Source organism: Chaetodon trifascialis, chromosome 10, assembly GCF_039877785.1.
Source record: "Chaetodon trifascialis isolate fChaTrf1 chromosome 10, fChaTrf1.hap1, whole genome shotgun sequence".
NCBI classification, from domain to species: Eukaryota; Metazoa; Chordata; class Actinopteri; order Chaetodontiformes; family Chaetodontidae; genus Chaetodon; species Chaetodon trifascialis.
In genome coordinates this window covers 9,556,698-9,697,663 of record NC_092065.1, presented here as the reverse complement: position 1 = coordinate 9,697,663, position 140,966 = coordinate 9,556,698, and the positions used below count along the sequence as shown (strand labels likewise).

Genomic DNA, 140,966 nt, shown 5'->3' with positions numbered 1-140,966 from the left:
AGCACACAAAGGGTTTAAGGAGAGTGGCTCCTAACTTCACACCTGCTACTAATCAGCCTCTACCCCAGCCCCCATCTCCTCTGATTGGTCTCTGCTCTCTGCTGCTTCCTGGTGACCCACTGCTACAATCTGCCCCCATGAATTGAGTCGACGTCCCGTCGATGGGCTTCAAAGCCAAGGCCTATGGAAGGCAAGAATTTGATTCACTTGGGTGGTGGTTGATCTTGGGAGATGATGGGGGTTTCGGTGCTGTCCGGCTGTGGTCCTACGAGGACGCCTTGATCCTTCTTGTTCTGCACCAGGCCTCTCCCCCACATCTGACTGTGGTGGGGGTGTGTCGTCCTGCTGCACCTCATCAGTCACAGGTCTCTGTGTAAACTCAATGACAAATGGTGGTTGCGGGGTATCATCATAATCATCAACCATGAGTAGGTCTTCCGGGAGACCTGGGTCATTTATTGATAAATCAATATGTTTACCTGCTGCTGGACGTAGCTCGGACCGATGTATTTGTTTCAGGGGTCCCTCCGCCTCCGCTGGGCTGACGGTATACACTGGCCCTCCATTTTGTGGACACCGCACAATCTTGTACGGCACAGAGCTCCAGTGGTCCTGTATCTTATGCCGTTCTCTATGGCTGTGGTCCCGGCCTTAGACTAGCTGGCCAGGTTGCAAAGTATCTGTTTTGACCTTGTTGTTGTGTTGTTTTGCTCGTCGGTCAGCAGCTGCTCGAAGCCGCTGCCTCGCTCCCAGGTAAATGCAGGCCAAATTGTCCCGATGGTCGACAGTCCACTCATCTGCTGTCAGTGACTTGGGCTGTCCTGCGACACTTAACACACAATCAATAGGCAACCGTGGCTCCTGTCCAAACATTAACATATGTGGTGAATATCCTGTGGATTGATGTTTTGTGGTGTTATAAGCAAATGTTACTTGAGGCAGGTGCACTGTCCACTGCCTTTTCTTTTCCTGTGGTAGGGTCCGGAGCAGATCATGGAGCGTCCTGTTAAACTGTTCACATTGGCCGTTACCTTGAGGTCTGTATGGCGTCGTCCTGGTTTTTGAGATATTGTAAATATGGCACAACTCCTGTATTACTTTAGCCTCAAAACAACGTCCTTGGTCAGAGTGTATTTGCCGAGGGACTCCAAAAACATAGAACCAGTGTTTAACCAAAGCCTCAGCTACTGCTACCGCTGTTTGGTTTCTGGTTGGGATGGCCTGTACGTATTTTGAAAACACATCTGTCATGATTAAGATGTTTTCCCGTCCATCAGATGCGGGCTCTAAAACAGTAAAATCTATAGCCAGAATCTCATTAGGCTTAGAGGCTGTCAGGTGGCCCATAAAGCTCCGTGGTTGGGTATGAACATCTTTGGCCAATGTACAGCGTTCACAAGCTTTACAGGCCAGTAGCATCTCCTCCTAATGAGATCTGTTGTCCGCTCCACACCTTGGTGGTCATGGTTGTCATGAAGGCTGAGGAGGACATCCCCTTGCAGTTTTTGTGGCAATAGTAGCTGAGTCCAAGCTGGTCCCCCTTCCGGTGACTCCACCTTTCGAAAAAGGATACCATCTTTTTCAATTACCCAATCCCATTGCTTCAAGAGCTTCAGGAGCATGGGTGATGCCTTTTTCCTCTCATCCTTATTTGGTTGTTGTCGTCTGTCCCAGAAGAAGCGAAAGTCCCGGATCAGTGGGTCTTCCATCTGCAACACAGCAAGATTAGCTCCAGCCTCCCCAGGGGACACCATTACAGCTTGTGATACACAATTTTGAGGAGTCAGTACACCATGCTGCTCCTGCGCTGCACACCTCAATTCCTCTGAAAGGGCAGACGTAGGAGCAAGGGTTAGCATATGCTCCAGATTCACATTTTGCCTGGACAAAGCATCTGCATTTGTGTTTGTTCTTCCTACTTTGTATTTGATATCTATATCAAAGCTTGCCAATTCTGAGGCCCACCTTTGTTCAACTGCTCCCAATTTGGCTGTCTGGAGATGGCTTAGAGGATTATTATCGGTGTAGACTGTGCATTTGTGGCCCATCAAGTATTCTCTGAATTTTTCTCTAACAGCCCATTTAAGGGCTAAGAATTCCAATTTCATGGAACTGTAATTTTGCATATTTCTTTCAGTTCTTCTCAGACTGCGGCTGGCAAAGGCAATGGGTCGAACTCTGCCCTCCAACTCTTGCGACAAGACTGCCCCCAACCCATCATGGCTAGCATCTACGTCCAGAATAAACGGTTTATTAAAATCAGCATAAGCTAGCACGGGGGCTGCGGTGAGTTTCTGTTTCAGTGTATGGAAGGCTGTATGACATGCCTCAGTCCAGTGGGGTTTGATTGAATTTTTGACTCTCTTGTCTTTACTAGTCAGTTTTGCAGCCAGGGAGTTTAATGGGGAGGCAATTTGGGAGAAGCCAGGAACAAATCGCCGATAATAACTGGCAAAGCCAAGGAATGATTTTAGTTCCTTAACGTTCTCTGGACATTTCCACTGTGCTACTGCAGCGATCTTATCTGGATCAGTAGCCACCCCATCCTCAGACACCACATGGCCCAGATACTTGACTTGTTTTTGAAAGAAACAACACTTGCCCAACTTGACCTTTAAGTTCTCTTTTTGCAGACGCTGTAACACCAGCTCCAATCTTTGCAAATGTTGTTCTACAGAGGTTGAAAAGACTACTACATCATCCAAATATAGAAGCAGAGACTGCAAGCTTTGATCCCCAAATATCCTTTCTATTAATCTTTGGAAAGTACTGGGTGCATTACACAAACCAAAAGCCATTCAATTAAATTCAAACAGGCCGAATGGTGTGCAAAAAGCTGTTTTATGCTTATCTGCTTCAGCCACAGGGACCTGATTGTATCCACTGGCAAGGTCTAGTGTAGAGAACCATTTAGCACCGGTCAGAGCGTCTAATGATTCTTCGATTCTGGGTAATGGATAGGCATCCCTTCGTGTCTTTGCATTGAGTTGCCTGTAGTCTACACACATCCTCAGGGAGCCGTCCTTTTTCAGAACTAAAACCAAGGGTGCAGCATAAGGACTGCAACTCTCTCTTAGGACTTGAGCCTGTAGTAGCTGTTTAATGTGAGCTTTCACTATTTCAAATTGCGATGGAGGGATACGACGGTAACGTTGTCTGGTTGGAATGTCATCTGTAAGTGGAATATTATGTTCAATGAGTGTCGTACAGCCCTGCAATCGGCTGGCGACCGGTTCAGGGTGTACCCCGCCTCTCGCCCATTGTAGCTGGGATAGGCTCCAGCCCCCCGCAACCCCGAAAGGGATAGGCGGTATAGATAATGGATGGATGGATGGAGTGTCGTACAACCCAGATCACTATCCCCTGTTGAAAATACATCCCTGTACTTTCCAAGCAAGTCTTTTGCTTTCATTTGCTCCTGGTGTGTCAAATTAGACAAGTCGACTGACTGTAAATCTAAACCCTCAGAAGGGCTAGCAGAGGCTTGAGAGCACATTACAGTTACTTTGCCCTTGGCATCAGTCTCCTCATCGAAAACAATCGTGGGACTATTAGCCTCCACTACATGGACTGAATGCAGAAAACCTAATGGGGTTCGTGGCTGAAGGTAGGCTACTTCACTGTTCACATTCGTAACTGGAACGTAAGCCATGCCGTCTTTTAGTGTAACTAGAGCTGTGGACACCAGTAGGCCTGCAGAAATGTGGGTTGAACTGTTATCGGGTTCCAAAAGGACTGTGAGTGAGTTGTACTGTTTACCCTTTGGACCTGTGGTTGGAATCATCACTGTGGTACCTGCAGGGATCTGGACAGGGTTCTCGGCGTGCACTCATTGTTTGCCAAGTCCTTCTTCACTCTGCTCAGTCTCCATCAAATGACACATTTGTAGTGCTTCCCTCCAACCAGGTGCGGCCTGTGTAACCTGAGGGATAGAAAACATGGTGGCCCCATATTCCTCATAAAGGTCAGTATACAGTTGACTTATGATGTTCATTCCAACAGTCCAGGCACTTTTTCCTTCTGTTTCTGTAATGATGTGAAACTGGGTGGGTCTTCAACAATTAGAACACCACAACCATGAAGCACTCGACCTAAGACAGTGACCTCCACCTCTACATACCCCATGGGATGGCAAGCCCATTGGCAGCAGAGAGGTTTAGCCACTTAGAGTTGTTAATTTTAGGCTGATCTGAATGAAAATGTGACATGAAAAAACTCTTTGTCAGTGTGGTAACATTTGAACCAGTGTCCAATAACGAAGGGACACTGATCCCATTCATGGTCAGCTGCACTACGGTGCATGGACCCACCAACTGTTTCAAGAGTTGTGGAGAGATTGAATTAGAGTCAGGCTCAGTTAGATCTGTTACCTGGCGAGAGACAAAAGTTGGCTCCGTCACTGGGTGCTCCACTTGCAATGTCTGAACACTCGGGTTAGGATTCATTCTCAAGGTGGTGGGCATAGGCTGGCGACAATATCGAGCAATATGACCTTGTTTATTGCAACGTAGGCACTTCCTTTCCTTTGTCAATTTGGCTGTGGTCTGCTCAAACATTGACTGCAGAGACTGAAACTGTTGTGTTAAAGAGGAGATTTGAGTCTGTTGATTCTTAATTAGTTCCATGATGGCCAGAAACTCTGAAGACTGTTTTGGCTTTTGCACTGATGTGACCGTTGTTATGTCAGCTCGTGTAACATTGCACTGGGAGGAATGGAAATTGCTCCCTCTATCAACATCCTCACCCCATCTAATAGCTTCTTCCCGAATTTCAATCAGTGACATTCTGGGTTGACCTCTCACCACTTCCCTCAGGCGGTGCTGTAACATTCCATCCCGGACACCTTCCACAAACTGCTCCCTCAGGATTACCTCTGAGTTTGGAACTGCATCTGGATCATTGCCAAGAACATCATCCATTAATGACATTAATGCATGAGAAAACTGTCTCAGTGACTCCCCCTCCTGCTGTCTGCGTTCATAGAACCGTTGCTGCAGTACAATGAAGGGCTTTTTACTACCATACAGCAATTTTACAATATCAATGATCTTTTGAGGATCCTCTTTTTCTCTACGTGGTCTGTGCTTGATCTCACTCCGTGCTTCCCCTCCCAGATGATCAAGGAGGAAAATAGCTTTTTTTTTCTTCTAGGCAAGCTTCAACCTCCTCCACCCAATCCTCCAGGCCGATGCTATCAGGTGAGTCTTGATCACCATAAAACTTTGGGCACCTCCTCTCACATGGGACATAAACAGTTCTGTCAATTCTGGGGGCAGAAGCAGAGGCATTAGAGGTGTGAGAGTTACTGGCAGCTTGTTTTAAAAGTTCATTTTCAACTTGGAGAGCTCTGAACTGCTCATGCAGGGCTGCTAAGTGTTCCTCAGTTTCACTCATGTTTGAACCAGTCTTTACAGCCCAAGGAAGAAGTGGAATTACAGCATCTTCTGCGCCTTGGGGTGATGAACCAGCTTTGATGACTCCAATCTTCTGCACTGACTGCCGTTTAATATATTATCATCAGACCAAACAAAAAGGTTAAACTATGACATGTACCACACACTGACCGTTTCCCAATCCTGCCGACAACGCCAAATGTAACCGTGGGGATTGATCTAGCACACAGGGGCTTCAGTTAAGGAGGCCACAACGGTCAGTGTGGGTCAATCATAGGCCGTTTATTTTACAGCAAATAAAACTCTAAGAAATACAGACAATGAAAGACAAGAGGACAGACAGTCATATCACGGCCGGGAAGCCAACCAGTCACTGCCTAGGACACAGGGAGTATACTGAATACCCAAATGAAATATAAACCCCACACACTTCAAACAAAAACACCACACTAATTCAACGTATAACCACAAACCCTATCACCATCTAGAGTGAACTCCCTGCGTCTTAACCACACTGGTGAGTGGAGGACCCCACCAGCCGCAACACTAGAAACAAAGGAGACAGAATGTTAAAATCCTAAAACTAACAACCTCGAGTCTAAAATAATAAGAAACAATAAAATCAATATGGTTCAACTATAAGCTAAAATAAACGGCAGCCAGTGCTATGCCTACAAACAAATGACAGACCCACAATTAAAATAATTAAAATACAGGCACCTCAGGGTGCATGCATGCACCCCTACATTACCCTCACAATTAAAATACTAATGATTATAAAACAATGTTAAAAACCCGAAAAGTCCGTCTTACCACGCAACAGAGAGTCCACAGTCACAGCCACGAGAGCACACAAAGGGTTTAAGGAGAGTGGCTCCTAACTTCACACCTGCTACTAATCAGCCTCTCCCCCAGCCCCCATCTCCTCTGATTGGTCTCTGCTCTCTGCTGCTTCCTGGTGACCCACTGCTACATTCACATCCGACCACTTCTTTTTAATTTCTGCCACAGATCGCTCGGTGGCACTGCAACTATTCACTGCGGTGACGACGTGCTGCCACTCTTTTTTTTCTTTTTTTTCCGTGACGCCACTACTGTGACCACCAAACAAAATATCCTTTCTGGCCTCCACCTCACCCACATGCACCTCGATTTCAGTCTCCGTAAAATTTCTTTTTCTTTTCTCTGCCATGATCAAACGTTAAATGCCATTGATCAGCAGGCATATTTATATGCAAAAATATTCATGAGGTATTTTGCATTGACCATTCATGGTAAAATGTGGGTGTGTTGGGGGCGGGATGTGAGGTGAATCCATCTGCGCAATCTTCAAGGTGTAGTGTGATTTATAATGGGAAAATTGCATGCAGGTGTGAGTATGCATGGTTTTATAAATCCGAATATTTTTTGGCGTACGCCATTTTCAGCTTTTGGGCGTATGTACACTTTTAGTATGGATTCCACGCAATGTTTTATAAATGAGGCCCATGGTGCAGTGGCGTGTTCAGGGAGTGGCCTTGGGTGGCACGGGCCACCCCTGAAATCTGATTGGCCACCCCAGGTGCCACCCTGCCCAATCAGAGGCGGGCCGCGGGCCATGACGCTGAATGTAAACAGCACTTGAGTTGCAGTTCCACCTTAAACCTGAGAGGCAGTAACGCAACAAAGTAGTATCTAGCCTGCAAAAAAAGACAAGCGAGAAGAAGAACTTCTGAAGAAGAACTTGTGATTGACAGGAGCAATTCTGATACAGCATCCCAACCGTCTCGAATCGCGTCAGTTACCTGCAGGAAATGTGGAAGATCGAGGTAAGTACATTTTTTGGTAACGACACTTACTGTGCCTATGGTTAAAAGCTGTAACAGTAGCAAGCTTAAAAAAGTTTCCCCGGTCTTATTTTATTTGTTATGTCATTGTAGGCTAATTGCCAGAAGTCTCTCATCATCCCATTGACACAGTATAGACTGTCAACGATGCTAAAGCTAACGTGCAAATCTGCAATATGAAGTCCTACACCTCTGTGGGTTCAGGGTGATGTAACCCAATAATGCCTAATGTCAAAAATCTCATGATATTTCAGGCCTAATTTTAGATACGTTTGCGACGTCACACGAGGTGCGTTCAAGTACCATCCGAAACTTGAGAGTCTGACGATTACGGCAGTTTTTAAACTTAATGGATCAGGACAAATGTTCGCTACAGTTGTTCAAAAATAAGTGGTATTTAGCCTACATTTAATTTTCATTCGTGTACCCATTGTTCAATACATAGTGACATGCTTTATGGGACTATTACAGTATGAAAAGAAGTCAGAAGAATATTCAACAATTCTTCCAAAGGAAGAAAGTCAGAGTAGCTGTAGCTCAGCAAGAGCAGGGCCAGAGCAGCAACTCTGAGGATGAGGGCCAGCTTGTCAACGCTGTACAGCTGGAGCCTTCAGCTTCAGCTGTACACATGGGTAGGTAAAATCCTGATAGTTACAGATTTTTCTCATTTGAACTTATTTAAATTTAAAGATGAAATTATTTGCCCTAATATCAGTGATATTGTGGTAATTTATAAACTTTTTTATTTTGTGTGTTAAGGTGCAATAGTATTAAATTCATTTGGGTTATCTGGATTGGCAAACATATCATTTAGTTTACTTAGGGAAAGACTGATTTTATTATCATTCTAACAGTGTATAGTTTGAAGTGTATAGTATTTGATTATTGTGGTACAAAGACAAAATGTGACATATGTTCAAATGTGCACAGTTAAGAGAGAAAAACTGTTTTGATTTTGATTTTTGTAGCATTATTTTATACTGGCTTTTATTTATTAATTTTTTCATGAATAAAATATTGCCATTTTCCGCCACAATTGCTGCTCCTGTATTTTGTGACTAGTAGGTCTAGTTTTTCTTGCAGTGTTAGTAACTGAAGTAGATATGGGTTTTGCAGACAAAACTGGGTATGGCCAAAACCTGTGTGTGTGTGGGTGTGTGTTTGCATGCCCATGTGCATACATGAGTGCTAATGTGTGTGCTCATGGTCACGCTTCATGCCACCCCACCATAAGTCAGTGCCCCACTTGGGCCACCCCTATTAAAAACGTCTGGACACGCCCCTGCCCTGGTGCTAACGTTAAGTCGATGTCACTGGGCAGTTGCTATGTTCACTGGCGAATTTTCTAGCAAGCCACGTTGGCTTAGCCTGCATGTCAGTCTTTCTCACCAAAAAAACGTTTTCAGTTTGCGTTAGCCAGGCTAACGTTGGCTGGGTAAATGTTAGCTAATGTAAGCTCGCTAGTTTCAAAGCTTGTGAGTGAAACATGTAGCACTAGAGCTTGACAAGTAAACTTTTTGGTCGGACAAGTGAAATGCTTTCGCATATATTGTCTTATAGTTCAACTGAAACATATGGGGGAAAAAAATGTGTTGGCTTTTACTCTAACAGAAAAAGCTTACTGGCAAGCCCATGCATTGCAAATTACTATCTAATCAAACTTCAATTTGTTATTTTTAAGATTACACAGCAATATATTTAGAAGATATGTGTGTATGATTATTCACTCTAAGGCCAGGTTGGTATATGTAACAGGCTAGTTGTATTGTGTTATCACATCATGTGAATCTTCAAAATCTATACTTGATATCTTATTAAAATTTTACGATAATACTATTAGCAAAATAATATCTTATAGGGATTAGCCTACATTTAATTCATTTGAATTCATCTGTAAGCCTTTAGGAGGTCTGTATAAGGTGTAATTGTATCTTTTAATTTTTCCTCATCTAGATCCCAGAGACTAGTGGTCCTAAACAGCAAGCTGGTGCAAAAAATGTGGGGGTGCAATCATCGATCCCAGCAGCATTCGCCTCAATAACAAAATATAAAACTGACTCGCTGGAACAAAGTGTTAAAGAAAAGGCGATTGCGCACACCGGTCTACCTGTCTGCACTATTGAGGAGGAAGATTTCGTCCTCATGATGGAGACCATAGACAAGAGGCTGACCATTCCGAAGAAAACTAAAATAAACAACTTGATCAACCAGCTTTATCATGAAAAACAAAAATTTAAAGAAAGACGTAGAACAACAATTGGTCTCGACATATGGACAAAAAAAGCACAGCGTCATTCCTCGCAATTAGTGCCTGCTACTTTTGTACTCAGGAAAACGAACCGAAGCACATATTGTTGAAGCTTGACCAGATCTCCCACCCACACACTGTAGAGTGTATAATAACTTGTGCTGACCGATGCACAGAGGACTGGGGAATACCAAAACACAAATTCTGACAGTCGTAACTGATAATGGAAGCAACATGGTTGAAGCGTTCAAAAACGATGAAAATGAGCCCCAGCAGCTCTGAGGAGGAATCCCAGGAGAGTGATGAAGACTGTGAGGTTGTCGAGGAACAAAGGTAAATTCTATTAGTTCGTAGATGTTAACATTTTCAGTAGCAGGCTAGATTATGTCTGTCGTTGAGCTAAGCTTATTGTCTTTTAGCGTTAAAGTTGTATGTTATATGTTGTTTACTGCATTGTGTTGCTCATGGCAATTGAATTTCTGCTAACGGATTAATAAAGTATCTGTCCTTTTCTCTGTGTTTTTCTTTTCTATCTAGGTGCGGAGCCATAGAGAGGACCCCCGTGTTGTACATACACTGCAGCTCGTGGTGAACGTGATCCAGAAAGAAATAAGTGTCAAACGACTCCTTGGCAAAGCTCGAGTACTCGTCAGGCTCTTCCACAAGTCGTCTATGGCAATTGAGCGACTGCTGCAGCTGTGTGGACGCACTCTGGTCAAAGACTGTCCCACTAGATGGTCCAGCACATACCTGATGATATCACGCCTTGTCCAAGTGAAGGACTCAATTGTTCAGGTAGCTGATGGGATGGGCTGGGACTATCTACTATCAAGTTAGTGGCAGAGGCTGACTGCTCTCAGAGATCTGCTCCTCCCCTTTGCTGACCACACCCAGATGCTCCCCCAGGGTTCGAGTTACAGGGACCTAGCTTCCCTGGCACATAAGATGAAGGCAAACATGGACAAACGCTTCAGCTGCTTTCTTGATCCCAGTGATCCAAAGTTCTCACCCCTCACTACTGCTGCATGCTTCCTCGACCCAACAGTCTTACTCACACTCATTGAAAATGAGAAAAGTAGAAGATTACATTGCTCAGATGGTGTCAGCTGGTGAAAATGAGCAGGGAGAAGAAAGAAGAGAGGCACCAGAGGCAATGCCAAAGCGGCCCAGTTTTAAATTCCTCTCAAAAGCAAGTGCAAGCCACCGGCCATCTAGATCTAGCCTCTCAAAGCCCTGTGTGAGGCAGGAAAAGCAGAAATTCAAGGAGCAACTGTCAGAACCTATAAATGAAGAGACTGCCCTTGACTTTTGGGCTGCACAGGGTTCTGTTTATCAGAGCCTAAAACCTCTTGCAATCCATCTTCTGGCAATGCCAGCATCTCCAGCATTTGCTGAGCGAGTTTTTAGCATGATCTCAGTCGTGGTCGTCAAAATAGAGCAAGAGTCATTTTAGAGAGAAGCGCTTTCCTCAAACTGAATCGAGATCAGATTCAGTAGCCTAATTCTGCTGACAGGACCCAAGTTTGTTAATGCTGCTACTGATGTGTTACTTGCTTTGAGACTGCACTGCAGAGGGGGACGCTCTGATTGTTTGTTAGGCCAAGTTTAGTTTTATAAACAACATTTATTGTTTTGCACTGCAACTGAGCTAAATTCCAGTGTCTGTAATTTTGTGTTCCAAGACTTCAAGTGTCATGTTTGTTCCATACCATTTCTAATTATGTTTAACTCTGATTGTTTATGAGGCTAAGTTTATTCAAGATTTGTCTTCTATTTTTCTTTCAACAATTACTTATTTGTTTACGTATTTTATTTGTAGGTAGCAGAAACAGTGAAAGTTAGGGTTAAGGTAAGAAATAGTTTTCTAAACAACTTTTAATGCTTTGCACTGCAACTGAGCTAAATTCAAGTGTCTGTAATTTTGTGCTCCAAGACTTCAAGTGTCATGTTTGTTCCATACCGTTTCTAAGTATGTTTAACTTTATGTAGTAAAGTAGTAGTAGGAGCAAAAGTAGTAAAAATAGTTTGGGTTCATCGTTATGTGTTCATCATTCATTGCTCTGCTTTGGGAATACGTGTGTTCATTTTGAAGTTCCAGAATATAAACATAACCATATTGGCCAAAGATAGAAAGTTTTGTTTGTTGACTTAGTGGAATGGTCTTTACTGGTCTACACCATGTGTAATGCACTTACTACCTTAGTAGATCAGAAAAGACAGCACAGCAGCATCTCATTGAGGGGAGAGTCTGGTCTAGAGATATCCAACTAAGGTAAGGAGTCCGTATATTACAGGTAAAAGTGTTATGAGTGAAATGTTGCTTTATGAATTTCAACACTTGATAGGCCTACAACTTGTCACCTTCATTCCAATTTTCAATACTTGTATTAGCCTAATTGAATTAGTTTAAAAAGAGAAAACATTTTGACTAAAAGTAATGACTAAAAGTTGACTAAAATATAAGGACTTTTTGTCAACTAAAACTACCAAGGAAAACAATGACTAAAATGAGACTAAAATGAATAAGCATTTTCGTCTGAAGACTAAGACTAAATCTAAAATAGCTGCCAAAGTTAACACTGATGCGCATCACAGTGATTAATATTAGGACAATTACACGAATAAATGTACTCACCAAGAAGCCGCCCATCGTGCACAGTGCCAGCTTGTAGTCTGTTCCCAACCATGCTGTTACTCAGAATGTATGAATCGTGCATTGAACCAGGCCACCTTGCCACAATGTTGGTTAATTGCATTTGCACATCACATATGATCTGTACATTGATCGAATGAAAATGTTTCCTGTTGACATATACAAATTCATCATGTGATGGCGTTTTTATAGCGATGTGTGTGCAGTCGATAGCTCCGATTACATAAGGAAAACTGGCTATCGCTGAAAATTGCATTTTAATGTTGACCTGTTCAGCTGCATTGTATGGGAATTGGATATACCTGGCTGACGTGGATAATTCCGTCCCACACGGCTGGCATGGCTCGGCTCAGGGTCGACTGGCACAATCCTGATTGGTCAGCCAGCTCCCTCTGGAATGCCCCGGTTGTTAGGAAACCCAGTGTGGTCAGCACCAGTATGGGCACAGGCAGCGTATGGCTCCTCACTGTGTTGCGCTCCAAGGCCGGCCGCAGCTCTGCACACAGTTCCAGGAGGATTGCCCTTGGACAACCTAAAGTGGCTGATGAGCCAGTTGTCATTATGTGCCAGTAAATCCTCTCTGTCATTGAACACACGCTCTCTTCGTATTGCACCATTTGCAATGTCTTCTAATACTGCTAAAACAGACATTGTTTTTAACGGTATTTTTTGCACCACTTTGCGCACGCTTTTATATCTGTCCATCATCCATCCATCCATTTTCTATACCACCTATCCCTTTCGGGGTTGCTGGAGCTGTCAACGGGCGAGAGGCGTGGTACACCCTGGACCGGTTGCCAGTCGATCGCAGGGCACAAACAAACAACCATTCACACACACACACACACACACACACACACACACACACACACACACACACACACACACACACACACACACACACACACTCACAGAAGGGGCAATTTTAGGGGCAATTTTAGAGTCACCAATTAACCTAATGAGCATGTTTTTGGTCTGTGGGAAGAAGCCGGAGTACCCGCAGAGAACCCACGCATGCATGGGAAGAACATGCAAATTTCACACAGAAAGGCCCAAGCCGGGAATCGAACCGGCAACCTTGTTGCTGTGAGGTACGCATGCGACCTGCTGTTCCACCGAGCAGCCCTGCTTTCATATCCACTCATGTAATTGCAGACACGTGGGTGTGTTAATTGTTCATCAGTGTTAATTGTTCATGTGTCTCTGATGTGCACATCCCAACATCACCTCTAAGTGTCGCCAAAGGATCAACAGCTGTAGAAACGTGCCTACTCCACGTTTTTGTGCGTACACAGCCTTCTTACATGAGGCGCCTGGTGACTCAAAGGTTTAGTCCTTGCTGCGCTCTGAATCAGCAGAAGTCTCCTCCCTGTCGGATCTCTCCTCTGGCCTGATGTCAGTGTGGCAGGGCGGTAGGTTTTTAAGAGTGTGTGGACAACCCCACCTGGGGTATTTCGCCAAAGAACACATAAGGTCACAGAGGTTCGCAACACAATGAGTGGCAAGAGGCATGATTCCACAATTAACAAATTTTATTTTAAACAATTAAAATGGTAATTAACCGTTAATTTTTCTTAAAAACAGGTGCACATAGTCTGCGTAGTTATCATTTGCTAGAATAAAACAAAACAAAAAAAAAACCTAAACCCTGTTCAACAGAAAGGAACTAGGACTGGGGCTTACCAGGGCAGCCAAGAAGGAAGGGACTCTACTCTAAACACCACGTGAGAAAATAAGGACACCCAGAGTGCAAAGGAATACCACCACCAGGGGATCTGATCGCCACACACCGGGGGCCCACAGCTCCTGTTCAACACAAACACAAAATCAATTAGAAATCCAGCAATAGACAATATGTTGATAAGATAAACAAAAAGGAATACCAAATTAACATAACCAAAGAGCGATGTAAAATAAACACAATAAAGAAATTACAATACAGCAGACACACATGCACATAATAACAATAAAAAAAAAAAACACTGTGGCCAAAAAGAGTAAAACCAGGTCTACTGCAGGTGCAGTGGCCAGTGGGGCTGGAACAGTGTAATAAAACGGTGTAAAGATATAAACATAAGTAAAACAAAACAGCAGCTCTGCGGGAGGGACGACCAGCTTTTGCAGGGCCGCACACCGAGGCTCTCACAGTCAGCTGTGGATAAAGCCCCCAAACAACCTGTCAATACAAATCACCAATTCACACCAAACTTACTGAGAAAAAAATGTGAATAAAATAAAGTAAAGCAGTTCTGCACAATAGGACTCACTTTGCAATGTGTAGTTCTTTACTGATTTACTTTTGATAGGCGTCTTCCTGCAGAACAGGAAAGCCAATAAGATTTGCCATGAGTCATGAGTGAGTCATGATGAAGCAACAAACAAGTTTACGACAATTATGGCCTGTAATCTTTCCTCAACTCAACAGCATTACCAACCTCTGATCTTCTCTACAGTCATCAGGTATTGTTGCCTCATCTCCTCGAGCCCTTGCTGAAGATTCCTGTCAACAAGAACGATTCATTTGTCGGCACAGTTTTATTGTTGTTTATTACGGTTTAACTGAATCATTATGAACCACTGAATGATTTTTGACAAACTCGTCATGGAACAATAGACAAGAGTACCAGTACAGGCATGGAAACAGTATTTCATATTACTGGACATAAACACTGAACACAAACCCTTCTTCTTTGGCTTTCTTCACTTCCTCTAGTTGCTAATAAACAGTGTTTTAGAGCATCAACACAGATATGGTGTATCAATTTAAATGACATTTAAAGAAATATTTGAAGTGCATTAAATACCTTTCAGCTGCTGCATGGCGCTTTTGTGCTCTTGAACACTGTGCTGAAGTTGACGACAGGCTTTCTCCAAGTGTCTCTGGAGCTCCTGGTTCTTCTTCTGCAGTTTACTTTTGGTCTAAGCGCACTGCTTCCTGCAACAGGCGTGATCCCTCCTCTGGGACAAAGAGCCTGGGAAAAGTGGACAATATCAAAATAATTAATGCTTGTTGAATGGATTGAAGTGGAAAGTTTTCACAACGCCCTGCTTATTGAAGACATGATAAGAGCACATTACATACTTTGCATTTTGTCCATTTCTCTCACATGCTGTTGCTGTGTTTCTTTCAACACACGGCTCAGTCTCTCCTCCCTTATCTGTGGGGACAGCAATAAAATACTGACCGTCTGCAGACTTCTCTCGAGCCCTCAGAGTCTGTTGTAACTTAGCCTCCATCTGTAGGACCAGCTCCTTCTTCTGGAGGTCCACACCCTCTGTGGCCTGCTGCAAAGCCTGCTCCAGCTTTTTGCGCTGCTCCTCCAGCTTGGTTTGGTACACCTGCTCACTGCGGACCTGCATGACAGAGATCTCCTGCTGCTTGTCTCGGCTCCAGGCCGCTCGAGCTCCAGCCAGCTCAGCCTTCAGCAGGGCAGCTTGTTCTCTCCTCACTTGGTCCAGTCGAGTCTGGAGAGCGGCCACCTCCTCTTGGAGCTCCTCCACCTGCTGGGTCTGAGAGTTCTGTTCCTCCAACTGGTTCTTAAGCTTTTTGTGCCACTGCTCCTCTGCCTCTCTCAGGGCCTGACATACCTGATATATTTACATTAAAGTACACAACATCAGAACAGGGAATCCAGTTAACAGCAGCGACACTTCTTAACTCACAAAGTAAAAACCCTGTCATAACTGTTGTTCTGTACGTTTTCCTTGTAGTTCTTCCCATTTCTGCCTCTCTGTTTGGATACAGGCTTGGTATTCTGGTAATGAAGTCAAATCCTCAATCGAGCGATTGTAGGCCCTCGTTACTGCATCTTCAACCTGAAAGACCAAGACATTTGTGTCCACTGCTAAATCTGTCAAGAGTTCTGTGATGTTGTGTACATTAAATGTGTGCGAGTTACACAGACTTAGCAGGTTTAGTGGCACTGGATTGATTCCACAAATAAAAACAAAAATAAAAATATGTAAAGTAAAACACTGGCTAGCTAGCACAAGCATAGTGCCATAAGAATACTCTCAACCCTCGAAGTGCAGAAAGGTCTTTCGGGGATGTGCTGTCGCGGCATCCAAGAAGCAGTCCACGATGCTGTAGAAAGATTTGCTTTTCTTGTTCTTGAAGAGCCTAATGCCAAGGTTTAACGCTCTGCAGGATGTAGACACTGTCCTCGTCTATGTGAGGGAAGAGAGTCTTGAGGAAGGGCAGGGACAGAGGGGCCAGTCCAGCAAAGACGGTGAACCACATGTACATTTTTCAGATGAGTCACAGCTTGCTGGGAAGTTTCAGGGGAGCAGCTGATGCAGTCGAGTAGCGCTGCAATGATTAATTGATTAATCAATTAGCTGTCAACTATTAAATGAATCACCAACAATTCTGACAACCGATTAATCGTTTTGAGTACTTTTTTCAAGAAACCCTTCACTGGAGATCTTAGAGCCACTGCAGCAGGGTGTGGGGTAAATATGGAGTAAAACAAAGCTGAATGAAAAAGATTTCTGGAAGGAAAATAAACGCGAGCTTGTTGAAGCTATCACGCTGACCTTTAGTTCACTAATATTCAGCTTGGATCCTGAATCATCGATAACAACAGATAAAAAGTGTGTCAGGGTCATGTGTTTGGCCTATGGAGGAGGGCATGACAGAACAGGTTTGACAATCACTGTGTGACTGTTCCTTTGGGTGTGAAACACAATTCTTCAGCAGGCACCTTATTAAAGGCTGTATGATATGTACACCATGGTTTATGAGAACTGCTTGAAATAATCTCACTACAAATGTGACTCAGTGTGTTCATTTGTTAGTGCTTAACTCACGTAGATGAACCCTGTGGAATAATGATGGAAGTGTTGTCATTTCTCTCAGTAAGTTTGAGCTCCTCCATGTCTCCTGCCTTTAGGAATCTCTTTTTTAACTCACAGGTGCACATTTTAACCTGCTGGTGGTGCCACATGACAATACAGACCATACTGCACTTACTAAACTGTTGGAATGCATTACTGATGTAAAGCAGTGGCTGGCACGGAACTTCCTGCACCTAAATGACAGCAAGACCGAATGTGTCTTGTTTGGCACGTCACCTACCTCGAATGTTCTCACAGCTAACTGTAGTACTTTGGCCCCCTTTTTTAAAGCATCTGTGAAAAACCTTGGGGTACCATTCGACAATGGGCTTAAATTCGACAAACAGATCAGTTCTGTTGTGAGAACAAGTTTTTTTCAGCTCCGTCTCCTGGCCAAAGTGAAGCCATTTCTCAGTCGGCAGGATCTCGAGAGGGCAGTCCATGCTTTCATTAGCTCAAGACTGGATTACTGTAATGCCCTTTATGTTGGCCTCAGCCAGTCTTCAATTTCACGTCTCCAACTAGTACAAAACGTTGCTGCCCGATTTTTAACAAGCACGTCTAGACGTGAACACATTATTCCTGTTCTGTCGTCACTTCACTGGCTCCCGGTTCGTTTTAGAATTGATTTTAAACTGTTGTTGTTTGTTTTTAATGCCATCAACGGCCTGGCTCCCCCCTACTTGTCTGACATTTTAACTATCTGTGATCATGGCAGGGCCCTGCGTTCTTCGGGTCAGCTTCTGTTAGACGTCCCGAGGTCAAGATACAAACAGTGGGGTGATCGTTCTTTTGCTGTCGCTGCTCCGAGACTGTGGAATAAACTGCCCCTCGACATTCGCACCACTACTGATCTCGGCCTTTTTAAATGGAAGCTGAAGACCCACTTTTTTAGATTGGCTTTTAATTCTGGCTAGGACAGCCTTGTTTTTTTTTTGTTTTTTTTTTTTGCTGTTCTATTTTATATGCCTGTGGGAGGCTTTTAATAACCTGTAGCACAGTGGCACTTTCCTTGGTCAACACTTGTGTCTTATTGTTTTTGTGTTTTTGTTTTTCTGTATGGTTTTATGGCATTGTTGTAAAGCACTTTGGGTACCTTTTTGGTTATTGTAAAGGGCTATATAAATAAAATTTGATTTGATTTGATGTCTGTGCAAAAATGATTTGGAATCCGTCGGATTTCACTCTGGACTGAAGCGCCACCACCATCGAGTCTAAACACACCTGTAATTAATAATAACGGGGTACACCCTGGACCGGTCGCCAGTCGATCGCAGGGCAACACACAAGACAAACAACCATTCACACTCACACTCACACCTAAGGACAATTAAGAACCTAATCTAATGAGCATGTTTTTGGTCTGTGAGAGGAAGCCAGAGTACCCGGAGAGAACCCACGCATGCACGGGAAGATCATGCAAACTCACACAGAAAGGCCCCGCCCGGGGATCAAAACGGCAACCTTCTCTGCTGTGAGGCACGCGCACTACCTGCTGCGCCACCGTGCTGCCACGTCACAACATGCAACTGAAAAAACTTAACGTCATATGAGCGACCTATGTTTACACTCGCGCCCATAGGTTTGGCATAGTTATGATGGCGCTCAACGGCGTATTTATCCAGGTTCATGTAAACAACAACATTTTTGAAAACGATGTTGCGTGCACAATGTTATTTTTGAAGACGGAGGGGCTAAAATATCCGTTTTCCAAAATACCCTGCTCCGTGTAAATGTAGGCGTAGGCTCAGTTAGAGAGAGAGGCCAACTTCAAAGTACGTTGGCTGATTTACTATAGAATAAAAAAAAAGGATCAGTGTAGACCACAGCTGAACAATTTATTTTTAGATTGAAGTTAACATTTGAAATAGTGCAGTAATGGGCTGTTTTACAACAGGAAAAGCAACAGGTGTAATTAATATTGTTAACGGTAGCTCTGTTCCATAAAGCCTTGTTAGCAGTGGAAGGCCCCTGAACTACACATGGTCAAAATGTCGGCCACGAGTAGGTTTACAAGCCAACTGTATCACCAGCTTTAGCTAATTAACACACTAAAACCAAATACAGGAAACAAAAGGCACTTTATATTGTGATCTTCCCTGATGTAACTGAATTGAATATGTCCAGCGTCAGCGGGATGTAAGTCTTCCCTTTTTCATCCAGAAAGTAGAGTGGGTCCGTTACTTGATTTGGGTTGAAGCCCTCCTCCACCAGCTTCGTCTTCAAATGCTTGAATGTGCCTGTAACGTCTAAGGAAGTCTGTAACCAACCGCAGGACGGTGAATTATTACAGGGGAGGCCAACACAAAGGCTGAAACTGTCAAAATGTTACCTACCCGAATCCTCAGAAAACGTGGCTTTGCGTAGGACGTCAGGAATTTTTCAACGTGTTCAAAGACGCCTGCAGAGTCAAATCTCTGTCCTTCACTTAAAGTGATGGCAGCCATTCCAGCTCTCCCCTCCAGCCCTGCAGAACAGAACAGACAGCCTGCATTAGAAGCTGTGGGCACAGAATAGATGCGACTGCCACCAAGCACACAGGGTCTGTTGAAAGATGCACGCAGCATCAGTGCATTAGGGGAAATGTAGGCTCACATTTTGGTGATTTGGCACCATTAAAAGTATGCTGAATTAGTTGTTAGCAGTTCCTGTCTGCAGTGTATCCATCGATGCACAGACAACCATCACTGAAGACAACGATCCTGAAGAGAACTTAAAAATGTGACTATTCTCAGGCAAGTTCTGGAGTAAAGAGCATCTTTATTTCTGAGTTATATGCAGAATGGACATCAGACATAGCGATAGGCCCAGCCAATGCTGCTGTTACACCTGTTGACTGTGTTAGAAAGCAGGACAAACTACAAGAAGTGACTTCCTGTTTCCAGAGCAGCAGTGTGCACCTGTTCTATCACCTCACACAGTATCTTCACCAAGGTTTGGTCAGATGTTGGAGCTATTGTTCTGCCAATCCAAACGCAGTTTAGCGTTAGCTTTAAGTGTTTTAGTTCAGTTGTTTCCTCCCACCCTTAGGCGTCTTTACAGGGCAAGCAATGCTCCACCACTGATCCAACTCAACCACAACCAGACACTGTTAAATCCACCAAATCTATGAGATTTATTTACATAAAGACCAACAACCACAACACTTAATCTAAGCTAACAAAGGACACACAGCCCCAGCACCAGAAGCAGGACATGAAACGCTAACAGTTGTACCGCAACATGCAAAAACCTCTTCTGGACAAGGAGCAGAATTTTGAAAATGCAACACATCTTTAATGTTGTCAAGAGACGTGTTAAATCTGTTCTCACGCTTAATACATTTCTGTAGACACACTTGCATTTTTATTGTATTTTTATACCTGTATTATATTTGTACCTGTATTGTATTTTTATTTTCTCTTTAGTTGTTTAGTACTTTTTTCTTTTCTTCTTTCTATTTTAACTCTTAAAACAAGCCTCCTGTGGACAGGTGTTGTAAATTCACTACAAACACGTCAAAAAACATAAACTTAACTCCTCCCCATTCTGTTCTCACAGGGACGAAATCTAATGACACATTCAAGCGGTCCTTATCTTCTTGGAAAGCTGAATATGTCGGCCAAAGTTTATGACCGGGACACTGACTGAAGATACCACTAGGAAACTGGGACAAGTTCCATGAGCAATGAGTGGCAAATCAGTTTGAGACAATGACAAATGTTATTAGGGAGGAAATAATTAATGTCAATATTTAAGCTATTTTTAGGAAAGATTACCTTACATTGGTAATCCTGGCTGAGGTTTGTACACATACAACTTAACGCTGCAGCCTTGACAGAGACCTCACTGTCTCTGCTCAAAAACTGTGAGAATAAAGGACAAAAAGAAGATGTCCAGTGAAAATTACCTGGCACTTCAACTCCATACACGTTGGCTTCTTTAATGCAGTCGAGCAGTGTGAGGATGTCGGCCACCTCAGTTGTAGCCACGTTCTCTCCTTTCCATCTATTTACAATTAAAAAAAAGTGCACAGTCATTGATATCCTCAGGTTTTAAAGCTTGAAATGAAACAAGAGTTGAACTCGCCTGAAAGTGTCTCCAACTCGATCCTGAAAGTAGAAGAAATTGTCTTCGTCGATTCTCAGCAGGTCGCCTGTGTTGAAGTACACGTCTCCTTTCTCGTGGACATCACGCAGCTTCTTCTTCTCGGTTTGCTGCAGGTCTCTCGCATAGCCAGCAAACGGTGAACGGGCTGAAATTTTACCTACCAGAAGTCCAGGTTCGCCTGAGGACAGTTAATGCAGGAGAGGTGATGGGTGAGAGCAGTTAAACATAAGGTGACCCTTGTGACACTAGTGTACTTATTATGGGACCCCGTGCAGCAGATGCCTCGAGTAGAGACGACATCTTGGCATTTCACTGCATTGTGAAAGCGTTTGATGGGTTTGATGATGGTTAAGCGACAGTGTGGTAGAACAGTGACTAGTGCAGAATTAGGACGGTATGAAAATGGATCTGATTGTTATTGCTGCACAGAATCATCAAACGCTTTGCTAAAAGTACAAACTGGGCAAGGATTTTAGAAACACTAATGTCACTGTCCAATGTAATAGCCATGCTGGCAGCAAGGTCACCACCACTTTGGTCTGGACTGAAAAAAAAAAAAAAGAGGACATGACCTCTGTATCCTCAGCAGTACCCACAGCCCTGGTTTCAACACACCTTTGGCAACCTTTATGCAGAAACCAGCAGAATCCCTCACAGGCTCTCCTTTATCGACGTCGAATTTGATCAGACTGTATTTAATAAACATCTGCAGGGTGAAACAAAGAAAACTATTGTGCACTGCGTGACAGCTTTTACTTCATAATGTGCAATGAAACATGGACTCCTACCCTGTTGAGGAAGGTGTCTCGCCCAACAGCGCCGATCTTACCGCTGTAGTTCAACAGAGGAATATTGCCTTCAGTCGCTCCATAAAACTCTCTGATCTGAATGTCTCCAAACCTGCTCGTGAATTCCCTCCAAACCTCTGACCTGATCCCGTTTCCCACCGCGAGTCTTACTTTGTGGTTTCGATCATTGAGTTTCTGTCGGGGAAAAATATATTTATTTATGTTGACCCTCAATGTGAAAGCAGCATTAATGTTACTGCAGTGTCATGCGCTTCATACCTTTGGTGTGTTGCAGAGGTAACGCATAATTTCACCTATGTACTGGATGACAGTGGCGTTGTATTTTCTGCAGTCATCCCAGAACTGAGATGCGGAAAATTTATTCCTCAAAGCCACCGTCATATCTACACACAGCAACAGGATGACAAATGACAATCTTAAAAGGATGGCGATGTTCAATATTTTTCTTTTCATCAACAAATCTATAAAAAGACCAAATTCTCCATTGAATTGATCCGACTGCTAAATATTGTCTGTGCAGATGAAGCCTTTTGTTGTTGGGACCTTGTTTTCGTCCTAAACACAAATACATGGATGTGTATTCCGTTTATTGACTTCAATAAAATTTCTTCTTTAGTTGTCAATTTTTCCAAGCACTGCCTGGCAACTGGCCAAGTTACTCCTGGTTGTAAATCAGCACGCTAGGGTACCAAATGTGTATTAATCCACAGCAGAAAATAGTCCCCAACAAATGCATAATTTTTCCCCTAAACGCAATAAATCACAAAGCCTTTTTTCAAATTTGGTCTTTTCATTGGATTTGCCTTCTCTCTCAAAATCACTAATGCTGTTCAAACTTGTCTCAGTTTATCAAATATACACCCAAATGTGTGCATACCCCTCTCAATGGCTGCGGTGAATCCAACTAAGCCAGCAGAGTGATAGAGAGGGAGGCTAATATAAATCACATCCTTGGCCTTCGCTCCAATTACAGACAGAAGCAAAGAGAGGCTCCACAGTTTGGCATGAGTGACCACTGCTGCTTTAGGTAAACCTGTTGAAGAGAAGCCACAGGTAAATGTACTGCAGGTAATCTCTGTTTTACTGTTGAATCCTGAACATTTTAACACTTCAAGTAGTTTACCTGTTGTCCCTGATGTGTAGATGTAGACTGCAGGACTCTGCAAGGTTAAATGTGACCTTAAATCCTTGGATACAGGCTCAGAGGAGGCCTGGCTCATTTTGTCCTTGAAGCTCTTCATGTCTGCAGTTCTGCATCTGTCAGCCAGGATGAAAACAGAGATCTGCTGCTCCAACAGACTGGGCAGGACCTCTTCCACAGCATCCTGTAACTCTGGAAATAAAACCAAATAAACTTCTCTGTAACTGAGAGACTTAAGGTTGAAGTTGTTGCTCCTCTGCAGCTGAGGCAGTGTATTGCTACATTATAAAATAGACTTTAGACTTTAGACTGCTTCTTTATTGATCCTAATTTGGCAAATTATTTTCTTGCCGTAGCAATGTAACATACAGACAAACACAGAATATATTACATTGAGGTATTCAGATGTACTAAGCATAAAAAATACTCAATTACAAGTTCTGCATTCACAATTTCACTAAACTAAAGAAGAATTAGTAACAAAATGAGCAGGAAGCTTCTAATACTTACTAAAAGTACTCGCTATGCAAAAGGGATTCAGGGATTCCATTCAGAGTACTACATGTATCATATTTTATGCGATTATTGTTACTGATGCATTGTCAGTACACTGTTAGTAGTGTCATCAATATCTATGAATTGTATCTTATGTGTTTGCTTAAACATCAAATATTAGTTTAACTAGTAAACTATAATAAACACATGTAGTGGGTACAAAAGACAAAGTTTAACTCTGAATTGCAGCAGAGTAAAGTGCTCAAAGTCGTACTTAATTTCAGTACTTGAGTAAATGCATGCTTGTTACAATCCTCCAGCCATTATATGCATGCTTGTCAGTACACTTTGATCGTACTTTTGCACAATAAGATCTGCAGTACAGTACTTCTACAGTATTTCTTCCCACCACTGGAGAGCACAGACTTGCACGCAAACCTCTTACCTTCAGCTGCGACCAGAGTTGTGGCTCCGCTACAGCTGAAGCAGTGTAACAGGGACCTGGATCTGATGTTGTAGTTGAGAAGAGCAGTGGTGCATCCAATCTTGGCCAAACCCAACCACAGCCACAGAAACATCGGCTCATTTCCGAGGAGCAGCGCTACGGTGTCGCCCTCTTTGACGCATCCGCTCTCCAGGAACACTCTTGCGGCTTTGTTGCTGAGCTCATCGGCGTCCTGGTAGGTAAAAGTCTCATCTTTGTAAAGAAGGAACGGCATGTGCGGATGCGCCTTCACTGCGTCTAAGAAACGGTCCACAATGAAGTAGTTGGTCTGATGGTATCTGAACACACGGCGTCTGATTTGCACTATACTGAGCATGTTTTGGACATCCTGAACAAAGTAAGGATGGCGGAATAAAAAGACGAGAAAAAGCAGAGCTGAAAACACGATCCAGACGAGCATGTTGAGCATGATGAATCAGCAGCGTGAAGGTGACTGACGGGGGAAACCTTTTTACCTGTGAAGACAAAATGGTTGGGACTATAAGGTATGAGGAGGAGGAGGAGCGTTGACAGCACATCAGGACTTAAATGTTTACCAGCGCAGTTCATCCATCCATCCATTATCTATACCGCCTATCCCTTTCGGGGTTGCGGGGGGCTTGAGCCTATCCCAGCTACAATGGGCTAGAGGCGGGGTACACCCTGAACCGGTCGCCAGCCGATTGCAGGGCCACATGCAAGGACAAACAACCATTCACACTCACACCTACGGACAATTTAGAGTCATCAATTAACCTAATGAGCATGTTTTTGGTCTGTGGCAGGAAGCCGGAGTACCCGGAGCATGTTCTTACCGCATGCACGGGAAGAACATGCAAACTTCACACAGAAAGGCCCCGCCTGACCCGTGGATCGAACCGGCAACCTTCTTGCTGTGAGGCACGCGCGCTACCTGCTGCGCCACCCTGCAGCCCCAGCGCAGTTCAGAATCAGTGATTTGCAATGATTGACAGCATAAAAAATGACTGAAACGATTAATCAACTATCAGCATTGTTAATTAATTTTCTGTTGATGGTTTTAGTTCAGCTGACAGGATGTCTGTTTTCACCGGATGTCCCCTAAACTAAGCATTCAGTATTAACTTGTAGTCATATTTATGCCATTAGATATCACTAAAAGTAATCTCTGTTATAAAGCATTAAGTAAGGACAACAGGATATAATGAAGAGGCTCAGCTCTCAAATAAATGAATTATTCCTTTATAGTCTGCAATAAGATTTATTAAAATAAACATAGATAATCTATGCACAGCATATCTCAGTGGAGTCACAAGAAGAAATCATTAGAGCAATGGGCAGCATAAATGATCGCCTAGATCAACTAATTGGCGTCCTCACAAATATTGGTGAATCAATAATTGCATTGGTGAATAAGTGAATTCTGCGTCCTTGCCTCTTTTACATGGTTGAAATCAAATGTTGACGGGCCCGAATGACCTCCTGTGTAGGATGCACATTCATGGGTCCAGCTTCTGGTTCGTCTGGTGGGGGGATATGCTGCTCTGGCAGTGGTATGTCGTGCTGGTTTGCCACATTGTGGAGGACGCCGCACGCCATTCCAGAGCGGCACATCTTCTCGGAGCAGCAGAACGCCAGTCCTGTGCAGGCAGCGCCACCGTCCCTTCAGCAGACTGATTGTCCTCTCAACGACTGACCGAGTGCAGGAATGGAGGTCATTGTACCTCCGCTTTTGGTCAGTCTGAGGGTTGGTGAGAGGGGTCATCAGCCTGCTCTTAAGTAGGCAGCCACGGTCGCCTGGGGTCAATTGAAAGCAGACAAAGTAGACTGGATTTACAGTTTCCATTCGTTAATTTTATACACTACTTACATGGATCACACACTATTGTTGCAAATCAGTGCAGAAGTGCGCCGGGGAAAGGTGAGGCTGGTTAAGACATTTTACGCACGGGGTTATTAACGGGAGTACTTTGCACAAAGAGACAATCAGGGGCTTGTTAGAAAGATCTTGAGCTGTAGTTTAACCAGCAAGAAACAGCAAATCACTAACTTTAACCACTGACTAGTAATGATGCTGTGAAGACGGGATAGAATTTGGGGGCGCACATGCTGAATGCGCATCAGTGTTCATTTCGTTAACGAAATATATAATGAAAAATGTTCGTCAACGACCTTTTTTCCATGACTAAGACGGGACGTTGACGAGCTAAAAATAGATCTCTGATAATAAAAATTATGACGAAATGTATATTTCATTTTCGTTGACGAGACTGAGACAGGACTAAAATGTTAGTGGTGCGCAATTGGACATTGAAAATGCATGATATTTTCCCCCAATTGTGTGTCTAGTCTGTCTGTCAAAATCCATCCCTGTCATTGGTTGAATTGGTAGAAGGATGTGCGCAGCGGTGGTGTTGATGTCGGGGCTTGAAAGTTGCGTACGCAACTTCCTACGCAAAGGTTGTGATTTCTAAAAATAAACTTAGCGTGAGAATGTGCGCACCGGTACGCCAACTTTGATGCTTGCGTACGAACATTTTGGAGACAGGGGGAACTGGTGGAGCAGATGGTGAGGTGGTGAATTGAAGCCAGATTGATCTCATACATCTTATGCCATCACATATCAGACTTACAGACCCGCGTAATCATAAACACCCAAGTCTGCAGTGTTATACATGTGTTCCTTTAGTGAGCCGTTAAGCCTACTACTCTATGCACAATGTTCATATATCATACTTCCATCTTCAAATGATAGAGAACGGTGGATGGCACTGATGGATTAGTATTAATTGTGACAAGGTGTGTAACAATCATTCAATTTGCTGAGTAAGCATATAAATAGTGCGGTGACACTCATATGTAATGCTGCACAATGGATGCGCTGGCACTGCTGGAAGATCACGCAAATGGTAGGATCAGGATGGAGATGTGGTGAGGGGGAGGTAGGGTAGGTAGGTATAGATTGGGATTTAAACACAAGGGACAATGGAGGGTAAACTTCATGCTTCCTGCTGCTGACTAACTTTATGGAGATGCAGATTTCATCAACAGGACTTGGCACCTGCTCACAGTGCCAAAGCTACCAGTACCTGGTTTAAGGACCATGGTATCCCTGTTCTTGATTGGCCAGCAAACTCCCCTGACCTGAAAATCTATGGGGTATTGTGAAGAGGAAGATGCGAGATGCCAGACTCAACAACGCAGAAGAGCTGAAGGCCACCATCAAAGCAACCTGGGCTCTCATAACACCTGAGCAGTGCCACAGCCTGATCGACTCCAAGCCACGCCGCATTGCTGCAGTAATTCAGGCAAAAGGAGCCCCAACTAAGTATTGAGTGCTGTACATGCTCATACTTTTCATGTTTATACTTTTTAGTTGGACAACATTTTTAGAAATCCTTTTTTTGTATCAGTCTTAGGTGATAGGTATTCTAGTTTTCTGAGATACTGAAATGTGGATTTTCATTAGTTTTTAGTTTAAAATCATCAAAATTAAAGAACTAAACATTTGAAATATATCAGTCTGTGTGTAATGAATGAATATAATATACAAGTTTCACTTTTTGAATGGAATTACTGAAATAAATCAACTTTTCCATGATATTCTAATTTTATGCCCAGCACCTGTATATTTAGAAGATATGTGTGTATGATTATTCACTCTAAGGCCAGGTTGGCATATGTAAGAGGCTGGTTGTATTGTGCTATCACATCATGTGAATCTTCAAAATCTATACTTGATATCTTATTAAAATTTTACGATAATACTATTAGCAAAATAATATAGGGATTAGCCTACATTTAATTCATTTGAATTCATCTGTAAGCCTTTAGGAGGTCTGTATAAGGTGTAATTGTATCTTTTGATTTTTCCTCATCTAGATCCCAGAGACTAGTGGTCCTAAACAGCAAGCTGGTGCAAAAAATGTGGGGGTGCAATCATCGATCCCAGCAGCATTCGCCTCAATAACAAAATATAAAACTGACTCGCTGGAACAAAGTGTTAAAGAAAAGGCGACTGCGCAATGGATTGCGCACACCGGTCTACCTGTCTGCACTATTGAGGAGGAAGATTTCGTCCTCATGATGGAGACCATAGGCAAGAGGCTGACCATTCCGAAGAAAACTAAAATAAACAACTTGATCAACCAGCTTTATCATGATGAAAAACAAAAATTTAAAGAAAGACGCAGAACAACAATTGGTCTTGACATATGGACAAAAAAAGCACAGCGTCATTCCTCGCAATTAGTGCCTGCTACTTTTGTACTCAGGAAAACGAACCGAAGCACATATTGTTGAAGCTTGACCAGATCTCCCACCCACACACTGTAGAGTGTATAATAACTTGTGTTGACCGATGCACAGAGGACTGGGGAATACCAAAACACAAATTCTGACAGTCGTAACTGATAATGGAAGCAACATGGTTGAAGCGTTCAAAAACGATGAAAATGAGCCCCAGCAGCTCTGAGGAGGAATCCCAGGAGAGTGATGAAGACTGTGAGGTTGTCGAGGAACAAAGGTAAATTCTATTAGTTCGTAGATGTTAACATTTTCAGTAGCAGGCTAGATTATGTCTGTCGTTGAGCTAAGCTTATTGTCTTTTAGCGTTAAAGTTGTATGTTATATGTTGTTTACTGCATTGTGTTGCTCATGGCAATTGAATTTCTGCTAACGGATTAATAAAGTATCTGTCCTTTTCTCTGTGTTTTTCTTTTCTATCTAGGTGCGGAGCCATAGAGAGGACCCCCGTGTTGTACATACACTGCAGCTCGTGGTGAACGTGATCCAGAAAGAAATAAGTGTCAAACGACTCCTTGGCAAAGCTCGAGTACTCGTCAGGCTCTTCCGCAAGTCGTCTGTGGCAATTGAGCGACTGCTGCAGCTGTGTGGACGCACTCTGGTCAAAGACTGTCCCACTAGATGGTCCAGCACATACCTGATGATATCACGCCTTGTCCAAGTGAAGGACTCAATTGTTCAGGTAGCTGATGGGATGGGCTGGGACTATCTTCTACCAAGTTAGTGGCAGAGGCTGACTGCTCTCAGAGATCTGCTCCTCCCCTTTGCTGACCACACCCAGATGCTCCCCCAGGGTTCGAGTTACAGGGACCTAGCTTCCCTGGCACGTAAGATGAAGGCAAACATGGACAAACGCTTCAGCTGCTTTCTTGATCCCAGTGATCCAAAGTTCTCACCCCTCACTACTGCTGCATGCTTCCTCGACCCAACAGTCTTACTCACACTCATTGAAAATGAGAAAAGTAGAAGATTACATTGCTCAGATGGTGTCAGCTGGTGAAAATGAGCAGGGAGAAGAAAGAAGAGAGGCACCAGAGGCAATGCCAAAGCGGCCCAGTTTTAATTTCCTCTCAAAAGCAAGTGCAAGCCACCGGCCATCTAGATCTAGCCTCTCAAAGCCCTGTGTGAGGCAGGAAAAGCAGAAATTCAAGGAGCAACTGTCAGAACCTATAAATGAAGAGACTGCCCTTGACTTTTGGGCTGCACAGGGTTCTGTTTATCAGAGCCTAAAACCTCTTGCAATCCATCTTCTGGCAATGCCAGCATCTCCAGCATTTGCTGAGCGAGTTTTTAGCATGATCTCAGTCGTGGTCGTCAAAATAGAGCAAGAGTCATTTTAGAGAGAAGCGCTTTCCTCATACTGAATCGAGACCAGATTCAGTAGCCTAATTCTGCTGACAGGACTCAAGTTTGTTAATGCTGCTACTGATGTGTTACTTGCTTTGAGACTGCACTGCAGAGGAGGACGCTCTGATTGTTTGTTAGGCCAAGTTTAGTTTTCTAAACAACATTTATTGTTTTGCACTGCAACTGAGCTAAATTCCAGTGTCTGTAATTTTGTGTTCCAAGACTTCAAGTGTCATGTTTGTTCCATACCATTTCTAATTATGTTTAACTCCGATTGTTTATGAGGCCAAGTTTAGTCAAGATTTGTCTTCTATTTTACTTTCAACAATTACTTATTTGTTTACGTATTTTATTTGTAGGTAGCAGAAACAGTGAAAGTTAGGGTTAAGGTAAGAAATAGTTTTATAAACAACTTTTAATGCTTTGCATTGCAACTGAGCTAAATTCAAGTGTCTGTAATTTTGTGCTCCAAGACTTCAAGTGTCATGTTTGTTCCATACCGTTTCTAAGTATGTTTAACTTTATGTAGTAAAGTAGTAGTAGGAAGTAGTTTGAGTTCATCGTTATGTGTTCATCATTCATTGCTCTGCTTTGGGAATACGTGTGTTCATTTTGAAGTTCCAGAATATAAACATAACCATATTGGCCAAAGATAGAAAGTTTTGTTTGTTGATTTAGTGGAATGGTCTTTACTGGTCTACACCATGTGTAATGCACTTACTACCTTAGTAGATCAGAAAGGACAGCACAGCAGCATCTCATTGAGGGGAGAGTCTGGTCTAGAAATATCCAACTAAGGTAAGGAGTCCGTATATTACAGGTAAAAGTGTTATGAGTGAAATGTTGCTTTATGAATTTCAACACTTGATAGGCCTACAACTTGTCACCTTCATTCCAATTTTCAATACTTGTATTAGCCTAATTGAATTAGTTTAAAAAGAGAAAACATTTTGACTAAAAGTAATGACTAAAAGTTGACTAAAATATAAGGACTTTTTGTCGACTAAAACTACCAAGGAAAACAATGACTAAAATGAGACTAAAATGAATAAGCATTTTCGTCTGAAGACTAAGACTAAATCTAAAATAGCTGCCAAAGTTAACACTGATGCGCATCACAGTGATTAATATTAGGACAATTACACGAATAAATGTACTCACCAAGAAGCCGCCCATCATGCACAGTGCCAGCTTGTAGTCTGTTCCCAACCATGCTGTTACTCAGAATGTATGAATCGTGCATTGAACCAGGCCACCTTGCCACAATGTTGGTTAATTGCATTTGCACATCACATATGATCTGTACATTGATCGAATGAAAATGTTTCCTGTTGACATATACAAATTCATCATGTGATGGCGCTTTTATAGCGATGTGTGTGCAGTCGATAGCTCCGATTACATAAGGAAAACTGGCTATCGCTGCAAATTGCATTTTAATGTTGACCTGTTCAGCTGCATTGTATGGGAATTGGATATACCTGGCTGACGTGGATAATTCCGTCCCACACGGCTGGCATGGCTCGGCTCAGGGTCGACTGGCACAATCCCGATTGGTCAGCCAGCTCCCTCTGGAATGCCCCGGTTGTTAGGAAACCCAGTGTGGTCAGCACCAGTATGGGCACAGGCAGCGTATGGCTCCTCACTGTGTTGCACTCCAAGCCGGCCGCAGCTCTGCGCACAGTTCCAGGAGGATTGCCCTTGGGCAACCTAAAGTGGCTGATGAGCCAGTTGTCATCATGTGCCAGTAAATCCTCTCTGTCATTGAACACACGCTCTCTTCGTATTGCACCATTTGCAATGTCTTCTAATACTGCTAAAACAGGTATTGTTTTTAACGGTATTTTTTGCACCACTTTGCGCACGCTTTTATATCTGTCCATCCATCCATCCATCCATCCATCCATCCATCCATCCATTTTCTATACCACCTATTTCGGGATTGCAGCGGGTGCTGGAGCCTATCCCTGCTGTCAATGGGCGAGAGGCGGGTTGCCTCGACTGGTTGCCAGTCGATCGCAGGGCACAAACAAACAACCATTCACACACACACACACACACACACACACACACACACACACACACACACACACACACACACACACACACACACACACACACACACACACAAGGGGCAATTTTAGAGTCACCAATTAACCTAATGAGCATGTTTTTGGTCTGTGGGAAGAAGCCAGAGTACCCACAGAGAACCCACGCATGCACGGGAAGAACATGCAAACTTCACACAGAAAGGCCCAAGCCGGGAATCGAACTTTGCTCCTGCTTTTATATCCACTCATGTAATTGGAGACACGTGGGTGTGTTAATTGTTCATCAGTGTTAATTGTTCATGTGTCTCTGATGTGCACATCCCAACATCACCTCTAAGTGTCGCCAAAGGATCAACAGCTGTAGAAACGTGCCTACTCCACGTTTTTGTGCATTCACACCCTTCGTACATGAGGTGCCTGGTGACTCAAAGGTTTAGTCCTTGCTGCGCTCTGAATCAGCAGAAGTCTCCTCCCTGTGGGATCTCTTCTCTGGCCTGATGTCAGTGTGGCAGGGCGGTAGGTTTTTAAGAGTGTGTGGACAACCCCACCTGGGGTATTTCGCCAAAGAACACATGAGGTCACAGAGGTTCGAAACACAATGAGTGGCAAGAGGCATGATTCCACAATTAACAAATTTTATTTTAAACAATTAAAATGGTAATTAACTGTTAATTTTTCTTAAAAACAGGTGCACATAGTCTGCGTAGTTATCATTTGCTAGAATAAAACAAACAAAAAAACCCCCTAAACCCTATTCATCAGAAAGGAACTAGGACTGGGGCTTACCAGGGCAGCCAAGAAGGAAGGGACTCTACTCTAAACACCACGTGAGAAAATAAGGACACGCAGAGTGCAAAGGAATACCACCACCAGGGGATCTGATCGCCACACACCGGGGGCCCACAGCTCCTGTTCAACACAAACACAAAATCAATTAGAAATCCAGCAATAGACAATATGTTGATAAGATAAACAAAAAGGAATACCAAATTAACATAACCAAAGAGCGATGTAAAATAAACACAATAAAGAAATTACAATACAGCAGACACACATGCACATAATAACAATTAAAAAAAAAAAACACTGTGGCCAAAAAGAGTAAAACCAGGTCTACTGCAGGTGCAGTGGCCAGTGGGGCTGGAACAGTGTAATAAAACGGTGTAAAGATATAAACATAAGTAAAACAAAACAGCAGCTCTGCGGGAGGGACGACCAGCTTTAGCAGGGCCGCACACCGAGGCTCTCACAGTCAGCTGTGGATAAAGCCCCCAAACAACCTGTCAATACAAATCATCAATTCACACCAAACTTACTGAGAAAAAAATGTGAATAAAATAAAGCAGTTCTGCACAATAGGACTCAGTTTGCAATGTGTGGTTCTTTACTGATTTACTTTTGATAGGCGTCTTCCTGCAGAACAGGAAAGCCAATAAGATTTGCCATGAGTCATGAGTGAGTCATGATGAAGCAACAAACAAGTTTATGACAATTATGGCCCCTTGCCCTGTAATCTTTCCTCCATCCTCCAATAACTCCTGCAGACAGGTGAGATAATAGCGCCGCATCTTTCTGGCCGTGTCCTGCCTCTCCCTCTGCACCTCCATGCGGATCATCTCGGCTGCTCGCTCCCGACTCTCCTGGAGGTAACGCAGCATGTCTCCTGCCATAAAAACACAATTGAAATCTGTGTTTTTCACTCAACACTTGTATGAGAAAATGATCCTGTGACATTTGATGCACATACACGTAAAACCTGCACCCCATTCACAAGTGAGGAAGCAGCACATGTGCATTCATCATATATGGTGCAGAATTTTGTCTGCACCGGCTCCTTCCTCAGTCCCTCCTGAGTGAGTAACACTGAATGCAGCATATTTTAAATTCACACAGGTGGAGCAAAATTCAACAGCATTACCAACCTCTGATCTTCTCTACAGTCATCAGGTATTGTTGCTTCATCTCCTCGAGCCCTTGCTGAAGACTCTTGTCAACAAGAACGATTCATTTGTCGGCACAGTTTTATTGTTGTTTATTACGGTTTAGCTGAATCTTTATAAACCACTGAATGATTTTTGACAAACTCGGCATGGAACAATAGACAAGAGTACCAGTACAGGCATGGAAACAGTATTTAATATTACTGGACATAAACACTGAACACAAACCCTTCTTCTTTGGCTTTCTTCACTTCCTCTAGTTGCTGCAGATGCTCCTGCTTTGCCTTTTGTAAGCTGCTTTCAGGCTCATCTACAATAAACAGTGTTTTAGAGCATCAACACAGATATGGTGTATCAATTTAAATGACATTTAAAGAAATATTTGAAGTGCATTTGCATTTGTGTCCACTGCTAAATCTGTCAAGACTTATGTGATGTTGTGTACATTAAATGTGTGCGAGTTACACAGACTTAGCAGGTTTAGTGGCACTGGATTGATTCCACAAATAAAAACAAAAATAAAAATATGTAAAGTAAAACACTGGCTAGCTAGCACAAGCATAGTGCCATAAGAATACTCTCAACCCTCGAAGTGCAGAAAGGTCTTTCGGGGATGTGCCATCGCGGCATCCAAGAAGCAGTCCACGATGCTGTAGAAAGATTTGCTTTTCTTGTTCTTGAAGAGCCTAATGCCAAGGTTTAACGCTCTGCAGGATGTAGACACTGTCCTCGTCTATGTGAGGGAAGAGAGTCTTGAGGAAGGGCAGGGACAGAGGGGCCAGTCCAGCAAAGACGGTGAACCACATGTACATTTTTCAGATGAGTCACAGCTTGCCGGGAAGTTTCAGGGGAGCAGCTGATGCAGTCAAGTAGCGCTGCAATGATTAATTGATTAATCAATTAGCTGTCAACTATTAAATGAATCACCAACAATTCTGACAACCGATTAATCGTTTTGAGTACTTTTTTCAAGAGACCCTTCACTGGAGACCATAGAGCCACTGCAGCAGGGTGTGGGGTAAATATGGAGTAAAACAAAGCTGAATGAAAAAGATTTCTGGAAGGAAAATAAACGCGAGCTTGTTGAAGCTATCACGCTGACCTTTAGTTCACTAATATTCAGCTTGGATCCTGAATCATCGATAACAACAGATAAAAAGTGTGTCAGGGTCATGTGTTTGGCCTATGGAGGAGGGCATGACAGAAAAGGTTTGACAATCACTGTGTGACTGTTCCTTTGGGTGTGAAACACAATTCTTCAGCAGGCACCTTATTAAAGGCTGTATGATATCTACACCATGGTTTATGAGAACACCTTGAAATAATCTCACTACAAATGTGACTCAGTGTGTTCATTTGTTAGTGCTTAACTCACGTAGATGAACCCTGTGGAATAATGATGGAAGTGTTGTCATTTCTCTCAGTAAGTTTGAGCTCCTCCATGTCTCCTGCCTTTAGGAATGTCTTTTTAACTCACAGGTGCACATTTTAACCTGCTGGTGGTGCCACATGACAATACAGACCATCATAAATGTCTGTGCAAAAATGATTTAGAATCCGTTGGATTTCACTTTGGACTGAAGCTCCACCACCATCAAGCCTAAACCAAACACAAGGAATCTTTGCAGCTGTTTGTCATTTAGGTTCAGTTAGAGAGAGAGGCCAACTTCAAAGTAAGTTGGCTGATTTTCTGAAGAAAAAAAAAAAAAGGATCAGTGCAGACCACATTACAGCTGAACAATTTATTGTTTTTAGACTGAAATTAACAATTGAAAGAGTGCATGTGTAATTAATATTGTTAATGGTAGCTCCATAAAGCCTTGTTAGCAGTGGAAGGCCCCTGAAACCAGTTAAACTACACATGCATCCATTATTAATGTTATTAATTACACCTGTAATTAATAACAATTAATAATAACGGGGTACACCCTGGACCGGTCGCCAGTCGACACACAAGACAAACAACCATTCACACACACACACTCACACCTAAGGACAATTAAGAACCTAACCTTATGAGCATGTTTTTGGTCTGTGGGAGGAAGCCAGAGTACCCAGAGAGAACCCACGCATGCACGGGAAGATCATGCAAACTCACACAGAAAGGCCCCGCCCGGGGACCGAACCGGCAACCTTCTCTGCTGTGAGGCACGCGCACTACCTGCTGCGCCACCGTGCTGCCACGTCACAACATGCAACTGAAAAAACTTAACGTCATATGAGCGACCTATGTTTACACTCGCGCCCATAGGTTTGGCATAGTTATGATGGCGCTCAACGGCGTATTTATCCAGGTTCATGTAAACAACAACATTTTTGAAAACGATGTTACGTGCACAATGTTATTTTTGAAGACGGAGGGGCTAAAATATCTGTTTTCCAAAATACCCTGCTACATGTAGGCATAAGCTCAGTTAGAGAGAGAGGCCAACTTCAAAGTAGGTTGGCTGATTTACTGTAAAATAAAAAAAAAGGATCAGTGTAGACCACAGCTGAACAATTTCTTTTTAGATTGAAGTTAACATTTGAAATAGTGCAGTAATGGGCTGTTTTACAACAGGAAAAGCAACAGGTGTAATTAATATTGTTAACGGTAGCTCTGTTCCATAAAGCCTTGTTAGCAGTGGAAGGCCCCTGAACTACACATGGTCAAAATGTCAGCCACGAGTAGGTTTAAAAGCCAACTTTATCACCAGCTTTAGCTAATTAACACACTAAAACCAAATACAGGAAACAAAAGTTTATATTGTGATCTTCCCTGATGTAACTGAATTGAATATGTCCAGCGTCAGCGGGATGTAAGTCTTCCCTTTTTCATCCAGAAAGTAGAGTGGGTCCGTTACTTGATTTGGGTTGAAGCCCTCCTCCACCAGCTTCGTCTTCAAATGCTTGAATGTGCCTGTAACGTCTAAGGAAGTCTGTAACCAACCGCAGGACGGTGAATTATTACAGGGGAGGCCAACACAAAGGCTGAAACTGTCAAAATGTTACCTACCCGAATCCTCAGAAAACGTGGCTTTGCGTAGGACGTCAGGAATTTTTCAACGTGTTCAAAGACGCCTGCAGAGTCAAATCTCTGTCCTTCACTTAAAGTGATGGCAGCCATTCCAGCTCTCCCCTCCAGCCCTGCAGAACAGAACAGACAGCCTGCATTAGAAGCTGTGGGCACAGAATAGATGCGACTGCCACCAAGCACACAGGGTCTGTTGAAAGATGCACGCAGCATCAGTGCATTAGGGGAAATGTAGGCTCACATTTTGCTGATTTGGCACCAATAAAAGTATGCTGAATTAGATGTTAGCAGTTCCTGTCTGCAGTGTATCCATCGATGCACAGACAACCATCACTGAAGACAACGATCCTGAAGAGAACTTAAAAATGTGGCTATTCTCAGGCAAGTTCTGGAGTAAAGAGCATCTTTATTTCTGAGTTATATGCAGAATGGACATCAGACATAGCGATACGCCCAGCCAATGCTGCTGTTACACCTGTTGACTGTGTTAGAAAGCAGGACAAACTACAAGAAGTGACTTCCTGTTTCCAGAGCAGCAGTGTGCACCTGTTCTATCACCTCACACAGTATCTTCACCAAGGTTTGGTCAGATGTTGGAGCTATTGTTCTGCCAATCCAAACGCACCAAATCCATGAGATTTATTTACATAAAGACCAACAACCACAACACTTACTGTAATCTAAGCTAACAAAGGACACACAGCCCCAGCACCAGAAGCAGGACATGAAACGCTAACAGTTGTACTGCAACATGCAAAAACCTCTTCTGGACAAGGAGCAGAACTTTGTCCACCCACTGAGGTGAAAATGCAACACATCTTTAATGTAGTAAAGAGACGTGTTAAATCTGTTCTCACGCTTAATACATTTCTATAGACACACTTGCATTTTTATTGTATTTTTATACCTGTATTATATTTGTACCTGTATTATATTTTGATTTTCTCTTCAGTTGTTTAGTTTAATTCTTTTTTCTTTTCTTCTTTCTATTTTAACTCTTAAAATAAGCCTCCTGTGGACAGGTGTTGTAAATTCACTACAAACACGTCAAAAAACATAAACTTAATGCCTCCCTGTTTTGTTCTCACAGGGACGAAATCTAATAAAACATTCAAGCGGTCCTTATCTTCTTGTAAAGCTGAATATGTCGGCCAAAGTTTATGACCGGGACACTGACTGAAGATACCACTAGGAAACTGGGACAAGTTCCATGGTCAATGAGTGGCAAATCAGTTTGAGACAATGACAAATGTTATTAGGGAGGAAATAATGAATGTCAATATTTAAGCTATTTTTAGGAAAGATTACCTTACATTGGTAATCCTGGCTGAGGTTTGTACACATACAACTTAACGCTGCAGCCTTGACAGAGACCTCACTGTCTCTGCTCAAAAACTGTGAGAATAAAGGACAAAAAGAAGATGTCCAGTGAAAATTACCTGGCACTTCAACTCCATACACGTTGGCTTCTTTAATGCAGTCGAGCAGTGTGAGGATGTCGGCCACCTCAGTTGTAGCCACGTTCTCTCCTTTCCATCTATTTACAATTAAAAAAAAGTGCACAGTCATTGATATCCTCAGGTTTTAAAGCTTGAAATGAAACAAGAGTTGAACTCGCCTGAAAGTGTCTCCAACTCGATCCTGAAAGTAGAAGAAATTGTCTTCGTCGATTCTCAGCAGGTCGCCTGTGTTGAAGTACACGTCTCCTTTCTCGTGGACATCACGCAGCTTCTTCTTCTCGGTTTGCTGCAGGTCTCTCGCATAGCCAGCAAACGGTGAACGGGCTGAAATTTTACATACCAGAAGTCCAGGTTCGCCTGAGGACAGTTAATGCAGGAGAGGTGATGGGTGAGAGCAGTTAAACATAAGGTGACCCTTGTGACACTAGTGTACTTATTATGGGACCCCGTGCAGCAGATGCCTCGAGTAGAGACGACATCTTGCCATTTCACAGCATTGTGAAAGCATTTGATGGGTTTGATGATGGTTAAGCGACAGTGTGGTAGAACAGTGACTAGTGCAGAATTAGGACAGTATGAAAATGGATCTGATTGTTATTGCTGCACAGAATCATCAAACGCTTTGCTAAAAGTACAAACTGGGCAAGGATTTTAGAAACACTAATATCACTCTCCAATGTAATAGCCATGCTGGCAGCAAGGTCACCACCACTTTGGTCTGGACTGAAAAAAAAAAAAAAAAAAGAGGACATGACCTCTGTATCCTCAGCAGTACCCACAGCCCTGGTTTCAACACACCTTTGGCAACCTTTATGCAGAAACCAGCAGAATCCCTCACAGGCTCTCCTTTATCGACGTCGAATTTGATCAGACTGTATTTAATAAACATCTGCAGGGTGAAACAAAGAAAACTATTGTGCACTGCGTGACAGCTTTTACTTCATAATGTGCAATGAAACATGGACTCCTACCCTGTTGAGGAAGGTGTCTCGTCCAACAGCGCCGATCTTACCGCTGTAGTTCAACAGAGCAAAATTCCCTTCAGTCGCTCCATAAAACTCTCTGATCTGAATGTCTCCAAACCTGCTCGTGAATTCCCTCCAAACCTCTGGCCTGATCCCGTTTCCCACCGCGAGTCTTACTTTGTGGTTTCGATCATTGAGTTTCTGTCGGGGAAAAATATATTTATTTATGTTGACCCTCAATGTGAAAGCAGCATTAATGTTACTGCAGTGTCATGCGCTTCATACCTTTGGTGTGTTGCAGAGGTAACGCATAATTTCACCTATGTACTGGATGACAGTGGCGTTGTATTTTCTGCAGTCATCCCAGAACTGAGATGCGGAAAATTTATTCCTCAAAGCCACCGTCATATCTACACACAGCAACAGGATGACAAATGACAATCTTAAAAGGCTGGCGATATTCAATATTTTTCTTTTCATCAACAAATCTATAAAAAGACCAAATTCTACATTGAATTGATCTGACTGCTAAATATTGTCTGTGCAGTCGAAGCCTTTGTAACACAAATACATGGATGTGTATGCTGTTTATTGACTTCAATAAAATTTCTTCTTTAGTTGTCAATTTTTCCAAGCACTGCCTGGCAACTGGCCAAGTTACTCCTGGTTGTAAATCAGCACGCTAGAGTACCAAATGTGTATTAATCCGCAGCAGAAAATAGTCCCCAACAAATGCATAATTTTTATGTTTTAGTGTTGTTTGCTGAAAACTAGCATCCAGCTGTTTAAAGAGATTAGCTTTCCCCTAAACGCAATAAATCACAAAGCCTTTCTTCAAATTTGGTCTTTTCATTGGATTTGCCTTCTCTCTCAAAATCACTGATGCTGTTCAAACTTGTCTCAGTTTATCAAATATACACCCAAATGTGTGCATACCCCTCTCAATGGCTGCAGTACACCCGACTAAGCCAGCAGAGTGATAGAGAGGGAGGCTAATATAAATCACATCCTTGGCCTTCGCTCCCATTACAGACAGAAGCAAAGAGAGGCTCCACAGTTTGGCATGAGTGACCACTGCTGCTTTAGGTAAACCTGTTGAAGAGAAGCCACAGGTAAATGTACTGCAGGTAATCTCTATTTTACTGTTGAATCCTGAACATTTTAACACTTCAAGTAGTTTACCTGTTGTCCCTGATGTGTAGATGTAGACTGCAGGACTCTGCAAGGTTAAATGTGACCTTAAATCCTTGGATACAGGCTCAGAGGAGGCCTGGCTCATTTTGTCCTTGAAGCTCTTCATGTCTGCAGTTCTGCATCTGTCAGCCAGGATGAAAACAGATATCTGCTGCTCCAACAGACTGGGCAGGACCTCTTCCACAGCATCCTGTAACTCTGGAAATAAAACCAAATAAACTTCTCTGTAACTGAGAGACTTAAGGTTGAAGTTGTTGCTCCTCTGCAGCTGAGGCAGTGTATTGCTACATTATAAAATAGACTTTAGACTGCTTCTTTATTGATCCCAATTTGGCAAATTATTTTCTTGCAGTAGCAATTAAACATACAGACAAACACAGAATATATTACATTGAGGTATTCAGATGTACTAAGCATAAAAAATACTCAATTACAAGTTCTGCATTCACAATTTCACTAAACTAAAGAAGGATTAGTAACAAAATGTGCAGGAAGCTTCTAATACTTACTAAAAGTACTCGCTAACACTGTTAGTAGTGTCACCAGGGTCTATGAATCAAGTCTTACATGTTTGCTTAAACATCGAATATTAGTTTAACTAGTAAACTATAATAAACACATGTAGTGGGTACAAAAGACAAAGTTTAACTCTGACTTGCAGCAGAGTAAAGCACTCAAAGTCGTACTTAATTTCAGTACTTGAGTAAATGCATGCTTGTTACAATCCTCCAGCCATTATATGCATGCTTGTCAGTACACTTTGATCGTACTTTTGCACAATAAGATCTGCAGTACAGTACTTCTACAGTATTTCTTCCCACCACTGGAGAGCACAGACTTGCACGCAAACCTCTTACCTTCAGCTGCGACCAGAGTTGTGGCTCCGCTACAGCTGAAGCAGTGTAACAGGGACCTGGATCTGATGTTGTAGTTGAGAGGAGCAGCGGAGCATCCAATCTTGGCCAAACCCAACCACAGCCACAGAAACATCGGCTCGTTTCCGAGGAGCAACGCTACGGTGTCGCCCTCTTTGACGCATCCGCTCTGCAGGAACACTCTTGCGGCTTTGTTGCTGAGCTCATCGGCGTCCTGGTAGGTAAAAGTCTCATCTTTGTAAAGGAGGAACGGCATGTGCGGATGCGCCTTCACTGCGTCTAAGAAGCGGTCCACAATGAAGTAGTTGGTCTGACGGTATCTGAACAAACGGCGAATGATTTGCACGTTACTGAGCATGTTTTGGACATCCTGAACAAAGTAAGGATGGCGGAATAAAAAGACAAGAAAAAGCAGAGCTGAAACCACGATCCAGACGAGCATGTTGAGCATGATGAATCAGCAGCGTGAAGGTGACTGACGGGGGAAACCTTACCTGTGAAGACAAAATGGTTGGGACTAAAAGGTATGAGGAGGAGGAGGAGGAGGAGGAGCATTGACAGCACATCAGGACTTAAATGTTTACCAACCTTGTTCAGAATCAGTGATTTGCAATGATTGACAGCATAAAAAATGACTGAAACGATTAATCAACTATCAGCATTGTTAATTAATTTTCTGATGATCAGCTGGTTTTAGTTCAGCTGACAGGATGTCTGTTTTCACCGGATGGCCCCCAAACTAAGCATTCAGCATTAACTTGTAGTCATATTTATGCCATTAGATATCACTAAAAGTAATCTCTGTTATAAAGCATTAAGTAAGGACAACAGGATATAATGAAGAGGCTCAGCTCTCAAACAAATGAATTATTCCTTTATAGTTTGCAATAAGATTTATTAATTAAACATGTAAAAAAAACATTGATAATCTATGCGCAGCATATCTCAGTAACGCAAAATAAAATATAAAAACAAGGACACACTGGAATTAAACTCTGATCCCAATGAGAGAAAGCACAACACGGGAGCGAAACTTTGTCTGAAACTGCACCTTATCTGGTACTGTCAGTATCTTTCAGTCAGGTATCACAATTTAAAAATGACAGTGTCAGCAAAGCTATAACTTTCGACCAAAAAGTACATTCATCACTTTGAAATGAGCTCACAGATGTAGAGGAAACACCTGAGCACTCCTGGATATTAGCTGGCTGTAAAGTCAAGGCACGCTTGTTGAAATGTGCAAACTCTTGTTTACTTGTACTGGGATTTACAAACAAGACCCGTAGCTGTTTTTTTAAGATAGACTGGAAAGCAAAAAGGAGCATGTCAGGACATAAGAAACAGGCAAATATTTACAGAACTCAGACTGTTCTGCTCTTTGCGTACTACACTCGAGGTCAGAGATATCTAGGCCAGGACAAAGAGGAACAAAATGAAACCAGTGATGCTTCACACTGAAACAAACGGTGCATGAAAGCAGTAGTCTGACATTTTTGGGAAATACACTCATTGCCCTATTTAGAGTTAAATAGAAGATTAACACCACTCTTGTGTCTTTACAGTTAATATACAGCTACAGCCAACAGCTGGTTAGCTTAGCTTAGCAAAAAGACTGGAAGCAGCTAGCCTGGCTCTGCTCCACCTACCAGCACCTCTTAAGCCAATTTGCATGTTATATTTGTTTGTTTAAATCTCCTTCAAGCTTCTGGCCAAGAAATAGTCAAGCACAAAAGTCCAAAAGTCACAAAAGGAAACCTGAAAGCCTGTGTCTCAGTCACTACTAGTCGTGCTACAGTCGGTCAGTTTCTCATCCCTCACAGGAGCCTCCTGGACGAGGAAGGGTTTGTTTTGTCGCTCTGAGTCGCGGTGGTTGAACTCCCTTCAGGTACACCTCCCTGCTTTTACCCCTCACAGACACATTGATAAAATCCCCCAGGGTTGGAGAAGCCATCGGTTGAGTAGGTTTGTAAGAGTGGATGGGTGTGTGAGCAGCAGTTTGGGGGTTCAGCCGGAACGAAAATATAAATACAAATACAAAAATACCCAGATGTATGAATCTGTGCGCACGCATGAATCCAAGCTCATTTCCTTTGTACATCCCAGTCAACGTGGAATTGAGTACACATGTTGGAGTACCCAACCCCTCCCTGTCCATGCCCCCATTTCAATACGCAAATCGTAGTTAAATGAGCCGTGCACCTGGGATTCCCCTCTCTGCACGATCAGAAAATCAAAAAAGAATGAGTAAGACGGGAAAGAAAAAGAACATGTGGGTGACTCTGACTACTCCCAAGGTAAATACCTATGTATTTGTGTAACTCACAACAGATGTGTTCATATAGTAGCCTGCTCACAGCCCTATAAGATAAAAGTTCATGTGTAGATGTTGTATGTTTGGTATTATTTGGTTTGAAATCTTTTGAATTTAAATTTAAACATGGCAGCATATCAAAGAGGATATCAAAGACTTTTACTCATGTCCGATTACTCAATTTATTATTTTAAAACACAGAAGAGAACATGCAGTCACAGCCATGTGCCAGACTCAGGGGATTCCTCCACCATCCCCGGTGTCTCTGGCGTCACAGACTCGGGGGATTCCTCCAGCATCCCCAGTGTCTCCAGTGCCAGTATGCCGCATCCACTGGCTGCTGCTGCTGTCCGCCCCACTGGCCGTGTCCTCACCCATCCTGTGCTGGAGTCACAAGAAGAAATCATTTATAATATTCACACAGAATATGAGCTATGAGTTAGCAACAAGCATTCCTATTGGTTGCTGCGTGAGACTGATTGTGATTGGTTTACAGTGTATGCAGATGGAGTCAGTTCCTGCAGTCAAGTGTGTGTGAAGTTCGCCTTCCTAATGTTTTAGCCATCCACGTGCATGTCCAAGGCTGAAATAAATGTTATGAGTTACAGCACATCGTCGTTCGGATATTATTGTACGCACAGTATGAAAACAAGACATGGTGTTAGAGTGAAAACGACTTTTATGGAGGAAGATGGACATCGCTGGAGTACCATCACCCCGTATGGACTGGGATGCTAGCAACCTGCCCGAAGTATGGCGCAAATTCAAGCTTCATGTGGATTTAATGTTTTCTGGTCCCTTCAAGAAGAAAGGAGAGGATGAAAAGTGCAGCTACCTACTCCTTTGGGTTGGAGACAAAGGCAGAGACATTTACAACAGGTGGACACTTGCAGAGGAGGAAAAAAAGGTACTGAAATCGTACTATGATCGCTTTGAAGCATACGTCATGCCGAAGGCTAATGTTATTTTTGCTTGTTACAAGTTTCATGAGAAAGTGCAGGCTGCTGGCGAGCCATTTGAACAATTTGTGACAGACCTAAGACTGCTTGTGAAAGACTGCAATTATGCTAACAGTGAGGAAATGATAAGAGACCATGTGGTTTTTGGGATTCATTCACCGCGAGTGAGAGAGAAGCTACTCATCATCGGGTCTGAGCTAACTTTAGATAAAGCAATAGACATTGCCAGGTCTCATGAAATTGCACAAGCACAGCTAAAAACGATAGCTGGTGGCAACACTGGCACACATGGGCAGACGGTGCATGCAGTTAGTCGGCACACTTCAAAGGATGCAGCGTGGAAAAGGCACTACGACAAGACAAAGAGAAACCCAGGAATTGCTCACAACGCAGAGGGAGACACAGATCGCCCTAAACCATGTGGCTACTGTGGAAATAAAGCTCATGGAATTGTTGGTTTCTTTGTAGATAAAAGAGCTTGGTCTGTACCAGCTCTATATGGAAAGTGTCCTGAGACAACTTCTGTTGTGATTTGGCGCTATACAAATAAAATTGAATTGAATTGAATTGAATTGAATTGGAGTGAAAGACAGCTGCCCGGCGAAAGGCAAGCAGTGCAAAATATGCAACAAGTGGAATCACTTTGCAAAAGCATGTCGCTCCAAGCAAAATAAAGAAGAAGTACACACAGTAAGTGAGAAAGAAATTGACGAAAATACAGACAATGAGGATTTGTTCATTGATGCAGTAACTCAGGAAATGACATTAAAGACACTGAGCAAGCTTATGCAGATATTCAAGTTGGCCCTAACAAAACTGCAGTCAGCTTAAAGTTAGACACTGGAGCCTCAGCTAACGTCATTCCCACACGTGTGTTTGAAGCACTAGGATTAAAGTACGTGTTGCAGCCCTCCAATCGCCCACTTTATGGCTATGGTGGCGAATGACTAATCCTCAGAGGCAAATGTAATATTAAATGTCAGTACAAAAACATCCAGTTGATGCTGGAGGCGCATATAATGGAGGAGTTTGCAGACGTCTTCACAGGTAAAGGACTTTTCCCAGGCGAATGCACAATCCACATCGACCCCAATGCGATACCTGTGGTGCACCCACCAAGACGTGTTCCTCTTGCCCTGCGTGATCGCCTTAAGGCAGAACTGCAAAAAATGGAGAAGCAGCAGATCATCGTAAAAGTCACAGAACCAACAGAATGGGTCAATTCAATGGTTGCAGCAGAAAAACCACACACAGGCAAGCTGAGAGTATGCCTGGACCCTAAAGACTTGAACAAGGTGATCAATGACCACATTATCCCTTACCCACTCTTGATGACATCACATCTAAACTGGCAGGAGCCTGCTACTTTAGTGTCATGGATGCCAGGTCAGGCTACTGGGCTATCAAGCTCACAGAGGAATCATCCAAATTGACCACCTTCAACACTGTTTTTGGTCGCTACAGATTTCTCCGCCTTCCCTTTGGACTGAAAGCAGCCTGTGAGAGCTATGTACAATAAAAGAGGTAAAAAAGCTAAAACCTTTGAATATTATTTTGGTTAAAAATATAGAAATTTCCTGTGTTAAAAGCTAAGGGTAAAATCTAATGTTAAAAATCTAAATATTACTTTAAGATAAGGTTGAGTTGATATAACAATTTAAAAACGTAAATAGAGATTAAAAATGCTTAAGTTTGAATTAAAAACAGGTAAAACATTATTTTGTTTGTTAAAGATAAGATCCTCCCTTTATATGGACGCCTGTGACGTTGGTACGTGTTTGAGTGAGCTACAGGTGTGGGAGCACACAGATTTTCTACCTGTGGACATGGACATGCAATTTCTTTTTTTTTTTGCTTGAAATAAATGGACTTAATAGAATTACTTTGTCGTGATCTTCAGTGTGAGAAACCTTGCACCCCTGTGGCTCAGTGTGGCTGTTTAAAAAAGTGGGAAATAGCCGCTACACAGCCCAAGACGAGTTTCAGCGGAAAGTTGATGAGACCTATGAAGGAATACAGGGAGTCATGGCAATCGTTGATGACGTTCTCATATATGGCAAAAGCAAGGAGGAGCATGACAAAAATCTCCAAGCCATGCTGCAACACTCCAGAGAGCAAGGAGTCAAGCTCAATCCAGAAAAGAGCACAATCTGTGCCACAGAGGTCAGCTACTTTGGACATTGCATCACCAAAGACGGATTCAAGCCAGGTCCAGCAAAAATTGCTGCAGTACGAGACATGGAGCCACCCAAAGACAAAGGTGAGCTAGAGACTATTCTTGGCATGGTTAACTACTTACCAAAGTTTGCCCTATGCCCTCAGACATCAACGCCCCCATGCGTCACCTGTTAAAGGAGTCAAGTGAGTTCATCTGGGATGCACAACATGACGAGGCATTCAGGAAAATGAAGGAGCTGGTCACACAAGAGCCAGGTCCAGTACTAACCTATTTTGACCCCAGCAAAGAGCTCAGGCTACAAGTTGATGCATCAAAACATGGACTAGGTGTGGTACTGCTACAAGAAGGCAAGCCCATTGGCTACACATCTAAGTCACTCACAGACAGCGAAGTCAACTATGCCCAGATCGAAAAAGAGCTGTATGCCATTTTGTTCAGTTGCAAATGTTTCCACCAGTATGTCTATGGCCGTCATATCATTGTGGAAAGTGACCACAAGCCCCTTGAATCTATCATGCGAAAACCACTGGCAGCAGCGCTTCTAAGGCTACAGAGGATGATACTGCAACTTCAGAGATACAACTTCACCATCATCCACAGACCAGGCAAGGACATTCCTGTCGCAGACATACTCTCACTGTCACTGTCTGACCACGACGACACCCTCAGAGAAGGTATGGACATGCAGGTGCACACAGTGTACAGCAAATTACCTGTCAGTGACAATAAACTAAATGAAATCAGAGCAGAGACTGGAAAAGACACACAGCTCATGCTGCTGAAAAAGACAATAAAAGACAGATGGCCGGATGAGAGGAGAAAATGCCCTCAAAGCATTGCAGAATACTGGAATCATCGAGATGAGTTGTCCCTGATGAATGACATCATCTTTAAAGGTGAGAAAATCATCATTCCTGTCTCATTACGCACAGAGATGTTGTCACGAATACATACAGCACACATGGGTATGGAAAAGTATAAGCAGAGAGCCCGTGACATCCTGTTTTGGCCCGGGATGAACAAACAGATTGAGGAAATGGTTGGAGAATGCCCCACCTGTCTTGAACACAGACCCTCAAACACTAAAGAGCTCCTGATAAATCACAAGATCCCTGACAGACCGTGGCAAACAGTTGCTACTGATCTGTTTACCTGGAATAATGAAAACTACATAGTCACTGTAGACTATTACAGCAGCTCGACAAGCTACACAGCACAACTGAAAGCAGCCTTCGCTAGGCATGGCATACCAGAGACTGTTGTGTCAGATAACGGTACCCAGTACAAGTGTAGAGAGTTTGAGACTTTTGCAAAAATATGGGAGTTCACCCATGTCACCACAAGTCCACACTACCCCCAAAGTAATGGTCTTGCAGAAAAATCTGTGCAGATTGCCAAGTCACTACTGAAAAAGGCCAAAGCTGATCATAAGGATGCCTATCTGGGCCTCCTAGAGTACCGCAACACAGCAGTTGACAACTTCAGATCACCAGCTCAGCTGCTCATAAGTTGTCGCTTACGCTCTATTCTACCCAACACCCCCAAGCCGGTTCTGCCCAAGGTTGTCAGCCACAGAGATGCCCACAGCAAGAGAGTTCACCAGCAACAACACCAGAAAAGACACTACGACAGGTCAGTCAAGCCTATGACACAGCTGTACGCAGGACAGCAGTGTCAAAGCATTCGTTTCCAGGAGCAAGGATGATGGAAACCAGCTGTTGTTGTCCAGCCTGCTGACACTGACAGATCTTACCACTTACGCACACCTCAAGGACAGGAGTACAGGAGAAATAGACGTCACCTTCTTGACACAAAAGACACACGCAACACACCCTCTGACATGAAACCTGATCACAGTGAGCAGCACTCGCCACACACCACACAAACCACAAGTGAGACTGTTCCTGACACTGCCCCTCAAGCTGTTCCTCCCACTGCCCCTTACCAGACCTGGTACGGTCGAGAGGTTAAGCCCAGGACTGTTTTGGACTTATAAAAACAACAAAATGGAAAATATGTAAAAGGGTGTAGGCAGATCGCTGCCCTTAAAAAGAAAAAGAAAAAGAAACTGTGCATCGTTATTGTTATGTGTTCTACTGAAGTCATGTCTTACTGCACTGTAATTTGAGCCTAACTAAATGTGCAATGGTTATATACAGTATTGCATTATTCCTGAGTTAGTTAGCTTTGCTACACATGATGATTTTGAGTAACATGGTCATTGACAGCACATTGTGATATTCATGGACTGTAGTCAGTTTTATGGGTCATGTTTATTCTTTCTAAAAGAAGGGGGATGTAATATTCGCACAGAATATGAGCTATGAGTTAGCAACAAGCATTCCTATTGGTTGCTGCGTGAGACTGATTGTGATTGGTTCACAGTGTATGCAGACTGAGTCAGTTCCTGCAGTCAAGTGTGTGTGAAGTTCACCTTCCTAATGTTTTAGCCATCCACGTGCATGTCCAAGGCTGAAATAAATGTTATGAGTTACAGCACGTCATCGTTCGGATATTATTGTAAGCACAGTACGAAAACAAGACATCATTAGAGCAATAGGCGGCATAAATGATCGCCTAGATCAACTAATAGGTGTCCTCGGAAATATTGGTGAATCAATAATTGCATTGGTGAATTCTGCGTCCTTGCCTCTTTTACATGGTTGAAATCAAATGTTGCTGGGCCTCCTGGGTAGGATGCACATTCATGGGTCCAGCTTCCGGTTCATCTGGTGGGGGGATATGCTGCTCTGGCAGTGGTATGTCATGCCAGTGTGCCACATTGTGGAGCACGCCGCACGCCATCACAATGCCGCACACCTTCTCAGGACCTGCAGCAGCATACCCCCAGTCCTGTCCAGGCGGTGCCACCGTCCCTTCAGCAGACCGATTGTCCTCTTAACGACTGACTGAGCGCGGGAATGGAGGTCATTGTACCTCCACTCTTGGTCAGTCTGAGGATTGGTGAGAGGGGTCATCAGCCAGCTCATAACCCTACCCTAATACAAGGAAGTGGAAACGCATCCTTCCTCATCTTCTGATTAAGAAGGCGGTGTCCACACACAACCGCAGCGTCCCATCCTTCTTGCAAACCAGGACTATAGGGGAGGCATATGGACTGCTGCGCTCTCTAATCACCTGGGACTCAAGGAGCTGACTGATATGGGCCTTCACTGCTTCATACTCCGATGGAGGAATGCATCTGTATCACTGTCATCAAGCAGAGGGATGTCATTAGAGATAATGTTGGTACAGCCCAAATCACCCTCGTGGGCAGAGAAGACAGAATTGTATTTTTGAAGTCATGTCCTCACCTCAGACTGCTCTCCTGCAGTCAGTGCCACTGCCACTGTGTCCTCCTGTTGGGAGGACACAGTGGCAGTGGTTGACTTCACCTCTGTGATCCCAGCAGGTAGACTGACGACCTGTGCGCTACTTAAAGCACCAAGGCTGGTGCATGGGTAGAGTAGGACCTCTGTGGTTCCCACATTGACCACCGGAATATAGGCCGTACCCCTTACAACCTGAACCAGGCTCGGAGACGCCAACAACCCTGCTGGCAGGCCGGACTCTGTGGGCTCAAAGAGTGCAGCCTGACCAGCAAATTGCTCAGGACAGGTGCTGGCCACCAGTTTCATAAACCCACCAGGTATGCGCACAGCACGTTTACCACGGAGCTTAACCGTGCCACTGGGTTTTGTTGGAGCCTGACTATCAACCTTGTGACATTGCTGGAGGGCTTCACAAACAGGGCCGGGAGCCTGTGACAAAAGAGGACAAGCAAAAAGAGAAGGACCATACTCACCAAAAAGCTCCCTGTAGCAGCAGCAGATGACATTCATCCCCAGGATTTCAGGGGCAGAGGAAACTGGAGCTGGGGGATCCCTGACCACCAATATTCCACAACGGGGGATAATCTTACTACACAATTCCACATCCAGCTCTAAGTAACCAGTGTATGGTGTAGCGAGCCCATTGGCCGCTCGCAGCTGCAGCCAGTGACAGGACTGAAGGCGGTCACGACCCAAAGGTGCAAACTGTTCTGAAAAGAAACGCTCAGTCACTGTGGACACCATGGACCCAGTGTCCATCAAACAAGAAATAGAGATACCTCCAATCAAGACATCAAGGGTGGGACATGTGGACATCAGCCCAGCTGTCGACACTTGCTGTGAGCCTGTGGACTCCCCATCTGAACTGTGACCAGAAGCAAAATCAACATGAACACGAGAGGGAACCTGCTCACCGTCTCAAAATAGTCTCAGTGGCCTGGCTGCTGACATCGTTGACAAACCAAGGGCCCGCCACACCCAGGCTGGCTTTGAAAAGGAGGGGCCTGTAAGGAGGCCACAGTCTGGGTGAGCCAGTTAAGCTGTTCCTGCTGGGTTTTCAAAAGATCCCTCAGTTTGCCCAGACCTGGGCTGTTCTGGGGAGAAGCAGAAGAGACAGTGCGAGAACCACTCCACATTCCACACTGCAAGCCATAAACTGAGGGGAGGGAATGGCTACGTTCCCTCGGACTCACGGGGAATCCCTCTCTCTCCAATCTAATTGCCTCTGCAAGTACCGCCAACAAAGTAGCGGTAGGATGGCCACGGACAAACTGTTTCAACACCCTATGAAGGTCACTGTCAAGTTGAGTTCTCTCAATATGGCCAAAACCTGGGCTGGATCCCCACGCTCAGCAATACTACGAAATTGGATTTCATTTTTAGCCTCTCCCTCCAAATGGTCGAATATAAAGAAGGCCTGGTCAGCAACGGAGAGGTGGTGGGTGCACATCCACGCCTCTCCTCAATCCATTCAGCTATCCCTATGCCTGTCCTGCTATTAAATGTGGAACACTTGCGTTCCCTGGGTATGACCACCAGGCGTTCTGTCACCGCAGTACTGGTGCCTGCAGACAGGGCATGGAAAGCTGGAGCAAGGGAGGCTACATCCACTCTACTTGGGCCGGCCTGAGGGCTCGCCCTCTCCTGAAGTAGCCGCTCGCTGTCTGCCTTAAGCTGCAACACTAGCTCTCTGAGTTGCTGCTCCTCTTCCTCCATACCCACTAAATAGGCTAAACCAAAAAGCCACACAAAATTTGGTCCTGACAGTTGAGGTCAGGGTTTGGTCCCTTTAACAGATGCTGCTGTTTTACCTCTACAATGTCTATCAGCACGATGAACCACACACAAGGGCCAACAGCACATACTGCTAAAACACACACACACACGCAAAAAAGGAAACCACGTCTCAGCCTTTTAACGATGTGTATCTTGCTGACAACGCCAAGATGTGACAGGGTGGTAGGTTTTTAAAAGAGTGTGCAGACAACGCGACCTGGGGTATTTCGCCCCAGGAAATAGTTTTAATATGCGGAGTCAAACAACACATAAGGTCACACAGGTTCACAACACAATGAGTGGCTAGAGACGTGATTCCACAATAAACACATTTTTTTTTTTTAAATAAATTAAAATGGTAATTAACTGTTATTTTTTCTTAAAAACAGGTGCACATAGTCTGCATAGTTGTCTAGTGCTGGAATAAAACAAAACAAAACAAAAAAAACCCCTAAACCCTATATATTAGAAAGGAACTAGGACTGGGGCTTACCAGGGCAGCCAAGAAGGAAGGGACTCTAAACACCTCGTGAGAAAATAAGGACACCCAGAGTGCACTTCACTGCAAAGGAATACCACCACCAGGGGATCTGGCTGTCATGCACTGGAGGTCCACAGCTCCTGTTCAACACAAACACAAAGTCAATTAGAAATCCAGCAATAGACAATGTGTTGATAAGATAAACAAAAAGGAATACCAAATTTACATAACCAAAGAGGGATGTTAAATAAACACAATAAAGAAATTACAATACAGCGGACAATGTGCACATAGTAAAAAAACAAACCCACTGTGGCCAAAAAGAGTAAAACCAGGCCTACTGCAGGCGCAGTGGTCAGCAGGGCTGGAACAGTGTAAAGATATAAACACAAGTGAAACAAAACAGCAGCTCTGCAGGAGTGGTGGTCGGCTTTAGCAGGGCTGCACACCGAGACTCTGAGCCAGATAGTGAGCTGGAGTGGGGGGAGAATTGGAAGATGTGATGAGGGCAGCTGTACCGTCGCACAGACAGCCCGCAAACAAAGCAACCATGATGAGCCAGTCCCAAGTGGAGGGCAAGCAACACCACTAGCCGCCAGTCAAACAACGCAGCATGGGTTAAAGCAATGCCAGACTCCCAATATCGAAGCAGGTGCCAAAAGCACACACGCTTGCCACCTCACCTCGACCGAGCCACGCCACTGCACAGGCTTTGAGCAGTCAAATGTGTAACAGGTGTGCGCCAGTGCATATATATATATACACTGCTCTCACAGCGCCGCCTACTAATTAAAGTGCCAGCTGAGAGAGAGAGAGAGAGAGAGAGAGAGAGAGAGAGAGAGAGAGAGAGAGAGAGAGAGAGAGAGAGAGAGAGAGAGAGCAGAAAGGACGGAGCGGAGCGTCACATTCGTCCTGCTACAGAAGGAAGCTCAGCTAGTGTGCCTCTCCCTCTGCACCTCCATGCGGATCATCTCGGCTGCTCGCTCCCGACTCTCCTGGAGGTAGCGCAGCATGTCTCCTGCCATAAAAACACAATTGAAATCGGTGTTTTTCACTCTACACATGTATGAGAAAATGATCCTGTGACATTTGATGCACATACACGTAAAACCTGCACCCCATTCACAAGTGAGGAAGCAGCACATGTGCATTCATCATATATGGTGCAGAATTTTGTCTGCACCGGCTCCTTCCTCAGTCCCTCCTGAGTGAGTAACACTGAATGCAGCATATTTTAAATTCGCACAGGTGGAGCAAAACTCAACAGCATTACCAACCTCTGATCTTCTCTACAGTCATCAGGTATTGTTGCTTCATCTCCTCGAGCCCATGCTGAAGATTCCTGTCAACAAGAACGATTCATTTGTCGGCACAGTTTTATTGTTGTTTATTATGGTTTAACTGAATCATTATGAACCACTGAATGATTTTTGACAAACTCGGCATGGAACAATAGACAAGAGTACCAGTACAGGCATGGAAACAGTATTTCATATTATTGGACATAAACACTGAACACAAACCCTTCTTCTTTGGGTCTCTTCACTTCCTCTAGCTGCTGCAGATGCTCCTCCTTTGCCTTTTGTAAGCTGTTTTCTTGCTCATCTACAATTAACAGTGTTGTACAGCATCAATACAGATATGGTGTATCAATTTAAATGACATTTAAAGAAATATTTGAAGTGCATTAAATACCTTTCAGCTGCTGCATGACAGTTCTGTGCTCTTGAACGCTGTGCTGAAGTTGACGACAGGCTTTCTCCAAGTGTCTCTGGAGCTCCTGGTTCTTCTTCTGCAGTTTACTTTTGGTCTCAGCGCACTCCTTCCTGCAACAAGCCTGATCCTTCTTCTGGAACAAAGAGCCTGGGAAAAGTGGACAATATCAAAATAATTAATGCTTGTTGAATGGATTGAAGTGGAAAGTTTTCACAACGCCCTGCTTATTGAAGACATGATAAGAGCAAATTACATACTTTGCATTTTGTCCATTTCTCTCATATTCTGTTGCTGTGTTTCTTTCAACACACGGCTCAGTCTCTCCTCACTTATCTGTGGGGACAGCAATAAAACATTTACCCTATGCAGACTCAGATAAGTAATCATTGAGTAGCCAGTCCTACTAAACGACAAACGGATATAATCGTTAAGTTCAGCTGTAGACAACAGTACAACAAAGACTCACTTTCTTCCATTCCCTCTTGGCTTGAGATACTGCTCTGCTGACTGTGGCTGTGTCTCAATTCAGGGTCTGCATCCTTTGGAGGATGCATTTGAGGGCCAATTACATCATAGCGCTGCGCAAAGGCTGTCCCAATTCGTCCAAATTCGAGGGGCCTCCAAATGCAGCCGACAAATGCGTCCTCCTTTTCCCTGTTTTTGGAGGATGCATCGCTACTATCCTTTGTGGCCTCACATATCCCAAAATGCTTTGTGCACCGATTGTTTTTTTTTAACAATAGCAACCAATAGCACCAGCAGCACCATTATCATTGTTATTGTCTTTATTATATCGAACAATAATTTTGTCCGTTGACACAACAGAAAATATGGTTTACATGTCATTTTGTGAGCAAGGAGCAGACGGAGGAGTTTATTAAATTCCGCAGTCAAAACGACCAACTGTTTACAGGGGCCAAAAACACGGCCACACTCGGATAGAGGTAACTGTTGAGGCATAAATGAATAGCCCATTTGTTCTCTATACATACTGTATTTTTATATGAAAGTTACATAAAGGAACAAATATAATCTTTGGATCACATCAAATGAATGTTGTTTTTGGGTGGGGGTGGGAATTTTATGTGTGTCCTGATGTCACTTTTTGTGAATCTGTGATAATGTGATCTTGTGTGTTTACCTTTTGTCATGCTTCACTAATGTTTAGAACAATCCTGCAGAAAATGGGATTGACAAAAAGTGATTGACAGGTGCTGATGTTTTTTTTTAATGTTTTTTAAGATACAATATGAATATTCCTATTTACAAGTGGGCATTCTTAAAATGTACAACTATTTACAAAAGATCAGTAGAATCAGAATCAGAAAGCCTTTATTAGTCCCCCGGAGGGGAAATTTCATTTCAGTTACATCCCGTCCAAGAAACATGAAAAGAACAATGACACATAACATGGGGAGTACAGGAGCAGGAGAACTGTGGGTCTGCACAATCAAGCGATTAGTGCCCTGTTTACTTAGATGAGGAAAAAGGAGAAAGGAGAAATGACTATTTACAGAGATTTGCAGATTTACAGAGAACATATATACAGTTGAGGCTGAGCAGGAGTCCCTGGTGGTGCTGCAAGATTGTTGAAGCAAACAGTTTCCTGTTCTAACAGTGACCATCAGGACCGCTTGGATGCTTGATCCTCACATGGCAGCCGTCAATTGCTCCAGCAGCTTTTTGAAAAGCTCTGTGCCTCGCCAGCTCTGCAAACCCCTGAGTTACTGCCGCCAGCTCTTCTGTGGTCTTGGGGAGGTAGATGACCCTGTGGCGAATGGCCACCACCTCCTGAGTAACTCGATGGACGATGCAGTGAACAGTGGAGCGAGGCATCCCAAACACCCTTGCCACCACAACTGGAGGATGTCCCACTCGCCAGCCAGAAGAGACAGACCAAGGTCTCTATTGTGGCACCCCATCCATGTCACCTTTCCTGGTGGAGAAGCTCCAACAGCACGCCAGGGACTCTCTGCTCAGCCTAAAATCTTGTCTGGTGTCATGATCGTTGAAAAATAATAGCAGAACAGGAACACTGATGTTTATGCAGCAGTACATCGCCCTTGCCTGGATGGAGAAAGGAGGGTAAGAACAGGAGGATTAAACAAGAGCAACTGAATTTTAGTTGATACGACAACTCTAGTGCATGTAATGCTTCATTTCTCCATCTATTACACTTTGGCTTCTCAATATGGTGCTGATGTTTAATAACACAACATTTTAATAGGCTATTGAATTAAGTCAGGGTTATTTACAGGGTTCGTACACATTTAACTATTCAATTCAAGCACTTTTCAGATCTTGAAAACATAGCATTAAAATTACAGCATACAGAAGTATCAAGACTCATGGTTAAATGACATGTATGTCAGTCCATAGTTTATATGGCAAGCGTTTGTCACTAAACGGTATTGTTTATTAACGGGTAATGTATGAACATTAATATGGGTTAAAATAGCAGGTTAATGTTACCTCCCCACGGCGCTCTCCCAGCCAGAGATCAATGAGCCGCCGCAAAACCTCTGGCTCCATTGTCGTCTGTCGTCTGTCAGTCATGTTTCCGTCATCTGTCGGTTATGTTTCTGTTGTGTCGTTTGTCGTCTGTTAAATTTTTGTCTCCATATGTGTGTTTTTCCCAGGTTAGGAGGGAAGAAGTTATGACGTTGTGACGCAATCAGGAAATGCTCTGAAGGCTAGACCGTCCCATTTACCGATGGTTGATGCGGCCGACAGAGGAGCCTCCGCGTCCTCCGTGGGCCGCGTAGGAAGGGTCCTCCAAAGGATGCAGCCCCTGAGTTGGGACACAGCCAATGTCTGTGCAGGACGTCTGGACAACACTTGTTATTGTCTTCTCTGATGTGGCCCCACTGGTCCTCCTGATGTCTTCAGTGCCCTGCAGATCTGGTTTGGGATCCCTGAGAAGTTGTGCCTGGACCTCTGCCAGACCAGCCTGAAGCTCTGCTAGTAATTCAGCTCTCATCTGCTGTCTCTGGGCCTGCTCTTTCTCCGCATGCTGACATCTCCACTCCTCCTCTCGAGCCCTCAGAGTCTGTTGTAACTTGGCCTCCATCTGTAGGACCAGCTCCTTCTTCTGGACGTCCACACCCTCTGTGGCTTGCTGCAAAGCCTGCTCCAGCTTTGGTACACCTGCTCACTGCGGACCTGCATGACAGAGATCTCCTGTTGCTTGTCTCGGTTACAGGCCACTCGAGCTCCAGCCAGCTCAGCCTTCAGCAGGTCAGCTTGTTCTCTCCTCACTTGGTCCAGTCAAGTCTGGAGAGTGGCCACCTCCTCGATTGTAGGCCCTTGTTACTGCACCTTCAACCTGAAAGACCAACACATTTGTGTCCACTGCTAACAGGATTTTAGCAGGCTCCTTTGCGCGCTGAAAGACTGTGGAAAGCGTGTTTTCATTTCCCAACACATTTGTGTCCACTGCTAAGTATCCCAGCGCCAGCAATGTTGTTATCCATGTTGGATACAATGACGCTCCAACCAGACTTCTGAAATTTTAAAACAGGATTTTAGCAGGCTCCTTTGCATGCTGAAAGACTGTGGAAAGCGTGTTTTCATTTCTGGACCTCTGCCCCCACTGGGCCAACGCATCAGCCGTTTCAGCAGGATCCTTAGCCTTCACACATGGCTCCAGTCTGCCAGTGCAGCACACAGGATGGTTTTTATTGACAATTTTAATCTCTTTTGGAATCGTTCTTCCTTTTACCGGAGAGATGGTATCCATCCCAGCAGGCTGGGTTCATGTATATTAACGGACAACATATTTTACTCCATTTTAAATGCTCCGACAGTTTGACTGTGGCCTGCCACCTCCTCAAATGACCAGGTGTGCTCATCACAGGTCATTACCGGTCACCAACCACCGTCCGACCTCCTCTCCGCACCACTGTTGTCATCCCAATCAGGTACTGTCTCACCAGCTCCCCCTTGTGCTCAGGTGGTTTCAAGACCAATACAAGTTCCTCCACGCAGTGCTTCTCTGAAGTCCGAATTTGTTCCTTTCCCATCCCTTACTCCTTTAGATTTTAAGAATAGGAGAGGGCTGGGTTTATCCATCCATCCATTTTCTATGCCGCTTATCCCTTTCGGGGTTGCGGGGGGGCCGGAGCCTATCTCGGCTGTCAACGGGCGAGAGGCGGGGTACACCCTGGACCGGTTGCCAGCCAATCGCAGGGCACATACACACAACCATTCACACTCACACTGGGCTGGGTTTAATTCACTTAAATATTAGGCGCATTACTCAGCATGAGAAGCTGGATCAGCTGAAAATTTTAATAACTCATACAAATCCTGATATTGTGGTTTTATCTGAAACTTGGTTAAGATGCACTGTAAGTGATCCTGAGGTTGCCTTGGATGATTATAACCTATTCAGAATAGACAGAAATACCAGAGGAGGACGTGTGGCCATTTATTCAAGATCTCGTTTTACTTGTACTGTTCTGAAAGCAGTCTCAGTTCACAAATCTTTTGAGCTCTTGGCACGGAAAGTGTCTATAGCACAAAATAATTCTATTGTTGTGGTTGGTATATACAGACCACCTACTGCTCTCTCTTCTGCTATTAATGAGATAGCTGACCTTTTGGCAACTTTTAAAGATTCAGAGCTGATTGTACTTGGCGATTTTAACTTGAATTGGTTGAGCTCTGCCTCTGAGCACTTAAAAGAAGTCTGTGACAACATTCATCTCTCACAGTTAATTACTGACCCTACCAGGCCAAACTTAAAGGACCACTCTAAGTCTTCTCTTCTGGACTTAATTTTAACAAACAGAAAAGAAAAAAATAATGACTCAGGAGTTTTTGAACGTGGCATTTGTGACCACTGTCCAGTAGCCTGCAGGAGGAATACCAGAATAAGAAAACAATGTATGGTATCCAGAAGAAACTTCAAACATTTTGATGAAGTAATGTTCCTGAATGATCATCTGACAAGTGATATTCATGACACTGCCAAAATGTCAGATGTTGATCGAGCTCTAGACCACTTCTGTAAATCATTCAACTTAATAATTAATAAGCATGCACCCTTTAAAAAATATAGAATACAGAATTGGTCAAGCCCCTGGTTTTCATTAGAAATTTCCTCTCTGATTAAAGAGAGAAATAAAGCCTGGGCCCTGGCCAGGCGCACTGGGGACTCTGGTCACTTACATTCTTTTAGACAGCTTAGAAATAAATGTACTTCTGCAAGAAAGGCTAAATCTGATTATTATTTAAATCTGATTCCAAAATCCTATTCTAATCCTGCGAATTTCTGGAAGGCAGTAAAATATTTTAATCATAAGTCTTCTGTCTCATTCCCTTCTCTCACCACAGCACAGGGGTATTCTATATCAGACCACAGGGAGATTTGTATTGCTTTTAATGATCATTTTGCATCAGTGGACCACCACTCTCTATTATTGATCCCACCGCCCATATTACGCCAACTCCTTGCTTTTCACTGCGGCCTTTTTCTATCGATGAAGTAGCTAACGCACTTCTTTCCTTGGATTCCAAGATATCTGTGGGAGAGGATAAACTTGACCCCTTCTTTCTAAAAGTTGCTGCTCCAATTGTTGTCAACTATATTACATACATTTTTAACCTTTCAGTTTTAAATGGCACAGTTCCTAAGGTTTGGAAAGTCGCTTATGTAACACCTTTGCATAAAGGTGGTGGAACTGCTAACTTAAATAATTACCTATTTCTAAATTATCTTGCCTGTCAAAAGTCTTGGAGTCTGTTGTCAAAAAACAATTACAATCTTTCATTTCAACACATCGCATCCTCAGCATGCATCAATCAGGATTTAGGGAAAGACATAGCACTATTACTACAGCCACCTTTGTTTTAAATGACATTATTACAGCCTTAGATAGGAAAAAAACACTGTGCAGCTCTTTTTATTGATCTTTCAAAAGCATTTGATACAGTGGATCATGTATTGCTCTTAAAAATACTTTGCAGTCTCGGGTTTGATGACTTGGCTTTTAAATGGTTTCAGAGCTACCTTAGCGACAGACAGCAGTGTATTGGGGATAGTAAATCTGAATTTGTGCAATTAGCAAAAGGTGTCCCACAAGGCTCCATCCTGGGGCCTTTTTTGTTCTCACTTTATATCAATGATATTACCTGAGTTGTCACTGGGAGTAATATTCATTTATATGCAGATGACACCATATTGTACTGCATTGCAAATGATGCACACTCGGCCTTAAATTCCCTCCAAAAATGTTTTTCTGATGTTCAAGTTGCACTCAATAATCATAAACTGGTTCTCAATGCAGACAAAACAAGATTTATGTTGTTGTCCAGATCACAAAATATAACTCCTGACAGCTTCATCATCCCTACCAGGAATTGAAATATTGAAAAGGTGACAGAGTATAAGTACCTTGGTATTTGGATTGATGAAAAGTTAACCTTTAAGTGTCATGTGTCCAAGATTGTGTCTTCATTGAGAATGAAAATTGGTTTCTTTTATAGAAACAGACCCTCCTTTCCGCTGCGTTGTAGAAAGATTCTTGTTGAGGCAACTTTCTTTATTGGTTTTAGATTATGGTGATATTTTATACATGCATGCCTCTGCTGCCACTCTGAAGCCCTTGGACTCTGTTTATCACTTGGCCTTGAGATTCATCACTGGAGATACTTATGACATGGTTGGGTGGCCCTCTCTCAGTGTAAGACGGGAAAGACACTGGGTTTTATTTATTTATAAAGCTCTTATGTGTCTTTTACCTTCTTACATTAGTTTTATGCTCTCTTTTAATGTGGGTTCTTATCATACTCGGTCCAGTGAGTGGATCATGCTGCAGGTGCCAGCTGATTTAACTGAACTTGGAAAATCCAGTTTTTCATATTGCGCACCTGCAACATGGAACAACATGCAGAGCCATTTAAAGCTTTCCTCGTTTTTATCCATAGGGCAATTTAATTGATTCATACTATGCTTCTAGGTGCCCCTGTTTTACTTGATTATTGGTTAGCATTTTTACTGTTTTTACTTATCATTGTTGCTTTTATTTATCTTATTTATTTTAAATTGGTCCTTCTTCTGTGGCTTTTATTGTTCTTCCTCTTACTCATTTTTATGTTTTATGTCATTGGCTTTTTCCATGTCTAAGTGCTTTTGTTTTTATTGTTTTACTCGGCTACATTGTGAATGAGGTCTCTACCTACCTAATGTATTTTCTGAGTTAAAATAAAGGTTGAATGAATGAATGAATAAATCTGTGAAGAGTTGTGTGACGTTGTGTACATTAAATGTGTGTGAATTACACAGACTTAGCAAGTTTAGTGGTACTGGATTGATTCCACTAATAAAAATATGTACAGTAAAACACTTTGGCTAGCTAGCACAAGCATAGCACCATAAGAATATTCTCAACCCTCGAAGTGCAGACAGGTCTTACGGGAATGTGCCTTCGCGGTATCCAAGAAGCAGTGCATGATGCTGTAGAAAGGTTTGCTTTTCTTGAACTTGAAGAGCCTAATGCCAAGTTTAATTCTATGCAGGATGTAGACGCTGTCCTCGCCTCTGTGAAGGAAGAGGGTCTTGAGGAAGGGCAGGGACAGAAGGGCCAGTCCAGCGAAGACGGTGAACCAGATGTACATTTTGCAGAGCGCACAAAACTAGACACATCTGTCAGTGGAAGTCTGAGGGGGGAGAAGTAAGGCAATTCGGGGGTATTTGTGACAAAGCTCCTTCCTTCCTGAATCATCAATAACAACTGATAAAAAGTGTGTCCGGGTCATGTGTTTGGCCTATGAAGGAGGGCATGACAGAAAAGGTTTAAGAATCACTGTGTGACTGTTCCTTTGGATGTGAAACACAATTCTTCAGCAGGCACCTTATTAAAGGCTGTATGATATCTACACCATGGTTTATGAGAACTGCTTGAAATAATCTCACTACAAATGTGACTCAGTGTGTTCATTTGTTAGCGCTTAACTCACGTAGATGAACCCTGTGGAATAATGATGGAAGTGTTGTCATTTCTCTCAGTAAGTTTGAGCTCCTCCATTTCTCCTGCCTTTAGGAATCTCTTTTTTAACTCACAGGTGTATAGGGGAACTAACTTAATTTGATAGCAATAGATAAACTATTGGGGCACCACCTTGCTCAGCTAAGAAGGACTGTAGAAATTAACTGCTATAACGCTGATAAAATACTAACGAATGAACCAACGGTAAACAAGTCTGATAATCTGAAGTGTAAACTCTGGATACAGGGATCGTATATATTCAGCTCAAAAGGACACCATCTAACCAGGACTTAAATCAAAATCTCATTTATTAAGCACAATTATGGATAATGAATAATGTATCATGAATAGTACGACAGAAGATATGAGGTGATATGATATGACATAACACAAAAGAAACTTATGGCAACGCAATGGCAAAACAAGTTGGCGATAGTGAGAAGTAGTTGTAAGGGGATAATAGGGACGCGGACGTAAAGTTAAATGATTAAACGAGTAGTTGAGAGAATTTGGATAAATTGACAGTATCTTAACCTCACGGACCAACTCTTATTCAAACCCGCTTAGTATGCCTACTTGGTTGGTGACATCCCGGTAAGTTCTGAAGATGCCCAGGTGCTCATCCGTGGCTCGATCTGCTCAGTGGTCCGGTGGAAGGCCCAGGCACACCAAGGTGAAGAGCTGATGTTGGACGGTGATGTCTCTCGAATTGGGTTCTACAGTGTCGGTTACAGATGAGGGATGGCTCCGGATGGTTGTTAACCCAGACCAAGGATCAACAGCTGGCTGCAGGGTTTTGGTTCGGTTGAGTCCGTGAAAGATTATTTTAGACTGATAACAACAAAATTGATGGCTGGTCGAAAAGGGTCTACAAAATTATTATTATTTGACTAAAATTTACTGATACTAAAACAAAACGTGTGGCTTAGAAAAATGAAAGTTTGTGACAGAACTATAGAAACACGCCTTCTGAAAAATAAATCACGCTACTCGGTATGGCTTTGAGTAGCTCAAAGACGGGAAAAACGACCGTACAAGACTAAGACAACTAAGAACTAACTGAGAGAAAACTAAAACAAAACGTAACAACTAAACACAAAAACATAACTGAGTAACGCGCACTGAATTCTCGCTGTGGCTGCAGACATTTAAATCTCGCTCCGGGGCGTGCCTTATCAGTAGGCCGGCCCTCACGTGGGATGGTTCGTGGACGAGCAATTTCATTTTATGAGGCAAGGAGTAACTAATGATTTACACTGCTTCTCACTATGGTCAATCACGTATATTTTGAATGGACGATTTTCAATGGCATTCCAACACTGTTCATAACATGCATAAGGCAAATCTTATGAGTGGATAACAATCTTCAACAATAATCAAGACAACAATTTCTAACACTCATCGTAATATGACAAGATTCAACAATAGTCAGACAACAATTACTAATACTCATCGGCATATATATATGATTGTTCAAGGGATAATTATCATAACATATCAACGAAGATAGAAAGGCAGACTACATTTGCCGAAATGATTATCACCATTATGACTACTCCTTAATAAATGTCTCATAAAGCACAATCAACTTAAACACTACGAACCCTTAGATGGCAGGAGGGTTCCATGGTGGAACCTCAGACAAATTTTGTAGGAAAGTTAATATCACAGCTTTGTCATTTTATAAGCTACAAACACGGGAAAAACATGGACATTATCCAGATTATGAACTTAGTAATGTGAGAACATCCAAAGTTAAGTCAAATATAGAGATTCGGTTATCCTACTCTACTAGAAAACAAGGTACCCAGATCTACAAACAGTTTGTTTCAGGGCTGTCTAATTTACAACCCATTAGCATGATATGGTTTGTGGATTCCTCTGAGGCCTGGTCTTTGTTCTCCCGGCCAGTTTTATTGTCCGAATCTCCTATGGGCCATCATGAGGGAGCCTTAGGATCCTCATGACAAACACTGTGAGCTAGGTAATCTTTGATGCGAAGGTGTTGGTAATCTCACTTCCTTGGGAAAGTTTAGAGAAGATATCTCTGAGCCAGACATCCTGTCTCTCTCTAGAGATAACCTCTACCTGTGGACATTCCAGATGGTAAATAATTCTTAAAAGTTAGTCTGTTTTACAACTGCATTTGTCCTGAGAAATGCAGAGGGGAGAAGAGAAGGTCAGTTAGAGGCCAGTTCTGCTACAGGTGCACATTTTAACCTGCTGGTGGTGCCAGATGAAAATACAGACCATCATAAATTACTGTGCAAAAATGATTTGGAATCCATCGGATTTCACTCTGGACTGAAGCTCCACCACCATCAAGCCTAAACCAAACACAAAAAATCTTTGCAGCTGTTTGTCATTTAGGTTCAGGCTATGTTAACACTTAGGGAAAACGCATATGTTTTCATGCGGTTTTTCACGGAAAACAAGCATTTTTAAAAACTCCGGCCAAAGTGGAGATTTCTGAAAACACCAGTTATGTGTTGGCATGTAAACAGGGTTAAACAGTGTTTTAGGTTCCGAAACGTCACAACATGCAACTGAAAAAACTTAACCTCATGTGAGCGACCTATGTTTACACTCGCGCCCATAGGCTTTGGCATAGTCATGCGTTTGACGGCGTATTTATCCAGGTTCATGTAAACGACAACATTTTTGAAAACAATGTTGCGTGCACAAATATCCGTTTTCCAAAATACCCTGCTACATGTAAATGTAGGCGTAAGCTCAGTTAGAGAGAGAGGCCAACTTCAAAGTAGGTTGGCTGTAATGGGCAGTAATGGGCCTTTTTACAGCAGGAAAAGCAACAGGTGTAATAAAATATTGTTAACGGTAGCTCTGTTCCATAAAGCCTTGTTAGCAGTGGAAGGCCCCTGAAACCAGTTAAACTACACATGCATTCATTATTAATGTTATTTATTACACCTGTGCTTTTCCTGCTATTTCATGTCAAAATGTCGGCCATGAGTAGGTTTACAAGCCAACTGTATTACCAGCTTTAGCTAATTAACACACTAAAACCAAATACAGGTAACAAAAGGCACTTTATATTTTGATCTTCCCTGATGTAACTAAATTGAATATGTCCAGCGTCAGTGGGATGTAAGTCTTCCCTTTCTCATCCAGAAAGTAGAGTGGGTCCGTTACTTGATTTGGGTTGAAGCCCTCCTCCACCAGCTTCATCTTCAAATGCTTGAATGTGCCTGTAACGTCTAAGGAAGTCTGTAACCAACCGCAGGACGGTGAATTATTACAGGGGATGCCAACACAAAGTCTGAAACTGTCAAAATGTTACCTACCCGAATCCTCAGAAAACGTGGCTTTGCGTAGGACGGCAGGAATTTTTCAACGTGTTCAAAGACGCCTGTAGAGTCAAATCTCTGTCCTTCACTTAAAGTGATGGCAGCCATTCCAGCTCTCCCCTCCAACCCTGCAGAACAGAATGGACAGTCTGCATTAGAAGCTGTGGGCACAGAATAGATGTGACTGCCACCAAGCACACAGGGTCTGTTGAAAGATGCGCACAGCATCAGTGCATTAGGGGAAATGTAGGCTCACATTTTGGTGATTTGGCACCATTAAAAGTATGCTGAATTAGTTGTTAGCAGTTCCTGCCTGCAGTGTATCCATCGATGCACAGACAACCATCACTGAAGACGACAATCCTGAAGAGAACTTAAAAATGTGACTATTCTCAGGCAAGTTCTGGAGTTATAAAGGAGTATCTTTATTTCTGAGTTATATGCAAACTAGACATCAGACATAGCGATACGCCCAGCCAATGCTGCTGTTACACCTGTTGACTGTGTTAGAAAGGAGGCCAAACTACAAGAACTGACTTCCTGTTTCCAGAACAGCAGTGTGCACCTCACACAGTATCTTCACCAAGGTTTGGTCAGATGTTGGAGCTATTGTTCTGCCAATCCAAATGCAGTTTAGCGTTAGCTTTCAGTGTTTTCGTTGAGTTTTTTCCTCCCACCCTTAGGCGGCTTTACAGGGCAAGCAATGCTCCACCACTGATCCAACTCAACCACAAACACACAACACTGTTAAATCCACCAAATCTATGAGATTTATTTACATAAAGACCAACAACCACAACACTTAATCTAAGCTAACAAAGGACACAGTCCCAGCACCAGAAGCAGGACATGAAACGCTAACAGTCGTATTGCAACATGCAAAAATCTCTTCTGGACAAGGAGCAGAACTTTGTCCACCCACTGAGGTGAAAATGCAACACATCTTTATTGTAGTCAAGAGACGTGTTTAATCTGCTCTCACACTTAATACATCTCTATAGACACACCTGCATTTTTATTGTATTTTTATACCTGTATTATATTTGTACCTGTATTATATTTTTATTTTCTCTTCAGTTGTTTAGTTTAGTTCTTTTTTCTTTTCTTCTTTCTATTTTAACTCTTAAAATAAGCCTTCTGTGGGCAGGTGTTGTAAATTCACTACAAACACGTCAAAAAACATAAACTTAACACCGCAAATCAGTTTGAGACAATGACAAATATAATAAGGGAGGAAATAATCTCATCTCATCTTCAGCCGCTTATCTGGGGTCGGGTCGCAGGGGCAACAGCTTCAGCGGGGGACCCCAAACTTCCTTTTCCTGGGTCAAATTAACCAGCTTTGACTGGGGGATCCCGAGGCGTTCCCAGGCCAGTGTGGAGATATAATCTCTCCACCTAGTCCTGGGTCTTCCCCGTGGTCTCCTCCCAGCTGGACGTGCCTGGGAAACCTCCCTGGGGAGGCGCCCAGGGGGCATCCTTACCAGATGCCCAAACCACCTCAACTGGCTCCTTTCAACACAAAGGAGCAGCGGCTCTACTCCGAGTCCCTGACAGATGACTGAGCTTCTCACCCTATCTCTGAGGGAGACACCAGCCACCCTCCTGAGGAAACCCATTTCGGCCGCTTGTGCCCGTGATCTAGTTCTTTCGGTCATGATCCAGCCCTCATGACCATAGGTGACAGTTGGAACGAAGATTGGCCGGTAGATTGAGAGCTTTGCCTTCTGGCTCAGCTCTCTTTTCGTCACAATAGTGTGGTAGAGCGAACGCAATACCATCCCCGCTGCTCCGATTCTCCAACCAATCCCACGTTCCATTGTCCCCTCACTCGTGAACAAGACCCTGAGGTACTTGAACTCCTTCACTTGGGGCAAGGACTTATTCCCTACCCGGAGTAGGCAATCCATCGGTTTCCTGCTGAGAACCATGACCTCAGATTTAGAGGTGCTGATCCTCGTCCCAGCCACTTCACACTCAGCTACGAACCGATCCAGTGAGTGCCGGAGGTCACAGACCGAGAATGCCAACAGGACCACATCATATGCAAAAAGCAGCGATGAGACCCTCAGCACACCGAACTGCAGACCCTCCTCCCCCCGACTACGCCTTGATATCCTGTCCATGAATATCACAAACAGGATTGGTGATAGAGCACAGCCCTGACGGAGGCCAACCTCCACCGGAAACAAGTCTGACTTACTGCAGAGTACCCAAACACAGCTCTTGCTTTGGGCATATAAAGATTGGATGGCCCTGAGAAGTGACCCCCTCACCCCATACGCCTGCAGCACCTCCCACAATATCTCCTGGGGGACCCAGTCATATGCCTTCTCTAAGTCCACAAAACACATGCAGACCAGATGGGCATACTCCCAGGCCCCCTCCAGGATCCTTGCGAGAGTAAAGAGCTGGGGTCTCATTTATAAAACATTGCGTGGAATCCATACTAAAAGTGTGCGTACACCCAAAAGCTGGAAATGGCGTACGGCAAAAAAAATTATAATTTATATTATTTATATTTTATAATTTTATAAAATTTATATATTTATAAAATTTATATTTTATAAAACCGTGCATGCAATTTTCCCTTTATAAATCACACTCCTCCTGGAAGATTGCGCAGGTGGATTCCCCTCACATCCCGCCCCCGACAGACCCACATTTTACCATGAATGGTCAATGCAATTCTCATGAATGTCTTTGCATATAAATATGCCTTCTGATCAATGGCACTTTACGTTCGATCATGGCAGAAAAAAGAAAAATCCATTTTACGGAGGGTGAAATCGAGGTGCTTGTGGGTGAGGTGGAGGCCAGAAAAGATACTTTGTTTGGTGGTCACAGTAGTGGCATCACGAATAAAATAAAAAGAAATGAGTGGCAGCACGTCGTCACCGCAGTGAACAGTTACAGTGCCACAGAGCGTTCTGTGGCAGAAATTAAAAAGAAGTGGTTGGATTTGAAGTGGAGGCCAAGAAGAAAGTGGCATGGCACCGTCAAAGCGCATCTGCTACTGGTGGGGGCAAGGGCGCACCCGAGCCCACACCGCTGGACACCAAGATAGCCTCGATCCTTAGTACTGCCAGTGTGTATGGCATAGTGTCAGAGAAGGAAGGAGACATCGATTTGGCAGAGACCAGAGGAGACTGGTAAAGTACAGTTTTATCTGTTTATTAAAGTAAATATTTTAAGACTTGTGAAAAGGTAGTTGACTTCTTTGTGTCCCTAGTCATTGTGGAGTTGGAAGCGGTGGGTGACAAGAAGGTTCCGGGCACAGCGTGTCCTGGCACCGTGGCTGAAGGCCTGGCTGTCCCCAGCACCAGTGCGTCCCGACCGCATGGCACACCTAGAAGTGGTTGGATCCTTACAGACGCTGTCCTTCAAACACAAAGGGACACCATCAGTGCCATTAATGAAGTCCGTGATGAGCTCCAGCAAATACGCACAGTGATGGGCAACATGTGTGAGGTCATGTTTGACATTGCCAGCTCCATTAAAGATCTTGTTAAAAAATGAAACAAACTTGCCGTCTAATTTAAAACGCCGCATGACACCTTCACGGAGCCTTGCTCCCTGCTGAAATTCCTCATGTCGGGGAGGTGGTTGTGGATCCGGGTCCTCGTGGTGTGGGGGAGGGAGGCCATGCGGGAGGGGAACAGCATTCCCCAGTGCCACATTGTGCAGAACTCCACAAGCCATTATTATTTTACACACCTTTGTAGGGTGATAAAGCAGTCTGCCCCCCGAGGCATCCAAACACCTCCACCGAGCTTTGAGGAGACCAATGGCTCTCTCCACGACGGCGCACGCGCGAGAGTGTGCCACATTGAAGCGCACCTCCTCTGCGCTCTGCAGGTTGGTGAAGGGGGTGAGGAGCCAGCGCTTTAGGGGGTAGCCACTGTCACCTGCAAGGTATAACAGAAGAGTAATTATACATCAGGCTTTAATGGGTAGAATCTATACAATGGTGTTTATCCTTACCCAGGAGCCAGCCATCACGCGCAGCGCCTGCCTGCAGCCTGCTCCCTACACTACTGTGCGTCAGGATGAATGAGTCATGTGTTGAACCAGGCCACCGTGCCACTACATTCGTCAAGATCATGTCCGAGGTACAAATAATTTGTACATTGAGTGAATGCACATTTTTTCGGTTCACTCGGAGCCCTTATAGCAATGTGAGTACAGTCAATTGCACCGATTACATTTGGGAAACCGGACATTGCTGCAAATTGCCTTTTAATGTCGGCCTGTTCACCCACAGTGTAAGGAAACCTGATGTATCGACTGGTCATTTTTATAATGCCATCCAAAACGGCTGGCATTATGGCGCTGAGGGATGGCTGCGATATCCTAGACCTAAGGACATAATTTAACTGAATTATATCATACCCAAAAGGGGCTTTAGCCAGACAATGTAACATTATATAATATTAATCATATCAAACACTTACCTGTCGGCTAATTCCTGCTGAAAGGAGCCAGTCGCCAGGAACCCAAGAGTGGTCAGCACCTGGATATGCACCGGGATGGCGCGGTTCTGGCGGGTGGGTCTATCTAACACTGGGCCCAGTTCAGCACATAGATCCAAGAGCACCGCTCTAGGGAATCTAAATCGGCTTATTAGCCAGTCATCATCACAGGCCAGGAAATCTCCATGGTCCCTAAAACTTCTCTCCATCCTGATCCTACCATTTGCATGATCTTCCAGCAATGCCAGCGCATCCATTGTGCAGCATTACGCACGAGTGTCACCGCACTATTTATATGCTTACTCAGCAAATTGAATGATTGTTACACACCTTGTCACAATTACTACTAATCAATCAGTGCCATCCACCGTTCTGTATCATTTGAAGATGGAAGTATGATATATGAACATTGTGCATAGAGTAGTAGGCCTAACGGCTCACTAAAGGAACACATGTATAACACTGCAGACTTGGGTGTTTATGATTACGCGGGTCTATAAGTCTGATATGTGATGACATTAAATGTATGAGATCAGTCTGGCTTCAATTCACCACCTCACCATCTGCACCGCCAGTTCCCCCGTCTCCAAAATGTTCTTAAGCAAGCATCAAAGTTGGCGTACCGGTGCGCACATTCTCACGCTAAGTTTATTTTTATAAATCACAACCTTTGCGTAGGAAGTTGCGTACGCAACTTTTATGCCCCGTTTTGTGCGTAAGCAAGTTTTATAAATGAGACCCCAGGTCTGTCTAAAGTCTTCCCCGACCCTCGGACTCAACTCACCACCAGATGGTGATCAGTTGACAGCTCCACCCCTCTCTTCACCCGAGTGTCCAAAAGATGCAGCCTCAGGACGGATGATACGATAACAAAATCGATCATCGACCTTCGACCTAGGGCACTCTGGTACCACGGACACTTATGAATGTTCTTATGTTGAAACATGGTGTTCATTATGGACAGTCCATGACTAGCACAGAAGTCCAATTACAAATAACCGCTTCAGATCAGGGGGGCCATTCCTCCCAATCACGCCTCTCCAGGTGTCTCCATCATTGCCCATGTGTGCATTGAAGTCCCCCAGAAGGACTATGGAGTCCCCTACCGGAGCCCCATGCAGGACTCCACTCAGGGTCTCCAAGAAGACCGAATACTCCTACTCCATACTGCATATGCACAAACAACAGTCAGAGTTTCCCCCCCCATAACCTGACGGCGTAGGGAGGCAACCCTATCGTCCACTGGGACAAACTCCAACGTAGCGGCACTCAGCCAGGGATTTGTGAGTATCCCCACACCCGCCTGGCGCCTCACACCTTGGGCAACTCTGGAGAAGAATAGAGTCCAACTCCTATCCAGGAGAATGGCTCCTGAGACGACGCTGTGCGTAGAGGTGAGCCCCACCAGATCCAACTGGTAGCGCTCCATCTTACGCACGAGCTCCGGCTCCTCCCCCCACAGAGAGGTGACGTTCCACGTCCTCAGAGCCAGCTTCTGCCACCCAGGTCCGGTCCGTCGAGATCCCCGGCCTTCACTGCCATCCATATGGCAGCGCACCCGACCCCAGCAGTTTCTCCTGCAGGTGGTGGGTCCACAGGATGAAGATGAGGGTGCCACATAGTCTTTTTGGGCTGTGCCCAGCTGGGCTCCGTGGCAAGCCCAACCACCAGGCACTCGCTGACAGGCCCTCCGTCCAGGCCTGGCTCCAGACAGGGGCCCCGGGCTTCCTCCGGGCCGGGTATCACCTCTTCTTCCACATTTTTTCATGGGTTCTGCATGAACCATTCTTGGTCTAGACCCGTGCCTGAGACCAATCTGCCATGGGAGACCCTACCAGGAGCACAAGGCTCCAGACAACATAGCCCTCAGGTTCACTGGGACACACAAACTTCTCCACCAAGGTAAGGTGATGGTTCCCGGAGAGGGAAATAATTAACATCAATATCTAAGCTATTTCTATCAAAGATTACCTTACATTGGTAACCCTAGCTGAGGCTTGTACACATACAACTTAACGCTGCAGCCATGGTTTACCTCACTGTCTCTGCTCAAAAACTGTGAGAATAAAGGACAAAAAAGAAGATGTCCAGTGAAAATTACCTGGCACTTCAACTCCATACACGTTGGCTTCTTTAATGCAGTCGAGCAGTGTGAGGATGTCGGCCACCTCAGTTGTAGCCACGTTCTCTCCTTTCCATCTATTTACAATTAAAGAAGTGCACAGTCATTGATATCCTCAGGTTTTAAAGCTTGAAATGAAACAAGAGTTGAACTCGCCTGAAAGTGTCTCCAACTCGATCCTGAAAGTAGAAGAAATTGTCTTCGTCGATTCTCAGCAGGTCGCCTGTGTTGAAGTACACGTCTCCTTTCTCATGGACATCACGCAGCTTCTTCTTCTCGGTTTGCTGCAGGTCTCTCGCATAGCCAGCAAATGGTGAACGGGCTGTAATTTTACATACCAGAAGTCCAGGTTCACCTGAGGACAGTTAATGTAGGAGAGGTGATGGGTGAGAGTAGTTAAACATAAGGTGACCCTTGTGACACTAGTGTACTTATTATGGGACCCTGTGCAGCAGATGCCTCGAGTAGAGACGACATCTTGCCATTTCACAGCATTGTGAAAGCATTTGATGGGTTTGATGATGGTTAAGCGACAGTGTGGTAGAACAGTGACTAGTGCAGAATTAGGAAGGTATGAAAATGGATCTGATTGTTATTGCTGCACAGAATCATCAAACGCTTTGCTAAAAGTACAAACTGGGCAAGGATTTTAGAAACACTAATATCACTCTCCAATGTAATAGCCATGCTGGCAGCAAGGTCACCACCACTTTGGTCTGGACTGAAAAAAAAAGAGGACATGACCTCAGTATCCTCAGCAGTACCCACAGCCCTGGTTTCAACACACCTTTGGCAACCTTTATGCAGAAACCAGCAGAATCCCTCGCAGGCTCTCCTTTATCTACGTCGAATTTGATCAGACTGTATTTAATAAACATCTGCAGGGTGAAACAAAGAAAACTATTGTGCACTGCGTGACAGCTTTTACTTCATAATGTGCAATGAAACATGGACTCCTACCCTGTTGAGGAAGGTGTCTCGTCCAACAGCGCCGATCTTACCGCTGTAGTTCACCAGACCAATATTGCCTTCAGTCGCTCCATAAAACTCTCTGATCTGAATGTCTCCAAACCTGCTCGTGAATTCCCTCCAAACCTCTGGCCTGATCCCGTTTCCTATCGCGAGTCTTACTTTGTGGTTTCGATCATTGAGTTTCTGTCGGGTAAAAATATATTTATTTATGTTGACCCTCAATGTGAAAGCAGCATTAATGTTATTGCAGTGTCATGCGCTTCATACCTCTGGTGTGTTGCAGAGGTAACGCATAATTTCACCTATGTACTGGATGACAGTGGCGTTGTATTTTCTGCAGTCATCCCAGAACTGAGATGCAGAAAATTTATTCCTCAAAGCCACCGTCATATCTACACACAGCAACAGGATGACAAATGACAATCTTAAAAGGCTGGCGATATTCAATATTTTTCTTTTCATCAACAAATTTATGAAAAGACCAAATTCTACATTGAATTGATCCGACTGCTAAATATTGTCTGTGCAGATGAAGCCTTTTGTTGTTGGGACCTTGTTTTCGTCCTAAACACAAATACATGGATGTGTATTCCGTTTATTGACTCAGAATTTCTCTTTAGTTGTCAATTTTTCCAAGCACTGCCTGGCAACTGGCCAAGTTACTCCTGGTTGTAAATCAGCACGCTAGAGTACCAAATGTGTATTAATCCGCAGCTGAAAATAGTCCCCAACAAATGCATAATTTATTATTGTTTTAGTGTTGTTTGCTGAAAACTAGCATCCAGCTGTTTAAAGAGATTAGCTTTCCACTAAACGCAATAAATCACAAAGCCTTTCTTCAAATTTGGTCTTTTCATTGGATTTGCCTTCTCTCTCAAAATCACTGATGCTGTTCAAACTTGTCTCAGTTTATCAAATATACACGCAAATGTGTGCATACCCCTCTCAATGGCTGCGGTGAATCCAACTAAGCCAGCAGAGTGACAGAGAGGGAGGCTAATATAAATCACATCCTTGGCCTTCACTCCCATTACAGACAGAAGCAAAGAGAGGTTCCACAGTTTGATATGAGTGACCACTGCTGCTTTAGGTAAACCTGTTGAAGAGAAGCCACAGGTAAATGTACTGCAGGTAATCTCTGTTTTACTGTTGAATCCTGAACATTTTAACACTTCAAGTAGTTTACCTGTTGTCCCTGATGTGTAGATGTAGACTGCAGGACTCTGCAAGGTTAAATGTGACCTTAAATCCTTGGATACAGGCTCAGAGGAGGCCTGGCTCATTTTGTCCTTGAAGCTCTTCATGTCTGCAGTTCTGCATCTGTCAGCCAGGATGAAAACAGATATCTGCTGCTCCAACAGACTGGGCAGGACCTCTTCCACAGCATCCTGTAACTCTGGAAATAAAACCAAATAAACTTCTCTGTAACTGAGAGACTTAAGGTTGAAGTTGTTGCTCCTCTGCAGCTGAGGCAGTGTATTGCTACATTATAAAATAGACTTTAGACTGCTTCTTTATTGATCCCAATTTGGCAAATTATTTTCTTGCAGTAGCAATTAAACATACAGACAAACACAGAATATATTACATTGAGGTATTCAGATGTACTAAGCGTAAAAAATACTCAATTACAAGTTCTGCATTCACAATTTCACTAAAGAAGGATTAGTAACAAAATGTGCAGGAAGCTTCTGATACTTACTAAAAGTACTCGCTATGCAAAAGGGCCCCATTCAGAGTACTACATGTATCATATTTTATGGGATTATTGTTACTGATGCATTGTCAGTACACTGTTAGTAGTGTCATCAATATCTATGAATCGTATCTTATGTGTTTGCTTACACATCAAATATTAGTTTAACTAGTAAACTATAATAAACACATGTAGTGGGTACAAAAGACAAAGTTTAACTCTGAATTGCAGCAGAGTAAAGCACTCAAAGTCGTACTTAAGTTCAGTACTTGAGTAAATGCATGCTTGTTACAATCCTCCAGCCATTATATGCATGCTTGTCAGTACACTTTGATCGTACTTTTGCACAATAAGATCTGCAGTACAGTACTTCTACAGTATTTCTTCCCACCACTGGAGAGCACAGACTTGCACGCAAACCTCTTACCTTCAGCTGCGACCAGAGTTGTGGCTCCGCTACAGCTGAAGCAGTGTAACAGGGACCTGGATCTGATGTTGAAGTTGAGAAGAGCAGTGGTGCATCCAATCTTGGCCAAACCCAACCACAGCCACAGAAACATCGGCTCATTTCCGAGGAGCAGCGCTACGGTGTCGCCCTCTTTGACGCATCCGCTCTCCAGGAACACTCTTGCGGCTTTGTTGCTGAGCTCATCGGCGTCCTGGTAGGTAAAAGTCTCATCTTTATAAAGAAGGAACGGCATGTGCGGATGCGCCTTCACTGCGTCTAAGAAGCGGTCCACAATGAAGTAGTTGGTCTGATGGTATCTGAGCACACGGCGCCTGTTTTGCACTTTACTGAGCATGTTTTGGACATCCTGAACAAAGTAAGGCTGGCGGAAAAAAGAGACAAGAAAAAGCAGAGCTGCAAACACGATCCAGACGAGCATGTTGAGCATGTTGAATCAGCAGCGTGAAGGAGGAAACTTTTATACCTTTGAAGACAAAATGGTATGAGGAGGAGGAGGAGGAGGAGCATTGACAGCACATCAGGACTTAGAAAATGTTTACCAACCCAGTTCAGAATCAGTGATTTGCAATGATTGACAGCATAAAAAAAAACAACTGTAACGATTAATCAACTATCAGCATCGTTAATTAATTTTCTGATGATCAGCTGGTTTTAGTTCAGCTGACAGGATGTCTGTTTTCACCGGATGCCCCCCAAACTAAGCATTCAGCATTAACTTGTAGTCATATTTATGCCATTAGATATCACTAAAAGTAATCTCTGTTCTAAAACATTAAGTAAGGACAACAGGATATAATGAAGAGGCTCAGCTCTCAAACGAATTATTCATTTATAGTCTGCAATAAGATTTATTAAAATAAACATGTAAAAACAATGATAATCTATGCACAGCATATCTCAGTAACACAATATAAAATATAAAAACACAGACACACTGGAATCAAACTCTGATCCCAGCAAGAGAAAGCGAAACTTTGTCGGAACCTGCACCCTATCTGGTACTGTCAGTATCTTTCAATCAGGTATCACAATTTAAAAATGACAGTGTCAGCAAAGCTACAACTTTTGACCAAAAAGTGCATTTATCACTTTGAAACGAGCTCACAGATCACCTGAGCACTCCTGGATATTAGCTGGCTGTAAAGTTGTTGAAATGTGCAAACCCTTGTTTACTTGTACTGGGATTTACAAAAAGACCCGCAGCTGGGTTTTTTTGCCTTTTTTCAGAAAAAGGCAAATATTTACAGAATCAGACTGTTCTGCTCTTTGCGTACTACACTCGAGGTCAGAGATATCTAGGCCAGGACAAAGAGGAACAAAATGGAACCAGTGATGCTTCACACTGAAACAAATTATGCAAGCAGTAGTTAGACATTTTTGGGAAATACACTCCTATTGAGAGTTAAATAAAAGATTAACACCACGCTTGTGTCTTTATAGTTAATATACAGCTACAGCCAGCAGCTGGTTAGCTAAGCTTTGCAAAAAGACTGGAAGCAGCTAGCCTGGCTCTGCTCCACCTACCAGCACCTCTTAAGCCAATTTGCATGTTATATTCGTTTGTTTAAATCTCCTTCAAGCTTCTGGCTGAGAAATAGCCCAGCACAATAGTCCCCGTAAACCCACAATTTACTATTTTTACTGCTCGGTCTCTATATGTATCAAACAAACAAGATACAATTGGTGCATTAGTGAGTTTTACAGGTGATTTTTACTACCTTTGGGCAAAGCCAGGCTAGCTGTTTTCCCGTTTTCCAGTCTTTATGCTAAGCTAAGCTAACCAGCTGCTGGCTGTAGCTTCATACATAGCATACAAACATGAGAGTGGTATCAATCTTGTCGAGTAGCTCAAACTAACCTTTAGCAATCTTAATGTAACACATAAACATACTGCAGTGCCTATGAAGGTGAAGGTTCAACATCAGGTAAACTTTATACACTCAATTAAATGCACCATTTGGAAAACTGAGTGAATCTGTCCATTCAGGTTAAAGCTTGTCTTCATCATACCTGACTTCACTTTGTCACTTTTGTTGGTAGAATGGACTATCAAAGCCGCTGTCCTGCTGCCGCTGTCTCAGCTCAGAAAACAGAGGCCTGAAACAAACTCCGTGCTGCTTCTCGGCCTCAGAGCCAGGGGTGGGCTGTCTGTGTGTACTTATATTTGCATGGGGTAAGGTCTGGGCGTGAGGAGTCTTCTTGGCAATTTCATTATAAACAGTCATGTCAGATACATTTGGGCTGAGGCCACCAAACTCTCCTAAGTCACTGGCTGATGCAGCAGAAACGGAAAACGGCTTCACCGGTTCTACTTTCCTTCCTGAGGAGGAGAATCTGGAAACCTGAAAGCCTGTGTCCGAGTCACTACTGGTCATGCTCCAGTCGGTGTGTTTCTCATCCCTCACAGGAGCCTCCTGGACGAGGAAGGGTTTGTTTTGTCGCTCTGAGTCGTGGTGGTTGTCTGATTTTCTGGAGTCAACTCCCTTCAGGTACACCTCCTTGCTTTTACCCCTCACAGACACATTGACAAAATCCCCCAGGGTTGGAGAAGCCATCGGTTGAGAAGGTTTGTAAGAGTGGATGGGTGTGTTCAGCCCCGCAGCTACAGACACCTCCTCCTTTCTAGAGGCACAAATGTCCTGGTGACTAAAAGGTTTAGTCCTTACTGCAGAAGTTTGTTTCTGCTCTGAATCAGCAGAAGTCTCCTCCCTGTGGGATCTCTCCTCTGGCCTGATGTCAGGAAGCTCAGCTAGTGTTGGCGGGTTGTGACTGAGACCTGGAGGGCAGTCAGCTGTGGATAAAGCCCCCAAACAACCTGTCAATACAAATCACCAATTCACACCACACTTACTGAGAAAAAAATGTGAATAAAATAAAGTAAAGCAGTTCTGTACAATAGGACTCACTTTGCAATGTGTGGTTCTTTACTGATTTACTTTTGATTGGCGTCTCCAGCACTTTAGCCATAGCTGCCAGCTTGCTTGCAGCATTCATTATTTTTGTTTCAGCCCTACAGAACAGGAAAGCCAATAAGATTTGCCATGAGTCATGAGTGAGTCATGATGAAGCAACAAACAAGTTTACGACAGTTATGGCCCCTTGCCCTGTAATCTTTCCTCCATCCTCCAATAACTCCTGCAGACAGGTGAGATAATAGCGCCGCATCTTTCTGGCCGTGTCCTGCCTCTCCCTCTGCACCTCCATGCGGATCATCTCGGCTGCTCGCTCCCGACTCTCCTGGAGGTAACGCAGCATGTCTCCTGCCATAAAAACACAATTGAAATCTGTGTTTTGCACTCAACACATGTATGAGAAAATGATCCTGTGACATTTGATGCACATACACGTAAAACCTGCATCCCATTCACAAGTGAGGAAGCAGCACATGTGCATTCATCATATATGGTGCAGAATTTTGTCTGCACCGGCTCCTTCCTCAGTCCCTCCTGAGTGAGTAACACTGAATGCAGCATATTTTAAATTCACACAGGTGGAGCAAAACTCAACAGCATTACCAACCTCTGATCTTCTCTACAGTCATCAGGTATTGTTGCTTCATCTCCTCGAGCCCTTGCTGAAGACTCCTGTCAACAAGAACGATTCATTTGTCGGCACAGTTTTATTGTTGTTTATTACGGTTTAACTGAATCATTATGAACCACTGAATGATTTTTGACAAACTCGACATGGAACAATAGACAAGAGTACCAGTACAGGCATGGAAACAGACTTTTATATTACTGGACATAAACACTGAACACAAACCCTTCTTCTTTGGCTTTCTTCACTTCCTCTAGTTGCTGCAGATGCTCCTCCTTTGCCTTTTGTAAGCTGTTTTCTTGCTCATCTACAATTAACAGTGTTGTACAGCATCAATACAGATATGGTGTATCAATTTAAATGACATTTAAAGAAATATTTGAAGTGCATTAAATACCTTTCAGCTGCTGCATGGCGGTTTTGTGCTCTCGAACACTGTGCTGAAGTTGACGACAGGCTTTCTCCAAGTGTCTCTGGAGCTCCTGGTTCTTCTTCTGCAGTTGACTTTTGGTCTCAGCGCACTCCTTCCTGCAACAGGCCTGATCCTTCCTCTGGGACAAAGAGCCTGGGAAAAGTGGACAATATCAAAATAATTAATGCCTGTTGAATGGATTAAAGTAAAAAGTTTTCACAACGCCCTGCTTATTGAAGACATGATGAGAGCACATTACATACTTTGTTGTTGTTGTTGCATTTTGTCCATTTCTCTCACATGCTGTTGCTGTGTTTCTTTCAACACACGGCTCAGTCTCTCCTCACTTATCTGTGGGGACAGCAATAAAACATTTACCCTCTGCAGACTCAGATAAGCAATCACTGAGTAGCCAGTCCTACTAAAGGACAAACAGATATAATCATCAATTTCAGCTGTAGACAACAGTACAACAAAGACTCACTTTCTTCCATTCCTTCTTGGCTTGAGATACTGCTCTCCTGACTATGTCTGTGCAGGACGTCTGGACAACACTTGTTATTGTCTTCTCTGATGTGGCCCCGCTGGTCCTCCTGATGTCTTCAGTGCCCTGCAGATCTGGTTTGGGATCCCTGAGAAGTTGTGCCTGGACCTCTGCCAGACCAGCCTGAAGCTCCGCTAGTAATTCAGCTCTCATCTGCTGTCTCTGGGCCTGCTCTTTCTCCGCATGCTGACATCTCCACTCCTCCTCTCGAGCCCTCAGAGTCTGTTGTAACTTAGCCTCCATCTGTAGGACCAGCTCCTTCTTCTGGAGGTCCACACCCTCTGTGGCCTGCTGCAAAGCCTGCTCCAGCTTTTTGCGCTGCTCCTCCAGCTTGGTTTGGTACACCTGCTCACTGCGGACCTGCATGACAGAGATCTCCTGCTGCTTGTCTCGGCTCCAGGCCGCTCGAGCTCCAGCCAGCTCAGCCTTCAGCAGGGCAGCTTGTTCTCTCCTCACTTGGTCCAGTCGAGTCTGGAAAGCGGCCACCTCTTCTTGGAGCTCCTCCACCTGCTGGGTCCGAGAGTTCTGTTCCTCCAGCTGGTTCTTAAGCTTTTTGTGCCACTGCTCCTCTGCCTCTCTCAGGGCCTGGCATACCTGATATATTTACATTAACATACACAACATCAGAACAGGGAATCCAGTTAACAGCAGTGACACTTCCTCACTCACAAAGAAAAAACCCTGTCATACCTGTTGTTCTGTGCATTTTCCTTGTAGTTCTTCCCATTTCTGCCTCTCTGTTTGGATACAGGCTTGGTATTCTGGTAATGAAGTCAAATCCTCAATCCAGCGATTGTAGGCCCTCGTTACTGCACCTTCTACCTGAGAGACCAAGACATTTGTGTCCACTGCTAAATCTGTCAAGAGTTCTGTGATGTTGTGTACATTAAATGTGCGAATTACACAGACTCAGCAAGTTTAGTGGCACTGGATTGATTCCACTAATAAAAATATATACAGTAAAGCACTTTGGCTAGCTAGCACAAGCATGATTATAAAAACCCACTGACCTGTTTGGCCATGTCCTCAAGGTGTTTCTCGTGTTGCTCATTCTGGGTTTGTTTCCTGGCTTCTTCCACAGCTTTGCGTTTGACTTTGTCGGCCTCCGTTTGCAGTCGCTGTTTCTGGTCACTAAGCCTGGAGTCCAGCTCCTCAGCAGTAACTGTCCCACTGCTGGCTTCAATCTCATCTGTCTGGCAGGTTGCCTCAGCAGTCAATCTGTGTTTCTCTCTCCTCGCCTCCTCAAGCCTCTGGACCCAGGTCTCTTCCATCTGCACAGAAGCAGCAAAAACTTTCAGTTCTGAGAAAAAAAAGAATGCCATTAGGGAAATGAGGGAACTGGACAGGAGGTCATACCTTTTGTAGGTCCTTCGTCCATGCAGCCTTGGCCAAAGCTACCTGAGAGTTCACCTGCAGCTGGATCTCAGTTTCCTTGTCTTTGGTCCAAACAGCTTTGAGCTGGTTTATTGAGGCCTGATGCTGAGCCTCGAGCTCAGCCCTCAGCGTTTCCACAGCTGGATCATTCATGCTTTGCTGGGAATTATAACCAGTCAATCATAAATCCCTCAGTCCACAGGTAATCTATGTAGACTGAAGGCAACTTTATCTCTGAAAAACTAATTTGTGTCTAGCACTAACACATTAAACAAATAGTCACAAATAGTAAGGTACTGATATTAATAAAGAGAACACTCTAAATAATTATTTAGCCTACATTAGTGTATTTCGATCTTTTAAATGATGTTCATGGTTTGATGAGTGTAAGAGCCATGTATACTTGTAAACACACTGTCAGATCTTGTCTACCTCATTTTCTCCAATCAAAGCCTCCTCCTCCTTCTCCCTGTTGCGAAACCGTTCTTCAAGCATGTCCTTCTCCTTGCAGACAGATATGTAACACTCTTGTACGGCCAACATCTTGTCACTGGTCTCAGACAGCTGGGTCCTGTGAAGAGGTAACAAATGCTGTAAATGAGCTGTGCAGGTGTAAATGAAGTGTTTAATGACAGGTGTAGAGGACTTACTGCAGCTGTTGGACCTGCTGCTGGTGCTGTGCAGTCAGCTGTTCAAACTGAGCATCATGTTCCAGCATGAGCTCTGTTCTGATCTGGTTCACCACATCGTCCCTGAACTGCTGATGGATGCGCTCAGATCTCCACGAGGAAACGGAAACGCATAAATGAACACACACAAATAATTTAAGGTGCAAACATTAAATATAACCTTATTTCCCTCCTCCGTGGCATACCTCTCAGACGCCTCTTGCTTCTCTTGGTCCAGTTCCTGGATCATCTCCCTCATCTTGGTGCAAAGCTCCAAGTTGGCAGACCTCACTTTCTCCTCACTCTGTTTTAGCTCCTTATTTTTCATTTCTAACACCTAAAGTTGGATTGAAAGTCAGTCTTTCATCAATGCTTTCTTAAAGTCTAAAAACACAGAACACGATTAATTTGATATTAAACTACAACCAACCTCGACTTGTTCCTGCAAGTGTCGTTTGTCCTCTTGTAGTCTCATGAACTCTTTCTGAGACTCTCCACTTATGTCTAGATGTTTCATCTGGCTGGTCTCTCTGACCTGTGAACAAAGATGCAATTTTTTCATGGTCACACATTAGAGCTATTTGATCTGTCCTTTTATTTGTGCACTTACGCTTTTTTATTTTTCAACACAACTGAATACTGAAACATGCATGAATGTAATAATTCAGTCCTTTTAGGTTCATATGTTTTGCAAGGTTTGCTATCTTACGTGAACCATTTGCATGTTTTTTCTGTCAGACCTACTAAAGCTCTTGCACATATTTCTGCATCGTCTTATGCTCGTGCCTTACCATTTATGAGAGCTTTGATAAGAAAGAAAAGATAATTTGATGTCATTTGTTTCTTTTTGCAACACAACTACACACTGTTGGCAAGAAACATGCAAGAAAATAATAATTCAGTCCTTTTAGGTTCATATCTTTTGAAAGGTTTGCTATCTTACCTGAACCATATGCATATCTTTCCTGTTTCAATTTTAACAAGTCAAATTGGTTAATCTACCTAAATCTGAATAAAAACATAAAAACAATCACAGATTATATCTCTTATAACGCTTGCTCAGCATTGCAGCATCAAAGCTCACGTCTGGCCAAGGCCTCACCGAGGAGCAGAGCTTGGCTTCATCTAACTGGGTCTGCAGCTCATTTACTTGACCCTGACAGAGCTGGAGCTCCTCTTGCAGCTGACTGATCTTCTGCCGCTTCCCCTTCAGACTACCCAGGCAGCGCTGCATCTCCACTCGCAGCAGCCGCAATGCCTCATCTTTGGGTAGCTTGGAGTCCGACAGGTGAGCTATAGCAGTACTGACCAAACAAAGACAAAAAAAACAGTGCAGAGATTCAGAATCATCATTGTGTTGACAGTGACTCTGCTCTATAATCGTGGTATACCTTTGAAGCAGGCCATTCTTCCTGTTGGTCTTCTTTAATCCTAAATCCATACAGGATTCAGACAGCTGGTTCTCCCAGTCACTGCTCAGGTCTAACGCAATAACACCATGTTTCACAGCAGATTCATACAGAGTGATCTGCTCCTTCAAATCAGCCAGATCCTCCTTTAGGATAAAAATGAAAGTGGAAAGGTTTAAATGAGCCAAGTTTAAGCACATCTTTTTGAGTAATAAGAAAAATCAGAGAGCAAACCTGTAAGACTTTGTTCATGTTTTCACTCAGGGCCTTCGCTGACTGAGCCTGACGTAGTTTGACTTGCATCTGAGTCGTCTCTTGCACCGAATCTGAACAAAATGAAACCACATTTGAGAAGAAAACATTTGGAATTGAGCAAAAAACCAAAAACAAAAACACGCACATACAAGTTGCTCATTAATGTTCTGTAATTTCCGCAGTTTTTAGCAAGTACATCAAAGACAAAAATGTGGCTGCAGTGCACATTCACCCCTTCACTCACTTGTCTGCAGCAGCTTGGCACATTGTTGCTGACTCTCCTCCAGGCGCTGAGTGAGGGCGTTGATGACTCTGGCTCTCTCCAGTTGCTCTTCTTCTCTCTGGTGCTCCAGCTGCTTCACCTGCTCTCGTAACCTCTGACCAACATCAATCTGGCAGCCACAAGATAACAACCCAGCAGTTTATTACTGTATTTCTGCAAGTGTTGATACAAATATCTGGACACTTGCCTGAATTCAAAAGAATGTGCTGTGAATAACTTGCTTATATATTAATTACATTTCCAACTGCTGCACCTTGAGACAGTAACACTACAAACCTGTTCGTTCAGAGCCTGAGACGTTGAGTCCAGTTTCTGCTGTAGCGTCAACAGTGCAGCGTCATGCCGCTCCTTTATGACAGCGAGGTCTCGGTCATGCTGCTCCCGCGCTCTGGACAACGTGTCAGAGCGACAAAGCTCCAACATCTGCTGCTTCATGCTGTCCACTGCAGCCTCTGCCACCTTCTGCTTCTTTAAATTCTGCAAACAAAGTAAAACCACTGTATAAACTAAAAATAATATCCATCTGATAGGTTTCAGTGAAGATCTGCTGGTCTGTGTGAGAATACAATACATAACATTTCAATGAGGCATTTATATTGTTTAATACCAGATTTGTTAATTCTGTAAAGCAGATGTGTCAGCACAAACCTTACCGCCTGGTCTCTCTCAGTGAGGACCTTTACTTGCTGCTCCATTGCCCTCACTTTGTTGTGCATTTGAATCTCTCTTTCCTTGGCCTCTTCTACCAATTGACTTGACTCCTTTAGACTGACTGCTAGGCCATCCTTTTCATCTATTGAGGACAAAAAAAATGACATGATGTTCCCAAGAGAAGCACATCCAGGAAGAGAACAATGACATGCAAAGCCAGCATAGGGCGCACTGTTTCTGTTGATAGTGCAACCTCTCTTACTAGCCACAAGAGGGCACACAGACACAGATACAGACACACACACACACACACACACACACACACACACACACACACACACACACTGACATACAATGACTAGAAGAAGAGAAACGCTATTCTTCAAAAGAGATCATCACTCATCACGCAGCAAGACCAAGAATGAGTGACAATCTACTCATTCCAAGCTCAAGTGATTTGCTTAATTTTCATATCTGTTGAAAATTGAAATCTTAAATGCGTGTAAGACAAGGGAACAATAAATCATAACACTACCAACATTAAATCATGAAATCTTTAAGATAACAAAAAAATCAGTATAATCACATTACTTTATGAGCCTATGTACTGCAATAAACAGGCAATTCCAAGCCCTCCTTTTGAAAGCAGAAGCTGTGTGAAACGTACCTTTGGCAATAGCAAACTGATGCTCGACATATCTCATATTACGCCTTGAATCCTCCAGTTTTCGCTCCAAGTCTTCAATTTGTCTCTGCTGAGCCTTGTTTAGAATCTGCAGCTGGGCAAGCTGCTCCCTATCAGCAGTTTCTGAAACAGCACAAAATTTATTTTCAACACATCAATCACTTACCCCTTACTTAAACAAGGTGAAGATAATTTAATTTGAAGCAATGCCAATTGAGAGGGTACCACTTTAGGCTTCTAGTTTCATCCTGGTAAATAGGTGCAGTCAACCAAAGGCTACCTGTCTTTACATCTTGATGCATAATAAAATCCAAAAAAGGTTCAGCATTAAGGCCGTTAAAGCTATCTTACAATGGAAATGACACTTTTCGTACAGGCTGGTTGAATACATCTCTTCAAGACACAGTAATAACTAAAACATGAACTAATTGTTGTTATTTCTATACAAGGATTTTATTTTGACTTGCTGAAGTTAGTTTCGATACAAAATACTTAATCCAGTGTTTGCAATCACATTACTGTGCAGGAGATCAGGTGAGCTTGCTCTGTCTAAAGGGTGTGAAATGAAACTTTGCTGATCTGGAACAGCACTTTTAAACTAGGATAAGGTTCATGATATATGTGGTTTATTTGCTGGTACGACTGTCCACAGAACAACTAAAGTGGAGCAGCGGAGTGTTAAATGTGCTGTTGAATGGCTCTCTGACTGCAGCTATGATAAACAACAAACAACTTCAGATTATCCACTTGGACACATTTGCTCAGCTAGTTCTGATCATTCCTAACAAGATCAGTTTTCAACTATTACAGTTATTTGTGATTTACATGTGACTGCAGTTCTATGCTATTAGCTGGCAGCTAAATGAAGACTGTAAGACTCACGTTGTGTCGAGTCAAGGAATTCTCTTTGCAGGTGGTCAAGTTGACCTTCATGGTGAGCGGCCTGTGAATTGAACAGCTTTGGCTGATGGGCGGGATGATGAGGATTGTAGCTGGCCTTGTATTGATCCACAGCTCTGTCCCCCGATCCAGACTTAAAATCCAAAAGATCAAAATTGAAGAAACATAGCATGTTTGAAAAAATAGATATATTAGTGTGTTCAGCAGCTCAAGAATAACCAAATTCATTTAAAATCACAAAGGAAAAAAGCCAGACAAATGTATATATTTCATTCATAAGGGAGTGCATTTGAAATAAAATGTATAATATACAAAGATGGTGAATTAATTAGCTCTAAGATCCTCTAAAAAAAACCAAACAAACAAACAATAACTGCACTAAATTATCTACAAGTTTGCAAATATTTTGGTAGTCTGCAATGACAAAATAGACCAAACATGAAAACTCCACTCACTTGAAAATGGTTTCTGGCATTGCGGTCCCCGTAGTTTTGGTTGTCTTCACGTCCTGCTTCTCCATTGTACACTACAGCGTTATTAGTGCCTTGAGGGTATGGTTTAGACTCATACTCGTCTGTGGAGAAATCACTGGTCTCCATAGATTTTTCTGTCCCCATGCTGGTGTATGTATAATCTCCCTGGGTGAACTGATGACATTGTGACTGTTGGTTCCAGGTGTGGGGAAGAGATTGACTTTGAGGATGACTCCGATGATGTCCATTGATCTGAGCAGCTCCATCCTCATAAGCGAACTCACCATGAGAGCGTTGATCATAGTCAACTTCACAGTTCTTCAGAGAGACATTAACAGTGGTTTTCTTTTCCTTTAGAGGCTCAGAAGGCAAAAATCCAGCATTGAAAACAAATTAACAACCTACCTGTTCATGAGAGGTTGGCCTTGGATGAACTGACCACTGCTGAGTCCAGGTGGACTGTGGGCTGAGCAGAGAGAGCAAAAAAACGTTATTACTGTAATCTGGTATGTCTGACTGTACTGAACCACACTCAGAAATTTTTAAATCTGAGATTGCTAATGTGTCAGCAGCAAGATTTGTTTTACCTTTTGCCAGCATTTTCATTGCTGCAGGCAGAATACTCCAGCTCTGGGGTGGAGTCTCGGCTATCCTCTAGCATGTCATCAGGCAGGTCCGTGAGCAGTTTCTGCAGCTGCGGAAAAAATAGCACATGATAATGAGTCACCAAGGTTGCTCCGCAACCAAGTTGTAAAGTAACAGATTGAAAAAAAAGGACAAAGAAAGCAGCAGAGAGAAGCAATCACTACCAGCCTGAGAGCAGAATGTGTCAGGAGGTTCAGTGATTTTCAGAGTTATGAAAATGGCAGAAGAATCAGAATTCTACTGTTTTGAGACCAATAACACTCAGTGTGGCTGACAAAAGTATTTTGCACAGGTTTTAGTGTTGACAATCATTTTTTTGTTATATATGTAATCTTTAAGCATGTGTTAATGTATCAAACAGCATATTGATTAATCATGCAAGTTATTTATAAAGCAAGTATTCAGAATATTAATATTAATATTAAATGTGAAGATTTACCACTTTGATGTTTTAAGATTAATTAGTAATGAAGGTAAACATTAGTTGCAGCCTGATTTGAAATAAAGCTCCATTTGTATAAAACAGTTCTTAATGATACAAAAACAATGCAAATGCTCCTCTGAGTCAGTAACAGATCGACCAGACCTGCTTTACAACGAGCCATGTGTGATGAAACAAACAGAGCCAGCTGGACTTACTTCCCACAAAGACCGCTGAATATTCCTCAAATCCTCCACTGTGTCTACAACCGAAGGACCCATATTATCCCACTTACACATTTAAGAAAAGACTGAAGAGGCACTTCTGCTTCAGCTGTGAAGCCTCATGGTTACCCGCAAGCCTAATCTTTCTGCAGAGAAAGCGTTCTGTGTGAAACATCCAAAGCGTGCCAGGCATGTTGTCGGCTCCCTGCGGTATTGCTGTGTTTTGCTCCCAGAGAACTCCATTGTTTAAGCAAAACATATAGCAAGGTTAACTGGAGCAGAAACATTCCAATTACTGCTGGCAAACATTTTCTACTTGACCAACTTCAGCATAATATCTAGGCTATACCAAAGCAAAAAAAACAATTCTCAGGATAAATATTGTACCAAAGTCCAATTCTTCTGCGTGTCAAAGCTTACTGGAAAAACACCCACTGACAGTTTCTCCATGCTCACTATTAAGCACAAGTTGTGGGATCAAACGTAGAAACAAGGTAACCTAAATAGCGAGAAAGTCATGAAACCACAGGGTAGAGGTAGTATCAGTGAGACACACCTGGAAGGAGGCCCTTTCCTTGAGCCTATAATAGCTCAGGTTAATGGCAACAGATTGTAGGCGTGAGTAATAACACCACATGCCTCTCTAGCTAAGAAACAGGCGGTTGTTGTGACATTCAAACAGTGCAATCCTGAAATGCTTCCTGAGGCAACAACAATACTAACTCAGAAAAACATGACCTGAAAAATGCAATTCTCATATTGTCATTTTCAGAAATATATTTAACGTGACAATATGAGTGCTGCTTAGAGCACCGATTATGGCTTCACAAAGCTAGCGTGCCCTGGATATCTTCTGTGATCCGATGGGTTAGATAGGGGATGTTTGAAAATAAGCACAATCAAGAAACCAAAGGAGCTCAAGGTGAGTACTGTTAAGAAAAATCACACTAGAAAGTGACACAAGTCGACTAGACACAGACGTTATTGTAACACAAAGGTTAGCCCAACAACTTCACTATGCTGTCTCGTTATAATCCATAGCCAAATACTGTGGACGGTACCTCTTGCTCTCTTGCATAGTCCTCCTGGTCGTATTCGTCTTCATCATGCTGGGTTTGAAGAGCAGCACTGTCAAAATCAATAGACATGATGCAGCCTGCTGGTGTAGAGTAGTCTGCGGAGATGTGCAAAGATATACTTGAGAGGAGAAATCACAAACAACCAGGAAAATTATGCTACGTCTGTTGTGTTGTTAACTACAGAATGGTTAACAACGTTAACGTAGCTAAGTTAACGCTAACATTACAAGTTGGCTAACGTGAAAAGTTCACTGCCGCACTGATTTGAACTAGTCAAAACAGACAAAACATCCACTTACCTGTTTGCATAAATGGGGCAGACGGTTCCTTTGGTGAACTGCTTATTGCTTTATTTAAGTGATGTTACTAGTAGCTACACTGCTGTTTACATTACAAAGGAGCGATGCTAGCTAACTAATGTTAGGGGTAAACTGATCATGTTAGCTTGATTTAGCAGCAACGACGCCAACAAAGCTTGTAAAAAAAATGCATAGCCATGCTTTTAAAAATCGACGACATATGCGTTAGATCAATGATACAGATCCGTCAGCCAATAACAAGTTTAATGCCAGTATGCGACTACTTCGGCCAAGTGGCAAACTTTGTGGGGCACAAAGCTAACTCCGGCTAGCCGGTTGAACGTCCTCTTTAAGAGCCGCAGACTCGCCCACTTTGAAAACTCGCGCGCATTAGCAGCGCCAAAGCACTGCGGGGCACAAAACAGACACACAGATTGTAAACGAGTCTTATATCATCATAACTGATATTATTCAGCTATCGGACGGGTGTTTTAGCTTAATAACCATTTTCTGTGGAAAAACATGCACAGTAAAAGCGTTTTCTTAACCATTGTTGTTCTTGCAGCCAACGCCGGAACTGAGACGCGAACCACGCCTCCATGGTAACAGTTTCTGTAGAATTATGGGAAGTGTCGTCGTAGTCGCAGACGTCATATTTTAAAGCAGAGAAATTAATTGGTTATTCCCGTGGACGTAATCGGTTATTACTACAAAACCTGTTATGTTGAAAAATGCTGTAAACATCATAGGTCTAAGATTTGCAGATATACACATATGACTGAAATCACAAAGTCTGACTATTCTGTGTGTTTCCTTTGCCAATAACTGGAAAGAAAAGGCTATGCATGGTCTCTCATCAAAAATCTGCGAACTTTTTTTCATTTCATTTCACAGATATGCGTATTTTATAACCCCCCAAAATAACATTTTTTGTACACTCCAGGGAATATCAATCAAACCACATATTCTGACGTCATCACGTCGCCTACGTTCCGCACCGTCCTCTAGACACTTCCGGGTTTTTTGCCGCTGCAGCATCAACTGTTTCAGAGTCAGCTCTTTTGACACAAACAGGAACTTACCACCACTAAACTTGGCTGAAATCATGTTTTGAAACTGACCTCAGTTCAGCGGTTTGGCATCCCGGGTCCTCTTGTGTCAGTCAGCTGATCGCAGCCAGGATATTGCAAAAGCTTTGAGCTCTCCTGTCTGACACCAAGAAGTACATTCATAGTTGTTTTAAAAGAGCAGAAATGGCCACAAATCCACCGAAGTTAAAGACTGCGATTCATGCCAATGAACGGTGAGTAGCAGTAAGATGTGCCGATGGTCAGAGAGACAGAATGATGAGAGGACAGGTATTTAGCCTTCTCTGTCTGAGACTCATGCCTTCATTTGTAATTCTTTACAGGCTGCAAAACTTGAAGAATACTTTTGAGACAAAGTATGGAGTATCTCCGCTCTTCTATGCATGTGCGCCTGGAAGAGTCAATCTAATAGGTAAATTCATTTTATATAGTAGATTTTAGTTGATTTCGACAGTGGACTATGAGGTAAAGCATGTTTGGATTCATGATGCTTAAACTGGACCTTCAAGAGCAAATGTTAGAGCCCTCCTTAATATCTGTATTGTTTGTCCTAAGAGGGAAAAATCATACTGAAATAAGTGTAATCTAATGGAGGAAATATAATGTAATTTAAGGATGTTGAATATCAGCTATTCACAGTTTTAGTCCACAAATATCGGCATTAGTGCTAAACCAACAACAGTTACATCATCTACAGCAGAATCCTTTTAATGTATTTTATTTTTTATATTTTAATATTTAACAGGAGAGCATATCGATTACTGTGGCTACTCTGTTCTTCCAATGGCTATTGAACCAAATATCTTGGCAGCCGTCGCAGTGAACAGTTCAGGGACAATCACACTGGCCAACACAAATCCTCAATACAAGTAAGGCTTGAACTCCCACGATCAGAGCTGAATTTTAATGCTGAGCCTGTGTAATTAATTCAGGAGCTTAAAACGCATGTACAGTATCCTCTCTCTTCAGAATGTCTGTCACTGTGCAGGGACTTCACTGTGTCGTGTTCAGAGGACATCGCCATAGACAGAGAGAATCCAAAGTGGCATTATTATTTTCTCTGTGGAGTAAAAGGTATTCAGGTAAGTTATGTATTTTAGCTTGCTATACTGGAGTAAAGTGATACTTTACACCAAATAATGTCAAATGTCAAGTCAAATTTGTGAAATGAACCTCCCTGATGTGTGTTTTTCACAGGAGAAGTTTGGGATTGTTCATTTAGCAGGGATGTCATGTGTCATAGATGGAACCATTCCTCCGAGCTCTGGCCTGTCCAGCTCGAGCGCCTTAGTTTGTTGTGCCGGGCTGGTAACAATGGAGGCAAATCAAAAGTCCCTCTCCAAGGTAAAATGAAAGTTAGATTGATACTTTATTCATCCCCAAGGGAAATTCACAATGCTTTACAAGAGAAGCATGTCATGCCAAAGAACTAGAGATATATTCACACAGGAAAAAGTGTGATATGAATCTCTGTAAGAAATATTGCATGCAAATGTTGGCAATGTAAGAGAGTCATTTTCAAATGGTCTGTTTAGTCCTTTTTTGGTTGCAATCCTCCAGGTGGCGCTGGCGGAGATATGTGCCAAATGTGAGCACTACATTGGCACAGAGGGAGGGGGCATGGACCAGTCCATCTCATTCCTGGCAGAGAGGGGAACGGTTTGTAGTTTTTCTTTGAGCACATTAGGTCCGAGAAGTGGTACAACGTTGCATTTGTTCATTTTATTTTTTGCCTGTCAGGCAAAGCTGATTGAGTTCCAGCCTCTGCGAGCCACTGATGTTAAGCTCCCTGATGGGGCCGTGTTTGTGATCTCAAACTGCTGCGTGGAGATGAACAAAGCTGCTTCTTCTCACTTCAACATCCGTGTGGTGGAGTGTCGAATTGCCACAAAGGTACGGAGATCCTCTCCAGTGGGGTTCAGCCTGATTCTGTGTGGGCGAAGGATGATTTAAAGGAAAGGAAGAATAGTTAAAATTTTCAAAAAGCGTTCTTACACCACAATTACAGTTAAATCATGCCCAATGAGAAGGTTAAATAATTATTTGGCTGTACCGTCAAGACACTTCATAATGCATGTACATCCTGTGATGGGAGTCTTGTGTAAGAGTCATTTTGTTTTAAGGGGCCACAAGCCAAAAAAAGTTACATTTGTGCTCTTTAAATCTTCATCAATATGTAGTAGATATTTTATTTTTATATATTTACCACAGCAGAAATGTTATTAAATCGATGATCACAGAGCTTTAGCATCATCTGAATGAACATTTCTCACAGAGATACTGCAATCATGTTTTTCTTCTTCTTCTTCCAATTTGCTTGGTAGAACACTGCCTAAAAGCATAATTGTAGTTAGGTTTTGAAAATTACTATTCCTATTTATTTTGAGGATTCAGCACATAGTGAAGGAGAGTAGTTAGAAACATAAGAGTGTTTGGAAGAGTGTGAGTAAACACTCTCATCTCTCACTGTGAACATGAACTTCAGACAGCTTGTGTGTGAGTGCAAAGTGTGTAATACTCCATCCGAAAAAAATGTCTTGTGGGCTCAGATGCTGGCTCAGGCACGGGGTCTGGACTCGAGCGGGTTGTCGAGGCTGGCCCAGGTTCAGACAGAGCTGAAGGCCTCCCTGGAGGAGATGCTGGCTCTGGTGGACGAGGTGTTACATCCTGAGCCGTACAGCCGAGAGGAGATCTGCGAGGCGCTGGGCATCAACTCTGAGCAGCTTTCTTCAGAGCTGCTGAGCGCAAACACGCAGCATGGTGAGCAACGTCCGTGCATTTTTACACCTCTCATCTGAATTGTTACTGATGCAATTCGCCGAGTAGCCGATTAGTAGATTGAAAAAGGTTAAACAGTGACAATTTTGGTGATTGGTTAGTAGGTTGAAGTCAGTTTAAGAGTAAAACATTTGCAGTGTAACGACTTTTTTGGGATTAAAAAATGCCTTTTAGACTCTGGTAACTTGTGAATTTTTGACATTTTATGCATGAAACAAATTTAAAAAATATCAACAGATTAATCAATAATAAAAATTCGAGGTAATTTTTCGATGAATTGTTCAGCCCTCATATTGTGATATGAGACTAAATATCATCTGGTGTTTTCCTCATCATAATGCAATGCCTGTGTTTTCCTGGACTTATTCAATATACATTTAAGCGTCACAAATTTCCAACCATATTAATCTGTTAAATATGAGAAAAATGAACAGCGCCAGCCTTTGCTCATGGTTTTCTCTCTTATGTGTGAATGCCCACAAATGACTGATGACACTGACACTGAGGCATTTGTTCAAAAATACCAGAATATTTGGACTGGTTTGTTACCCAGCCCCAAGTGGACATTAACCAGACAGAAAGTTTGGCAGGACCAGACGATTGACAGCACATCTGCCTCTTCTTGTCTTTCTCAGTGACACATTTCAAGCTGTACCAGCGAGCCAAGCACGTGTACGGTGAGGCTGCGCGGGTGCTGCAGTTTAAGAGCGTGTGCGACTCTGAACCTGCAGAATCCCGACGGCTGCTGGGAGACCTGATGAACCAGAGCCACGCAAGCTGCAGAGACCTGTACGAGTGCAGCTGCCCTGAACTGGATCAACTGGTGGACATCTGTCTGTGAGTACAGCGAAGTCTCTCTACATTCACTGCTTTTCGAGGTTCAGACTCAACTTGAGTCACTCAAGAGAAAGTGGGATCAGATGAGATGTCAGCCAATGGAGATTCAGAAATTTGAGCAATAATGAAGAATTCCATTTAGCCCCTGTGCTCTGTATATTTAGTGCAGTAATAAATGTGGTCCTGTGTACTTTTATACAGTGGAGTTGGGAATACTGCCTTAACTTTGGTAGGATCTGATTTTTTGGAGCTGGCTGCTTTAGCATCTCTTTTGTGTTCCTTGCTTCATCATTCTTCCTAAATTTATGATCACTTAAAGGTCTTTGCTCATTATACTGAAATACAGACTTGACAGCTTTTTCTTGTTTCTCTTGGTTACAGGAAGTCGGGGGCTGTGGGATCCCGGCTGACAGGAGCAGGTTGGGGAGGCTGCGCTGTCTCCATGGTTCCTGATGAGAAGGTGGACTCGTTCTTAAAAGCTGTGAGGGAGTCATACTACCGTCGTGATCCACGCAGAGAAGCGCTGGAAAAACAGAGTTTGTTTGTGTCAAAGCCGGGCGGAGGAGCTGCAATTTTCCTCGAAGAGTGACACTCATCAGCCTTGTCTGTTTATGCAGCTTCCAGTTAACTCCAAATACATTTCTGTGGGGGTACAGATGCCTTTTTTATACCCTTAGACTTGAGACAGAAGGCACATGACAATGCCAAATGTAAACCTGTCTTTGCTGTTTCACTTTACTTCTTTACTCTTTACAGTAGTTCTGGAATATACGGTCCAATAATTCATAAACAATGTTGAGTTATTTCTTACAAAGGGACGATGCTTTTTGTGTTACATGTTTGTTTGTTTGTTTTTTTAAATCATGAATGTTAGGGTTTTTGCAATACATTGATTTTTGTACAGCTAATTCACTGTTCATCTCAGAAAAGAAAAGAGGACAAATAAAATAACAATCACATTTAATTTGTGCTGCTGTATAAAATCCATCCATCTTTTTAAACATGAACATAGTGTAGTGAACAGGGGCAAAAAGTCATGAAGAATTAAGTGTTTTGTGGCCTTACGTGTTTCTTTGGTGTGTCGTGTTAAATGAGCCACAGGGAAAGCAGGGCACAAAGTCGTGATTATAAGATGACACGCTGAGCTTGAGCTTCTGCACAGGATCTGTTTTCACCTCATTAGAGAGCAGTGATGGTGGAGGCTCGGTGGTCTAAGGCACATGCAACTGTACTGCACCGTACTGAATGTAACTGCAGCATTTAAACCTCCTCAGGGACCTTTATCACATCATACCTCACTCAGCCAGTTTTCCCTTTCACTCTCTCTGGTTACATGTCCACTAAATATTTGATAGATAAAGAGAGGATGGAAATGTTGTTCCATATACTTGAGGTTTTTCTAGCTGATTTCCACTGTGCTTATGTTTTTCATTCTGTTTATTTTGGGAAGCAGCAGGCGTCATGTTTGGAGTTTGATAATGACCATTCAGATGTTGAATAACAACTGCACAATGTTTAAAGTGAGGGATAAATCAGTACCTTAAAGAGAATTTTTCTTAGAGCGTATCAGATTTAAGCCATGCATTCATTTCTTTGAACAAACTCAAGCTGAAGAACCGTCAAATATCCGATAGAAACGATGGATCTTTGACAGGAACCATACAAAGCACAGCACAGGGAAAACTGCTCAGAATGATAACATTAGAAGCTCCACATTTGAGGTTTTCAGTTTGTTCAACAGCAATGGACTTAAATCAATAATTAAGTTGTGCTTATCATCAGATGCTCAGCAGCTTTACGTCAGTGTTAAGAGAAACACTTGTATTTTAGCACTTTGGATATGTCACTGTTGCTTTTTGCACTAGTGCTCCACACTGCCTTTATTTTTATATCATTTACAGTATCTTTGCACTATAGATAGTAGTTTGTTTGTAAAGGCTCCTCTTAAGGAACTAAAATGTCTCAATCTTTCTTTAATAATAGGAAATGCCATTAAAATAATATTGAATCAATGACCAAGATTTTTAGTTTAAAACATTCAAAAAAAAATTAACTACAATTATTGACATAATGAGAGGAAATGAAATGAAGTGTGATGGTGAAGACATCTATGTATCGTGTCGCGCAGATATCAACTGAAGTAAGCATGCTGACCAGCTAGCCCTTACCCATCCTGTCTCGTGATACAACTTTGTACCTCAAGAGATGAAAGCCTGATATTAGAGCTCAGGCCTCCGGAAGTGTGCGATAACAGATTCCCAACTTCCTCCTCCTTCATGCCTCACCTGAAGCCTCCATGTCTTCACCATCCCCAGAGTCATTGCCGCAGTCAAGGCTGCTGTAAATTACCTCCATACTGTTTTCCCTGTTGTCAGAGGTGATATACTGCCCCCTATTTGTTTGGAGTATGACTTCAACAGGTGGCCAGTTCTTACACATTGCACCTTTAAAGGTGTGGTTGATGGTTGCTGAAGGTTGTTGATAGCTGGATCAGGATCGAACACAGCTGGTTAGCATGCTAACATCAGTAGATATCTCTGCAACACAATATAAGTCTTTGAGATAACGTAAGAACTGTTGCTTCCTCAGATTCTGTTAATGTTATTGATAATGTTGATTTTATTAACTGCTAATGTTAGTTAATTTTTTGAACGTTTTAAGGTAAAATTCTGGTCATGTCTTACACATTGCCACTTTAAAGGTCAAATTGGATCAGTTGAGACAATATGACTAATATTTCTTTAACTGTAGCAACTCATGCATAATATTGCTTGTGTACCCTAAAATATACCTGCTGTTGTCAAGCTGAGTTTGCACCTTAAACAAATGTCTTAAATTAAAAACTTCTTTTGGAAATGGTTCCACCAGATAATCATGTTTCCATTGGCCTTTAAGTGTCCACATGATTAACACTGATAAAAAAACGAGGTATGCCTGTGTTGTATTTGAGCACAAAGTCACCCAATTGAAGGACACTCATACTTTGTGCTTGGTCTGTGGGATCCACGAGCCTTGTGTCCTGCAGTGAGTACAGTGTCTGTTAGCCAGGGTCGAGGTCAGTCTGCAGGCTGCTGTTTTGGACTTTGTTTTGCTTTGTTGATGCTCTCTGGTGCTCCTGCACTTTCATCAGATGCGCAAGACACTTCGTTCTTTCTCTTCAGCATGTTTTCTATCCAGTTGGACCTGTGTGGCGTTCTTCCAGGGGAGCGAGCAGAAGACACTTTGCTCGTCCTCATGTTTTTGCCTGAGGTAATCAGCTCTCCATAGCCCTGTTGGTGTGAGAAGGCATAGGCAGAGCGGCGGGAGCTCGTCCTGCGTACTCGCCTCAGGTTCTGCTCCTGAGGTCCTTGCCTCTTTCTAGACTGTTGTAGATGGCGAACCTGTCAAAATACAGCAGTGGGATGAAGAAGTACCTAGATCCTTGACTTCAGTAAAAGTACCACTACCACAAGGTAAGAATACAAGTCATTTAATCTGAAAAGTAATCAGTAACTAAAGTTGTCAAACAAGTGGAGAAAAAGTGCAATATTCCTTAAATGTAGTAGAGCAGACATCTACAGCAGCATCAGATGAAACACTCAACTAGTAAGTAATACTACCTCAAAAGTAATACTACCTCAAAATTGTAGAGTACATGTACTTAGTTATGTTCCACCACTAAAATACAGCCATGAGAGAAAAGTTACTGAAGTGTTCATCCTTTGCACAAACACTGTATATGCATTAAGGTTACTGTACCTTGTCTGTTAGAGTTGGGAAGAGGTTCACTCTGAGGAAGCTGACTGCTAAGCCGGGCACAACACACAACACAGTGGTGAGCAGAATGACCAACCACACACTCTTCTCTGACAGACAGTTACACGCCGTGCCTGAGGACACACAAATATGAATTCACTTAAACTCGCTTTCCGAACATCAGTGTTATTTGTTTACACGTATCCAACTGAGCCAAACTTACCTACGAATGGGAAATTATTCGGAAAGATGCCAAATATGCCGTCACTTTGCATTGCAAATAATATGGCAAAGTACACTGCCAGGCTTCCCCATATGAAGAGGTGATTGATGGCAGTCCAGTAGTGTTTGTCAAGTCCAATCTAGGAACACATACATGCAACACAAACATAAGTGTAATGCTAATTTCTCCGCTCGGCAGGGCTTATGTTGCCTTTTGTTCCATTTATACTCTTACCTGAACACTTACAACAATGACCAAAGATGTTGCTATGGTGACAGCAAATGCCTGTTGGTCGGAAAAGTAGAAGCCATCCTCTTTCACCATGGCAGAGAAGGCTCCATAGGGAATAAAGAAAAGCAGGAATGAGGTGCCCATCCCCTGCAGCGTGCACAGGAAAAACTGGCGCTTGTTGAAAAGAAGGTTTTGCTGGCCGGGTTTGTACAAGCTCGGGTAGTGAAGGCTGCTCTGGTCACTGACATCCTTCAGAAAGCAGAGATATCATGAGTGTTATGTGATATGTGAAGTATTATTATATAGTAGTGTTAGGGATAGGGTGATATAAGGCAGGAGACAAGAGCTTGATGTTCACAGAGGGATGAAAATTGACGGCTATCACACCGTGTACACTGGCTTATCTATGGAATTGAGATATATATGAGCGTCATTAAAAAATATTAATTTCTACTCTATTAGTGTTATTAGAAAACTACTGAATTCTACTGTATTAGTGTTACATAAAAAAAAAATTGAGAGATGATAAATTCAATATATTACAGATGGACAATATAGTACACTGATATGGATCAATCAGGGGTTGGTTGATTGGGGGTTCTAGTCACACATAAGTTAAATCTACTGTCGTACCTGCTGTAGGGTTAGATGTTTAGGTACCTTTTGGAAGTTTATTGGTCATGACACAGTGAAAGAGTTCTACAGTAATGAGATATTCACCTGTATGACTTGACAGTATCTTGAAAAGAAAAACAAAAAAGGAAAGTATAAGATGGCTCAGGAGGTAGCCATTGGAGAGTTTCTTAAGAAAACATCGTCACATATTTAACTGTATTACCTGATCAAAAAGTCCCATCGCTAGAACTGGCAACGACGTATAGACTATATTGAAGAGGGTAATGAACCACTGGTCATACACCGTCTGTGGAAAGAGGACAGATATTGATTGGAAGTGTGTGTAGCCAAAATAATCTGTCCTATTTCATTTCAAGTTGCACAAACACATAAGATGAGGCTCTAAAGATGCATGAAGAATCAACGCCTCATGACATATTACAGAATTCTTACCTGAGCCGAGAAACCACAGAAGAAACCGTACCAGAAGTGGACCAGCGTGAAGGCAAAGTTCTTGTAGAAGAAATAGCACAGGAAGTTACACATGCGGAAGTACGACCAGCGTCCGTGCACCAGCAAGAGGCGCTGCAGGTACCGAAACTGAGCGAAGGAGTAATCTGACGCCAGAACAGCCTGCATCCCCTCCTGACCGCTGATGCCGACACCGATGTGAGCAGCTGAGGGAGAAATACAGTGTGGATCACTGCGCTTTTGAAAGTGAAACATTAACTATCCTTGAAATATTACCGATATATTAAAGTTGAGACAACATAACAAAATCAGAGCCTGATGGCACATAGCAGCTGCAGCTCAACTCAGTGCTCTGCTGCTTCATATAGCCTCAGTTTGTGCCACTCATGTATTAAAAATCCAGCACCGATTTGCAGCTCCTCAGTGTCTCAGCCACAACACCACCCAGCCTCTTGCCTCCACCTGCCTCAAGCTCCAACCCTCAACCACCACCACCACATGCCCTCTACACAAGTACTCTCACTACCTGAGCTCTGTGTGCTCCAGCATATCTCTGAACTGCTCTCCACCTCAGAACCTTGTGCCTCACCTGCTGTTCTCAAGACTTCTCAGCTACAAGTTTCCTCATTTGCACTTTCAATAAATTCCTATTTTTCCCTTACTCCCTGTGTTATTGCTACTGAGTCCAATTCCTACCTGAAACATAACAAACACATCGTCATGCTTCACGCTGCTGTTCTGTCATTCCCTTGGGTCTATGAATAAAACTGATCGATCCTGGGACTTACTCTTGATCATGCTGACATCATTGGCTCCATCTCCAATAGCCAGGGTGACGGCCCTCTTGTGCCTCTTCACCAGTTCCACCACCTGGGCCTTCTGCATCGGAGTGACCCGGCAGCAGATCACTGTTTTACACAAACAGGCCAGATCCAGGAAGACATGCTCCATCTGTGGCTCCAGAGCATGAGCCTACAGGGAGAACACATACAGCACAGACAAACATATCATTAACATCCTATAGTGTCAACCCTCTGTGGAGGCAACACCAAGCAACAGCTCAATGTAACGTTTCCATTGAGGTGTTGTGCATAATTCACACGGCTCAAGGCACAGCCAGGGAGCAGCTCATCTGTGAGGAAATAGATGTTAATGAAAATCTGCTCATTACAGACTCGGCACAGTCAGCAGCAGGTACGAAGATGCCAGAGTCAGCAGGCAGCAGCACAACCAGCATTTAACAAAGTAAAACCTGCAGGCCTCAGTACCAAAACAAAAACAAGCCCAGCAGAAGATGCAATTATTATTCCAGCAAAAGAAAATGCTCGAAAATATAACACATTTGAATATCTTACCAAACTGTGTCCATTGATGACCAAGGCATACTCTGCAATAATGGCTTCTTCAAACACAGAGTCATCTAAAAGCATATCTGTCTTCTCAGCATCTCCTGCACTGCTAACTTGACTCAGGCCCAGAATGTGCTCTTTAGCGCTCCTGAGGAGACAGGACAGCCAGTAAACATACAGTCTCAGTGTGTTTGTTATGAGCTTTGATAAGACAGAAGTCTCTTTGTCAACTGAATCAATTATTTTATATAGGAGATTAATCTTCCAGACTTCAAACATCACGACTCTTAATTGCAGCTTTGTGGAGATTCTCAGTCATCCAGGTCATGCTTATTGAACGAGGGTTGAATCAAGGGCAACTGGACTTGGTTGTAGATAGTTGAAAAGATTTCACCTCTCAATCAAGGGGTTTCTTCAGTTCTAACTGATCGGTGCAGACTCCTCTGCGGGTCGTAATCAAGGTCATTGATAATCTCACAGCCGTTGCAGCCATTGTGAGAATGTCAACCTGTTGTTGCGAGTGGAGGTGAGAGCAAAATGTAGTGTGTCACCTGAGCTGCTGCTGCACCTCCAGCAGCGAGTGGCCAGAGATAACAAACACCTCGTTCATGTCGTCTCGCAGCATGTTGCAGGAGTAGCCAATGTTCATTGCCGTCTCTGAAATGTTTGACACAGTTCACAGCTTGTCACAGTATCAGTGTTTCTGGTCAGAAAGATCACTCAGGTGACTCTTGTTACCTAGTTTGTCTCCTGTGAGGACCCAGATCTTGATGTCGGCCAGACTTAGACAGGCGATAGTTTCTGGGACTCCTTCCTGGAGTTTGTCCTCGATGGCTGTGGCTCCTAGAAGCTTCAACCAGGACAGCAGTCAGTCTGCAGAGGCGAAATGAGCCTGATGGCCCCAAGGATGTAAACAAAGGAACGTCAATGTTACCTTCAAGCCCTGCTCGATCTCCTCGTAGAGAACAGCCAGCTGTTCCTCGTGGTTCTCAATTACAGTGCTGGCGAACAGGAGCTTCTTCATCCAAACGTCAAAATCATCTTCATCGAGATCTTTGTAGGCCAGAGCTAATGTTCGAAGTCCTTCTCCAGCAAATTCCTGCAGAGAAAATGATGAGAAAAACAAACAGAACAGTTGTAATGTGCCACAAAACAGGGCAGTGTGAGGAATCCTTTGCTGAATTTGTGCAAGAAGAAGAGACGTATTTCATTTTATTGGCATTCATTGCTGTGACAAAGGACATGACATTCAATACTTCAATAGTATATTTTCCAGTAGAGACACTAATACTACCACTCAGCTCCAACTGCTGTCCTCACTGTTATGTAAGCAACATGTACATTAATGGCAACTTTCTCAGGATCATTGATTTCAGTGAGACAAAGATAAATACAGATGCACAGTGCATTTAAGTGTATGGTGCTCTTGAGTCCAATTGTAAAACACTCACACTGAGATGGTTTGAGGTAGTGTGCATGAGGTCTTCACTGGATGCATCCAGACGGTCAAAGATAATGGTGTCAGCCCCTTTAGAGTAGAGTTTAATCTGGCCCTGTGGATTTCTCACTGGAAAACACAGCAAGAGAGCACAACATTACTTTTCAGATCAAATCCATCTTGCACACATACAACAAATATGTAAAGTGCAGACTGCAAACAGATGCGTGTACATACAGGCTGTTCACTTCCTGTTGTTTTTAGAAATGAAGATTTATTTCTAATTGTCAATGCTATTACAAAAAATGTTAAATAGGAAGCCAGTAGAGAGGCAGACTTTCTGTGAGCTAAAAGGAGCATTGTCGTTATGAGTGAAGACCTAACCAATGACACTCATTCTCTTGCGCACGTTGTTGAAGTCCAGTATGGCCAGTAGCTGGTAGGTGACAGCTCGCCCCATCTCACACAGTGTGATGGTCTCGGGGGTTCGGGCCCGGAAGACAAATCCAAAGTTTCGTGCTGCAGTGACCAGGGCTCCCTCATCAGGCGACTGGGCCTGGTACACCAGATGTCCTGCATGAAAACAGAAACATCCATCAGAATTTTCCTTTAATCAGTTACTTTTGCTGGATCGTGTGCACAGTTTACCCTCGCTCTTCTCCTCCGGCATGACCGTGTGACACAAAGCCAGCAGTCTGAAGAACTCCTGCACTGCAGGATCCTCCAGCTTAATGGCTTCAACCAGGCTGCCGTCGTAAAACTTAAACCTTCTGTCACACAGAGGGTTGAAGGAAAAGTCCACACAGGCTGTTTTCTGAAGACACATGGACCAACAATATAGTAATGATGTTATTATTATGTTACAGAGTTAAGAATTCAAGCTTGTCGAGTCAAACTTACTTCTGTAATTTCCACCTTCTGGTCAAATTCATTATAGACATCACCTGAGAGAAAACAGTTAAAGACTTAAATATCATGTCAAACATTGCAGTTTAATGAAAATAAACAGTTTATTTTTATGTTTAATTATTCAAAAATATTTGTGAGTCTGAAGTTAAATATATTCATATTAAACTTTTAAAGTATGTCAGAAAGCTCCACACCATACGTCTGTCCATTTATGGAGCACTTGCTGAAGACCATGATGTTCTGGGTGAGCGTGCCCGTCTTGTCAGAGAAGATGAACTCCACCTGGCCCAGCTCCTCGTTCAGGGTGGTGGTGCGAGCTTCTGCTGCAGTGTCCGCCTGATTGTAGTACATCCTCCGGTCCCAGTTAATGAAGTAACTGTGACCGAGGCGCAGAACCTCCACACTGATGGAAGGTTTAACTATGCATTTTACTGTACAATGACTTTCAGATTGAAACACCCAGAGAAATAAAACAGACATGATTGCTTAGAAACAGGGTAACAATTAGGTCTTATGCTTAATGTCTTACCTGACATACAGTGAAATGGGCACAACAGTGTTGAGGATGATGATGTAGGACCAGAAGGTGAGGAAGCCAGAGAAAACAGCGCTGCCCTGAAACTCATCCCTCGGCAAAAACACCTGGAAGTTTCTGCCAATCCAGCTCTCCCAAACTGTGTTTCCAATGGCCAAAATAACCCCCATACAAATGAGGAAGGCAAAGATCTGAAAAATAGATCATGATTTTATGTTCACTATGAAAGATATTATATCAGTTAATCTTTTATAAACACTAAAAACTCCATAGCCATGATGCACGTACAGCACTCAGGTGTTTCTGAGTGTGGCCAGACCTCTTCCCAAGACTGTGTGCATGCATACAAACTACACTTGATCAAAGTCCAACAACATCTATCCATGTAATGAATGCCTTCACAAACAGTTTTATATTGTACAGTATGTATGTTATATTTATACATTTCTAAAACGGACATTGAATCATTAGAACACCAATTTTACAACTGTAGCTTTTAATCTGTGCTTGAGAAAGAAAATCTCGCTTTCCAATATAGAGACATTGCTTTTGGAATTTCTTTGCAGGGCAAACAGGTTGAACACTTTACAAGCAGCTTAATTCTGCTGGGAAAATCCCGTTCACACAATCTACATTTATAAGATCTCTTCCTGTTCTTGAATCCTTTTTTTTTTAGTTATTTGTTCTTATCAATGAGGCAGCCCTGTTCTCAGATGGGTTGTAATTAACTGATGACATGCTCTACAGATGCCTGTTTTTGTTGACCTATCCCTCGTGATCTGTTAGATTTGTTGCACCTCCTGCACCTCGTTTTTATTTGCACATACATATAATCTCATCGACTCATTGACAAAATTGTTTTGGTCTTAATACATTTAAAATAAAGTGCACTATGTAAAAACTCACCCACAAAACCAAAGTGTTCAACAGTTTGTCAATGCTTGTCCTTTTAAATGTGGTCCTTCCGCAGTTCTGCATCAGTTTGGTTTGCAAACCTGTTGAGAGGAGTTGAAGAAACAGCTGTAAGTGTTGAGTGAACATTAACAACAAAGGGGTTTATGAGCTGGAAATAAGAAGGAAAAACATAGAGCCATGGCTAATGGATGTGGACACCCAGAGCATTAAAAAAAATGAATCATACCAGCGAAGAGAACCATTCCAAAGCACCACTCAGTGTTTCTGAGTACACAACCTCGCAGCAGCATTTTTCCATTATCCAGAGGGTACTTATTGTCTTTCCAGTATAAAGTTCCTGTAAATTTATCCAGCTTGTTGTTCGGTGGTTCACAAATGACTTCTCCTGCGGGAACAAAGGAAATAGAGTCTTACTGACATCAGTCATCACTGCAGCAGAAAAATCACAGTAGATGTGCATTCACATAACCAAATACAATCCCTCTGAAGTCCACACAAAGACAGCCTGAGGTGTCATCAGGTGATTAGTTACACAGATGTAAAAAGAAGCAAACATGTAAAACATCATCTCACCATCAAAATCCATCAGTTTTGTAACTTCTCCCAAATCTGAGGTGACGGTCAAAGCCTGACGAACTTTCAGATTTGTCTCCCTGAAATGGAAAACAATCATTTGTCTTCTGTGCTGACGTAGAAAAAAGGGATTTCCTTCCTCAGGCAAATGATACAGTGCTCAACCTTTTACTTCATATACCCAGCACAGCACTTACCCATCCAGCTCTGCAGTCTCGATATAGCAGAGTCCATAGGGCTCACTGCTACAGAGAAGGAGGATGTCTGCCTGTGTGTAAAACCAATATGAAACCCTCAGTGGTGAGAAAAAGCAATAAATCAATCTCTGCACCACTGAACCTGCAAGAGCACTCAGCCGCGTCTGAAATTCCCAGAAGGAACCTTTAATTGTAAACCTTTGCTGACTTTTTCCTCTCTTCCATGTGAACATGAAAGACAGGATTGAACGCCTTCTAATAAAAGCTGCAACCAAAGGAAAAAGGACAATTTACTCACGGCAACAAACTGATTATTCTCCAGTTTGATGATATCTCCAACTCGAACGTTCATCCATTTCTCATTCTGCAAACTTGGAGATGAAAGCTCACAATTAAAACCCAATAAATGTCCCTGAACATGTCATTTGTGGATGTTATTCAGCTGTCGTACAGAGCATCTAAGCAGGAAAAGGATAAAGTACCTTCCTCTGATGAGAACCTGAGACTGGCGGTTATTGACTTGCTGGTCGCTCTTGTGTCTGAACTAAAATTTAAAACAACAATTTCAGCAGGTGAGATAAAAACAGAAGCCCAGAGGAGCTTTAAAAAGCTGAACTGACATAGTCATCTGTGGCGTCCTTGACTGCCGTGATTACCAGCACCAACACCAAAGGCACGATGGTTGTGAACCAGGACAGAGAGGAGATTGCAGGAATTAACTGTGTGGGAAGAAAGGCAGGGAAGCTCATTCAGTCTCTCCCAAAAAACTGCAAATACACACCCACGAATACAGTTTCTCCTACCTGCAGTATCAACAGCACTAAGAAGTAAGCATTAGCCACCCTCTGGAACTGCTCAAACAAGTTGATGGGCAGGAAGGTGAAGAGGTTGTACTTTGAGGTTTTGATGCGATTGTCCTGCAGAACCACACAGGTAGACAGTGAGGAAGAAAACCAGCCGACCCTTGTGGGTAAACGTGACGTCACGTTGAGGTGTACTTACAGCGTAAGAGAACTTGTCATTGTAGTCCCTCGCATTGGCTTTCACATGGCGTTCCTTCTCTACACACAGAAAGCACATGGTCACGAGCTATAAATATCGGGGAAGCCTGCTCGCTAAATTGATTTAAAAGAAGGATAAAAACTAGCTACGACTTTCCCGAAACAGGCATGAAACCTTTGTGCTTTGCCTCACACATATTCACTACTGCACTTCTTTTAAAATATTGGACTGGACTTGATTTTAGACATTCGATGGGCCCTTTTTTTTTTTTTTTTACTTTATCATTATTATCATTATCAAGTGGGTTCTTTTCTCCATCTCATTTTACATTATTATGCCATTCTATTGCTGTTTTTAGGCATTTTTATCTTTACTATTATTTATTATTATTACTGTTATTACTATTACTATTATACAAGCGCATTGAGTCCATTCCTTGTATGTGCACACATGCCACCAATAAAGCCTGATTGAGATTCTCATTTCTAATTAGTGGGCTTTAATCTCCATCTTATTTTTAATTGACTATGATATTCCATCGCTGTTTTTATGTCCATTCTGTGTCTTGCTGTTTTATGTGAAGCACTTGGTGTATTTAATTTCTTTGTTGTAAAGCATTTTGAGAGCCATTTCTTGTATCAAAGTTGCTATATAAATAAAGTTTATTTTTATTATAAAGGGCAAGTAAATAAAATGCCATATAAATACAATGAATATACTTCAGACCTGTCTGTTTTTACGACAATTTATTGATTTCTGGAATGACTGTACAAGAAAGCTTACTTCCTTGTATATCTATGTAAGATTCTCATTCATCCAGGTCTTCATTCCCTGTACACTTACAAACCCTACTCATTTACCTCATTTACCTCTGTGACTTGTTGCTGTTATCCTCATACAACCACAAGCACAACTCCATGAACTTCAAAGATGGCTGCTACACAGCTCCCTCTCCAATTGAAAAAAGACAATACAGTCATGCAGCAATAGTTGGTTCTGATCTGCGTAGTCCTAAAGAGATCTACACAGGTATAATCTCTGTATCAACACATTCTTACATTTCATTTGTTTGAGCTCTATGAGGTGAGATCCCAGGTATTATGAATCTGCAGCTCATTTTAAAACAGCAGTGAGACGTCCCACTGAACCTTTTACATTTCTTTGTACCACTTCAATTTAATTTAAGGCTTTTCTTTAATCCACCCAAGCAGAATGCGCCGTCTCACCACGCTGCTTTGTTATCGAAGTATAGTGTCAGGGGGTGAAGTCAGAGCCTGCACAAAGTCTCATCAGAAACAATGCAGGTTGAATTTTAATTGGAAGATGGCATGGAGCTCCTAGGTATTATGAGCCTTTTTTCCCTGTCGTTTGTCAGTCACTGATAGCTCCTGTCATTTCAACACCTGCCACATAGTGTTCAGTGTGACCTGACTTCCACACCCACCTGCACACCTGCTCCTTCATTGGCTCCCTGCTGTATACACACCTCCCCTTTTGTTTCCTGCCAGATCGTCTACTGTCCCACCTTAGCTGTGGTGGTCCAGCCTCTTTTCTCTTTCCAGCCTGCTGTTGCCTGCCTTTCTTGACTTCTTGCCCACCAGTTATGGTCTTTTGGTTTTGGCCGTATGTTATGGCTGCCTACAGTAGCTTTTGTCGAACCTTCCTTTGAACAACAACGTAATACCTTCAATTAAAGTGATGCAAGACAAGGTTGATCTTGACTTGAACAGTATATTTGCACATTTCTCTCAGTCTATTACAATCTTAGTGTCTGTCTCTTGGACACTTATTTCTCCAGACTGAGGTTAAATTTCTGACAATTTCCTGTAAATGAGTACTCCAGTAATCTTGCACTGCACTTTCATAAAGTGAAAGGACTCACAAGAGACAGATTTGAAAAACAATGGTCAAAATTGAGGCAGCAGAGTTTTAGTCCTGTGAGTGGATCAAGCTCCAAAAACACATACATCATACATCTCCCACAAGCCACTTTGCCTTTGATTGGACCATCTCTGCCTGTCTGTAAGGCAGGCTTTCTAAAAATGCATGACTTGAGCCAATCCAAAATGACCCTGATGACTTCATTAGGGTTACTCTTCAAACTTAAGAAAGCTCCCTTCAAAGTTACAGAAAACATGATTCAAGTGTTTGCTTTCACTTACGCAGTCCCACTCTTCGTGAACTAAACTAAACATCATGTGAAAAATCGTCATCGAGTACCCCATTACGATTTAGGGTTCAACATTTTAAAAATATACATACTTATTCACTTTTTTGCAGAGTTAGATGAGAAGTACCACTCTCATGTTTGTCCACTAAATATGAATGTACAGCCAGCAACTAGTTAGCTTAGCTTATCTTAGCATAGAGACTAACAACAAGGAGCAACAGCTAGCCTGGCTCTGTCCTTAGGTTAAAAATCCTCTTGCCAGCACAAAGTTCACTAATTAACACATCATATCACATTTATTTTGTAAAAATAACAAGTATTTCTTAATTTCTTGGTTTTCTTAACTTCACGACAAGACTCAAGCAACAAGATATAGTATGCTAAATTAGTTAGCTTTGGATGTGCTGGTTGGCCGGGCTAGCTGTTTCCCTTGATTCCAGTCTTTATGCTAAGATAAGCTAACATCTCCTGACTGTAGCTCCATATTTAGTGGACAGACACAAGAGCGGTATCGATCTTCTCATGTCACTATTGGCCAGAAAGCAGAATTTCGCAACAACTCAAGACATCATCCACAACACCTTTGGCAATCATCTCATGGCTCACATTAAGGTGATGCATTATGGTTTATTATCATGCTTTCTTAAACAGGAAATATACACAAACACTCACAAACAACAAAATAAATAGCAGTCCCCTTCAACAGGATGAAACCATTTATCAAACTTTCAGCACAGAGCAATGCCTGAAGGCGTACTCTGCCAGACCTGTTGTTTCCAGACGAGGTTAAATCATTGCTGAATAATGTATAACACACATGCACAGAGCTGCAACAGGATAGACCACACGACAGACAGGCCTCGTCCTGCTATCAGTTACTATGACAATTAATTATTAAGAAAGGCTGCTGTTGTTCAAAGGCTTTGGTCTGCTTAAACATTTAATTAGAAGATGTGCCAATGCAATACTTTTTTCTAGTGCAGCACAAAGTTATCTGTTTCTTAATGGACTGATCTATGGAGGAACTTTTTATTTGTACTGAGCTTCAGCAGAGTTTTGAGTGAGCCTGCAGGTCTGAGCAGCTTTCAGTCAAATCAAACACTGAAATGATTCACAAAAGCAAAATTATTCAGACCATATTCCTCTGGAGTCTAACATCAATACAGGAAGCTTTTAGGTGATCAGTTTCAGTAGCCACAGGAAACATTTCTTGTCAAAAGGATGACAACACAATAACAAGGATATGTATTAGTCCTGTCCCTGACAGACACAAGGTCGCCTCACTCTGAACAAATGGCAACTGCATGCACACCACCCAAATGAAAAACACATTCAGAGAGAGAAAGGCTACTGTATGCTGTTTCGTTTTACACCTCTACACCAGTGCACTGCAGCAGGACAGGATGAGGAGCTACAACATAACTGCCTGAGAGAGGACGACACTAAAACAATTCATGGCTCCAACTACTGACAAACAAAAGATGATTTTTTTTTCCTCTACACCAATCTAATTTTTCATGTTCTTCTCCTCCACGTCATTTTACATATAGAAAAAAAATCTTACCAATGTGAATATTTCTCCTCCAGAACGCCATCGTCTCCGGGGACCTCCCGAGTGTTTCCCTATATGACATGTGGAGACATCAGGGTAGGAAGGTGACAAATAAGTACATTTACTGAAGCACTGTACTTAAATACAGTTATTAGTTTCTAGTCACTTTACAGATGGAGATTTTAAATGCAAAATATGTATTATTATAGCGTAAGATATCCAACCAACTTCCTCATTAGGTCCACATTGATTAACTATAACATTAAAATGCTACTTACACGTGAATGCATCAGTAATATATAATAGTAAAACACTCACAGGAGGCTTTTTAAAAAAAAAAAAAATAATAATAATAATAATAATGCTTTATTATTAAGTGACATGTTCAAAGGAGGAGTTTTACTTGTAATGGAATATTTGTGTCACTTTTACTTAAAGGATGTGAAGTGCAGGGAGTGAATATGGAGGACTGAATCCATGTGTGCATTTCATGTACTTTGGTGTCCATCTGAGGCAATACACAAAGAAAAGTGGTATCTTGTTTCTTTTCTGTTCAGAAGAACAACTGTAATTAGACTATGCTGAGAGCAGCAGCAGCAGTGAGCTGTGTCTCCTCAGCTAAAGATCCCTGGTGAGCAATTCAAACCTAAAACAAGATGTATAGTTCACTCATTTTCAATAGAAATACAGGACGTGAGGTTTTTTTTTTTTTTTTTTTTTTGAGGGCTTGTCTGTAGTATAAATGATGGTTTCTTACCTTGCGCAAGTTTGTCACCGGCGCAGTCTTTTGTTGTCTCCATGTATCCTGTCATTCAGCGACGATCATTGATTTTCAAGCACCACATTCCGCAGATTTATCCGCAGTAAACGCAGGTATCCTCTTCCTGAATAATAAACATCAACTCACATGAATGGACTCGAGTAAATGAATAGCAGCGCTTGTTAAGATGCGGTGAGTAAGAAGAAGCTGCGGACGGTGTTCAGGCGGTGAAAATGGTGCAGGCGGGCAACAATGAGGCAATCACGCTTTTCCGAGAGACGCGTGGAGAGAAAGAGACATAAACTGATGATCAGGGCGACGAGGTGGTGTGTGTGTGTGTGTGTGTGTGTGTGTGTGTGTGTGTGTGTGTGTGTGTGTGTGTGTGTGTGTGTGTGTACGTCTCTCTCTCTCTCCCCCCCCCCCCACCTGAAAAACTGATTTTTCTTTTCAGACATTTAAGCACAATCACACGTGAGTCGTGACAGCATTCAAATTATAAGCTGTAAAAAGTGTATTGGATAATGAATAGAAAAACAGCTATGTACATTTACATTTGTACAGATTCTAAAAATATGAAGTGCCATAAAAAGTACTATTGCCAATATCCTTATGAGAAAACTACATATGTCATGTTGTATTGCACCTGAGAACTACTAAGTCCATGTATATGCACAAAATGTACAGTTTCTAAAAATACTGTTGCCAATATGGATAATAAATAGTGTCATTGCACAGTTGCATACTTGAGAGAAATAGGAGGAAATATTTATTTGTAAAAGTAAAAGTTTCTAGTGGGTTTCTTATTTTAAGTCCACATATTGTTTCATTTTATCTATATTTTGTTTATGATGGCTTCTTCAAAGATGCAGTTTAATGGATTCATCACGTTTTAAGATCAGCTACTTCTGATTTACACCATATTTGATGTTAAATGTCAGACAGCAAGGGGAGGAAAATGCATCATCAGAGGCTTTTCACATAAATTTTATTCTGTACCTCTCGCGTCCCCTGTCGGTGTTCTTTTACAAGCCAGGGCACAGATGAACTCTTGCCTGGGACTGATCTAATTCGGTTGCAGCTGTCGCCTGGTGAAATCAAACCTTCAACTGAAACCCAGGCAAATAAACAAGCTGATACAAGCATTGTATATTACTTATAGCTTAAACGCCTCTTTATACGGTATTTCGTTAATTGCTATCATTTATTTTATAGTGTAATAAAGAATTAAAACTGTAGTTGAACGTAGAACATAAGGAGAGCACAAATACTCAGGTGCCAGCTTATCAGGAACACCTAAAACTAACATTTTCTCAACCCTCACTGATATGAAAAGGGTGTAGAAAAAACACAGTTAATAGACAGCTCTCTCTCTCTCTACGTCTGGATATCATATCAGTATTTGAGATTAACAGCTCCACAAAGAGAAAATAATACTCTATATTGCTTACAGACAGGGTTGCATTCACTGTAAAACATTAAACCGGGAGTTAAGAAGGCTCGTTGATTGGTCGGAAAACGGAGGAGGCGGGACGAAAGTTCAAGAGTACAACTCGAATTTGATATCAGCTCTGATTGTATCTCGAGGGGCGGCAACCGCAGTTCACCTAAAGCCAACGTTTCTCTCAAGTTGAGCTCGTTCTGCCTTGTTTGCCGAGTAGAACAGACCGGATTATCCTGTGCCAGTTAAGGATTTTGTGTAAATAAAACGGGTGGGTAACGTCAACTTGTTAAGGTAGGTAACACTTAATACAACTCTATTCGACGTTACAGTGCGCAGCTGTCGCGGAATATCATGTATCAGGTCTGCGCATGTAACGGTACAGGAATGATTGTTATGGGGGATAAATCAGTGCAGCAGCAACGGCTCGGCTCAGCTCAGGTTAGGTTTGACAGAAGACGACGTGAACACCTCAAACTAAAGTAACCCAGCTATAACATTAACAATAGTTTACGTGTTAGTTGAGCCTCGCCTGTAACGGTTCGTCTGTCAAAGTAGGACACAGACTGAAGAGACATTAACGTTATGTCTAAGTCAGGATTCAGCATTGAAGTCAGAGCAGGTCCCGTTATTATGATGACTTTTGCTCTAAAATTTGTCAAGAAAAGTCATCTTGAAAAAAGTGTTGCTCCTGCAAATATTCACTTTAGTGCGTGTTTTGTCAGGTCATATCTGGGTTAGTCCCTTTGTAACAGTTGTTACAGGTGTTTTGGGTGGTGAAACCACAAATTCATGATCTTCTTGTTCTCTCTAGTTCATGTCAGTCAGAACACCAAGTATTTAATAATTAAAGGTGTTTAAAGCCTATTCAGAGAGGTAAAATGGGAAGTGCATGTTGTCTCAGCCAGTATCACTGAGTTGTTGACTTGTCCTCCTGGTTCAGACACAGAATGGCTGCACTGCGTAGTCTGAGGCAGTGCCACCCCACAGGAATGGCTGTCTCTCATCTCCACACGAGCAGCCGTGCCTCGTCCAAACAGCATTACAAAATGCTTGTCCTCGGAGGAGGAAGTGGGGGCATTACAATGAGCGCACGAATGAAGAGGATGATGGGAGCTGAGAATGTGGCCGTCGTGGAGCCCAGTGAGGCAAGGATCCAGCGGAGTCTCATTGTTATTGGCCACACGGCTCTTTGTGAATCACCGGGACGCAATACAAACTACAAATGATGAAAACCTTGAAATTATGTTGGCATTTTTATGCTTCAGTCCCTCAGAAAGATAACAGTATATCCCACTGTCCCGTAAAGCTGGAGCCTTAACAAATGTTCTGTTTTTCTCAGATGCACTACTATCAGCCAATATGGACCCTGGTCGGTGCTGGTGCAAAAACTGTAGCCTCATCAGGTCGTTCCACCGCGAGTGTTATCCCGTCTGGAGTGAAGTGGGTGAAATCTAAAGTTCAGGAAATAAACCCAGACACTAATACTGTCCGCACAGACGATGGGACTGAAGTATGTTGGCTTTAGGAAACTGTTATCTGACAGTGTGTATCTTCAAGTTGCAAAATTGCTGAATAATATGTCATCTATGTTTGGCATTAAGTTGTAGTTTTTATATGAAGCAGATAATTTAGAAATGATGTGATGATCTGTGTGCATCTATCCCCACTTAGACTTTCTTTCACTTTACAGATCTCCTATGAGTATTTGATCGTGGCTCTTGGTTTACAACTCCATTATGAGAAGGTGAAGTAAGGCTTTCTTCATTCAACTCTACCTCTGCGTCCCCTTTCCCACCAACATGGAACAGGTTCCACTCTGGTTCACCCACCTCCTTTTGAACCCTGACCAGAGCCTGTTCAAGAACAAGAGCCAGTTTGGTGGACAAGGGGTAGACCAAGTAAAGTTATGCCATTGTATATAAATTCATGTACAATCCTGGAAACTCTTGTTATATGTAGATCAAAGGATTGCCAGAAGGATTTGAACATCCAAAGATTGGGTCAAACTATTCAGTCCAAACTGTGGAGAAAACGTGGAAAGCACTGCAGAACTTCAAAGAGGGCAACGCTGTGTTCACGTTCCCAAATACTCCTGTGAAATGTCCAGGAGCTCCACAGAAGATCATGTACCTATCAGATGCCTATCTCAGAAAGGTGCTTCAATTTCAGCATGTAATGATTTGAAACTGTCAGTTGTGGTTTTATAAAAAGGACATCAAGGTATTTTTTTTGTTTCTGTCCAGACAGGGAAAAGGGCAAAGGCCAGCGTAATATACAACACATCGCTCCCTGTGCTGTTTCCGATAAAAAAATATGCTGACTCGTTGTGGGACATTGTGAAACACCGTGACTTACAAGTGAACCTGAGGCAACATCTGATTGAAGTGCGTCCAGACAAGCAAGAAGCTGTGTTTGAAAATCTTGACAAACCAGGTGAAACCAAAGTGATTGAGGTACATCTTTAAAAAGTGCTTCTTTTGCCCGTTGTGTCTGTATGAACAACCTCACACCCCACATTTTTCTCCCTTTGTGTCTAAATATATACCAAACTATAAAAAAGACTCCAGTGAATAGCTGACACTTTGCTGTTTTTATTTATCAGTATGAAATGCTTCATGTCGCTCCACCAATGGGACCCAGTTCAGTGATTAAAGGCAGTCCACTGGCAGATGAGGCTGGCTGGTTGGATGTCAACAAAGACAACCTCCAACATAAGAGGTATCCAAATGTGTTTGGGATTGGAGACTGTACCAGCGTCCCCACAGCCAGAACAGCCGCTGCTGTCGGTAAGTGATTATTGAGGTGCTAATACCCTGGAGGAGGTTGTGTGTGTGTGTGTGTGTGTGTGTGTGTGTGTGTGTGTGTGTGTGTGTGTGTGTGTGTGTGTGTGTGTGTGTGTGTGTGTGTGTGTGTGTGTGTGTGTGTGTGTGTGTGTCACAGCTCATCTTGCATAATACTGGACCTAGCAGCCAAATATTTTTTGTGCACATTTATAAGTGTATGCTTGAGGGCCTCTGGTGGTTGCTGTGATTCACAATCTCTGAAAAACCTATTTTATTGACTATGTTTTATACCACCATTGTGTGCTGTGGTCAATTCTTTTGTTGTCATTATGTGCAAATTATATCTGAAGTTCGTCTCCACACTGTCTGGCTTGCTTACTCTGGTTCCACCTTGATAGTGTCACCTGCATGTTATCATGCAGTTCTCATGCATACAGTACATGCTGGACAAACAGCAAGCCCTGCACTTCCTGTTCTCCACCCACATGCACCCGGACACATGTGCCAGTTGAGTCATGTGTTTGAACACTGCATCAGCACAACATGGAAAGCACTCTGTTGCTGCATACAGTTCATACTGCACTATTCCTTGTTAACAGTTTGTTCTTTGTGCTTTTATCACTACATGTATTACACTATAATGCATTTACATAAGCCTATACACCCATATAGCACACTCACTGAAGCCTGTAAGTTGGGGACATGACTCAATCATATCTGACAGATTGTATCAATATATCAGTTTAACTTTTATGATTGATTCTGATTGTATTGATTCTTTTAAATTCATTTAGAATCATAGTCATAATTTATATGCTGTTCAGAGTTCACGGCTGCTACCTGCAGCTATCCTCAACTCCTAGTCTCGCTTTCATATCAGCACGTCAATCAAAAGTCTCTGTAAGGCAGAACCACGCTTTATGTCAAAATGTTTGTTCCTCACTTCAGACCTCCTGTGCTCGCTACATCACTACACTCAGGTTATCTGTCTCCATTCAGACAAAGTCTCAGAATCCACATTCCTACCAGCGTTCTTCGACCTTCTACACTGCACAGGGTTTACGGCCACTATCCTCTACTACCAACCATCTGGACACGCAGCCTTGTCTTGACATCTCCATCCATTCCTCTGACACTTTCATACCACCTGTTATACAGCTAGACTAACCAGTCCGGTTTACCTCAATCCGTCCACGATTTTGACCAGATTCATTTGAGGAGGACTTAGCACTGCAGCCCCATGGGGCCACTAGCATGTCCATAAGCCTTTACAGTGTGTCCCAAATCCATACAGCATACTACTTCTAAGCAGGTTTTTGTGTAAGTACACTCACAGCAGGCAGCATGCACACTAAATAGTCAATTTGTGAGTGTGCATTTGACGGATACTATTCTCCAGCAATGCAATGCATAAAGGAACTGCTCACCTCTGGAAAAGCGAAAAGAAATAGTGAATGGTGGTTAAACAGTTTTACAGAGGTCCTGGAAAAACAAATACAGTTCTTCCTGTTTGTGAAGTTTAATTGGCAGTGACATTGTGCAGTACACACTGTACAGAATTACTGTTGTATGGATTTGGGACATGGCATTCGTCTTCTTAATTCGTAAGAAGACGATTTTCACATTTATTGAAAAATGTCACCATTGGCTCTCTCATTTACAGCTGCACAGTCTGCTATCTTGAACAGAACCATCAGCAAAGTCCTGAAAAATGAGAAGCCAGACAAGATGGTCAGTGGCACATAAACATCAGCTATGATTCAATTTTCTGTCATAATTCTCTGTACGTAGTACTTCTGTTGTAAGATATGCAAATAACATGATCAGTAATCTCCTTGTTTGCAGTATGATGGTTACACTTCATGTCCGTTGGTCACAAGCTACAACACAGTGATTCTGGCAGAGTTTGACTTCAATGGACAACCACTGGAAACATTCCCCATCAACCAAGCCAAAGAAAGACGACTCATGTACCACATGAAAGCTGATCTGATGCCTCATCTCTATTGGCATGGTCTTCTTAAGTATGTATTTAGTTCATTAACAACATGTATATAGTTGGTAGTAAGGAATCGTAGCACACTTTTCATAAATGCTCTTTATTTTTCTTACATCAGGGGCCTGTGGGGAGGACCAGAACCACTCAGGAAACTCTTTCATCTTGGAATGAAATGAACCCTCGTCATTAGTTTCCAAGGTAATGGTTACATTGCCTATACTTTTAGGTGAAGTAAGTAGAAAGAAGTAGCTAATTTAATCCATCATTCCCTTAAAGGGGTAGACACATGTATATATGATATTTATCACCTGGACATCATGACTAATGAGTTTGATCAAGTTGTCGTCAATAATTAAATATCTTGTTAAAATGTCATTGTCATTAATGACATTGACTAATTGACTGACATTGAGTTTCTTGAGTAGACTATAAGAGAAACATTCATTCCTTGTACATTTGCATACCCTCCTCATTTACCGCTATGACTTGCTGTTATGATCACCTTACAAGTACAACTCCATGAAGGTCAAAAATGGCTGGTACACAGCTCCATCTTCAGTTGAAAAAAGGCAATACAATTGTGTGGCAGTAATTATTTCTGATCTCTGTTGTGCTAAAGAGATCTACACAGGTACAATCTCGGTATCAACACATTCAAATATTTCATTTGTTGGAGCTCTGTGGTGTAAGATCTCTTCATGTTACAAATGAAATCGAGGTTTATCCAGGTATCATGAATCTGCAGCTCATTTTAAAATAGCAGTGAGACATCCCTTTGGAGGAACCTTTTACATTTCTTTGTACCACTGCGATTTAGTTTAAGGCTTTTCTTTAATCCGCTGAAGCAGAATGCACTGTCTCACTGCGCTGCTTTGTTATTAAAGCATAGTGTCAGGGGGCGAGGTCAGAGCCTGCACAAAGTCTCAACAGAAACAATGCAGGTTGAATTTTAATTGGAAGATGGCATGGAGCTGATGCAAGTATTTTGTATTGCCTGTATTACTGCTGACTGTGCATAAATGAAAGATCACTGCTGTTGGCTGACAGTAGTAGAAGCTTGAATGGCACATTGTATAGTATAGTCTTAATTGCTATAAATTATTAATAAAGAATTTATCACTATAATTGAGCATGGAACATAAGAAGAGCACAAATACTCAGTTGCAAGTTTGGTAGGTACACCAAGTGAAAACTAACATTTTCTTCAGCCTCATTGATGTAAAAGGTTTGTACAGAATATTAGAAATCTCTTCAGTAAACTTTGGTATGCAATAAAATTCAACAGCACCATGAACCTCCAAAGAGACCTTAAAGAGGAAATGTTGTTCATGCCAGTCGAATCACCCAGTATTCACACTTTACCCTGAACCATACTGTGATTTGCACTTATCTGTCTATAAATTGATCGCTGCCAGCTGCTTATTGAATTCCACATATAAGATGTGGAAAAGGACAAAGGTCAGTGCAACTGTCAGACTGTCCATGTCGTGTGGAGTCCAGATGTGCTGATTCAGCTGTGGCTCATGTCAGTTAATTCTGATCTGTTTTGCCAGCGGCACAAACCTTTTCTTACCCTTTTTTTAACTTTAATGGATTTTTAGGTGATTCACCCGTGCAGATGACACAATCTGTGGATAGGAAATGAGTTGTTTATCTGTTTGTTTGTTTCTTTTTATTTATATTACTGTGGAAATTAATCTCTATCAGCTTCATCTTAACAGTCTAAAATCCATCTGTCAGCTCAATTTACTTACACATTGTTATATTAATGTTGCTATATAATTTGGTTAGCATTTACAAAGCTTTTTTTTTTTTTTTTAACTTCACAGTCATTCACAACTTGACCAGTCTCTCTTCATTTCCTTCATGGAGCCTTGAATAGTATAAATGTAAGGTGATAAGGTCAGGCAGTTTGTGCATCCTGCAGCCACGCCATGATCAGTGCCTCAATAAAGCAGGCACAACAACTCTACTCATAATTATACCAGGTGATACCTACAACAGCTGTAAACTGAATTGCCCACTTGTTCAGCTGCCCAGTCTTGTCTGTCAGATTACACCTCTATGGTAAACCAGATAACAGTGTGGGCAAGATAGAAGTGAATCTCAGCTTGTGTTTGTTTTAATGGTCACACATCCAGTTCTCTGTCTGTGGGCGGGTACTACATATGTGAAATAAAAGATATTTCAAAACGTGAAACTACCACTAACTGTTATCTTTTCCTCAGGGGTACATTGTAAAATCACACATGTATAATTTCAGTCTAATCTCAATCATGCCTTATCTTTCAGCATCCTTTATAATACAGCTTTTCCATTTTCTTCTCAAAACACAGCTGCTGTTTCTTTACTCATAAACTGGCATGCAGAGTCAGGCTGAGCCGGAAAAGGAATAAAAAAAAACTCCTGATGTTCTCATAACAGTGAGATTAAACTGCTCCAAAGGACATGACTTTATTTTTTTATGGCACGGCGACTCATTCTCCAATAATGCTGCATGATGTGTGGAGAAATGTGAACACCAGTTAACCTCTTTGTTTTACATTGCAGACCTATTGAATGAAAATGATAAGGACACTTTTAAAATAAAAACAATAATAATAATCTGAACCAGATTAACCATCTTGATGAATACAGTCAAGCAAAGTCCTGATGATGACGATTGTGTTGTATCTTAAGTACAACACAATCATTTCTAGTTTCCTGGATACTGAATGGGTTTAATGTGCGCTAATTGTGGTTAAGATCTCAGAGCAGCTGAGGTGTTGCATTCATGCAAAATCTGGCATTTCCAGTCACCCCTTGGAGTAGGAGTCCGCTGTCTGTTTCATCACTGCCGTTAGAGCCAAGACGAAGGCAACTACAAGTTCATTTTCTAAACATGTTTTCCAGTATATTCCAGGACGACTGGCCTACGTGCTGTCCGACAGGGCTGCAGACTGAGCCGAATTAGTATCTACAAAACCGTCGACCATAGTGCCTTTAGAGCACGTACAAATTTGACACTGAAAAGCAGAATTACCTACTTTACTACTACTACTACTACTACTACTACTTTATCTATTTTCGGCGGCCTACTAAGACAACAACATTTTTTATGTCCTGGCGAAAATAATTTAACGTAGCTCCGTCGTTTCATAAAATTTAGCTCCCTGAATTAAGTTTATGTTAAGTGTATAACGTTAAACGGGGAGTTAATAAGAGTTCATTTTGTAAGCATTCATTCATTTATCTTCTATACCGCCTATCCGTTTCGGGGTTGCGGGGGGCTGGAGCCTAGCCCAGCCGTCAACGGGCGAGAGGCGGGGTACACCCTGGACCCGTCGCCAGTCGATCGCAGGGCAAATTTTGTAAACAAGTTTTCCAAAATATTCCAGGACGGGTGGGTTAATACGGCTCGATTGTGATTGGTCGAACTATGGAGGAGGCGGGACGAACATTGAAAAGTAGAACTCGAATTCGATAACAGTTCAGTTTCGTCCGTCGAAGGACGGCAGCTACAGGTTCACATCGGGTTACCCTCCACTCAGGTTGTGTGACTCCTACCTTGTTTCCCGAGAGGAAGTAGAACGGAAGGAAGTGTCCTGCTTCTTTTAAGGATAGTGTTCAACTAAAACGGGTGGATAACCTCAACTTGTCAAGGTAAGTAACACGTTTAATACGGCTCTGTTCGACGTTACAGTGCGAAACGGTAGCAGCGTATAATTTTGTCAGGTCTGCGCATGTAACGGTACAGGAATGTTTGTTATGGAGGCCAAATCAATTAATCATGCAGCAGCAGCGGCTCAGGTCAGGATAGGTTTGACAGAAGACGACGTGAACAGCTCAAATAAATTTAACTCAGCCATAACGTTATCAATAGTTTACGTGTCAGTTGTGCTTCGGCTGTAGCGGTTCGTCTGTCAAAGTAGGACACAGACTGAAGCGACATTAACGTTATGTCAAAGTCATCATCCAGCATTCAAGTCATGGCAGGTCCCGTGATTATGATAACTATGATAACTTGACAACTTGTCAAGAAAAGTTATCCTATGAAAGTGTTATGAATTTGCTCCTGCAAATAGTCCAGGCCAGTAAATCTGGGTTAGTCCCTTTGTAACAGTTGTTACAGGAGTTTTGGGTGGTGAAACCACAAATTCATGATCTTCTTGTTCTCACTAGTTCATGTCAGTCAGACCACTAAGTATTTAATAATTAAAGGTGTTAAAAATCTACTCAAAGAGGTGATCCGACCCTGAAACCCCACTTTGATCATTACTCTAACAGTAGTTACTTTCTCCATCTATTATCCATCTAATGATCAGATTGTAAATGTGGAACAGTAAAATGGGAAGTGCATGTTGTCTCAGCCAGTATCACTGAGTTGTTGACTTGTCCTCCTGGTTCAGACACAGAATGGCTGCACTGCGTAGTCTGAGGCAGTGCCACCCCACAGGAATGGCTGTCTCTCATCTCCACACGAGCAGCCGTGCCTCGTCCAAACAGCATTACAAAATGCTTGTCCTCGGAGGAGGAAGTGGGGGCATTACAATGAGCGCACGAATGAAGAGGATGATGGGAGCTGAGAATGTGGCCGTCGTGGAGCCCAGTGAGGCAAGGATCCAGCGGAGTCTCATTGTTATTGGCCACACGGCTCTTTGTGAATCACCGGGACGCAATACAAACTACAAATGATGAAAACCTTGAAATTATGTTGGCATTTTTATGCTTCAGTCCCTCAGAAAGATAACAGTATATCCCACTGTCCCGTAAAGCTGGAGCCTTAACAAATGTTCTGTTTTTCTCAGATGCACTACTATCAGCCAATATGGACCCTGGTCGGTGCTGGTGCAAAAACTGTAGCCTCATCAGGTCGTTCCACCGCGAGTGTTATCCCGTCTGGAGTGAAGTGGGTGAAATCTAAAGTTCAGGAAATAAACCCAGACACTAATACTGTCCGCACAGACGATGGGACTGAAGTATGTTGGCTTTAGGAAACTGTTATCTGACAGTGTGTATCTTCAAGTTGCAAAATTGCTGAATAATATGTCATCTATGTTTGGCATTAAGTTGTAGTTTTTATATGAAGCAGATAATTTAGAAATGATGTGATGATCTGTGTGCATCTATCCCCACTTAGACTTTCTTTCACTTTACAGATCTCCTATGAGTATTTGATCGTGGCTCTTGGTTTACAACTCCATTATGAGAAGGTGAAGTAAGGCTTTCTTCATTCAGCTCTACCTCTGCGTCCCCTTTTCCACCAACATGGAACTGGTTCCACTCTGGTTCACCCACCTCCTTTTGAACCCTGACCAGAGCCTGTTCAAGAACAAGAGCCAGTTTGGTGGACAAGGGGTAGACCAAGTAAAGTTATGCCATTGTATATAAATTCATGTACAATCCTGGAAACTCTTGTTATATGTAGATCAAAGGATTGCCAGAAGGATTTGAACATCCAAAGATTGGGTCAAACTATTCAGTCCAAACTGTGGAGAAAACGTGGAAAGCACTGCAGAACTTCAAAGAGGGCAACGCTGTGTTCACGTTCCCAAATACTCCTGTGAAATGTGCCGGGGCTCCACAGAAGATCATGTACCTATCAGATGCCTATCTCAGAAAGGTACTTACATTTCAGGATGTAATGATTTGAAACTGTCAGTTGTGGTTTTATAAAAATGATATTAAAATATTTTTATGTTTCTGTCCAGACAGGAAAGAGGGCAAAGGCCAACGTAATGTACAACACATCACTTCCTGTACTCTTTGGGATCAAGAAATATGCTGACTCGTTGTGGGACATTGTGAAACACCGTGACTTACAAGTGAACCTGAGGCAAAATCTGATTGAAGTGCGCCCAGACAAGCAAGAAGCTGTGTTTGAAAATCTTGACAAACCAGGCGAAACCAAAGTGATTGAGGTACATCTTTAAAAAGTGCTTCTTTTGCCCGTTGTGCCTGTATGAACAACCTCACACCCCACATTTTTCTCCCTTTGTGTCTAAATATATATCAAACTATAAAAAAGACTCCAGTGAATAGCTGACACTTTGCTGTTTTTATTTATCAGTATGAAATGCTTCATGTCACACCACCAATGGGACCCAGTTCAGTGATTAAAGGCAGTCCACTGGCAGATGAGGCTGGCTGGTTGGATGTCAACAAAGACAACCTCCAACATAAGAGGTATCCAAATGTGTTTGGGATTGGAGACTGTACCAGCGTCCCCACAGCCAAAACGGCTGCTGCTGTCGGTAAGTGATTATTATATAGAACTGGACCCAGCAGCCAAATATTTTTTAAGTGTATGCTCAAAGACCTTTAATGGCTGCTGTAATTCACCATTTCTGAAAAACCTGTTGTTTTGTTTTATGGCCCTTTTATGTACCATGGTGGATTCTTCTGTTGTTATGATGTGTAAATTATGACTGAGGTTTGCCTCATACACTATAGCTTGTCTACTCTGGTTATACCTTGATAGCATCACGCAGTTTTCATGCATACAGTTCATGCTGGACACAGCCTGCCCTGCACTTCCTCTTCCCCACCCACATGCCCTCAGACATGCGTGGCAGAGATCTGCACTCTTCTGATGGCGCTCTTCTAATTGTGTCATTGGTTTGAACATTGCATCAGTGCAACACTGGAAAGCAGTGTGTTGCTGCATACAGTTCATATTGCACTATTCCCTGTTAACAGCCTGTTTTTTTCTACACTGAAAGGCTGTGTTGCACAATAACGGATTTACACAAGCCTGTAAAACCATAAACCTCGCCCAATGCAACCTGTAAGTTAGTAACACTACTCAGTCATTTCTGATGGATTGTGTCAGGATAACAGTTGAACTTTTTTGTTTAATCTTGATTGTACTATTACATTTGACTAAGAATTTTGAACTGGACAGAAAAAAAAAGTCTCTGTGTCATTTCCTGTTTCACTGTAAATTAAATTATGGGAATTTCTTGGCAACCTTGTAAACCAGTGCTTATCACTTCCTGCACAGCTGCAATCTGGCTGCAGTGAAGAGTCAAGCCTTATCACACTCATCATGTTTACATTCATTTTATTCATGCAGTTCATGGTAGGGCCAACATGCTCAAAGTTTGGTTTTTTTCCACTGTCATGGCTGTTGGTGTTTTTGCAGTAGCTGTAGGGTCGGCAGTGTCAATCCATCCGTCTGTCTGTCCTTAGGTCAACTTAATATCTGAACAATTATTGAGTGCATATCTGTAACATGTGGCATGAATACTCATGATCCACACTGCATGAATTTTAATCATTTTGGTGACCTTATGTATCTATTTAATCCAGCAAGTCAAAAATGTCATTTGTCAAAAATTTTATTGTCAATCTCAATTCCATTTTTAGCTTTAAGTCAATGTTGTGTTTTAACATTCCAGCCTGAGCATGTTAACATTTGAGCCCGGGGTGGGTAATCTCTTTCCTGTCAAGGGCTGTTTCAATTTTTGGAACATCTTTTGAGGGCCAGTTTATTATGTATAAGGTAGAGTACAGTTTTCCATTCTACTGTTTTTCATGGGGCCACTAGCATGTCCATAAGCCTTTACAGTGTGTCCCAAACCCATATTGCATACTACTTCTAAGCAGGTTTTGGGGTAAGCACACTCACAGCAGGCAGCATGCACACTAAATACGGTCAATTTGTTAGTGTGCAATGCATAAAGGAACTGCTCACCACTCTTCTGTTTGAGATGTGTAATTTGCAGTGACATTGTGCAGTACACACTGTACAGAATTACTGTTGTATGGATTTGGGACATGGCGTTAGTCTTCTTAATTCATAAGGACGATTTTCACATTTATTGAAAAATGTCACCATTGGCTCTCTCATTCACAGCTGCACAGTCTGCTATCTTGAACAGAACCATCAGCAAAGTCCTGAAAAATGAGAAGCCAGACAAGATGGTCAGTGGCACATAAACATCAGCTGTGACTCAATTTTTTTTGTCATAATTCTCTGTTCGTAGTACTTCTGTTGAAAGATATGCAAATAACATGATCAGTAATCTCCTTGTTTGCAGTATGATGGTTACACTTCATGTCCGTTGGTCACAAGCTACAACACAGTGATTCTGGCAGAGTTTGACTTCAATGGACAACCACTGGAAACATTCCCCATCAACCAAGCCAAAGAAAGACGACTCATGTACCACATGAAAGCTGATCTGATGCCTCATCTCTATTGGCATGGTCTTCTTAAGTATGTATTTAGTTCATTAACAACATGTATATAGTTGGTAGTAAGGAATCGTAGCACACTTTTCATAAATGCTCTTTATTTTTCTTACATCAGGGGCCTGTGGGGAGGACCAGAACCACTCAGGAAACTCTTTCATCTTGGAATGAAATGAAACCTCATCATCAGTTTGCAAGTTAATGGTTACATTCCCTAAACTTCTTTTTTCATCATTCTGTTAAAGGAGTAGACACTTATATTGGATATTTATGGTCAGGACATCATGAGTAACAGGTTTTATCGAGTGTTCGTGAGTATTTAAATGTCTAGGTTTAGTTAAATCTGCAGTATGTGACATTGACATTATCATGGAATAAAACGACTCCCTGTAATGAGATAGAGTCGCTCATAAACACTGAGAATTAACACTCAACTCTGCAGGTATATGTAGCGTTTAGCTGCTCATAGGTCAATCTTTGGTTGTTTTGGTGACACACTGAATGGAAGATGTTGCTGTTTTCATCAACCCCAGTATCCAGTCAGCAATGAGATTTTTGTAAAAGCCTTGAACAGAAGTCTGCATAAGATTCTTTGATTTGCAACCCCCCACATGCACTTAATAAGCCCCAGATTTACCTGAGTCCACAGCCTAAATGAAGTTAGCCATGCTCTTTTAAAATTTATTCAGTTTGTTGCAGGATATTGGAGTGATGGCCGACTCTTCAGCTGTAATCATTGTCTACTATTCATTATGAATGTTGTGTTGGTAGCAGAGTACACAGACTCTGTTTCAGATTGTGTATTGGTGGAAGTCAGTTATTATATCTGTAGTTTCTCTTCATTTTAGGAATTTAATTGTCAGTCTCCAGCTTAAAAACTGAAGGATACAGTCTGTGAAAATGTTTTTTGTTTTTTTTTGTTTTTTTTCCCCCATGGTATTATTCATTTGTGCTACCAAACATGTTATATGAGTCTGTCTTTGGGACCATGATTAACCATTAACATGCAAACTACCATACGTGCATTCATTACATTTAAATGTCACAAGTATAGTTTTGTATGTAGTGATTATTTTTCTATCTGTGCTTAACTGTGTTCTAAACACCTCTGTGGTTATACAGTCAACATTAACTTCATTGTCATGTCAAGAAAAGATTCAGTATTTAATCATTAAAATGACTGTGTGAGCCCATAAACCTTGTGTAATAATGCCAGTAAAGTAAAAAGCTGAAATTGGTGAAAAATCATAAATATACAATCAGTATAATTTCAGCTTTGTTGCACTTTATGGTATTTTGCAGTCAATAGTTTTCGTGGAATAATGAATGTTATATATGACGTTTTGCTGTGATTTCTGTGTGGTATCATTTACTTTTCTGAGGTCCCTGATTAATATTTTTGGGGCTTTGGGGCTTTCTGCATGTCTGTCAGGAGTTCTCATGGTCCTTTGTCAAATGTGAAAAGTGAACACTACACTGAACTGGATGTAAATGTGGACTCTGTAGTCTACCATGAGGCCATAGTGGAAAGAGTTCTTGGCAAATGAGTGACGTTTTTGCATATTCTAGCCCATTAACTGTATGATTTCCTTTACATGACTTCAAATCCCCATAGCTTTACTATATTGTTTTCCGTTTGACGAGTGCCTTTGTCTGTCAAAAGTAATCAGCAGCACATTACTTGTTCACGCAAGCTGAAATGCATGTTGGTCATGCAGGAATGAATCATATATTTAGTGTGTTTGTCCTGCTGATGCTTTTGGTTTTTGTTTTGAGGATCCAATGCTCATGTACATAACAGAGTTGAGTGTGTTAATTGATAATTATTCATTTCACTGTGATATGAAAGTCAGCCTTAAAGAGCCTGAACCTTGTTTGACTAATTGTTTCAATGAATGATTGCTTGTCAGAGTTTCTTGGTAATGTAGATGACTGCATGGTGTAATACAAAGACTCTTCATGGTCCAGTTGATTCAAGGCTTTCTGCAGCCGAAAGCTCTCAAATGCAGTAGGTTTTTGCTTCTTTGTATTCCCTTTTTTGATCTTCATAGTTCATGATCACAGAGCTGACACCACCAGCATCACCAGCTGACTGAAATCACAAGTCTGAGACTTTCCACAAGGGCTTGACTCTCTTTGAGCCTTTTGACTGAAAACCCCCCAAAAATTGTAGTGATGTCATTTCAAACTTGTTTCGGATGCAACTTGCATTTTATTATCATATTATATTATATATACATATCATATTATGTTGAAAACTATGGCTGCAAAAAACGTAAATAAAATTATAAGACCTCTTCGCAGTCTTCAGGCAAAATGATGCCTCACATCAGTTTGATCTTTCACAATCTAACACGAAATAACAGATAATGCGCACGATTTAACAAATGTATGCTTACATCAGTACGTGCATTAGTTTGCTCTTTCTTTACAGTTTGGTGGACTCACACAGTACCAGCTAGGATAAAGTGTGGGAGTGAGCCTCAGTCCAGCTGCGCACACACACTCTCTAACCATTTTCCTGTAGACGCTGCGCTCCGCCACGTTGGTTCCTCTACGTGAGTGTGTCGCATTCTCCTGCGCACCACCAACGTTATGTTTGTGATGAGGCGGGAAATGGCGTCCGCAGACATGGTTGATCAGTGACTAGCTACCGAGCGACACACAGCTGGCAGCAACAACCACGGCCCGACCTTTACCGGCGGCCGTCACGGTCGCGGCCGAGAGCTGACAACGCTGCGGCGACTTTTGAAGAGCTCCTTAGATCATCGGTAAGTAACAAACAACGTCAACTTGCAAACAAAAAGGTTTGTCCCCCTGGTAGCCTGACTGCTGCTAGTTAGCGGCTAACGTTAGCGAGCGAAGGGGGCGTAGTCTAATGGCTGAAAATAGTCATGGAAGCGAACAAAATGACGCGCTAGCTAGCTGTTGTGTAGCTTTCTCTTACCAATGATTCGATGGACAGTTTTCATGTTAAAGACACATATGTTTACGGGGACACGTCTGAGACGTGCTGTGGTAACTTGAGTGAATAATGTCACGGCCCTGCTTTTGCTGCCATTGGCGTTTTGCTAGCCTGAAAGCTAACTGTAGCCACCGAACAGCATCTGGTTTAAGTTAGCAACGTTAGGGCACATTCCAAATGTTAGCGTTTGCATTAACCGGACAGGTGCCAGCTGTGGCCCCACACACTCATAGTTTTGTCCTACCACATGTGGGACAGGAGCGTCAAACCAGCGGTGCCTGTACGCGGGATTTTTTATGCTAAATACCAGCAGTTGGTTAACGTTAGCGGTAGCTGACGTCGTTAATACAGCCGCTCCGATGTTACATAACGATAGCCAGCGATGCCGTTAAGCTACCAAATGTGGTTTAGCAACAGTTAGCTAATAAACTGCAGCATAATTGACCAAACATACACACAGAAAGCATTTATGCTCAATTTGAACATATGCAGGGACCTGCATGTCCGATTATCAGTCGTGTATGTTGCGTACACCGCCCACTCCGGTCACCGGTCCGCCTGACATAGCTTTGCTTTTGAAAACAACCTGAGCTCCAAACTTTGTTTATAAGCTTGTCAAACGACTGACAACCAAATGTCAGATATGAGCCGGTCTTAGCCGATCTTGAGACAGTATAAATATCAATATGATCACATTGTGGGTGACTGTTGTCATCAACTGCATTGTTAAACCCTCTGATCGTGTTTCACCGTAACTTACACCGCGACATGATATTTAAAGGAGTATTACACCAGATTAAAAGGCCAATAAATGATGTGTTGCATGGAAATAAGGAATAATACACAGGGTAAACAGTTGTTCTTGGACTATAAACTGGCTGCTAACATTTATTGTTGTTGTTATTATTTGTTGTCAATAGAAATGGAAACAGGAATTAAAAGGTGGAAACATCAATAGATGATAAGATACGATGACATTTTAGAGCACAAATCCCCAAACCCCCACCAACATGTCTTTTAGTTGCTCCGTTTATTTTTTTTGTCTACCAGACAGCAAATTTATTTTTCATCTCAAAAATGGCCTGCCTAGTACATAATTTAGTCACAGATCTTAGTAACCAAATTGAAGGGATCCTCATGAAAAATATTTGTTAAGCGTTAAAAAATATTATTGACCAATATATTGTTATTCAGATTTTTAAGAACTGAAATTAGTGTAAATATTGTGCCTTTTAAAGAAGTGTAATATCTGTTCTGCTGTATACAAGAGTTGCCCACCAAATAGCAACTAATTTTGTGTCAAATATGTGGTCAGATACATACACACACAATCTTGTTAATTAATATGATCAACAGAATTACTGATTTTAATCAAAATTTGCTATTTTTCAGCTATTTGTGGAAAGTTCTTGTAAAGCTGCTTTTTGTTGGGCAACTTGCAACATTTAACAATGGTTGATTTGTGATTTGCAAGCAAACATTTTGTAGAAAATCATATTATTAATCTCAGACTTAGAAATTGTTTTCATTATTAAATCAATGTTTCTTAACTTTTCCCCCATATCAGATTTTTCTATGTGACGTTGGAGCATGATGAGGCTGAGAGTGCGTAAAGCTCCTCAGCAGCCAAACTTAGGCCGTCGAACCCACCCGTCCCAGGCCAAACGGAAACACTGTGAAGTGGAGCCGTCCGCAGTGAGAAGTCGAGGCAAAATGCAGAAGAATGAAACAGGCCTGTTCTCCACTATAAAGAAATTCATCCGTGGAAATGCTGTCAAGGTAGGAGTGTATCAGGACTCACAGTTTGGTTTTTGCTGCTGTAACATGCGCTGTAGGGAAACACACTCTTGCTCTATGCAGAATAAAAGTTGTATTTTGTGCTAATAATATGAAACGTTGCCTCACACATAATAGCTGGGAGTGCTTTTAAGATAGGGATGTGAAAAGTTGAGTTAATTGGTTTACTGCTGAGAATATTTTTGATTGGTTACGTGTGCTGGTCTAAAGGTTAATTTGCATACACACACGGTGTGATGCATGCTGGCCCGAGGCTCTCAACCAATTGGTTTGCCATCATTGTGGTAATGGGTGAGGGATTCAAACAGCTAGCTGGGTACCTCAAACTTGAGTATGTTGTATAACTAAGATCTACTGTGACTAAACGCAGTGAGGGGAAGAAGGATGAGCTAAAAGTCAAGTAAGCCAGCTCTGACCACAAACTGCTGCACTGTTCTCTCAAATGAAAGCGACATCGCAACTACCTGCCACTTCATCTGTGTGGACTGGTTTCAGGGTTTCCATTATTGGGTAATTCCTGCTTTTTTAACTGGGAAAATGTGTTAGTCAGACATATGTAAATCTCTCCAGTCATAATATCTGATGAAGATAATTGCAGAGGTAGATATGAAAATGCTCTGGCTCTACACGCTTTCACCCGCTGCTTCTCTGATGGCCGCCCTCTCTCCTCCTCCTCTCCCAGTTCTGTGAGTTAGGGTTTATTTTGACCAAACCAGAGATGGTGATGATTGTTGGAACAGCGAAAAGATGAACCAAGGCGGTTTGATTGAGTTTGGTTTTGTTTCCTTCAAGTTGAAAGAATTGTGTTTTACAATGATAACATGACTGTTTCTGTAAATGGAGTGTGGTGGCTTTGGTGAGCGCGATGGTGGCTGTTTCTGGTTAAACAAAAAGGATCTTAGTCTTTAACGAAAAGGTTTATCCCTGTAGTGATCCTTTCCATAATGTTGTCAGACGCTTAGAATAACAATGTGAGCCTGTCTGTCACAAGAACAAGCAACTTATGTGAATATAAACTGATGGTGTGCAAATGCCTGGAGGGATTACATGGCAGCCCATTTTGCCGCTGCCGGCCGCAGCACTGTCATTCAAAACTGAACCAGTTTCAAAATTGTTGTCACTTAGACACAAAAACATGGGAAAATGGGGTCCATAAACACAGATAATATTTGTCTGGGATCTTACCCAATTGTCTGGGACATTGAAACTTTCAGGACCGGACTGACTGGGAGATGAAGTCCAGTGTGCACCTCAGATCAAAAATATCCGGTTAGTTCCTGATAAAAGGGAGTCGGGCTATCGAGAACTAGATAAACTGAAACTGACATTCCCATTTTCAACACTGAACAGAAAGGCTCAACACAGCCAACATAGTTTCCTACTGGCTATTTATAAGTTTCCAAGAACTTCCTCTATTTTTAATCTGCCGGTGTTGTAAATGGTGATGACAAATGGTCTGCTAATTGGCAACTGAAGAAATCTCTGAACAGGGAAAAGTAGAGCAGGTCATGTGCTTTTCTCTAAAAAGCAAAACTGGCCAGTCATTGCCAGATTAACTTATCGATCTGATTTCTGAATAAGCACCCGAGTCATTTAAAAGACTTCATGCCAATCTTACTCAGTTGGACCCACTAACATTTCTCTAACTCTTTCAACAGCACAAGTCTCAATTGAATGCCGTCATATGAAAGTATGTAAAAGTCTTGAAGTTGAAATGATGTCAGCGGGGCGCCCCTATAGCTCAGCCAGTAGGATGTGCGCCCCATGTATTGAGGCTGTCGGCCCTCTGCAGTGGCCGCAGGCTCGACTCCCTGCATGTCTTCCCCTCTCTCTCTCTGCCCCATTTCGTGTGATACCTTCAGCTGTCATAAAGGCTAAAAAGCCCCAAAAAAATTAATAAAAAAAAGAAATGATGTCAGCAAGTTGTAAGCTTGACTGTTTCTGTGTCTGTTTTTATTCTTCCCAGGTGGAGCAGGATATCCCCGCCAAGAGAAGTCGAATTGATTGTAATTCTGATGGCGATCTAATTACTTCAACACCACAGACTAGAGGCCTTTCCAACAAATCAGTCTCCAGAGTTTGCAGGAAAAGTCCAAATCGAGGTACCTCACACCTAATCACAAGTGCTGTAAAAGAAATGTCTCATCATATCTGATAGATATTCAGATTTTGGGTTGTTATTAAAGACCTGTCTTCTTTTGTAGACACAATGACCTGCAACAGTAAACCCATGAAACCAAACGGTAAGCTGGAGGTCCCGGTCGAGGCAGCCAGCAGCCCACCACGAACCACCCTGCTTGGGACCATCTTCTCTCCTGTCTTCAACTTTTTCTCACCAGCAACTAAAACTGGTAAAGCAAAAGACTCATTAGATATTCATGTCTGAAGATATCTTATATCTAGGATTGATTAAAAATTTGATTTTAAACTGGAAATCACATAAGTTGTTTTTGAGAGAACGTTTTCAATGTGTGACCAAACTGCTCTTGTCACATGTACTCAGCCACTCCTGGTTCAGACTCTCCTGGCCAAGCGATGGAGGCAGAGGAGATCATGAAACAGCTGGACATTGAGCAGGCAGAAGAAATGCCGAGCAGCACTCTCACATCCACAGAGGGCATCACTCCGTGTCACACTGCCCCGATGTTACCACAGAGGCTTCAGATTACCCCTGATACAACCATTGAAGAAGGGGAAATCGTCACTGAAACTGACATGCCACCGCTAACAGGTACAACCACTCTCACTTCAGGCCTCAGCCTCCTTCTTTTAATTTGGGAAACTTCCTTGACACAGAGAAGGGGTCAAACGGGCACCAGCATAATATGCTTTCAGAAGTTGAGGTTGTTTTTTTTTTTTTTAAATCCAGCAGTTCAGACCTGTGACCAATGCTAACTGCAGACAAAATCCTGTTGCACTTTGATGCCTCATCCACGTTAGGGACAAGCAAGATAACGTCCGCAATCACGTCTAACACTGACAAGTAATGTTAGCTAGCTAGCAACACACCAGTCACCAATTAACAGACACACACAACAAGCAATTCAAGGTTTGAACTTCTAGTAAGAAGTGCTGTAGTGGATGCTGATTGTTCCTCAGGAACAGGCTGATTTTTTTTTTTTGATTTTTTTTTTTTTTTTTTTTTTTCCAGAAAGACCCGTGTTGAATGAGAGATTACACTGAGTAACTTAAGCTAGTGGACATTATCGTTTCATCTCTTCTCCTCAGGGATAAAGCATTTTAACTCCTCTTGTGTCTGTCTCCATCAGTTCCTGGTTGTATGCCCGACGGTGTGTACCCACACACTTTACCTCCAGCTCCTGCAGAAACGTCATATGATGAGGACTGGGAAGTTTTTGATCCGTAAGTACACTGAAAGTAGTTATTCAAGGAACGAACAGTCATGGCTACTTATTTCTGAAAAATGACTTAGAAGATGACAACATACACATTTTGTGATCAGAAGAGTTGGTGTGATTCCTCTTGAAATCACACCCAAGGTGACATTGAAGTTCTGTTCATGCAGCGACTTGCAATGTGCAACTTTCAACCACTAGATGGCAGTAAAAGCAGGACTGTTAGCCTTTGTCTCAGTCCACTGTGATGATATGTGACACCATGTTTACACCACTCCTGTTCATCACTGTCAAGTCAATTTTAGCTTGCACAATGATATTTTACTAGGACATTTTCCATTCATTAAGTGCTTAAAAGACATAGAAATTCACTGCATTTGAACTTTGTTCTTTTTTATGGCTTCCCTGCTTTAAGGTACTTCTTCATCAAGCACGTGCCTCCGCTGACAGAAGAACAGTTAACACGCAAACCAGCGTTACCTTTGAAAACACGCAGCACTCCGGAGTTTTCTCTCGTCTTGGATCTGGTAAGCTGTCAAAGTTTTCTTGTGCTGTATCTCATAGTTTATTGGGTTTTTCCAACTGATATTCTTTCTTTCTGTTGTCAGGACGAAACTCTGGTCCACTGTAGTTTGAACGAGCTGGAAGATGCAGCCCTGACATTCCCTGTTCTCTTTCAAGATGTAATATACCAGGTACTAACTGCCAAATGTCATTCTCTAATCAAAAGGTCTCCATCTTACTGCTGCCGTGATTGAATGTCTGTTTGCTCACTTTTCATCTGTAGGTTTATGTTCGGCTGAGACCCTTTTTCCGCGAGTTTCTTGAGCGCATGTCTCAGATGTATGAGGTGAGGTGCCCTTTAATTTCCAGACAGCATTTCTGTCATTTGACCCGCTTTAATTTTGCATATTACTCATTTACCTACCTTTAAAAATGGCAGATTATTCTCTTCACGGCTTCGAAGAAGGTCTACGCCGACAAGTTGCTCAACATCCTGGATCCGAAAAAACAGTTGGTCAGGTCAGTGACGACGCAGGACTCTGAAGCAGCTTTCATAAGAAATGATATTGAATTGTCATATAAGCACCTGGAGTCAGCTGAGGTGATGAGGATGAAATTTAAGCACACACCTCTAACTTCTTAACTGTGTCAAGATCGACTGTGTCTCATGAATGAGGATTGTCAACACACTTGAAACACACGTATCTCATGAACTTGATGTATTTTTGATGTTCTAGCTGAGGAAAGTTCTCCCGTTCTGTGTTTTTTAGGCACAGGCTATTTCGTGAGCACTGCGTGTGTGTTCAAGGAAATTACATCAAAGACCTAAACATTCTCGGACGGGATCTTTCAAAGACGATAATAATCGACAACTCACCCCAGGCCTTTGCTTATCAGGTAAAACAGTTTCACACTGTTGAGCAAACTGGATTTTAAAACTGTTAAACTCTTTAACAGTGTGTCTGTGTCACAGTGATACTCAAGCACAGGTTTTTTTTGTCTTTTTCAGCTGTCCAATGGGATCCCCATTGAGAGCTGGTTTGTGGATAGAAATGACAATGAGCTCCTGAAGCTTGTTCCTTTCCTCGAGAAGCTTGTGGAGCTGGTATGTATTGTGGTTGCTGGTAACAGTGAATGCCGCTGGTGGTGTGTTGTGAATATGCCACCTACTCTTGCCTGTGGATATTCTCAAGATTGGATGCAGGGACACACAGTTGATACAGAGGCTCTCGCTGGCTTAAGAGAAAAATATCATCAGCTACAACAGAAACTGTTACTGAGTGGATCATTAAAAGATTAATGTGGATAACGTGGAACCCTGTCGGATGTGTTCTAGGTGTCTGTAAGGATATAATAGAATATTAAAGGAAGGATCAAATTGTCTTTCTCATTAATATAAAACATTATCTGCCCCCTTCATGAAAGACATTTCCTTGTAATACAATCTCATATTTAGGCTTGTTGTGTCTGTGCACATGGAACTCTATTAAGTCTTTAAAGAGTAAGAACCTTTTTTAAAAAAAACAAAAAAAAAACAGAAACAGACGTTTTATTGCTCCACAGAAACAACAGAATTTCCAAGTAAAGATTACCAGAGGCATTATGAACACATTATCCTGTAATTTAAATATGTATTAATACAATAAGAATAATAGAGAAGCAGGGGCAGCAACATTTAATCAACTAATCACACACATCCTGAATTCTAACCTTCATGAAGGGAGCATTTAGTGCAGGGCTGCTGTGTTTGCATTAGTTTTGCATTAGCTGTAAATACTACACCGGCAGCTGAGTGTATTAATTTGTCCGGAGGCTGATGAATGTCAGTGAACTCCAGGTAAAGTTATATTAAACTGACGAGAGCAGCTCATTTTTCACCTGTTCAGTCTCGTCACTGTCAGCTCTGAACTGAAACGTTTTCTTGTCGTTTGTGAAACGAATTCGTCTTTTCTCCGTCACAGAATGAAGATGTCAGACCGCACATCCGTCAGCAGTTTCGCTTGCACGACCTCCTTCCTCCAGACTGAAGCCCTCGTGCTCGCCTTTCGGTTCGCGACGGCATCAACGTTGGACAACAAACTGACCCCCCCCCCCAGAAGGAAATATTCAATGGATTTCTCTTTGCAAACACATTGCCATTACGATTATTATTGATAGAGTTTTTTAAGTCATGCAAAAAATTGACAGCTGTGTTTGAGTCAAAAAGCCCTGGATGTTTTTCTACACACACTCAAACAGAGCTGCTCGCCGCGGCACACGTTCAAAGATGGTGTCCCAGAAGGTATTTGGTCTCTTTGGATTGACAAAACTGAATGTCCCGCAGTGTTGGATTATGGACCTTGGTGGCTTCAGCCTGACCTTGAACAGCCACTCAAACCTGTATAATATTCTATGATCTATTTGCTTGTAAATACATGTACATAGTTTTTTTTCTTCAAGGTTTTTAAGTCCTTTTATTTTCACTCAGATTTTAGTATGTATTCTTTGATTGGGTTGCTTTTATAAACCGACAAAATGTTAGTGTGTTTTTGTTTGAAGTCGTTGATAAGCAGCTGCTTTTCTGTTGTATGCCTGCATTATTCCTGTGATGCTTTACTCCATTACATGCAGTTGTCTGTAATACGGTGCAGTTTAAAAAAAAAAAAAAGAAGAAGAAGAAAGTATCTTTGGGAGGAAAATGTTTCTGAAACAATATTTTAAAGTGTAAAATGTAATGTAAACTAGAATAGAGTCAACTGAATACAAAGCCATAGTGGCTGAATTATAATTTTTGGAGATTTGTATTTGAGAGTCCATTTCTGAATTCAACGCCTCCAACGTCCTCTTTAACGAGCGGCGGGCGGGGTGAGTCGGGGTGGGGGGGTTACAGGCATCTTGCACTTTGACATCCAGCCCTTTGTAAGTTGATGTAAAATGTTGTCACTTTTCTACACAGGTGTGTATCACCTCAATTTGTTATGTGGGGGGAAAAGATGAAATTGTAGCACCAGCAAATTGCCAACACGTTTGCTTTGAAATCTTGTTTTCCAAGACGTCTTGTATGTGGGATCTTTATGATGTAGGAGTCACAAGTTTTATGGACTATTGAATGATCACTCCTGTTGTATTCAGTGTTACTTAATGGGTTCCTTGAAAATAAATACATTTTTATACGACTCAGAGCTTCCTGATATTTAAGCACATACCCATGGGACATGAATATGACACAGTAAATAAAATGTATGAGATAATTAAGGTCCCTTTAAAGGGCCCTAAACTCATCAGTTCTGGAGCTTTTCACTGAGTTTTCTTTGTTGCCATTGAACTGTAGACATAAGTGGATCTTGAGTTGAAATCATTTTCCTCAACATACTTGAAAAACTTTAGATTTATGCTGCAGTGTAATAAGTAGCTGAGTTATGAGATGATGAACAGTTACTAAAAGTTCGCCCACTTAGACACTGTGATACAGTTTCATACATTTCTTTTTGGCTGGTCAACAGCAGCATGTCCAGATTTCTTTGACTGGATGGTTCAAGTCAGGTCCTGATTTATGCACGGGTGGCATGAAGTATGAGCGTAGCATTAATATCTCATTCCTCCTATTTTAATTACTAACATTAGAGTATCTTACAGTTTCTTACATTGCTGTGCTTTTATCTATTTTTTCTACATTACATTCATTTTGGGGGGATGTTTTTATTTCAAAGCAACCTACAAGAAGTTTCATTTGAAAGATTTTAAAGAGACATAATTTCATGCAAATATGGTGTAAAGCTTCTGTACTTTCTTCTTTAAGTACTCACAAAGTAATTGTATTTCCAAAACGTGGCTACATGCCAAAAGAAAACTGCACATTCGTCCTGGACAGCTCAGGTGGAGCTGATAACATTAATGATGGAGGTGTTGCACCCAGGTGAGCCGGTTCAGGGGTTCTGCTGCTGTGCATGCTCACTCGCTCACCGGTCTGACTGTGAAACTTCATCATACTTAAAGTCACATGTTTTTCCTGCTCTGACAAGCCTGAATGTCTGCGATGAAAATTCTCGAGCTGAAGATCCCAGAGAGGTTTCCCTCTACACTCTCTCTACAGAGTGGAGGAAAACACTTTGATGTTCATGATTAGACCAAACATTTCTGTCACATTAAAGCACGCTGGTGGAAAAGGTTGGCTCATAGCTGCTGCTGCACACTCTCCTGTGTCGACAACAATGGCTGTAGAGTTCCTGTATTAAATGTTTGGTAGATCAATGTTAAATTGACGGTATATAGACGAAACATTAAGAGTTGATCAATCATGACTCCAGTCTGATTGCTTTTGACCAGCTGTCTTAGTTGGCCACCTGCAGCAGATGAGTGACTTTGCACAGCTTCATTCACAGGAGCAGCACTTAGATTAGATAATCCTTATTTTAAATGTGTTTTTAATACTTTTTTTTTTAACATAATAGCCACCTATGAAATCATTATCTTTGTTTTTTCATTCACTTTTGAAAGCTAACAATGTTTTATACCCTGAGATGAGTTTACTACTAGCAAACATTTTAAGCATTTCCTCGTAACTTTGAGGTAAAAAAAAACAAAAAAACCTGAAATGTTAAATATGAAAAGTGCTTTGCCTTGTTGAAAATGGGTCATTTAAATATTTAGTTGCTGTAGAAATCACAAACATGCTGAAATAAACCCTTAGCATGTTCAATAAGGTGGAAATTATTTAACTGGGTACACTTGTACTCTTCATCTGCTTGCCGCCTTATAAAAACGAAGCAAGATAAAAAGTAAAAAGTTTTTTTATGGAAACCTCCAGCGTAACTCGATCAACACCCAGTGACAGTGACCATCTTTTATTGTTTGGACGACCTGCTAGAGTTTTTATTCAGAGATACGAACCTTACGAGATGTCCTGATCAGATAACCTGCTGATGTCTTAAACCTTTTGATCTCTCAAGAAATAGGTCATTACCTGATTGTAGGTGTGCAGTGAATTACCCCTTCCAGAAGTCATGTGACTCCAAACACAAAGGGGGCCAGTCTTCATCAGACTTATCTAACAGGAGGAGGAATTATTTCAAAACAAAATCACACTGTTGATAATGTGAAGATAAGACGTGGGGATAATTAACTGTGTATTTACACTAAATGCACCCGGTGAAACCCCCCCTGGCCTCATCTATTGGCTGCTGGTGGGGGTGGAGGTTGTGGCTCATAAACTGTGAAGCCTCACTGGTTTGTAATCCCAGAGGCCAACATGTATATAAAAGGTGCCGGCAGGTGTTCTCACCTCAGGATAACTTTAGGTCGACCAAGGATGTGGATGCTCTTCTTTCTGAGTGCCTTGTTGGGGGCACTGGGGTCAGAGGACACGCCCTCTAGAGGAGCTCAGCAGCTTCAGGCTCTCCACTGCCCCCCCTGCGAGCAGATACACTGCTCCTCCCAGCGGGCGCTGAAGCTCCAGTGTAAAGGTGGTGTGACGACAGGTGTCTGCGGCTGCTGCCCCGTCTGTGCCAGAGTGGAGGGGGAGACCTGTGGAGGAACGTGGGACTATCTGGGCAAGTGTGACGAGGGACTGGTGTGTGTTTACCAGGACTCAGCAGCTGACAAACCGGACGAAGAGCGCAAAGGGATCTGTAAAGCAGGTGAGGTCAGAGATGATGATGGTCGTGCACCCTGATGAATGTAATGTGCCACAGTGAGCCAAACTTTCTGACAATTAAAAACATGCAGCAATGTCTGAATTCTGCATTGCAAAATCTCAATAATAGAACTATTTTACTTGTATATTGCAGGTTATAACTTACCTCTTTACTACGTACTAAGTACATTTGCATGTGTCTGCATGCATGCGTGTCCCTTTTGTTTCTTTAAAATCTTATTTCCTTATGCACAAATGGAAACATTTACATGTCTTACATATTGCAGCTGCACAAAAAGTCAGTAATATAGACCTAAAAAACATGTTGTTAATGTCAGTACTGCAACATAAAATACTTTTACAAATAAAAGTATAGACGCATTATCAGAGACATGTACTAGAACCCTACATGCAGCAGAATTGCTCCTTAATTAGCTATTATGATATTGTATTATTACAGATTAACTCAAATATAAGATGCTTTTTAATGCTGTAGCTGATCAAGGGGGAGCCAGTTTGTACTATTTTGCATACGTTTGGGCAGTTTAACCTTCAGTAAGTAAGCTTGATCTGCAAACAAAACACTATTACGTGAGTTACATTTGACTACTGCATGCCATTGTAGAGGGAATGGTGCCAGTGTGGTAAATGTTGCTTATGAGCTGTGAAAACTGATAGTGTGGTCAAGGCTTCCTTTGATTCAAAGGTTTCTGCTAACAGTTAAGCCATAATTACACCTCTTATCTCTTCGCGATGAAAAGAGTTGTCACCGTTATTGATACGCTATCAGACGTAGTACGAGATTGGAGATTTTCATGTTTTGTTGCTGCTTGGGTAAGATGTAAACTTGACATATCTGATGCCTTGTGTGAGTCCCACTCAGTGTTTAACGTGTGTGTTTGTGCAGTGATTGAACCCTCGGATGCAGAGAGCTGTCACCCAGAGTGCACCAGGGAATACTGTGCGGCCAACCCCTCTGAAATCTGCTCTGCCAGGTAAAACTGAAAAACAGACAAATTAAAAAAAAAAAAAAAAAAGCCGTTTCCCTCATTATCTTCTCATGCTGCATTTTTCTAACAGAAATCTGAACTTGCTGCTCTGTAGGTTTGTTTCTCTGGAGAAGACGGCGTGCCAGGGCTCCTGCCAGCACACCTCCTGTTCAAGCTGTCTGCTGCTAAAATCCCCATCATGCCCCCAGACCTGCACGCTCTCCGATTCTTCCTGTCTACGTCACTTTGGGAAGTGTGTACACAATCACCTGACAGCGACTCAAAATCCTGTATGCCACAACAACCTGCAGGTAGGTGTGAGGAAAGCACCAGAAGCTGTACTGAACTGCCTTTGATCGCTTGGCCCACTAATCCAACACTGTGTTGTGTCTTTTCTCTCTCTGCAGACTAACCCTGAGGGGCATTTTCTGTGTTTGGTCCCAGCCTGTCCAAAAACATCGCAGTAATTCCCTCATGTAGAGAAAGCAAACCCAGAGGAAACGAGCTCATGTAGCAAAATGGGAAAAGGCAGCTATCCATAAACTTTGTGTATAACCTGACAATTCTTCATCCAACGATCACATTTTGTATGCAGTGTAAACCTGAATAAAAGCCTGTCACATTTTTCGTATTTTTAATTGTAAGAAATAAAGTCTGTGTATTCACGTTTAAGCCTGTGTGTGCTGTGTTGTACCTGACTCTAAGGCCCCGTTTACACGTACACGGTTATTTTCGTTTACACGCAAACGGAGAATTCACCTCTGAAAACGATGCATTCTAAAAACTCCGGCCAGAGTGGAGATTTTGGAAAACTTTGGTTGCACATTTTCATGTAAACTGAGAAAAACAGAGTTTTAGGTAGCCAACCTCACATTATAAACCAGAACTTGCACCTGCACCAAAAGTGCGACCTATGTTTACATTTCATTTGGCTATGGTGATCATGGATGCATTCAGAGTAGCAGTCGCATTTGTGTTGGTGCAAACCCTTTTTGTATGTCTGCATTTGCAAATACAGCTGCTCTATTATATCGAGGAGCAGAGACGAATGAGTGCTCAGAGGTCAGCAGTTTTGCAACAACTTCTCCTCCCTCCAACACGAAGAGCCAGTCTGTGTCACCGCTAGCGTCAATGGCATGTATACGGTTAGTGTAAACGAAAAGTTTTCTGAAAATAGACACGTGTGCACGATGTAATTTTTGAAAACAGAGAAGATGAA

At 42.5% G+C, this 140,966-nt stretch overlaps 10 protein-coding genes across 11 annotated transcripts; 5 read left to right on the top strand and 5 right to left on the bottom strand.

The window, feature by feature from the left end:
• Positions 1-19,038: 19,038 nt before the first annotated feature.
• LOC139337469 (long-chain fatty acid transport protein 2-like) lies at positions 19,039-24,395 on the bottom strand. Its single transcript, XM_070972059.1, has 10 exons — positions 23,936-24,395; positions 22,978-23,187; positions 22,732-22,887; positions 22,113-22,237; positions 21,834-22,028; positions 21,661-21,751; positions 21,025-21,223; positions 20,846-20,943; positions 19,293-19,423; positions 19,039-19,215 (listed from the first exon to the last, which is right to left on the bottom strand). The coding sequence occupies exons 1-10, from the start codon at positions 24,393-24,395 to the stop codon at positions 19,039-19,041; spliced, it is 1,842 nt and encodes a 613-aa protein (XP_070828160.1).
• A 10,930-nt stretch (positions 24,396-35,325) lies between these two features.
• LOC139337199 (long-chain fatty acid transport protein 2-like) lies at positions 35,326-41,601 on the bottom strand. Its single transcript, XM_070971685.1, has 10 exons — positions 41,086-41,601; positions 40,217-40,426; positions 39,971-40,126; positions 39,320-39,444; positions 39,041-39,235; positions 38,868-38,958; positions 38,228-38,426; positions 38,049-38,146; positions 36,592-36,722; positions 35,326-36,514 (listed from the first exon to the last, which is right to left on the bottom strand). The coding sequence occupies exons 1-10, from the start codon at positions 41,552-41,554 to the stop codon at positions 36,338-36,340; spliced, it is 1,851 nt and encodes a 616-aa protein (XP_070827786.1). The 5' UTR covers positions 41,555-41,601; the 3' UTR covers positions 35,326-36,337.
• Positions 41,602-64,899: 23,298 nt separating this feature from the next.
• LOC139337472 (long-chain fatty acid transport protein 2-like) lies at positions 64,900-75,305 on the bottom strand. The gene is made up of 10 exons (XM_070972062.1): positions 74,846-75,305; positions 73,909-74,118; positions 73,663-73,818; positions 72,990-73,114; positions 72,711-72,905; positions 72,538-72,628; positions 71,907-72,105; positions 71,730-71,827; positions 65,154-65,284; positions 64,900-65,076 (listed from the first exon to the last, which is right to left on the bottom strand). The coding sequence occupies exons 1-10, from the start codon at positions 75,303-75,305 to the stop codon at positions 64,900-64,902; spliced, it is 1,842 nt and encodes a 613-aa protein (XP_070828163.1).
• Positions 75,306-75,719: 414 nt separating this feature from the next.
• Positions 75,720-88,520, bottom strand: cep152 (centrosomal protein 152). Its single transcript, XM_070971688.1, has 27 exons — positions 88,433-88,520; positions 86,669-86,775; positions 86,487-86,547; positions 86,064-86,399; positions 85,591-85,741; positions 84,691-84,831; positions 84,026-84,165; positions 83,649-83,849; positions 83,334-83,481; positions 83,069-83,160; positions 82,817-82,980; positions 82,528-82,729; positions 81,856-81,960; positions 81,632-81,762; positions 81,408-81,536; positions 81,190-81,328; positions 80,740-80,916; positions 80,394-80,654; positions 80,074-80,205; positions 79,324-79,977; positions 79,103-79,190; positions 78,825-78,992; positions 78,653-78,734; positions 78,407-78,471; positions 77,991-78,147; positions 77,794-77,897; positions 75,720-77,678 (listed from the first exon to the last, which is right to left on the bottom strand). Exons 1-27 carry the CDS (start codon positions 88,517-88,519, stop codon positions 76,912-76,914), a joined length of 4,989 nt encoding a protein of 1,662 aa, XP_070827789.1. The 5' UTR covers position 88,520; the 3' UTR covers positions 75,720-76,911.
• Positions 88,521-89,718: 1,198 nt separating this feature from the next.
• Positions 89,719-94,409, top strand: galk2 (galactokinase 2). Its single transcript, XM_070973081.1, has 10 exons — positions 89,719-90,052; positions 90,161-90,249; positions 90,583-90,706; positions 90,826-90,919; positions 91,035-91,181; positions 91,398-91,496; positions 91,578-91,730; positions 92,387-92,597; positions 93,251-93,452; positions 93,834-94,409. Exons 1-10 carry the CDS (start codon positions 90,003-90,005, stop codon positions 94,039-94,041), a joined length of 1,377 nt encoding a protein of 458 aa, XP_070829182.1. The 5' UTR covers positions 89,719-90,002; the 3' UTR covers positions 94,042-94,409.
• atp8b4 (ATPase phospholipid transporting 8B4) lies at positions 94,396-110,368 on the bottom strand. The gene is made up of 28 exons (XM_070973080.1): positions 110,125-110,368; positions 109,380-109,438; positions 105,646-105,704; positions 105,447-105,560; positions 105,264-105,362; positions 105,126-105,187; positions 104,942-105,014; positions 104,644-104,714; positions 104,447-104,526; positions 104,100-104,258; positions 103,865-103,953; positions 102,953-103,149; positions 102,618-102,826; positions 102,415-102,458; positions 102,163-102,328; positions 101,899-102,087; positions 101,528-101,643; positions 101,011-101,175; positions 100,815-100,926; positions 100,628-100,733; positions 100,083-100,224; positions 99,516-99,699; positions 98,710-98,933; positions 98,480-98,563; positions 97,645-97,890; positions 97,411-97,549; positions 97,191-97,321; positions 94,396-96,832 (listed from the first exon to the last, which is right to left on the bottom strand). The coding sequence occupies exons 2-28, from the start codon at positions 109,408-109,410 to the stop codon at positions 96,509-96,511; spliced, it is 3,615 nt and encodes a 1,204-aa protein (XP_070829181.1). The 5' UTR covers positions 109,411-109,438; positions 110,125-110,368; the 3' UTR covers positions 94,396-96,508.
• Positions 110,369-111,701: 1,333 nt separating this feature from the next.
• On the top strand, positions 111,702-118,547 carry LOC139338143 (sulfide:quinone oxidoreductase, mitochondrial-like). 2 transcript variants are annotated; one of them, XM_070973083.1, is made up of 11 exons: positions 111,702-111,859; positions 112,509-112,713; positions 112,908-113,078; positions 113,259-113,312; positions 113,528-113,722; positions 113,812-114,021; positions 114,171-114,354; positions 116,015-116,082; positions 116,197-116,375; positions 116,469-116,548; positions 118,180-118,547. In XM_070973083.1, the coding sequence occupies exons 2-10, from the start codon at positions 112,516-112,518 to the stop codon at positions 116,524-116,526; spliced, it is 1,317 nt and encodes a 438-aa protein (XP_070829184.1). In that variant the 5' UTR covers positions 111,702-111,859; positions 112,509-112,515; the 3' UTR covers positions 116,527-116,548; positions 118,180-118,547. The 2 variants fall into 2 exon arrangements, with proteins under 2 accessions (XP_070829184.1, XP_070829183.1); XM_070973082.1 differs by lacking the exon at positions 118,180-118,547 and having other exon boundaries at positions 116,469-117,549.
• A 1,275-nt stretch (positions 118,548-119,822) lies between these two features.
• LOC139337190 (sulfide:quinone oxidoreductase, mitochondrial-like) lies at positions 119,823-126,436 on the top strand. The gene is made up of 10 exons (XM_070971673.1): positions 119,823-119,992; positions 120,739-120,943; positions 121,138-121,308; positions 121,489-121,542; positions 121,758-121,952; positions 122,041-122,250; positions 122,400-122,583; positions 124,188-124,255; positions 124,372-124,550; positions 124,644-126,436. Exons 2-10 carry the CDS (start codon positions 120,746-120,748, stop codon positions 124,699-124,701), a joined length of 1,317 nt encoding a protein of 438 aa, XP_070827774.1. The 5' UTR covers positions 119,823-119,992; positions 120,739-120,745; the 3' UTR covers positions 124,702-126,436.
• Positions 126,436-136,302, top strand: ctdspl2a (CTD (carboxy-terminal domain, RNA polymerase II, polypeptide A) small phosphatase like 2a). Its single transcript, XM_070971672.1, has 13 exons — positions 126,436-127,296; positions 129,058-129,269; positions 131,254-131,389; positions 131,492-131,638; positions 131,791-132,018; positions 132,557-132,650; positions 133,059-133,170; positions 133,252-133,338; positions 133,431-133,493; positions 133,587-133,666; positions 133,918-134,044; positions 134,157-134,252; positions 135,109-136,302. The coding sequence occupies exons 2-13, from the start codon at positions 129,081-129,083 to the stop codon at positions 135,172-135,174; spliced, it is 1,425 nt and encodes a 474-aa protein (XP_070827773.1). The 5' UTR covers positions 126,436-127,296; positions 129,058-129,080; the 3' UTR covers positions 135,175-136,302.
• A 2,132-nt stretch (positions 136,303-138,434) lies between these two features.
• Positions 138,435-140,214, top strand: LOC139337112 (cysteine-rich motor neuron 1 protein). The gene is made up of 4 exons (XM_070971511.1): positions 138,435-138,762; positions 139,666-139,753; positions 139,863-140,058; positions 140,155-140,214. Exons 1-4 carry the CDS (start codon positions 138,435-138,437, stop codon positions 140,212-140,214), a joined length of 672 nt encoding a protein of 223 aa, XP_070827612.1.
• The last annotated feature ends 752 nt before the right edge of the window (positions 140,215-140,966 follow it).

What these genes read in the sequence shown, in the direction of transcription:
- LOC139337469 (XM_070972059.1), bottom strand. Translation starts at nt 24,395, where the DNA reads ATGCTCGTCTGGATCGTGTTTTCAGCTCTGCTTTTTCTCGTCTTTTTA. An exon ending in AACTCTGGTCGCAGCTGAAG is followed by an intron (nt 23,188 to 23,935) that starts GTAAGAGGTTTG and finishes TTTTATTTCCAG; the next exon opens with AGTTACAGGATGCTGTGGAA. An exon ending in ACCTCTGCAACACACCAAAG is followed by an intron (nt 22,029 to 22,112) that starts GTATGAAGCGCA and finishes TTTCCCCGACAG; the next exon opens with AAACTCAATGATCGAAACCA.
- LOC139337199 (XM_070971685.1), bottom strand. Translation starts at nt 41,554, where the DNA reads ATGCTCAACATGCTCGTCTGGATCGTGGTTTCAGCTCTGCTTTTTCTT. An exon ending in TACTGCAGCCATTGAGAGGG is followed by an intron (nt 39,445 to 39,970) that starts GTATGCACACAT and finishes TGCTGTGTGTAG; the next exon opens with ATATGACGGTGGCTTTGAGG. An exon ending in CTGCATAAAGGTTGCCAAAG is followed by an intron (nt 38,427 to 38,867) that starts GTGTGTTGAAAC and finishes AACTGTCCTCAG; the next exon opens with GCGAACCTGGACTTCTGGTA.
- LOC139337472 (XM_070972062.1), bottom strand. Translation starts at nt 75,305, where the DNA reads ATGCTCGTCTGGATCGTGTTTGCAGCTCTGCTTTTTCTTGTCTCTTTT. An exon ending in AACTCTGGTCGCAGCTGAAG is followed by an intron (nt 74,119 to 74,845) that starts GTAAGAGGTTTG and finishes TTTTATTTCCAG; the next exon opens with AGTTACAGGATGCTGTGGAA. An exon ending in CTGCATAAAGGTTGCCAAAG is followed by an intron (nt 72,106 to 72,537) that starts GTGTGTTGAAAC and finishes AACTGTCCTCAG; the next exon opens with GTGAACCTGGACTTCTGGTA.
- cep152 (XM_070971688.1), bottom strand. Translation starts at nt 88,519, where the DNA reads ATGTCTATTGATTTTGACAGTGCTGCTCTTCAAACCCAGCATGATGAA. An exon ending in GGCCAACCTCTCATGAACAG is followed by an intron (nt 86,400 to 86,486) that starts GTAGGTTGTTAA and finishes GTCTCTCTGAAG; the next exon opens with AACTGTGAAGTTGACTATGA. An exon ending in CCAAGAAGGAATGGAAGAAA is followed by an intron (nt 79,191 to 79,323) that starts GTGAGTCTTTGT and finishes CTGTCCCCACAG; the next exon opens with ATAAGTGAGGAGAGACTGAG.
- galk2 (XM_070973081.1), top strand. Translation starts at nt 90,003, where the DNA reads ATGGCCACAAATCCACCGAAGTTAAAGACTGCGATTCATGCCAATGAA. An exon ending in TCCTGGCAGAGAGGGGAACG is followed by an intron (nt 91,497 to 91,577) that starts GTTTGTAGTTTT and finishes TTTGCCTGTCAG; the next exon opens with GCAAAGCTGATTGAGTTCCA. An exon ending in GAGCGCAAACACGCAGCATG is followed by an intron (nt 92,598 to 93,250) that starts GTGAGCAACGTC and finishes TGTCTTTCTCAG; the next exon opens with TGACACATTTCAAGCTGTAC.
- atp8b4 (XM_070973080.1), bottom strand. Translation starts at nt 109,410, where the DNA reads ATGGCGTTCTGGAGGAGAAATATTCACATTG. An exon ending in TGGAATGGTTCTCTTCGCTG is followed by an intron (nt 103,954 to 104,099) that starts GTATGATTCATT and finishes TCCTCTCAACAG; the next exon opens with GTTTGCAAACCAAACTGATG. An exon ending in CGATGGGACTTTTTGATCAG is followed by an intron (nt 97,891 to 98,479) that starts GTAATACAGTTA and finishes TGCTTTCTGAAG; the next exon opens with GATGTCAGTGACCAGAGCAG.
- LOC139338143 (XM_070973083.1), top strand. Translation starts at nt 112,516, where the DNA reads ATGGCTGCACTGCGTAGTCTGAGGCAGTGCCACCCCACAGGAATGGCT. An exon ending in CAGAACAGCCGCTGCTGTCG is followed by an intron (nt 114,355 to 116,014) that starts GTAAGTGATTAT and finishes TCTCATTTACAG; the next exon opens with CTGCACAGTCTGCTATCTTG. An exon ending in TATTGGCATGGTCTTCTTAA is followed by an intron (nt 116,376 to 116,468) that starts GTATGTATTTAG and finishes TTCTTACATCAG; the next exon opens with GGGCCTGTGGGGAGGACCAG.
- LOC139337190 (XM_070971673.1), top strand. Translation starts at nt 120,746, where the DNA reads ATGGCTGCACTGCGTAGTCTGAGGCAGTGCCACCCCACAGGAATGGCT. An exon ending in CCGTCGTGGAGCCCAGTGAG is followed by an intron (nt 120,944 to 121,137) that starts GCAAGGATCCAG and finishes TGTTTTTCTCAG; the next exon opens with ATGCACTACTATCAGCCAAT. An exon ending in GCACAGACGATGGGACTGAA is followed by an intron (nt 121,309 to 121,488) that starts GTATGTTGGCTT and finishes TTCACTTTACAG; the next exon opens with ATCTCCTATGAGTATTTGAT.
- ctdspl2a (XM_070971672.1), top strand. Translation starts at nt 129,081, where the DNA reads ATGATGAGGCTGAGAGTGCGTAAAGCTCCTCAGCAGCCAAACTTAGGC. An exon ending in GCATGTCTCAGATGTATGAG is followed by an intron (nt 133,494 to 133,586) that starts GTGAGGTGCCCT and finishes TAAAAATGGCAG; the next exon opens with ATTATTCTCTTCACGGCTTC. An exon ending in CCGAAAAAACAGTTGGTCAG is followed by an intron (nt 133,667 to 133,917) that starts GTCAGTGACGAC and finishes TGTGTTTTTTAG; the next exon opens with GCACAGGCTATTTCGTGAGC.
- LOC139337112 (XM_070971511.1), top strand. Translation starts at nt 138,435, where the DNA reads ATGTGGATGCTCTTCTTTCTGAGTGCCTTGTTGGGGGCACTGGGGTCA. An exon ending in CAAAGGGATCTGTAAAGCAG is followed by an intron (nt 138,763 to 139,665) that starts GTGAGGTCAGAG and finishes GTGTTTGTGCAG; the next exon opens with TGATTGAACCCTCGGATGCA. An exon ending in TATGCCACAACAACCTGCAG is followed by an intron (nt 140,059 to 140,154) that starts GTAGGTGTGAGG and finishes CTCTCTCTGCAG; the next exon opens with ACTAACCCTGAGGGGCATTT.